The following is a 144,179-nucleotide window of genomic DNA, read 5'->3' on the forward strand; positions in this document are numbered from 1 at the left end:
AACCAAGACCGGGACAGAGGAAGGATGAGATCAGCTTTTACAAATGGCCGCTGGTGCTGTGAAATATTTAAAGGCCTGGAACGCGTCTCATATGTCAGAAAAAAGAAATCCTCGAGCGCCAAAAGGTGACCCGGGGAAAACAAACAAGGGCACCTTAAGCTCTGGTCGTAAAATAAGCTTCTTCTTCCATCATGTTATCTCCTCAAGGTTAACAAGAGTTAAAGCGAGGATAACGATATGTGAGAGCAGGGAACAACAACAAGAGAACAACAAAACCAAAAGTTGACATGGAGAGATTCAGCAGAGTACTGGGGGGGAATGCACGGTAGTCAGCCGAATTTTAACTGCCTGCTGAGGAAATGTAAAAGATTTTATTGGTGTTTAAAAGAAGATAGGGTGAATGAGGGCCTATTGTAAGCAGCTCTGCACAGGAGCGGGGGTGGGGGTTTTGCCGGGGTTTGGAGGATTGTGCAGGGCTCAAGAAGCTTTGAAACACAGGGGTTCAGGATCAGCCTCCTCAGCTGTAAAAAAACATGAAGGCCAAAGCTGTTTTATTCCACCGTAAAAAAGGGCCTCCTGCCGCACGGCGCTGTTTACACAAACGCCTTTTATGTAAAGTCACCAAACTAGAAGTGATGGTATTAAGAATGTACAAAAAATTATATTGTTTCCCACTTCAAAGCGGAGGGAAAATCTGCCCCGAGGACTTTAATTGCATTGTCTTAAATGTAAGCTCTGAGGGAGTATAACCGTTTGTGCGTATGAGTTATGAGCTGGCTTTTGTTTATGAGTGTGCCAGTTAAAAAGAAAACAAAGCGGTTTAAGTTTGGGAATGCAAAGAAAATTGTGTTAGTCATGCAACAACTGAAAGTCTTTTCTAAAGTGACAGCATGGTGACCTGCTGACCTCTCTCAGAAACGCCATGCCATGTTGTAACAATGTCGATTGTAACGGCTTAAACTTTTGTTTATAAAAACCGACCAAACGATAAATTACCACGCCAGTAATGTAGAGCTAACAGATTTAGAAACCTTATAATATCCCATAAGCAAAGTTTCTCTGCAAATGTGGCAACTTTTAATCAAATTTCCAGGGGAAAAAAAGCAATTCAGTCATTAGGTTAACAGTTCTTGAACTTGAACTAACAGAGAGATCTTCATATAATTCAGTTTGAGGATTCCTGTCCCTTCTATTAGATGGATGTTAATGACTTTTATGATCCCGCAGTCTTTTATCTCGCACCAACATCAGGTCAAAACCTGTCAAACATTAAATTTATCCACCACTTTGGTTGATGACCAAATACCAGAAAAACTAGCGACATTCACACCAATTGTGGTTGGACTAAGTGCTAATTAGCAAGTGTTAGCATGCTCCCAGTAGCATTGCAAGCTAACAGAGCCACTAGTTGGGCTTTCCCATATTCAGTATTACAGGACATACCCACATCAGGTTGTGTCTATGTCTTGAGGCTTGTGTGTGTTTGAGTGGGTGAAGGTGGTCGTTGTTAAAAGACTTAAATTTGGGATCGGTCAGGTATCCATCCCGCTTTGGAAATGGTCCATTGCGGGTGCGGCTTGGTTCAGCTTGTCACGATTAAACTGATAATGGAAATTAACATGCCGTGGTTTTTGATTCACGACCAGTACTGCCAATGGGAGAGTCCCTGAACATGGCTGTTGTTTCCGTGTTTACCAGATAAATTCACTGTGGCATGCATTAACTCAATCGGGTTTCAGACAAGGAATGTGAGGGCAGCCTGTTTTCTGCCGTGTCAGGATCACTGAAGGAATGTGTCTGGATTCTTTATTGTTATTTCTGGGGAACACGTATCACTCTGTTCCTGGGAAAACAGTGATTTTGTCACAATAAACTTGCTTGATTTAAACACAGAACTGCAGATAATGGTAGTCGCGTGGTTGAGACGCAGTGGCATTACAGAAAAACATCCGGGCTGCTTCACACACCTGGAGAAACGCTTCCCTAAAGCCTGCATGTTCGGTTAAGTCACTTGTTGAGCTGCCTGTATTTTCCTACTCTAGTATTTTGTCATCCTTGCATAAAAAGAAATTGGAGAAATCAGCTGAAGGTTAAAAAGTTGATCCAGACACACAAGCACACACCTGCTAAACATCTTGTGTTCCCACAGATATTCTTTCCTGGGAAAAGGGTGTAGATGTGGAGAGAATTCCTCAGATCGTGATTCCTAGTATTACACCCTATTAAACTCTTAGCCTCTCCAATGTGATATGATAAAGAAAGGGGAAAAAATGACATAATCTGTTGGCTTTTAACAAAAATATGTTCTGTGCTGAATTACTGCTGTGCTCTGATGGAAGTACCTCCAGGTGTGAAAGTCAGTACAAAGGCCCAAATTCAGGGAGGAGGATAATAATAAAGTGATAATCTGCCCAGGTGGAAAAAATAGTTGGATACCGAGCTACTGGAGGAAAAAAGAACAATCTCAAGTGATGTCTGATGTTTTCGTAGACAGAGCCATGGACATAAAACCGATCATGGAGACTGAATCCTCACAGCTCACGTTCCTTTTTATATCCCATATCACAGCTTTGAGTAAACGCAGAATGTGAATGTTTAACTGGTATGGAGTTTTCCTCGTGCAGCATATTACGTGTTATTTGATCACGAGTGCTGCGATGGCATGCGATGGGAAAGTAATGCAACAGCGGACCGAAGTTTTGATGCCTAAGGCGCTGCTATTTCAGTCGTCTTGGGTCGGGCAGTATGTACACAACACATGCACCAAAATACCTTGTGCATAGGAAAATGTTATCTCCCGGTGTTGCTAGGTGGAAGTGTGTTTTATTTGGAAGTGTGCTTGCCTGTAGTCAAGCAGCAGCATTTACTGTTTTGGAATATTCCCCCAAGCAGAATGTGCGGAGCCTCAGGCCTGACTTCCCTCCTTTTTCATCATGTGACTAAATAAGATCCCAGCTCTGTGTTTTGGTGTCCTCGCTCATTTATTTTTTTATTTTTTTTCCTCTCAAACTGTACATTTGTCTGTTTACTCCCAGAACGCTCAAAGCAAAGAAACACTTCCAGATAGAGCTGTATGGGCGTAACCAGAACTCAGGGGATAGCTGACGTGTGTGAACACGTCCTGTCAGAGAACAGAGAGATCCCAGGTGATGTCCTCGTGGACAAACACATGACTCACTCAAGTCCATGTGATATATGACCATGTGACAACGCAAACATAATAATTAAAACAGTCAGTAAATAATTCACTTTATCTGTTCAAATGTTTGTGTTCTTAGAGATTTAGAGCTCTGCTTCTTTATTCATAGGACAACCGTGATGTTTAGAGTCATGGTTGATCCGATGTGGTCAGATGACGTTGACAGCGTGATGTTATTCAGGTCAGAGGCAGTCCAGGTGTTTTCTTTATGGCTCGGAGGAGGGTGGCCTCATCGCAGGTGCAGTTCAGATGGGCTGAATCGGCACCATGATGTCACTCTGCAGGGCTTTTCCATCTGAATTAGCTCTGACATCAGGAGGAGATCCAAGAGGAGAACGAGTGACTGTAGCTGAAACCAGCTGCAAAGTTACTCACAGAGTCCAAATTGCAATAAAAGATGTGTTTGAGGTAATGATCACTGACACTGTGTTTCAATATGTTGTAATGTCACTGCGGTTTGTGACTGATGTAACATGGTGGTGATTCAGCTTGTTCTCAGTTCGTAAAAGCTGGTTGGTTTATTGCTCAGAGAAAATATAAAATGTCTTTTGGATGAAAATCTTCTCTGGCTCAGAGAAAGAGATGATTTCTGTCAGCAGATGGCAATGACTTGAAACAAAACAAGAGCATTTTAGTTTGTAACATGAAAACTTTGTCAACAGAATGTGAAGAAACCACAGTGTTGACATCATGTCAAAAGACGTGTCGCTTCATATTAGTCGCCACTAACATGACAGGAAACATCTCCAGGTGTCTTTGGTGTGACAGGTACTCCAGCTGTCTGTTAAGTAGCGGCGGCTACAGTGATGAGATCATACTGTTGCCTTATGACATCACTGAGGGGACACGCTGCCTTAAACTTGTAAACAATGATGTCATCGTCCATCACGATGGTTCACCGTACACATCATTGTATGCCAGTTGGACCAACATCACCCGACCCCTACTAGCCAGCTAGCTCTGGCCCAGGCTGTCTCATAAGAGATGTATGCTAGTAGTGCATTTGTTAATTAGTCTAATATATAAACTACAGTATCCCTCTGCAGAGTGCATACCTCCACCAAGCCCCGTCATCTAAACCCAATCCATTATTATCAACATCAAGATCCATCCATTATTCCCAGAGAAATTAATGGAAATGTCCAACAACACCCAAGAATATTTCAAATGATGTATTCCCTATTCTGCAACAAATATGCCAGTTTTTCTTTTCATATATTATTGAGCAATAATATCTATTATTTTTAAGTGAAGCAAATGCAGTTTATATTACATTTTTTTCAAATTCATGATAGTTTTCTTTTATTTCTCTAACTATACTACTGCTATTGCTGTTTTTAATTCTGATCCTTGTTTTTTTCTTTTGATTTATCAAGACTAGAAATAAATATATCAATTTGTTGCCAACATGTAGGGCCCATAGTCTTAAATTCATCCATGGTGAATCATTCTCTGCTGTATTGATGAGCTCCTTCTCCCCCAGACTGTTGAACTCTTCCTGGGTTTCCTCCCCAACGTGCTCCTCATTAATCCCCAGGAGGAAAAATCCAACCAGATTCCAGTTAGTGCACCCACATGTCTGCAAACAATTAAGCAATCAAAATGAACCATTCCTGGAGGAAGCCAGCCTATTATTCTGAATTACAGTGTGAGAGATTGTGTTTCCTTGTCTTGTTTCATTGAGAGCTGAATGCTCAGTAGGACCCGTGTCCCATGTGTCCCTGATCAACACGCCTCTCTTGGTTAATCAAGCTCACAGTCTACTTTGACCCGTTCTTCCTTCTTTAATAGCGAACATTCATCTGGTCATTTGCCAACGATCCAAATGAACCCACTGTGTAATCCAAAATGTGGTAGACCAGGAGATTACAGAAATAATATTTAGAGGGGTTTTTTTTTTTCATCCTGTGTTAAGCTGCAAAGTCTTTTGAAATCTAAATTGTTAAATCATTTACGGTTCTGATTAAATTCCTTGCTGGGAAAGGATTTCTTTTCTTTTCTTTTTTTAATTTTATTTCTTGCGGCATATGACCAGGAGATGTGTAGTTTACCGGAAAGCAGCAGGATATCCCAACAGCATCAGGAAGGACATCCGTGAAACTAATCAACCCAAAACCGCAGAGCCCCTTAAGTGGCCGGATTCACATATCCTTACGCATGGGATCACCCCAGCCAGATCCTGTATCTAATAGGAGCAAAGTCCACTAATCGGGCTTTAAGTCATCTTTATTGACCATGAATTAATTCCAAAGACCCCCCACATATAACTTGACCGAGATGGACATTTAATGGCTTAATGATGGAACAATTAATCTGTCTAAGAGCTTTCTTTCTCCAGTTCTGAATGTAATCCACATTGGACCACAGATTTTTTTTTTGAATTTCTGTATTTTTAGCATTGATATTATTCAAGGGGATGGCAATGACGGTCTGACGGTGGTGGTCGGTCCTGCAGATCTTCTTTATCTTGCAGCTTTATGTTTATTTAGGTTCAGTTTTCAATTTTGTGTTGTTACAATGTCATGCTAATGTTCTGGTTACAGAAATGGGCAAAAAACTTCCTGGCTAGGACAAGATTTAAAATACCTGGTTTTGTCGCTACAAACATACCTGGAAAATGTCTTGACTTCTTAAAACATCCAGTGGTTTCATGTTTTACAAATGTTGTCACTGGCTTTTCTTGTAGTTCTAATGGAATATCTCATCATGTACACGATTCATTGGTGCCACATTTTGTAGATGTGTTCATCTCTCCATTGATGAATCCTTATGAATCTTGATCCTCTGACTTTTCCTTTAGTGCCACTGTGAAGCTGAAAGAGTCTGAGTGAAATATCGCAACAGGGATTGGATGGATTGGGATGAAATCTGGTAAAAACATTTGGGTTGCCTCTCAGGACTTAACATTTAATGACAAAACTTACGATGTTAGCTTGAAGCATTAGACTCTTGTTTTGGCATCTTTTATTTGTGCAAATGCAGCTGAAAATCATGGAAAAGCTCCGATTTGCACATGTCATAGGCACCCCATCAACATTTCTACAATGTTTATCATATCATGTTCATTAAATATACATGTACCTCCATGTCAGTGAGCTGGTGGTGGCCAGAGGTCACTGTTCGAGATGGAGTTTTACATTTGAAAGCAGAAAATCACTGGATATTTTTAACGTTTTGTAGATGTATTAATTAAGGTTGATGTTTCACAAAGACCAGATATATCCTTTCCTTACCCTAACCAACTGTTTTTTTGTTCTTCAGCATAACCAGAACATACATTTACAAGTTTCAGAATATGAAGTAAACATTTCTCCTGGCAGTTGAGCTGGATGTCTGATATTTAGAGCGGCTTCTTTTGCAGTTATTTTGATTGCGTTATCATGACATGCGTTGCAACATAAAGAAAAGTTTCCACATATCCGTGCTTTGCAGAAGCAATGCATTGCCAGTGTTTGTTCTGCTGATTGGGTTGGCAGATGTTAGAGGAATAAATTCCGTTCACCATGACAGGCCAGAGTAGAAAAGGCAACAAGACGGACACGTGGTGCTCTCTGATAATATCTCTGATATCTGGAGGTAACACAATGGGTGTTTTTATTCCCTCTAACATGTTAATGCACTGTGTCAACAACGATGCCACAATCTGTTCCTCAAAATAGACATTTCCTGGAATCAATTCACTCAGTACCTCAGATTGGGAATTGGAGTGATGGGAGGGAGGGGGATGCCAGAGAGGGGGGGAGGCAGGATCAGAGCCGGATTAGAGGGAAGCTGTAATTTACTGACTGGGAGCTGGGAAAGAGCTTCCCATCATCGCCAGCTCTTTCTCAGGTCAGTGCCCTCAGGCTATGGAAACACGGTACTCTTCTTATTTTTCGTCTTATTTTCAATTCGAAGAAACTGTGTACTTAGCAGTTTATATATGGTGCTTTGGCGGCATGTATCGGATTTATAACTCAACATCTGTCCTAGGATATTAAAGGAGCTGTTGCGTCCGTGTGCGGATGATGTACACCTCACCTGACTGCACAAAGTCTGGCTGCTTTTGTTGGGAAAACCTGCCTCATTAGAAATGCAGTATTCTCAGAAGGCTTAGATTAGGGTTTTGTAAAATCTGAATTCCGTGCCAAGCAGTTTTTCCGCAAATACCTTTAATGGTTTGTTTTGGCATTTGTGCTTTAGATACCAGCTGAACTGATGTTTAGACAGTCACAGGGAAGTCATTTGACTCTGGTCTGCGCGTTTAAGCAGATTAGAATTTCATTTCAAACTTGTAGCAGCCATCGTGCCTATTTGTGGCTGCGGCGAGTATATTCCTCTCACTGTTCTTGACGCAGATGCAAGCAGCTGTGCATCCCCCCCTCCACCTCCACCACCACTACCACCACCACCACCACCAGCGATACAGTGAAAGCACCTGGCAGCTTAAAGCTCTGTTGTACAATCCTGATAAACAAACAAGTAAGCAAAAGGGGGCAAATCGGTGTTAAGCCCAGTAAAGACGGCTGCTGTTAGAATAACCCCTGGCGGCTAGAGAACCAAAGAGCGCTCTTATTTCCTGACTCCCTCTTTCTCTGCCCAACACAAGGGTCAGAGTCTGGGCTTACCCAAGTCCACCCTGCATGGTGTCGGGGTTCATGTGGAGAGCCACCCAGGTCCTACAGCCCTTAATGTTGCTGTTCTAACTGTGCCAGGAATGTGGGAGGAAGGACATGCCACCTCAAATATATGTGGATATTTGCAGTGAAAAAGTGAGTGGGTCTTTCCTTTTCTGTTCATTGTTGAACCCTCATACCTGACTCCGCTGGGTTACGAATGAGCTGTGGAGATTAGGGAGAAAAGACTCAATAGTGCAGCATCTTTGTTCAGTTGTTCAGTCTATTTTGCCCTGTTCCTCTTTTGAAATCTTTTTTTTTATTCCTAAGGTCTGCCCCCTCCTCGCAGAGAAATCCACAGGGGTTTTGACCATCCCACCTGCAGAGAGAATAATATCCTAAATCCATATTAGTGCTCTTTCCCAAAAGCTTTGGTCAACAGATGGTTTACCCAAATCCCCTGGACCTCCCATCTAACCCACCCCCCTGCCCCATTTGACTCTGAGCTTGGACATGTGTTGGCAGGGTCCTGTTATACCAAAAAAGGAGATTCCATGATTCCCTCCCAAATGTTTTTTTTTTTTTTATCTGTGTATTTAAGTGCAAAGCCTCAGGACAGGACCAGTTCTGAAAAGGATCTGGGTCCTGGAATACTGGATTTGACCCGCTCCTTGCAATATACTCTTGCATCACATATATTTAATCACACCAATAATCAAGCTTTGTGACCCAAAGTCAAGGGACTATGATTGAAGCTAACAGCATAAAAAATAGGCCTTTTCATCAGCTGTGTTGCTCAATCTGAATTTTCTGCAATCAACATGTTTTGATTCACACTTCACTGGTGATTTTTCTCAGCTGGCTATGAGATAAGCAGCAAGGATTGCTGTGCCAGAACCAATTAGGGCTGACCCGGCGCTGTTCAGGAAGTGTCCCTGCTGCTGGCTTTTGCAGTGTTCGGTCATTAAGCCCCAACAGGAGTGGCTGGTTAATTGTAATCCTTGGGCGCTGGAACAACAGCCACACTGTGGTGAACCCAGTTGAGCACCCCCCTCAGAAAACAAGTTAGTTCAAGCTGCTTGTCATGTGTCGAGTGGCTTTGCCGCTCACTTGTTGTCCCGGGAAACAGCAGCGACCAATCAGTGCTAATCAGGAGTCATTTCAGCATCTGATAGCACTTATCTTAAATCCTAGAGAAACTGAGAAATTTGTAAATATCAGCATAAATATTTGAGGTTTTTTGGTCCGTACCAGTTGGATAAGGTGTTACATTTTATGCCTTCTATGGGTTAATTCTGTAAAAAATGGTGGACAGTTCCACCGTGATGTCACACATAGGCCTAAGAGCCAGTGTGAATCACAGTGGGTGGATAACCCCGCCTAACTCTAGCTAACCCTAAAATGGGCAGAGCGGTGGATCGTGGGCGGAGCTGAATCAACCCCATGACTTCCTCAAGGCAGATTTTGCTTTGACTTATTTGGGCAAGGTTTATTCGTCCCAGTCACAATACCGTGCTCCACATTAGCTGTAAGCTAGCGAGCAACAGCATCTTTGCTGATTCTGGATCTCTGTTATCCTCCAGTGTCTTTTCTTTTCCCATCTTATCTCTGTACATGTCTGTACGTGTATGTTTCCCTCCACTCAGCAATTTAGATAAGAGAGAATTAGCGTCACCTCACATTACAATTGATTTAAAGCACCTCTATGCTGCGTTGCTTGAAACAGGTTGAGAGACGAGAGCAAAGTTCACAAAACAAACTGCTGTGCCTTTCCTCAACGCTGGGTGTTTATTCCTCCGGAGGCTTCAGGCTCTGCCAACACCGTCTCTATCAGCTGTCTGCCGGTTCACACTAACAGGGTTGCTTGTCGATCCAATGCAAAGTCTGTGTGTGCAATTTACTGAAGAAAAAAAAAAAAAAAGGATCCATTAAATATGTCCAAGAACATGACGTGCTTATTTCTCTCAGCTCATGTATATCGTACAACTCCCTTCCATGTGCTGCCTACAGTATAAAAGCCAGCAGAGTATTTTTTGTTAAAACTTGCCTCAGGAATGTTGTCTTGTTTTGCAGTCTTGGTCCCATTCTGTGGGGTCCTATTTGTGCGTTCCAGGGAGGAATGCCAGGAATGACAGCATTGCAACACAGACATATCACTTGGGACATGCCAGGCAATAAATGAGAGACTGATTGATGCACCAAAGTCAATATTAAAGAGTGTTGATGGCATTTTATTCTGTTTCTGACCCTGGTTCCTGATTTTCATGCTGACAAAATCACTACAGATTACATTATTAAAAAGATATTTGTCATATTAAACGCTGGAGCTGGCTTTGTTTGCTGTTTTCAGTCTTTTATTATTATATTTATATTGTCCCCAGGAGCTTTTGGATTGTGTAAGTGAATGCATGGTGTTTGTATACTTATTGTACTGTCCATAGTATTATATTACACTGTCAGTGTGCTTTAGACCACAGATCTATGTGCACAGAGCTAGCATGCACAATGCACGAGTACTGTACATTACGGAGCATGTGAACCTGATCTGTTTGATCTCTGACAGGAGATGTTAACACAGCATGGGAGTGTGACACTCCTACTGTACCCGTCAGCGTGGAGTGTCACCTCTCCGTGGCCTGTGTGTCCAAAGCTAGCACGCGATCCTGTGTCAGCCGCTGTCAAAATGCTGCAGGTGCTTTCTGCACCAGCTTTCCCACACTGAAGGGCACTGGAGGGCATGGACACCTTAGCTGCCTATTCAGCCAACACACTGCACAGGGCGGGCAAGCAGGGCCGGGCCCCTCCCCTCTCAATAGCACAGGGCCGCTCCTCTCCCCGTAGCCCAACAATGGGCACTGCTATCACTGCTTGGCTACACAAACCAGGGCGGGGACCCGCCAAGTGCTCATAAAAGACCCTGTCACTTTGACACTGGCAATCAGAGAGCTTGCCTTTATGAAAACCATAGAGAGAAAAATGGGGCTTTCTCTCAATCTCTTCCTCTTCCCTCCTTCCTTTCCGATTCCGAATTCCTCCCTGGCCTTTTTTTTCTCGAGGCTCACCTGTGCCTGATGTGACATGTTGACGGTCGTGTCAGATGGTTGGCTGTCAGGTGATGCATGATGACGAAGAGTACGTCGTTAGACAGGCTTCTTCGAAATCTTTCTCTTTTGATACGTTTCAGGATAGTGTTGTTTTGCGGATACAAATTTAGCAAATGCTTCTAAAAAGATGGATCATGACGGTGATGTGACACTTGGCATCGGCAACCCCAATGCTTCCTGGTCACACACTACTCTTTGTTGATGAACACAGACGTAACCGGTGTGTGAAGACGATGAATGGATGCAGCAAGGTTGCCAGCGAAAAAAAAAAAAAATGAGGTTGAGTAATGTGAACTTTGACATGTTTGACAAAGTGGTTGTCATCATAAATTTTTACAGAGTCGTAAAATTCTGTCTCATAGAAAACAACAGACTGATGGATCTCTTACTCAAACTGGACGTCCTGGATCATTTTTCAAGTCTCATCCAAATGCAGGACCGAAACTTTCGGTCTGAATGTGTGTTTTTTCTGTCACGTCTGCCATAAAAAAGTGGATTTTGGGTCTAAACTAAACGGAGCACAGTGTTGTGACAAGAGAAACACTGAAATGTAAAGTTTTAGCTGATCTCTAGTTGTGCAGAGACGTAATTTCCCAACATGTGTTCTGGTGATTGGGTGTTTTGATTGAGTGAATCAATCAGAACACTATTTTGTAAGAGGTTCGGACACGCGTGTGCTTGCGTGTGCATGACTGAAAGAGCCATTATTGTTCTTTTAACTCTGACACGCATATAAATAAAGAGCAGATGAAAGTATGTCAGGTATTGTATATTAGTTCTGTGCAGTACAAAAGCAGGATAGTTGTATTATCCTCAAGCCTTTGTTACTTACAAAGTACTGCTTGTATAGTATCATGTGCATCTACCTTGGATTAGCTTTTCAATGTTTGACTTGTCGAATTTTACCATAAAACGGATTTTCCTCGACAAATATTTAGTCGCTGCCGGTGCCAGGCGGGCACACAATGTGGTCATTCTCTCTCGTACTCTTAATTTTTCTTGGCTGGTGATGACAAAACGTGATTCTGTCCTCGCCTCTCTCCCAAAAGCCATTAGGAATTCATTAATACACAGATTAATATCTGTAATGTGGTTTGTTCCATTGTGAACCTGTGAGGAATGTGGCACTGGAAACTTTAGCATGCTTATTTCCACTGTTGCAATAAAACCACGCAGACCAGAGTCCATAAAATCCTTAATTTACCTCGCTCTCAAATTGCCACTCGCTCGCATCACCAACTACTGTAAGGCACACCAAAAAACAAACAAGCACTCGTGCCTGTTTTAGGATCACTTAACATATCCAGTGAGAGATTTACGAGGACAAGAGTCAAAGCTCCACTCTTCTCTCTGGAAAAAGCCTGCAGTTTAAGTGCAGTCTCAGTATCTGTTCATTATTTCATTGTGCGCTCTTGTCGCCATGTCTCATGTAAAACTCGAGGGAGGCCGTAAAGCAGCTTCTAAAACAGCAGCTCACTGTACACGTTTAGCACTTTTGTCATTTTCATGAGGGGAAAATGTTTTTTTGCAACCGCTCCTGAAACTCCCATGAATGCCTTGTATGTTGTCGACGTCTCGTGTGGCACCGCCGTAAAAGTTACAAGAGTTTTTCGGTCCCTGATTGCTCGTTTCATACAAACGTTTATTCATTTTGATTCCCTGACAAGCGTCTGAAGGGACATTCTAGCTTCATGATGCTGCTGATCTACCGTCATGAACTACAATAAGCTGTCTGTCACACTGAGGTCCTGTTCACAGCACGTTACAGTGCTCATTTTTAAACATATTAATCTTAGATCCAGGCGGCTGCAGCCAGACTGACTCATACTGAGCCAGACTGGACGTACATTGTGTCACTCAAGGTCAAATTAGTCACTATCAATATATCTGCTTGTGCTGAATACAGCGTAGAATTACAAACTCATGGCGTTAATGCACCACAAGAATCACACATTGAAAACCTCTCTTTAGGGAAGGATAAACATCATGACGGTTGGATTCAGGACGGCTTGTTCAGCACGGATTGAAAGGCCACGCTGCGGCCTGACTTCAGCATCAATCATTTGTCAAATGCTGAATTATGAGCTGCGTTTACACTTAACTGACAAGGACCTCGAGCAGGCCTGTGATTTATGACTACTGCCTGTCTGGAGCAAAGGTGGAAGCAGGATGACATTTCTGTAGAGCCACGAATGAGGGAATGATGGATATCCGAGGAATTCCGTCCACATTGGACGAATGTTCACCTCGTTGTTTACCTTGGATGGCGTGCCTACACAGGAGGCATCTCAGCCATGTTCTGCAGCCGTCTGTCACACACTCATCTCAGAGAAAAGGATTCTCCTCTAGGTTTTCTCCACACTTGTGCAACCTGAAGTCTATGTGTCGGTTTTATTCTGTTCTTATGCAAATCTTCAGTGATTATGTTTTGGGCGGCCGCCATTTAACGCTGTGCCTGAAACCAATTCCTTGTAAATGCAAACAGAACAATGAAGCATTTTTCTCAGAAAGTAACCAGATATATCTCTACATCTCAACATTATTGCAGTTGAGAGAAACCTCTGTGATTTCCAGGTTTTGATAAAGATTTGAATGAGTAATTGGATTCTGTCACCATCTGTCACGGCCTGACTCCAACCACTCAGATCAATGAACCAAACTTATGCCGGTGTGTTTTGTTTTGATTGCATACAGTGCATTTTAGTTAGCAGAATGAAAAAAAACAAAAAAAAACAGCGATCAGGTTAGTAATTGTAGAGACTCAAAGGCAGATGCCAGAATAATTAGTCTTAATGCGTCTTAAATGAGGTGATGTCATGAAGTCATGGTTTTTGTTCTCCCGTGTTTATGTGAAAACTGTGTCTCACTAAGTTGCTTCATGTCCTCTGTCAGTCATGGATCATAGCACAATGGCAATCTGAACCATCTAAGATGCAATTACAAACTAATTACAGATTACCCCCTCCCTGCCTTCTCCTCCTCCCAGCCCTCCTTACCTTTCCATAATCCCCTCTCAATCCTCCCCTACAGCTACAGTAACTCCTCCAATTATGTGCTCCCGCTCATGTCAACTGAAGCCTGTTTTTATTTTCTGTTCTGAGACGCACGATGTCATACACTTTAAGTCTGACAGACGAGTGTGTGACGTTGACAGGAGGGCTACGTTTTGTGGTGCTGGGGATTTTGCGTTGTGTGCACGTGTTGATGGAGATAATGTGTTCGCCTAGTCGAGCATGAGGCCGAACAAAAGACTGTTTACTCTGGGTAAATTATTGAGCATGTGCAAATGGTATCCGGGCCTCATAAGATCATTGAAGACACTTCAGCATCAGAGGCAAACAGCAGGATGTGTTGAGCGTATAGTTTTATATCTGGGTGGTGGAAGGTGGTGCAGGTAGTTATAGAGCAGATGAGTTTGAAATGAGAATAAACGCTGTGCTGATCAAACAAATGACTTTAAAAAAATGTCCATTTGTGCCGGGATGTAGCAGTAAAGAGGGACCAGATTTCACTAAACCACAGACATTTACATTTTTCTCCAAAATTGCAACAGAACAGCTGAAAAAAAAGAAAAAAAAAAGAAAGGAAACCGTCGGTGATCCACAGCGCAGCGTTGTGTGTTTACATGACGACGTGTTCTGTTCTGTAGACGACCGTGACAGAATGTATACAGTGAGCAGCCTCTCGGCATCTGGATGTTTTGACTGCATACCGTGTTGTATCCTCATGTTGTATATTATCTGCTTCGCATTCTGGCTGCAGCTACCCTCATGTACATGTGCATTCACAGCACCATGAGGGATACAAGCTCGCATTTTTCATTAGCTTTATTCTGCTTTTTTATCTGTCGTGTGTGTTATCTGTCGCGTGTCTGGGGATTAGCGACTGAGAGATGGTATTTTACATCATTGTACAGGGATTAGAGGTGGACATGGTTGTATTTTTACATACTTCTGAGGGTTTGCTATGAACAGAGGCTCTGTATGAAGGTGACAGGAGAGCAAATATGCTCTCTGCATGTGGAGGGGGAGGATATGTTCCACCAACCATCTGTTGATTGCATTTCACTTCATCCGCTGTGCATTGAACACATATATGAAAATCTCCTCGATAACTGACGGCAATGTTCTTCTCGTTTGACTTCCTGCTGATGGACGAGCCAATCAGTCAACCACTTATCAGAAACAAACAAAGGACCCGGGACTCGTATCACACAGGACTGTGGTTGCAGCAGCTCACTTTGATGGTCATCGTACCGTGTACATTTTCTTATCTGCGGTAGTGCGAGTCCCTTCTGTTTTCATTCTTTTAAGGATCACTGACATTGTTAAGAGTAATCTGTAACACCATATACTTTGAAACCATAATATTTTTCTGACAAGGTTATCTCAATGTGAAAATCTCATTCTGTTGTTGCCTGGTTTGAGACCTGAGCCTCGCTAACACGTGGACACAGAAAGTACAAGTTGAAATTCTATTTCTTGCTATGAAATATAAGTTTGACATGATTTTATAGTGATTCGCAGTTGACATCAGTTCTGCTGCTTCTCTTAAAGGAAAGATTACCCATGAATATCTTTGCTCTGACCATGAAATGTTAATGTGAAGTATTAATAGTAGCTGTTTCCTACTGGCTTCCATGCGACAAGGCCGGACTCTGCATTTGAGCATTTTTAAGTGTGGAACCACCTGATGTTTTTAAGGAGACCTCAGGACCATTTCCAGTCAGTCTTGTGTGCAAAAAAAAAACCCCAAAACATTTTATTTTTGCTGAGAAGTGTCCAGCAGAGTTCGTGGTGACCAAAAGAGGTATTTCAAGGCAAATTGTGATATTTTGTGCTTTTTGTGCCGTGAAGGTGATTCTCTAATGGTCAATACATGGAAGTGGCTTTAAAGATTCATTAAATCCAAGAAACAAACATGCGTTGCTCTCATGTGCAGATGCATTCTGCTGCTCTGCAGATTTGAACCGGTGACCTCTGACCCTGCAGTTGGCTGCAGTTGCCCTCAAATCATGTGTCTGCACGTCATGGCTCCGTCCTGCTGTCCGAAGTCTGTCCCAGCTGATGGTCCTCAACGTAATGATAACAACCAACATCGGGCCGGATTCCATCCCTGTTGCTGGAGTTAGGCTCAAAGATCTGTGGCTGGACGACAAAATGCGGATGGGGGAGGATGTGGTGAGCTGTGATTTGCACTGTTGACCTGGGTAACCCCGGTGACCCCTAGGCCCATGTCCCCTTAATAAGTGTTGCCCTCCCCAGTGGTAACAGAATGGTCAAACATTATGTCAAGGGTAATTAAGGTCCAAATGCTCCTGACCCTGATATAATCCCCTTTGAAAGGATCTCCAACTGTTTGCTGTGATTAACAAGGACTGCTTCGCTGGGAGGATCTGCCGCTGGTGAGAAGGCTTTATTGGGCCCTTTTTTTTATCACCACATAAAGTGGCCTCCGAGCGCTTCAGAAGATGTCCACAGGTCCCAGAGACAACAAGTCGGTGCTTTGAGCTGTCATTGAACATTACCGACCAAATGGCCGGCTAGTTACAGACTTCGGAAGCTATAAAGGATTCCCTCAGGTCTGAGCACTCTTTAAAAAAAAAAGAAAAAAAAAAGCCTGTAAGGAACCTACAGAGAATACACGCCTCTCCAGTGCAGAGGGTGTTTTTCCACTGGTGTTCTTGCATTCTTGAAAACTGCTGTGGGCCAGTTTGCTCAGATCGTTGCAGGAAGTACAGCCTTGGGAACTAGTTTCTGGCTGAGTGGCTGTGACATTTAAAGGTCCAGTTTGTAAGAGCGTCGATGTTTGAGTCTCAGTCCCAACTTGTTAAACGTAAGTGCGTCTTTGGGATTGCACCATCCCAAAGCGTCAGAGTTCCCTTTTAAAGGTTTGTATAAATAACATCTTATAAAATCATTTTGTGGCTTCTTAAGATTTGGATCACACCAGATGAGCCATTTTAGCGTCTTTTAATTTCATTTTCTTTATGTTTTGAAAAAAGTCCCCAGCCGCTTGGGTTGTTTGTGAGAATGCTGCAGCACATGTTTTGTTGTGAAGCTCAAGAAATGTTTTGTGGGCTACAAAACTTTCCATCAGCAAAGTTTTTTCTTCAAGTTTGTAAAATATTTTCTGATTTTTTTTCAAATATCACGTCGTCGTATCTGAAAGTGGCGTAAAGCAGTCAAAGAACAATCAAAAGTAAATAACTTCACGGACCAATTGGAACTCCTGTTGTATCGTGCAGGCAGCAGTGCGACTCTAACATCAGGCTTCAACCACAATAGTCCTGCTGTGTTTCCGATGCCGCACGCAATACCCCTCTTCCCTGACAAACACACCCCGCACCCCACCTTGCATACAAATATTGACCACACGCACACAACACACCACACCGGAGTCCGAAATGACAGACTGTCCTTGCCATGTCCACTAACGGTCACTTTAATGCGCTGGAGGTCACAGGATTAGTCTCGGGGGTCATCTTCACAGGGCCGGAGTTTTTAATATGAATCCTACAAAGAGGTCAGTGTCCGAGGGCGGGAGAGGTTGCTGGATGATGAGACTCCCCCACACATGCACACAGAGGCCTCAGTATGTCCCCTCTCCGCCCCTTTCCCCACAACCATACCCTAACTCTCCACCCGTTCCCTCCCACCTTCTTGTAACAACCCTCCCCACAACCACCACCACCTCCTCACCCGCTCCACCCGCCTCTCCATGAGGACAGCAGCACCCCATCCATCCTTTATCTCTGGGGGCAGCGCAAGTCATGCAGAACTCACGAGAGGAACATGCTGAGTGTGAGCTCATCGGATTAGGCTTCGAGATAGGGGCAGGGCGCCTCTGAAAGAGTCAGTGTGGCTTCCTCTGCCTCATGTGTCTTTACTTCACGGCCAACATTTGCACAGGCAGAGCCGGAAGATAAATAAGCTCAAATCCAGGCAGAGGACACACCGCGTAATGACAGTTGAAGCCATTTAAAGGTTGTGGGGGTGTATTTCTTCAACAGTTCACACCTGGCTGCTATTTTGCGTAACAGAAAAAAACTGAACTGAACTCTTCACCCTGCCCTGAACTATGATAATGTGAACTCTTCAGAACGGTGAGAAGCATCAACGGTAAACAAATCTGCGCCCATATCAAAGCGACCTCTCAGTCGGCACAAACAACAAAGGCGTTGTGGGGGAATATTCCATCGCAGTGCTAATTTGTGGTGATGTGCTCAAATTGGGCTGTGTGAAGATGAAATATCAAAAGCTTAATAAAGCGAGATAAAATGAGCCACGGGTGAGTGTGGGTGCAGATATGGTACAGATCACAGATCAAAGATGACTCTCGGTGTTGAATTATCCCTCCTTGAGTTACATCAGATCTGGAGATGCTCACCGGGCTTTGTTAGATGCCCAAATGCCTGAACAATTTGACTCTGTTACAGCTTTGACGGGAGCAGTGTTCTGTGATGAATGGGGTGAGGCACAACCTTTTGAAGTAATAAAACAAAGAAAAGTAGGCCGATGCGTGGCCGTGTGCCAAAGTTTTAGCAGGGGGCAGAGGAGGGGGGGAAAGGAAAGCACATGATCGCTAACGGGTGATGGCTTTGATCATGCTCCCAAACAAACGGCCAGATAAAAAGGGTAATCAACACCTCTGGCCACAAGTCCAAATTTGCTCCTGCCAGTGTCTATAAATTACCCACCATTAAAGAACATTTGGCATACATTTGCCATTGTTACACCACTCAGGACCCAGGCAGTGACACGTGAAGGGCGTAGCCTACGTTAGGAGTTTTTAGCTACGCAGGCAGGCAGGAACAGCACAACAGGACGGAGAGCAGCTTCCAGCTTGTCGAGTTTGTAGCTGGAAGCTTGTTGGGATCAGTGGGTGCCAAAGAGTGAGCAAGACGATGACCATGGCTGAATAGTGTGGGGGGCTTAGACCTTGGTCTCTGAGTCGTGACCTTTGTTCTCTGTGGTTTATGTGTCCCTGTGGACAGTCTCCCAGGCACCGTCGCTCCTGCCAAATGAGGGAATCCCTCAAGCTGAATGTCCGCTCTGGATCTCTCACCACTGCTTTTCTTTTGCTCAGTGTTTACAGCAGAGAAAATATCCCACTGTGCTTATGACAGTACTGACAGATGAGCATTTTTGCACGTAGAGAGTGTTGAGTGATTTCAAACTTCTGGCAAAAAAGCACTGAATTTCTGTCTGTGTCTGACCAGCGATCTAGCTTTAGCACCAAAAGTATTTGGTATGATATATATGTGAGGATGCAAATACTGATGTAGTGCTGTCAAAAAAAGAAAGTATTTTTTCTTGTGTTGCAGTACAAAGAAGGTACTCATGCAGAATTATCACTTAACACTGCCAGGAAGGCAATCAAGTCGGGGTTGCTGAGGAAAAGTTAGCAGCTGTAAATGCCGAAGAATTTTTTTTTTGGGCCAATTTTGTATGTTTCAGATGACAGAGGACAATTTTTAACATCCCATATTTCATAAGGGATGCACTGATTGTGAAATTCTAGGCTGATCCAGATGTTAATAAATAATTAAAACAAAACGTTATTTTGTTGTTCATTTTGTTTTAGTTATTTATTGCCCTGTTTGTGCCAAGAAAACCAACTAAACCACAATTAAAGAAAACAATCAATCAACAGAAATCAATGACAGAACCTCCACAGGACTAATTTGTAAGAAAGCTGATTTTTGAGTCTCACTTTGGGATAGTCGACCCGACCTACAATCCCAAAACATCTGTATTTGTCTAAATCAACTTTCTTACAGAGTAGACCTTTAATTTTGACATGAAAAACAACCATTTTGTTTCTTTAAAAGCTGCTGTACAACTAACTGCTTAATGATAAGAATCTCTCAGCACTTCTTTAGCCTTACAAACTGACAGCAGGGATGTCACGAGCCAGTAGCTTGTTCATTTCCAGCATAAAATAAAACATCGGCCACTGCCTCTGGTGAATGCCATCGTATTTGTTGAGTTCAGTTGCGGTCAACAAGGAAAATATCAGCAGGTTCTGACATTCAGCTGATGTATCATGCATCCAAAATAGTTACAGCAACTTCCCTGGACACAGTGTGAAAAGTGCAAGACCTAGAGAGAGACATGGTGGAGTTCCTAATCTTCATAAAAATGGAGGCCAATTATAAAACAGCCTTTCACTAAAATCCTTCAGACTTTGGAGAATCCCCTGCAGTCTCACAGCTGGGTCTAAATCATGAAAAAGAACCAAACCACATGATTACATCTTAATGAAATATAGCGTAATAATGACCCATGCATGATTACTGCACAGCAGCAGGATTAACGATAGTGTTACCTTATGCTGACTGTAGACCTTCCCTTTGCTAATTGGCTACTGTATGTGTGTGGCTGGACTGAACTCGTCTCTCTTGAACTTAGCACTCTGTTGGAGGGAGAAAGTTCAGAATGATTACCACATGGAAAACCTAATTGCAGGATTTCAATTAAATAAAGATGGCGTATAACTGACTAAATGGTCCCCAATTATAACAGATGTGATGTAAGCGATAATAAAACTCCTGTGGATTTCCATTTTTGTAAATGTGAACACAATTTTTTTTATATTTTGTACTGTATATTTATGTATTTTCTCTGTGTTTGTGGGCAAATTTATTATTTTTTTTGTTTGGATGGGAACTATATATGGAAATTAAAAAGACCAAATGAAAATCCACGGACTGCCCCCCGAGGCTCTCATGCTGTGTTGTAACTCTGAACAGACGACTGCGCCGTACGATTGCACCTGATTAAAGGAGATCTAAAAGAAGCTTAAAAAGGAAGTTGTGTTCTTTACATGGTAGAGAAACCTTCTGCCTTCTTCTGCAGGGGCATAAACCACAGACACATTGCAATGAAAAATAATAATTGACTAAAAGGCTACACATTTATACATGAATAGATGAATGACAAACAGCCCACAATACAGTTCTTTATAAACATATATACATCAGCACATTTGTAACCAGGAAATAATTCTGTAGAGACTCCACCACAAGACAGGTCTCTGTGAAGATGAGGTGGAGACAGGTCTCTGTGAAGATGAGGTGGAGACAGGTCTCTGTAAAGATGAGATGGAGACAGGTCTCTGTGAAGATGTGGTGGAGACAGGTCTCTGTGGAGATGTGGTGGAGACAGGTCTCTGTGAAGATGTGGTGGAGACAGGTCTCTGTGAAGATGTGGTGGAGACAGGTCTCTGTGGAGATGTGGTGGAGACAGGTCTCTGTAAAGACGAGGTGGAGACAGGTCTCTGTAAAGACGAGGTGGAGACAGGTCTCTGTAGAGATGAGATGGAGACAGGTCTCTGTGAAGATGAGATGGAGACAGGTCTCTGTGAAGATGAGATGGAGACAGGTCTCTGTGAAGATGAGGTGGAGACAGGTCTCTGTAAAGACGAGGTGGAGACAGGTCCCTGTAGAGATGAGATGGAGAGCCAGAAGTGGTATTAAATCCAAGCTGGTTTAACATGAGTCCTATCTGAGCTCTCTTCCTCGGCTGGTCAGGTTTGATTCACGAAAGATGTGGTGGGCAAAATATTTAGTTTCACAGTCGGTGATATTTATGCCGACTTCTATAAATTGTAAATCAATTGTGATATGCACCTAGAGCATTGTAAAAAAATCCTTAAAAAAACAGGGAAAACTCTTGGTGCTTACTGTGTGCAGAGGTGCGTGCAGAGGTTTTACAGCATACTGTCAAACCTCTGCAGGATTATTATTACTATTTTATCATGAGAAATATCTCTGAGAAGGAAAGAAAATACTGCAGAAACACCTTTGAAGCTACTCTGCTGTACTCAGATGCATGTGTGAGCATGCCCCCATTTTAATGTGTTTCAGTTCAGCACAGAACAGTAGATTACAGTGCTTCCCATGTCATAACCTTTGCAGATGTTGAGCAGAGCTGTGTGTGAATGTGTGCGTGAGCAGTTGAGTTTAAGGTTATGGGCTGAGAATGGTGAATGGGTGACAAACAGGAAACAGCCATCGAACTGTTAATCCAGAACCGGTTTAACACTGAACGCTGCAGAGTGAGGAAACATTCCTGTCATGCAAACTTCTAATGATGCTCACAGAACAGTGCAGTCACATTAAATGAAAGATATTTATGGATGTTTACAGACAACACATGAGCCCCACCACAGGCCATAATTGTGTTCAGGAATGTGACACACTTTAATGTCGCTGGCATTACAGAGTCCTGTCTTGTTTGATCCTAAGTGGACTGTAAAGATGTTTAATTGTAAGCTGAAGGAGAAGAATAGTCGGCTTTGTCTCGATGCCAGTTTCGCCCTGTTTTGTCATGAAGCAAACAGAATTGAATGGAATTCTGTTTGGGATAAACTCATGATTTTTACAGTAAACACTTTGAAAAATGATACTGCAGATGATCCATCGGTGATTTCCTGTCTTTCTCCTCTGTAGCATTTAGAAAATAGAGTCCATTGTTCCAACACATCATATAATATCCACTGCCAGCTCCGGGTATCGTCTGTTAAAGCTTGGCATGTCTCATGGGCTTTGAGTGACACACACGTTATTGTTTTTCTGTTGCAACATTACTATGAACAAGCTCATCTGTGACAAACAATGTTTATAGTTTACAGGAGGGGAACAAAAAAAAAATCCCACTCTCTCATCATCAGAAGAGAAAGAAACATGTTGCTGGAGCGTGTTCCAGTTGATTTATCTGTTTAAATCACAGCCCCTAATGTTTGGGTTGGAGATTGTAATTTCTTAATGGCTGTTTACATAGCTTCAGGGCTGGCACACAGACAGTGAGAACAAGCCGAGAACACCTCACGCACTGTTCTTTAACTGGATGGAGCTGTGTACACACTCATCTATACGTTCAACAGTTTAAGTATTTTAAGTGTTTGTGCCGATTCTGTAAATTACTGAAATTGTTGATTTTGCGTATCGGACATCTGTGGACAAAGCGCCTCGTTTGCTTGTGGGATTTTCCTTCTGTTGCACACAGTGTCACAGTCATTCTCATGTTACACATGGAGATAAATGTCCTGTGAAACTGACTTTGCTAAAACACATGAAATTACTGGACAGAAAAAAGAAATATGTGCTAGTCCCAGGACAGATCTTTTACCGTGACACCATCCCACACAGAGACCGGCTGCTCTCTCGGCATTCACATTCTAGTGCAAGAGAGAGATTAGGATAAAAGCGCAACACACCACAGATTTAACTGCTGTTGACTGTTGGATGAATTAGGCCTTGACCTGAGCACTCAGGTGTTGATGTGCCTCCCCAATCGCCAGAATACATGTGAGCTAAATACGCTTTTGCAGAGCCAGAGATAAGTTCAAACTGAATGTTTCTTTAAGTTGCAACTTGCAAGTTTGGTCACCACGATTGCAGACGGGAATAATCCGACTTCCTGTGAAAAATAGCCTTAAAAACAGTTGGAAATTCCCCAGCGGTGTGTGACACCCTGATGGTATCCCTTTTCCAGCTAACAGGGAACATTTCATTAATCATTGTTTGGCCAAAAGCCAAAATTTAAAAAAGCCTTTTGCAGATCAATTATTTAAAAAGAAGATAGTTTGCTCTTACTTTCTGATGAATGTTGACCAGAAACAGTTCAGAAACAAGATGTCATACTGAAGAATCATTTCCAGTATCCGTGTCATGTGGGTTTTCGGCCCGGCCCCTTCAGGAGACTAGTGACGATCCAGAGTCTTTTAACTCCAGCGGGAGAAGCGAAGGTGAGCACAGATTATGACTGATTCTTTCATCGCACGCAACAGTTTTGTGGAAACACAAAATACACACACATTGACACAAACCTGTTGTCAGCTTTAGTGTTGTTTTTCAGTAGCGAGCATGTTGTTGCTTTGTCAAAATGCTGACTGGGAGCCCGTCAGATTTTTAAAATTGTTGTTTTCACTTTCACAGATCTTAATCTGAGCGTCACACAAGAGATGAAAATATCATCAGTCAGTTTTATGCTCTTGTCAGTCATGAACTGAGACTTAAAAGCTGTAAAAAAAAAAAAAAAAAAGAAGAAAATCCAGAGATGACACATGTAAATTCTGTGCAGGTGATATTGGAAAATAGACTTTATATTAAAAATAAACATGAGCAAAAAAATAAAATATGTTTTGTATCTTGTCATCTGGAGTCATGATCGGTTTAGGAGTGGCTAAAATCAGACATGCTATCATCTTTTAATGACGGTGTGGTTAATGAGAAGCTGCTCTCAGGCCGTTGCTAGACAAGCCCGTGATGACAGACGCTGCCTCGCGCTGGGCACAACCTCAAATTAAAGCTAATCCCTAAATGTTATTTCTCGAGATTACCCTTTCATGGAGCCGGGCCCTGCAGTCCTCGTGCTGCATCATCCCACACGAAATGAATAAACAATCTGTTCTTTTTTATGTCGGTTTATCTCCGCTGGCTGTTTACTTTAGGTCGAGCAGGTCGCTCACAATGGTTGTTCTGTGTGACATAATCAAGACAGCTGCACTTGGAGAAAGAGATGATTGCGTCTCATGTTTCACTCTTGGTGAAACAGTCGTGGATCAAAAAACACGAGCTGACTTCCAAGATGTCATCAGCAGGACTGGAAGAGTGACTCAACATTTCAACATCAACATGACCAACGTTTGACGCGAGGAAATGGTTTATTTCGTTGTTTTGGATTACCTAATGGCTGTTGTCTTTGATTTTGGTCCAATTTAATTTAATATTTGTTAATTCAGGGTTTGAATCCTTCATGGTGTATTATGTGGAATTATCCCAGGAAGTCAGGAAACAATCAGTCATCAGTTGTGTCTGAAGGAAACCGCAGAAACACACATGCATGCACATCACTGAATCGTGTCGTAATCCCATTTTTCAGGCACTCTTTGATTAATCATGTTATGCCCCTAATTTATTATTTATTTGCCTTCTAAACAATGACATCAGACGGCGATGGGGTTTGTCAGCTTGTCCGCTGTGACAGCTCAGACAACAATGGTCTGGTTCTGATGAACTGAATCAGTATGATGCTCTCTTGAGTTATGAATTTGTGAGTCCTTTGCTTGTACTGTGTGTATTTTGTTATTGCGTTCACACATAAATTGTCACGCTGATACTAAAACATCCTGAAACTTTTTAACGCCTCACAATCTCAAGTGGAACATATTTGAACTTCTGGTCAGTGTTTTACTGCTGGTGCTGTTGCTGCTGCTGCTTGTGAGCGCAATAAAGTGAATCAACAAAAGAAAAAATAAATACTTGTATGAAAAATAAAATGCATCGCTGCATTGAAGAGTGACATTTACAGTAAACGTGAGAGTTGAGTGATAAGATATACTCTTACGGCAGCCGGTCTGACCTTTCTCACAGTGTGCAGTTGACGCCTCGTAACTCACCGTGTCGTTGTATCATAGCATGACACAGTTTATCACTTATGCCACCACTTCTGACCTCCCACTGGGACCCGCCGTGGACACAGTGTGTCTCAGGTTTATTCATAGTCCCCTCAGGAGGCATCACATAAATGCAGCCTCCCCTCCCTTCGCCCCGCTCCAGCTCTGGTGCAGGTGTGCGACCACATCTCAGGCTGCACGTCATTCCTTCGCGCTTCCTCATCAGATCCCCGTGGAACAGATTTGTAACTGTCCATTACTCAGCGAGACCGCAGGGTCCCGCCTGCTGATCCCTGTAACGCCTTTACCGGCCGCTGCCCACCGTCGGGCTGCAGACGCCTCGGTGTGCTGCTCGGAGGGGACAGCTGTCACAACATTCATCAACTGCTCAGGGAAATGTCATTCCACCCTCCCATGCTGATTTGATTTCAGCCATATATTAGCATGAAGGTGGATGATTTACTGCTGTCAGTGGGATGCTGTGAGCAACACGTGAGCCGGTTGCCTGTACAGATGTGTGCCGTTAAAAAGAAAATCCCACCGTGCATGTCTTAAGATTTAAAGAGACAAATCCTGACACGTTGTTCTACTCTCTGTTACTATGATGCTGTATTTATTCCGCCAGTTCATAAATGCTACATTTGTTTTTCTAACAAACCAGTGGTGTCTTTTCTGGGAAAGAATCATTGCCACATATGCCCAGATATACATTTTTTCTGAGTTGAGTTCACTCTGATCATTCAAGGGAAAATGACAACGCCTGAACCGGTAGAAACACTGACAGTATTTCTGCTTTCCTGAAACTTCTGGCTGATGCAATACTTATTCCTGTCCTCTCTAGCAAAAGCAGAAGTAACATGACGTTACAGCGGCTTTTATATAGACCACAGTTCAAAAACTTGTGAGTGTGACGTAGGCGCTAATGTGCAGGGAGACAGTTTTGTCTTCTTAGTTGCTAGCTAGCCAACGGTGATCCAACAGTCATGAATCCGTGAGGTTTTAATGAAGATAGATGTTGATGGTCCGTAAATATCTTCCAACCACAAACTGCTGGTTTTTAAAGATATATTATGTAACATTTCTGCATTAAAGTGTCTCAAAATAGCTGGGCACAAACATATTTTATTGGGTTGTGTATTTACACTATCTCAAATGTTTAAGATGTTTTAAACCTGGAGAAATCTACAAGTTTACCGAAGGTATCGGCACATGTTTGCCAGGAGAGACTCAGCGAGAGAGGAAGGAAGTCAGCGTGCATGATGAAAAAACGTTCCCGTGAAAGTTTCGACACGAGCCACATCAGATATTTGTGTGTTTGTACCACAATGTCGTGTTTTCTGTTTCTCAACATGTGAAAACCGAAGACGTGACACATCCAGCAGCTTTGCAGCTGTTCGAAGGCGCCTTTGATTGAGCCAGGTTGAGCAACAAAATGTACTTTAAAGGCCCGAACATGAGACGAACCCTGATTCCAAGACTGTCCCTTTTTCCAACACTTCTATTTAGAGAATGACTTTGCACAAACTGTCTGGAAATTCCCTCTGAGATACAAAAACTCCAGGAATTCGATATCGCCGAGGAATTTGCTCTCAAAACACAAAATGCTTCAATTAAAGCAGAACGCAAATTCCACATTTATGCAGTTTGCCCACTTGTGCTCTCAAGCACAGTAAATATTCCTCATCCTGTTTATCAGACACGTACTCACACCCTCCCGTCAAACTCTTAGAAGTGGCCAGAATGACTTTCACTTGGGCTGTTAGCATTTTTCAGACCGTCTATTTGTGCTCGTCCAGACATTTAGTGACACTCGAGATTCTTGGTCTGCAGTGGAAACATTAAGAGACTCTTCTGAGCCACGAAAAACTCCTGTGGTTAAACCGAGATAACTAGCTCCACAGGACAATCATCTTAAAGCTATGAATCACTGATGCAGTACTTTCTTTCTTTCTTTCTTTCTTAATACTCTTAGTTACACTGGACAGTTTTAGGACATTGCTAAGTCAAGAGAGGAATAAAAGAGTCCAAACGCTTCCAAAATATCTCCTGATGGATTCACAGCCTCAAACAGCCATCTTGGTACGCTGAACCTCAGGCAGCCGTTCCTCGTGAAACACTCAAATATCACTTAACAGCCCTCACATGCCATTCATGTGCACACAGAACTAACAGCCATCGATTAGTGGATTCAGGTGCACTAATTCAAGCGTAGAACAATGTGGGTACTTGAGGAATAATAGCCGCTGATCTTCAAAGTAGCTCGACAGTTTGATTCCTCAGTCTGTACTTTGGCTGTGTCACAACACAGGGAGGCGTTCGGGGGGCAAAGTGAAGACTCCCAGCTGGATCTGACGACCCGGAGAATCAACACAAAACCTGTAAGAAGGGGATGAAAGAGAGGTCTAATCCCTTCCATTGAATGTTCGCTGGCAACACATACGAGGGTCTAAAGTGTGTGTTAGATGTGGGTAATGAGGGTAGGTTATTATTTTGCCCCCGACCGGGTTAGTTCTTCATACGCAAACATTGTTCATACACTTCTGAGCTCTCCGCTTGGATCAGAACAGCAACCGACTGAGGGGATACGGGTGGGAACGACTTTTGTAGCTCAGAGGACGAGTGTAAGAGGGAGACATTCATCTAAATTGATTGGAAAATGTCTAGATGGCAAAAAGAATTCAGCACATTTTGTCGCACAATTTTTAAAGGTGCTCAGTTTGACCTACAGAAGCAAACAAGACCGGCAGCGAGAAGACTGAATATTTCTGTAAACTTGCTATTATTCTTAATGAATGTTATCGGGTCAGATTCAGACTGAGTCACAAAAGTGAAACTACTCTGTTCTGGTAAACACAAAGCGTCGTCATATTCACAAATAGATACACGACCTCACCGACATGCATCCTGTAAACAGCTTTGTTTAAAAAAATGAAAGATAGCAGTAAAAATATGTTGTGTCTTTCTTTTTACTCGCTTTCAAAACAAATGCACCGGCGAGATTTTGTACAACTCGAGGTGGTTGAGCTTGAACTCCTTTCATCCACAGGAGGCACCAGAAACCATCAATGAAAACATCTCATAGCAGCTTTAAATATCATTTATGATTATAAGAAATATTATTGATAAGTAGCTGCTGTCTCAAACTTCAGATGGCATACAGTCCTGGACAGATTATGAGACAGTGAGCCCTTAGACAAAGACATAAAAATACATTGTGGCAGCAGTGTTTCTCTCAGTCATGCTGTTTTTTATACATTTTTATTTTGGATTTGCTTCCATGGCTTGTCAGCCAATGTTGTTTTATGCATATGAGGCTGAACAAAGCTAAGTTACAGATGTGTGGTGCAGAGACGAGGGTGCTTTTAAACCTGGAACAGGGATGGATGTTATGGTAACAGGACATAGTTTCCTCTGCAGAGATTCAACGGTGGGAAACAGCAGTGGCTACAGTGATGAGCTGATGCACACCTGATGCACATTTCAGGGTCAACTCTTCTATGAACAGTAGTTCCAGTAATGCAGCTTTTTATTTACCACAACAATACCCGTCATCTGCTCGTCATCTCTGTCTTTTGACCACAACTTCCCGTCCACATCACATCCTCTCCTCTAATGCAACGTCCATGGGCACGCTGGTTGAGTTTGATTCCGAAAACCGTTCACGGAATTTGAAAGATGTCGTCTCTGAGTGCATTTTGAATAAAAGCAAAGAAAAGTGCTCCACAGTTTAGTCCACAATGATTCCCGTGGTGTGAGGAGTTTTGAAAAAGTGATCTTGCATTTGTATAAAACTGTAGCAAGGACATAAGTCTTTGCAGAAATTGTTGAGCTCAATGTTTCGTCTTAAAGTCACTTCCTCTCCCTCCTTTTCTCACAGTCCAACTTCCTTCAATGTTGCCAGCCGTCCTCTCTTTGCGTGCATGATTCCATATGTCTTGTCAAATCTGTCAACATAGATTTCAACGGATATAAAGAGAGGAAATAAAGTGCGTCTAATTCGGTCCTCAGCTCGGCAGATCTCTTTCTCACACCTCTCATCTAAATATTAGTGGTATTGTTGGTGTAGCGTGTCACAGTCGGCTGCTCATCCGCTCGTTTCCGGCTCATGAAAACGCTCTGATGTTTTCTTTCTTTTTTTTTTTTTTGAAGCGATCTCAGCCAGACAGCGGTCATGCCTTTCATTTGAAGGCAGGGAATCCTCTGCAAACACGATGCTGAGCGCTCCTGCTTGATTGATGACTTGCTCTTATTGATACAATCTCTCACATGTGGTTTGGCCATTGTAGCACATGTGGTTACCCAATAAAGAACAGATCTAGCTTGGATGCGAAAGAGGACATGCAGATTACAGGCTTTGGTTCCTGTTCTAATTCAACTCACTACATTGTCATTGGCTGGCAAACGGACTGCAGCGCATGTTATATTTTCAACCTGTCATTATTGTACCTCAGAGGTTTTTAAATAGTTTTTTCCGTCATGCTTCGTGTTCCCAATAGCAGGAGCTAAGTGTCTTTTCTCATGAAATACAGCAAGTGAACACAAGCAGCCAGGAAGTTTCACTTCTTCCTTCTTATTCCTAATGGTGATGATAAAACCAAGTGAATAGACTTTATTTACTGCAGACATTTTGCCAGGTCATAGGAGGAAAAGCACAGGTGTATTTGATGATAGCTGCTTTCCACTTAAAGAAACAATTCAGCTAAATATAAAATGTATTCACTCATTCTTTCCTCACTCCCATGACGATGGAAACTCTGGGGAAGTTTAGTAGTCCACACAAACATTTCTGGAGATTATCAGTTGCAAATCTTAAAACATTAGTTTCATTAGTTAATCATTTTATTTTGGATTACTACTAGAATACATTTACACTCTTTCACACTCAAAAAAACACACAATTGTTCTCCCCCTTCTGTCTGAAACGCTCTGTTTTAGTTCCTGTCTCTTTAAAGCCGCCCTGTCCCGAAAACTATGATTGGTTAGCTCACACACGCCTGAGCTAGCAAAGCTACCAACAACAGAGCAGCTGTGCTACATCGGTTATTACGTGCAGAACTAGCTGCTAGGCGTACCTTACACAAATGTGTCATGTGGTGATGTAGCGTGATGTCACAAGGGCGGGACTTCTGACGAGGCGTTTTAGGGGCAGTGTTTTCTGTGGGAGAGAGGAGCTTCTGTTGGTGGAGACTTTGGCCTTTTTTACTTTAAAGATCTTCAACATGCACATTATGTCTCTTTTAGAGTCTCAGTTCAAGTGTTGCTCTATCTTACAAGCTAAAATATAGCAACACATTTCTCTAGCTGTGGCAGGAACAAAAGTGATGACATACCATCAATCCTGGAGGATGATTCAAACAGTTGCAGGGCAGGGTGGGAAATCCAGCATACTTGTGTGGGATCAGTCCTAGTGACCTAGTTTTTGGGGAATCCAATTTTTCCACTTGATTTTGGAGGTGCTGTATTGACACCGCTGCTGCTTGTCTGAAGGCAGTTCATTTGAAGGGCCCGGCCAAATAAAAGTCCTCCACACATGACTGTCTCCATTATGATGAAACAATTACCTGCTAGGTTTTCAGCTCAAGGTGGGAGCAGCGTGGTTCATTGACTTATTGTGCCGACGCAGACCAGGCCTCAGCTTTGATCCTGTTTATCACCTCCTTATGTGACTCAGGTCTGTGTCGAGGAAGGCTTTGAATGCTCGCTTTCTTATTTCTGCTTCACTTTTTAGTCGTATTTAATTATGTTTGGGTGGATCGTTATTTTGCCCTACCCAAACCAGTTGGTAGAGCGGGACATAAATCTGAGTCAATGCAGACGCTGTAAGTTGGTCTTATGAGACGTTCACATATTTATTTCTTTGCACCTTAGTAACTGAGAGACAGCAGTGACTCATCCACATTTGTCACCATGTCATGGCTAATACAAAGGGTGATTGACAAGTTCATAGCCTGAGGTAGGAGGAGATTAGTTTTACGGCTCCATCCGTTGTAGTTCAATTCTATGAGAGTGATTCCGCAGGAAGTTTGAAGTTAACAACTTTTGTGGCATTTGTGTTTGGGTTAGTTGAAAATTAAAAGTCACCACAGTGTTGATGGACTCCATTCAGGAAATCGGATATGAACTCGTCCAATATCCGTCCTATTCACCCGATGAGACGCCGACAGGACGACTACCTTCTTCCGACGCTTTCCGGAGATGCAAGACGCCGAACCTCTACAAAGAATGATCTGCACGCTCCTCGTAAATGAAGGAAGGAAACGCGTTTTTCTGTTTTTTTACCCCGACCTCATATTCTTAACACTTACACTTGCAAACCCCTCATTTGCTCAGTTGTCTTCGCAACCCGAGGGAAGTCAGTGAGTACAATACCAGACTCATTTGAAGTACTCAAAATCAAAGATCTGGCCAACAGTGCAGAGACAGTTTCGATTCAATAAATGTTCCAGAATAAACTTGGCAGTGACGGTGATGGCACAAGACCGCTGTAAAGAGGGAAAATTGATTATATTGGTTGGCAGTCCACAGTCCACATGTTGAAATGTCCTTGAGTGAGACACTAAACCCAAAATCCTCCTCACGAGAGGCTACCTGGAAAGTTCTTTGTCCACTAAGGTCCACAAGAGCTATACACAGCAAGGTCCCGTCCACTTATCACAAACTCAAGATTCAAGTTTCGCTGAATTAAATAAAGACAGTTGATTGCCTGCAACTTTCATAACAACCGATATCCCCGCTGGCAAGTCGTAATAATAACTATGAACGTCAGAGGTAGCCGCCAATCAGACACGTAAATAAGAGTCGTGATGATCTTTCAAAGCCGACTTTTATGTTGGTTTTGCTGGTGAGAATGGGCTAAATGTCTAGCGAGCTATCTTACAGAGAAAAGTACCAAGAGGCACTGAACTATAGTCAGTCACCAAGAAGAAAAATGGGAAACTAGTAATAAAATGAAAATATAGCTCATCGGCTCCATCCCTATTTAATCATCCACCATTTAAAATATTTATTGAAGTAGGGATAAAGAGTTTTTGTGTGCTTGAAATCTTAGTCAGGAATCGTCTGTCTGCTGATGAGGAATGAGGGGAAAGTGTCTGAATCCACATGGACTCATGGACTCGTGACTCAGTCTGCTGCTGCTTTGGTCCATTCCTGACTCATCATTGAGACTGGCTCTCTATTGTAAATAATTTGTAATACTTGTCTGGACGATTGATGATTTAAACGTCCTCAGCCCCACTTAATAGGCCGAAGCACTTAAGAGAGTTTTTTAGGCTTGAAGGTAAAAAGGTTGGTGAATATTTTCCAAATGATAAAACGTTGATCGGTTCAGTCGCCAGGATGAAGTGTGAGGAGTTTCTGCAAACCACTGATATGTCCAAGTGTGCTCACGTCACACACAAACACGCAGTGTAACGACATTTGTACAAAATTTATCATATCACGGTCACAGTTTTCTACCTGACTTTCACATCTGGAGTTGAATTTCCAGCCATGTTTGTTGCAACAAAAAACGGATAACACAAAAGGAATCTGCAGCTGTGTTTGTGGTGAAGCATGTGTTTTTAATGAGACCTCGAGTCTCCAGGTGTGTGTGTAGTGACCAAAACAGGTACTTTAAGCCAAACTGTGACGTTTTCTAACGTGTGGGCACGCTCAGAAAATGGTTTTAACAGATATTAATCAAAGGTAATTTTGATAATTAAGAAAGCCAAGCAGCAACAACTTTTGATGCTTTGACTTTGAGGGTTGCTTTTGTGTTTCCAGCATTGTCTTATTAATTTATTGCTGAAGCTTTAAATTCCTGATTGATTTATTGATGATTAAAAGTGGGCCGACATGTCAACAACATGATTTTCTTGATAGCAAGCATGATAATTAATTTCCTGTGAAAAGTGGGAACGCCCTCCGTTTGCACGGAGGTGAGTACGTTGTCATATCTGTTGCTTTTTTTGGTGAACTATGTCTTGATCATCTGCCAAACAGTCCGGTTGCGAGCCAGGTGCCGGCTTCTTGTGGTTGTCAAGGACAATGACGGGCAGCAACCACGTCAGCTGTGTGAATGTGTGTGTATGTGCACGTATGCGTGTGTTTAAACCTGATGCATTACTGACAGGAGCGGGTCCTGGTGCAGCAGCGAGCCATTGTTTTCCTTGGCAGAGATTAGCGGCCCCCAGGGGCCCGTGCCACAAAGAGAGCTCTGTTACCCACTAGAGTGCTTTATTGTGCCCCAAATTACCCCCGTGGAGAGGGGAAAAAACAGCATGGCAAATATCGAGCATGCATAATGTCAATGAGCAAAATGACAGCTGCTCAGTGCTGCAGCCTTCACAGTCGCTGCTCGTCCTCTCGTGGCGATGGTGTTAAAACGATCCCAAGTTGTGCACTGAAACTAATAAAACTTGTAAACGTTGCTCAGATGTCTTCCGAGTTTTATTTTCTTAAAGATCTTTATCATGCTTGTGAAACATATGTGACATTTATGCCTTGTTTCCGCTTTGATTCTTGTGTTCAGGGGCCCCTCATTTTTTTTTTCTATCACATAAAACTAAAGAAACCACACTGTTTTGTGTGGCTTTACTCCCTCTCTAAAAGCTTGTTCTTTTTCATCTGAAACATGGGTACAACTTTACATCCCCAAATTCCTTTAAGACGGCTCAAACCTCTCGAAAAGACGAATGGGGTCACGTCTACAAAGAGCAATAATCTTCTTTTCTCCGCGGTCTACAAACAGGCCTGTCAATTGGCTTCATTGTCAACATCCTAGGGGACTGGTATTTAAAAGTGTCAAGATCAAAAGGCTTGACTGACAAAAGCACGCTTTTTATTATTGCAGTGGCAACCCATAAGCTTTTAATGTTGGAAATTACAGTCATTAAGTACAAGCTGTACAAGCCTTGGATCTCCACGGAGCCTTTGAGGAGTTAACCACAAATCAAAAAAACAAGCCCATAGCTGAGATAAAGAGGGTTGTATGTAAATATGAGCCCTTTGTACTGGTGAGCAGTGCAAAGAGGCTGTCTGTGGTGTCTCTTATCGTCCCGAGCAGCATGGGATTGATGAAATTTAAAGAGATGGTTTCTTTGGGTTAGAGTGAGGAGAAAAATGAGGACAGAAAGAGGGAAAAAAAAACAGATATTGAAGCAGGCGGGAGGGAGATAAAGAGAGTTGCAGTGGGAGAATCAGAAGTAATAGGATCAAACATGCAAACGCTTGATAGTAACTGTTTGGAACAACAACTTAGTGTCTTCTGTATTGCACCATCAAGTGTAAAAATAAACAGTTTTGAGTCTTTACACATGGAGGTCTGCAGCCAAGTCAAGGACACAAATACAACATGCAACTTCTCACAAAGTGCTTTCTTCCCCGTCACTCATCTTAATGGCTTTTTCTTTCAAAGACTCGTTCTGGTATTGGGCGTATTTTTCAAGCTGAAGTTATGGCTGACCTATTGTTTGCTCAGGGAACTCTTGTTTTTTACTTCACTTTGTAGTGGTTTACCCATTCTGTGAGTTTCATCCACTGAACCAGCTGTCCTTTCCTCAGCGCTGCAGATTTTCTTCTGCACTTCTTCCGTCTGAGCTTCCTGCAGTCTCACTCTTTCCGATACTCTCTCTTATCCACCGCGCCTGAGTTAAGGGGTCACTTTACTGCATATTCTTGTGATAGCTTTTTTTACTGGTTATTAAAAATCTCTTTAAAGGGTACCTGTCTGCTGCTCAAACATTTTCTTCAGGATAACTAGAATTACACAGATATTCTGTCAGTGTTAAAGTGTTTTTTAGGTCAACTGGATTCTCTCTTTTTTGCTCGTTTTTGGTCTCCACCAACTCCAGAAAAAAGGAGTTAGCTTTTGGCCTTGAAATAATTTTTGTTGTCAGCTAGCTTATAGTTCTGTGTGCTGTACCTATCTGATGTTTCTGCTGTGCTTATTTTACGTAGCCTGTTGCCGGGACCAAATCTACACCAAATCTACCAGACAGGAACATCTCACCCAGAAGTTATTCCAAACAAACACTGTGATTGAAATGGTTGTTAATTATCTGTGATTTTTGGGTCTGGCAGCAGTCAATGGGACAGAAGTTGCAGCTTTCACCGAGGACATGGATTGTTGGTTACACAGAGGGAGAAAGACAGAGCTAGCTTGCAGTGCAGTGTTGGTAGTTGCCCTTTGAGTGGCCGCTGCGGTGAAAGGCTGGTGGGCCGGGGTGACTCGGCCCTCTCCTTATTGTTCCCAGAGCTTGGTATTCCTCTCATAGCATGCCCCGGGCTCTAGAGGATATGCTTTTAAAGATCTCAGGCCCTCCTAATGGCCCCACTCACCTCCCCAACTCGCACGTTTTAACAAACACACCCCTTGAACTTCCATTTTCAAAATGGAAGGTGGGTTCATTCACGGGGGGAAAAAAATGCAGCGACAAAAATAACAAAAGTCCTCCTCCAAGATTATTTGTTTATGTGTTTTACTCACACCCCCACCTCCACCTTCTCCATATATCCCTCTCCTCACGGCTCTCTTTCATCCTTCCTCTCTCAGGCCTCTCTCCCTCTGTCTCTCCGTCTTTTTTGCTGAGTGTCCCGCTCAGCTGGCCAGCACCTTTTCACTCTTTGCCTGGGGAATTGTCCCCTGCATGTCAAGTGTAGCCATTAGAAGGAAGGGTTTGGATGAGAGGTGCTTTTCACGTCCCCGTCCCCCTCACCTTTGAATGGAGACAATAGAGCTGTTCTTTATGTCCAGATGACCACACACAAATACAACACACACACACACACACACACACACACACACACACACACACACACACACTGCCAGGAAACTTTCTAGTATCCTGCAGCAGTGAGGGCCCGTACGCTAAACTCACATTTTGAGGAACGGGGGTATTACATAACAAAGCTGTCCTATGACTGCGTTAACCACTGATGTGGTCAAGACAATGTTACTCGAGTGCAATTTCCTAAAAAGGTCTTCAACACAGTCTGAAACGAGGAGAGATGTGTCCAGGTCAAAAATAAACTAAATCAGAAGGGGTGCCATCTATGGACACTCACATGAAAAGTTGTTATACAGAAGTCTGTGAAGTCGCCCTTAGAAACAGTTCAGAAAAGGGCAGGAACTTTCAAAAGATGCTTTGCAAGACAAACCACTCCGAGCAACAACAGGAGAGCAGTGCCACCAGCGGAGCCGCTCGGTGAATCAAACTCCTCATTACAGAAAAGCCTTCAGCGCCAATCTTTACCCTTCTTCCAGGGAAATATACTCTCCAGTTCTGCTTTAACTGATGGTGTCACATCTATGCAACGTCTTCAGGATTCGCCTAGTGTCCCTCTGAAACGAACAGTTGCTTGTCTGGCTGGTCGTCACATCCAAACCAAGCTTGTAGCTGCCAGTAGCTCCTCATGAGGGGCTGATTGGTACGAACCACCGTGATTCAGTCACAAGTTCATAGCTCGAAGCCCGGCAGCATGCGTCTATTCGATCACATGATTGAAGACTTCTGTGTTTTGGAAGCAGAAGTGGTGTGACATTGCTCGGGTGAGACAGAAAAAAGAGGCTGCGGTCCATTCTCCCATCAGTACTCGACTTGGGTTGTTTTAACAATGATTTCATCCTACCGGAGTAGTTCTTCTCTTAATCATGACCAGGAAGGTTGGTCCAACCTGGTCTTCTTTTAAAACCCAACCCACAATCTCCAACCTGGGAATAAGACTCATCAGTCTATCTTTTTCAGAATTGCCTTCCCTACCTTTAAACCAATATTACTAAACCTGAAAGCTGCACCACTCTTATTATTTGTGGCTCTGTTTTGGTCTGAACCATCTCCAGCTCCCAGCTTGTAACTAACTTTGTTTTTGTCAGCATCGTAGTGGTACAGTTGTTTATCAGACCTTTTCTGAAACTGTTGAGGATGGATTTAGCAAACTATAAGACCAAAACAATGAGCTAAAAGATGCAACGATGTGTTATAAAGTGGAGACCTTGGGCGTATTTCTCTCTCAGTACATTTCTAAAGAATGAGCAAACAACCCCTCCGACAGTCACTTCTAATGATCCTGAACAAATTACTGCTTCTACTGGATTATGTCCTGTTATTAGGAGTCTATTGTAAGCAGGTTTTTTTTCATGTATTTAAAAGAAAAAAAAGTTCCGTGTCGGAAATTCAACTGTTTATTCTCTTCGTGGCCTGAGGGCTCGAGTCTTAACACAACACATTCCGGTCGACTGACTTCCGCTGGCACTTCTTCTAATGAGACCGGCCGCGCCAAAGATTACAAGAGACACCTTTAATTATTTTTCGCTTCGTCTGTGGCAGCCAGTCTCTCTCGGGCCACGTGGCTTCTGGATTTGTCTGTCTGAGCTTCACACTGCCGGAGATTCACACTTTGAACTTCTGGTCTTTCTCAGCTCCAAAAGTCCCAAAAAGTTCCAGTTAAAAGACGATTAGTGCCGCTGAAAGTGATAAGTGATAAGTTAGCTTGATGGATCACAGTTCAACGGTTGATTTGTTGTGTTCAGGGACTGCAAACCCTGTCGCCAGAAAAACTGTTGGCAACGTACGCATCCACTAATAACGAATATGTTGAATATTTATATTTTATATGTGCAAACGTATTAACTTTAACTCATTATGTAGAAACTACCCCTCCAAAAGTACCCCAATACTCACTTTACACAACAGACATCATCCAAAAGAACTTGAGACAAATTGCCATGAAATCCTTCTGTTAATGTTATAAATGGTGTAGTTGTTTTGTTTTTTTAGGCATTATAGTCGAACAGTATATCACAGCCAGTGTGACATGGAAACAGGATCTTGGCCCAGACATCATGCTTGGCAATCTTAAGACCCGAAACTATGAGGAAGCTTCTCGCCAGGAGATGTAAAGCACACTCTCTTTACGGACACAATGCAAACTTGGCATTCACCGCATTCTCCACCAGCTCCTTTAAAGCTCACGGGTGTCAGGACACGTTACTCTCCGCAAACTTTTTACAAGATGTGGCAGCGTGCTTTTCTGCAGAGAAGACCTTGACAACCTTATCTAAAAGGTCCCTTAAGTGCCTGGCTTTGGGGAGAGTGACTTACAAGAATTTTAAAAAACACACATTAAAACAAGCTCGAGGCGAATCACAGAATGGAAAGGGGTCATTGTAAGTCGCACGACGGCACTCCCATTCCCACCACCACGGGTTCGTATAAGCCCCTTACTGATAATGCACCATACAGTCTGGCCCCCATTGCCTCCTTGAGTGACAAAGTCAATCATACCAGCGGATTAGCAGGCTGCACAGGCTCTCTCCACCTCTAAATGGCAGAGGTTGTCTGTAATGTGCCCATAATGGACGTGCCGCAACATGTAGCAGCTAGTTCCAGCGCTCCGCCACCCTCCACCCTCTCCGTCCCTTTCATGCCTCCTACCATCCCTCCCCTCCATCCGTTCTTTACCTCGTTGCTACATCTGCGTTGAGCGGCGTGAATCAGGTGGGAGGCCCATCCACCTCCCCCCTGCAGCAGCAAGAATGTCGAGATAATCTTCAGGTGGCTGGTACACACACCGGCTTATTCCCACTTCTGATTGCTGACCTCTCCGGCTGAGACACTAAAAGGCTAAGAAAACACAACTCCCCCAGGAAACAATGTCACCCCACTGGGAGGACACAACAAGCCCCGCTGCTTACTTGCATTCCATCTGCATAAACACAGAACTGAGGCTTTATCCAGTAAAACCCTGCCCCTTGTTTTTGGAGTCAGCGCTGGATTGAGCGGTCCTCTGAGCTAAAGCTGACAGGAGCACGGGACAGGCCTATAATTATTCCTGTTAAATGGAACACCACCTGTGAATCGAACGCATACTGTATCATTAGGTGCCATGTGTGAAGACAGATGCTGAGAGTGTGAAGGGCTAGATTTCTTCATCATGGCTCACTTTTGCTTTCATGTCACATCACTGCTTTTTGTCCTTTCAGTTGAGCTGTCCACGAGGTGTTACGTGTCACCCGTGTTTTTAAGTTTCCTCTGAAAGGAATCCATTAGGAGTGGAATCGCTAGACTGCAACTGAGGTCTGACAACATTTAATCTAAAGGTACAAGATTGAATTGATATTCTTGCCGGGTTTGGCTCCTTGCACTCAAGGGTTGAGTTAGCAAGTGGGGCCATTTAACTTAGCAGATTGGCTAACAGAGCTAACAAGCTAATGTAGCAGCTACTTGTAGGGTTACTTCAGCAACAAAGCTGTCCTTCAGCACACTCCATAAATCACCTCAGTAGCTGCTGTAACTGGCCTCCATCTTTTTTTCGGAGGCTATGCGTGGTGGAGGAAAAGCAGCAAGTGTTTTTTCGAATAGTAATCTGTGAGATCCACTCGTCAGAAACACTACGCAAGACCGACGTCACAGAAAGTGCAGGATGACATCTTCTTTATTGTTTTCCAGTCAATTTAAACTTCAAAATAGTATTTAAAATACCTGCAAAATGAATGTTTTGGGCTTTATACTGCCGTTTACAGGAGATAGTGATAATGCGATAAAAACAGATTTTGACTTCATGGGAACTTTGAACAGGTGTTGATTAACACCAATGATACCAACTGGTTACAGAGACTGCACTAACTAAAATGGTTGGGTTTGGTGTCCACTTACATTTAACAGTTTGCTGAGTGTACTGTGTGAATGAGAAGTTGTCCGATGCTGCTCTTAATAACAACAACATGAGTCTGATTTGATCTAAAAACTTCCTTCATGTTTTGTGCCGCAGGTTAAAGCATTCGAACAAGCACCCAGCTGACTCTAATCCTGGTCCCCCAGACGAGGACCGGTCCCTCTGACCTCGGTGTGCTCATCGATTCATCACGATGCATCTGTAAGGTGAGGGTGGTCTGAGCGGCCAAATTTTCCACCACTCACGGAAAATTACATCAGTGTGTTGTTATGGTGGGTGAAATCATAACATAACAGTCACTGCAATGAACGTCCATCACCGGTGCGATTGAGCCACAGCTGTCTGGCTTAAGAACCTCCGACTGATGATAAATAAGGCATACCTGCGTCTTGTGTCAGGCGTGTGTCAGTCCTGCGTGTGCTGCGTAGTCTAACCTTATAAGGGCAGCTTCCCTCGAGGCCTCGATTCAGCCGACCTCCTGCGCGTATGAGTTATGAAATGACTGTCTGCAAGTTGTCAGCGTGGCTTTAATTGTTAAAAACCCCTCCCTTCCCCTGCTGCTTACTTTATGCTCAAGCAAGTAAGTAAGTAAGTAGTTTCCACACTGCAACCTCATCCGCTCTGTGTGCGTGGGTATGTGTGTGTGTGTGTCTGTAGCCAGACTAATGTCTGGGGCCTTGCCTCAGCAGCTGCTGAGGTGGCGCACCTGTACACTGACTTACTCATTCACACACACAAGGACTGTACACATACAGTACATACACACAGTCTAGATTGTCTGGCCTTGGGATTACAACTGGCTGTCTTCCTCTAATCATCTGAGTCATGTGGAGTGTTTGAGATGGTCATGATAATCCAAATAATTAAATCATTTTTACGTTTCCAGACAACCTGAAGTTTACTTTCAGTCTGCATTATTAATCTTGCGCGTCACTTGTGAAATAACACTGACAAATTCAATGAAAGGCCTCAAATCTACAATCTACACTGAAAAGACTGGCTTCAGCTTCGTTAAAATCACAGTTAAAACAACTTTGACAGGAATATGTTCACGTGTCATGTTGTTTTTATGATCAGCAGACACCCAAGAAGACTTCCCTCATACCTGGTGTGACATGGATAACTCGCAGCTCGAATGACGTGAGACTTCACTGGAACTTGTCTCATTATTTCTGAGATGGATGACTTAGAACCTGTCTTGGGTAACTTGTAATTAATTTCATAATTGTGTTGATTTTGGACTTCCCCTCAAAGGGAAATTCTGGGGTGTTAAAACATGCGCTCTATGTTTACATGTTTTAGTTTCTAAATGATTCATAATTACCAAAAGTTTTGGAACTGGTCCAGCAGCAAGCCGTGACACAATGAGAGGTAACGGAGCTAATGAGCTAAATTTCAAGACCAAAGCAAGATTCACTCAAAGTATATTTTGAAACAGAGAAGCCCATTTGTGGGAGCAGATCTTCTGTTTCTGGTGAGTCGATCGTCTGTTACCATGGCGTTAGCTGATGTCAATAAAAATCAGCGCTTCAACTCGTCGCTCACACGGATCACTAGCTCTTCTGCTTAGAAAGAAACGCTGTAAGCACCAAAACAATTGAAACAGAGCCCCGCTGGTCATACGGGAGAACGATAGACACGCAAAATGTGATGCTCATGTGTCGAGTGGATCGCCATAGTAACACACACGAAGGCGATTCATTCAAATACGTGGGTGGACGCGATGCTGAGACTTACAGGAAACCCTCGGTAGCATGACAGCACGTTCCAGACAGGTCCACTCTGTGATTTGCAAAGGAGAGGGTGTTAACTTACTGCCGCTGCTTAATATGTTGATGATACCCCTTGTGTGGATTTTCTGTTAAATCCCCGTGGCTTTACTACCGCTTGGTTAGACTTAAACACAACCCTTCCCTGTTATTGCAAGGGATTCTCAATAAAGCCAACCCCAGTCAGAGCTACAGTTACCACTGATCCCGCTGGTGTTGGGAAAGCATGCAAAGCATCTGGGTCTGTCCCGGCGAGAGCCCTATTACTCATGGTCAATAATCCTGCTGGTCCTATAAGGAACATTCGGATGAACAACACCCAAAAAAAAAAACAGAGGGGAAGGGACAGGAGAGGACACGGGAGGACGTAAAGGGCGAGATGTGGATAGGTGAGGCCAGAGAGGGTGAAAAGGTGAGGGGGGGGGGAAAGAGAGGGGATGAAAGACAGGAAAAAAAAGAAGAAGAAAGGAAATGAGTCGAGCTCTGATAAGATGGAGTACTTGGACTTCTGTGTGTTTTGACTCTGAGATTTCTGAGTCAACACTCAAGGGGAAAGTTTACTTTGTGATGACCAAATCATGACGAGGTGAGGACGAGATATGTGTTGTTAAACTGAAAGATCGGACACAGGCGTGAAGCGTTAGCCAAAAGCAACAGCAGCAGCCTTTTCCCTCACACACACAACGAAACAAAAAAAACACTGCTTGTCTTAACCTTCGGTCCCAGTCTTATATAAGGTCTCTCAGATAAGGACCAAATGAGCATATTCTTATTAAAATAGACTGTTGACTGTGTACATGTGATCCACTTTACCCCCCTGTGCCACCTGACTCTAGAGGCCCAATCTAATCAGGTCACTGCAGCCAGCCCGCTGCTCCAGGACCAGGCCACTCCATCCTTACCTCAGCTGATATGCATGTGGTCAAGAAGGAAGTGGCTCAGATAACTGAGGCGTTTCTCAGTCAGACAGGCATGAAGTAAGGCATCAGGAATCTCTCACAGGGCATTACCTCACTGTGCAGGGCTATGAGCTGCGGTGATCGCTGAGGGGAAAAAAAAATAAAGACTTAAAAAACACACCCCGGAGGTGGTACCTATTTTAGGCACCCTGCCCTGATTCATTATGATCGTCTGCAGTGGTGGGAGAAAACACTGTGACTCATAATTTCACATTATGAGCTTGGCTAGGTTCGCATGTAATTAAAGTCCATGCCTGCTCTTGTTCCGAGCATAGAGCGTGTCAATTTGTTAAGTGTTTTAACACTTACGAGCTGAAATAAATAACAGATTTGTTTGGGGAGTGAAGTGCAGAAAGCAGAAAACCAGGCCCAGTTCTCCTAGTTTTTGGGTCCTTGTCTCATCTTGTTACATCCTTAAAGGCAATAAGCTTTTTCTTCTTGAACAGTAACCTGTGCTGCTTCCTGGCACGGTCACAAGGAATGTTCAGAATGCACCTGAAAAAAAGTCAACAATAAAAGTATTTAGGAGACATTAAATTGCACACAATGACCGCCTGGCACAACAGACGCCTTTGTTGTGTGTACTCTCAGCTCACCGCAGAGGTACAGCACAGGCAGCGATCCTATTCCAGCGCCGTAATCTGAGATAAGAAAAAAAAAAAAGAAGAAGAAGTGTAGGGGAAAAGAGTTTAGAGGGTGGGTAACTTCAGATGGTATCTCATCTTCTGCATCATCTGAGCCCTCAGAGACAATCAAAGACTGTGTGTGGCACACTCACTCACAGTGATCCTGAGCCAAGGCGCCGCAAAATTAATTTTGATCTAGGCGATATCCACAAGCCTGAGCCATGTGTGCACGCCCAGAGAGGACCTCACAGCCCGAACCATCATACGTATCTTCGCCTCTGATGATCTTGACTCTATGTACTAGACAGCAATCGCTCGCAAAGAGCAGCTAAATCTACAGGAATGTCAGTATACCAGCCACCCACTCTAATGCGCTACGCCTGCCGAGCTATGTGAACCCGTCCCATCTGATAGCGAGCTCAAAGTTTCTCTCTCGCTGCTCATCACCTAGAGATACGAGGGATTTGTTGTTTTGGTTTTTGTTTCTTCCTCACCTCTCGGTTTTATCTCCCCTGGCAGCTGGCGCCAGGCATGTGTTTGGAAGAGTGGAGCATTGTTTTGCTTCGCGCTGTCAGAGAGCCTGTTTAAGCCCCAAGTGTATCAGATTTACGTATAAAGGTGGTGGATACGCACATAAACATGCAAATTAAAATAGACTTGCATGTTTGTGAGAACTCTGGAAGGCTCGCTTTAATAATCTTTAGACGTATCTTGTATCCAACTATTGCAATTAACCCCAATTCAAAAAGAAAACATTACACATTGTGCTCTTTGCACAATATCAGGCCATTGTTTGGGCCCAGACCAACACATCGTCATCTCTACACGACTCAGTGGGTTGCCTGTGAATCCCAAAACAACTTACATCACCTTTATGAAAAACAACATGTCCGTTACAGCGATTAAAGTCCTGTGCTTGACTTCATCGCCTCCTTTGCTGCTGTAATAATCATGACAGCCACTGGAGGTCTCTGCCTAACAGCAACTGTGGCGGTAGACTGTATTCGTCTTCAAAAATGGAAAACTTTTACATTTGACATCATATGATTGTGTTTGTTACATAAAGATTCCTCTTCTTAAAATCGAGGATTAGTCTGATTCAACTAGCTCTTGTTTTTTTGGTCGTTGGAATCGTAGATACGACAGCGACAGGTTGTCTTTTGCTATTTCTTTTCTCGTCCACTGAAACCTGAACGGCCGATCGGAGGAATTTCTCACATTATGGCTCTGCTGCCAATTCTGCATGTTAAATCATCCGAAAAACTGAAGAAGAGGACCGACTGGTGCCAACTGGGCCGGGACAGACGGCAAAAACTAGTTGTCATAGATGCTCAACAATGGCAAGACATTAGCCAACAGCTGACAGTCGACAGAAGATTTAAGAAAAAGAGAAAACATTTAAATTTACTGGCATAAAAAACAAATACAGAAAACACAGTTTCTGTATTGTGGCTGTGTTCTCATCTTTTGTAAAGTTTCTATATTTACAGACTTTTATCTCAAAATTACAACTTCATTTTCAAATACACCTTGATGTTTCTCAAATATGACCTCATTCTTTACATCTCATATATTAACACTAATAACGTAGAACATACTGGGATCACCTCCCCCGGCTGAGGCCACACACACACTGTGTGTACATATCTTTATATCTGCTGGCTGGACACGAGTAAGACTCACAAACACTCATGCATCGCCAGATTAAAACACAAGAGCATCAGTTGTTCTTCTATTATTGAAACATCTGTCAACAGCTCCTTTGTTGTATTTATTCCAGACCAAAAGGACTTTCCCATGAGGTCATACAAAGACACGCACAGTCTCTCACACAGCAGGGGATGTTAGCGCCCTGACAACATGGCAGTTTCTGCAACCACAAACCTCTGACGCTAACAAGGTGGAGTTCATCAGACACGACCCAGAGAGAGAGAGAGTGAAACAAAGAAAAAGTGAAGTTCAGGCCAGCGCGGGGACACTTCTGCAACACCAACCGCTGCAGTTTGCCTCCATCGTGTTTTCATTCACAATAAAACAATCATCCTCACATCATCAGCGTGTCTGAATTTTCTCCTTTATAGTGGTTTGATCACCACATCCCACCACTCTCACCACCAAACATCTTAACAGCTCCCATTCTTCTTCTTCTTCTTCTTCTTCTTCTTCTTCTTCTTCTTCTTCTTCTGATATGCAGCCGCTCTGAACAAAGCGTCTTCTCTTCTTTTGATGCTGCAGTTTTTCTGAGTCTTCTTCACTTTGACTCAGGCCACCACCACCACCACCCCCTCCTCCTCCCTGCCCTCCTCCTCCCTGCATATTTTGGTGTTGTGTTTTTGGTATGCTCATGAAAAGGCCCGCAAAAGACGGGACAATAGGGCACCTGCCAGAATAATGAGCCCTCAGAGAGAAATGCAGCTGGGGCCGAGAGTCATACAGGAACGCCGATGATGGCCCCGCTTTAAAGTGGTCAGAGATGATCCTCAGCCACACCTTATATCCCCCTGGCTGGAATTTCCCCTCTGACACACACACACACACACACACACACACACACACACAAAGCAGTCATGCTCTCAAACAAGCACACACACAAGGTGCACACACTCGTCCTGCACAAGGAAACTTTTATTTTTTACTTTTTCTTTGAGTCATGTTTGTCACAATGAAGCATTATTGTGTGTCTTTCCTTCGGAGTGTGTGAGTCGGTTCATTCAGACACGCCACCACCACCACCACCATCATCATCATCACCGCCAGCCGACTATCAGTTGGCCGACTATCGCGTCCGCTACGTCACTTGAATGCGGACAGAAACTATGCTCCTCCTGGGGGAACAAAAGCCAGACTGTTTACACACTGCTTCCACATTTAACTCCTAAGAGCACACTGGACATTAGTCACCAGGATTCCTTTCCCTTTTTAAGGTTGTAAAAAAAAATTCCCCCATCAATTCGAAATACCAGCAGTGAGCTAAATTTAGCTGGTCAACAGGTCCGGGGGGACAAAAAACAACAGCAAGATGTCCAAAGGCATGAATAATGAGGAGTGGAGGGAGGAGGGAGGGAGCTGATTATAGAGCCACATGTTGTGTTCACACCGAACATGTTGGAGCAGTTTCCGAAACAAAGCATTGTTGAATCTTTTTTTTTTTTTTTTTCTTCTTTTGCTTCTATAAAAATTCTTTCAGCAAACATCCAGAATACACATTTACGTGTTTATTTATATTCACATTTCTGTTCCGCAGATGTGTTCGGATCTGTTGCACAGATCTTTGCAAGAGCGTGCCGGCGTTCCGGAAGCGAGCGACAGAGAGACCGCAGGATGGATCGCGATGAGTCGATGTATTTATACGTGATTTCACGTGTGCCAGGGGTTAATAATGACGATATAAAACCAGCTGTCTGTTCACTGATGGTCTCGTTCGCAGTTACAGGTCGTTTATAATCATCAGAGGAATCAGAGACTGTCACAAACACTTAAAAGTTCCTTGTAGTTACTTTAATAGATAATACCCAGTTTACATATTTACATAGTTTTTGATCAACTGGGGAAGTTTTATACTAATATCTGTTAGTTGAAACAGTTACCTGACTCACCTGTAGCTTACCTTAATAATCAGTTAAGTCTTTTACCGAGTAAAGACACCAAACATTCTCTGGTTCCACCACAGTTTATATGGTGACCTAATGATTAATCAGTTAAGTGTTTCCAGTGTTCAGTTCAAAGTTCAGTGCATTTACTGAAGTACTTGAATTGGTTTAATTTAATTGAGGTTCTTGAATATTTCCATTTTATTCTACTTTACATTTCGACTTGACTGCATTTATCTGACAGCTGTAGCTTCTAGTTTGTTTTCAGACTATAGTTTGGTTTAAAGAAATGTATTTTGAGCTGATAAATGTTGTTGGGCTGTCAGCCTTCACTTCCTCACACGAGCACAGTGAACGTGAGGTTTACAGGAGGCTGAAGGTGTCAATTTTTCTTCTGCCATCAAATTCTGCAACTAACATTTACTTAATAATGATACGTTAAAGAAATAAAACTTGACTACTGCCTGTTTGAAATGGTCTTCAGCTTGTTGATCCACTGAGTCTGTGTGACTTTCTGTACAAACCCTGATTTAAACCAAACGTTTATATTCTGTGTTTGGAGAAAACGAGCCCACACTGACGGTGAACTTGCACCCCTGACTCTCCAACCATGGCACCACCTTCACTGCCTCCTTCCATTCCCAGGATCACATTGCTCCACTCACTGACTGGAGGCGAGTGGAGACGATCCCTCGTCAGACAAACACAAACGAGCGCTTTGTGGCCCCTGAGTGTGCCTTCAGTACTCCGGGAGTCAGTAGGTCAGGACGGTGGAAGGTGGGGTGAGGAGGTGAGAAGGTTTTAGGGGCTGACGGGGAGACGTAGTTTGGAGGGGAAGCGGGTGGAGGCGGGGGAGGCTGCGTTTGGCGACAAGGCTTCAGTTGTTTCGCCAAAATGGGCAGAAACAACCCTGACATTATGACATTGTGAGCTCACAAAAATACACTCACACACTGCACATTGTGGCACGTTGACCCCGTCACCTCCTCCGCTGCGACGTTCAGGGGAGAGAAAATAGAATTACTGATCTGGTAACGACATACAGAGGCAGTGTTAGCGCTGTTTTCTTAATGGTGGTCGTTTGTGAAAAACCAAAAGTCAGTCAGAGCTGGTGTCAGTCATCTCGTCTGGTTCAATAAAACACGTTCACATGAATATGAATGTCTCAGGAAACCGATTACATAAGTTATTATATTCTACACTGTAAAATAATGTGTCACATCTGTAATTTTACAGATTTTCCATTTTTTTAGTACATGAAAAAATCAATAAAATTACAAAAAAACATTAAGATTCTGTAACTGAATAAAGATTTATAAACATTTTCCACCTTTTTTTATTGAAAATGTTACATTCAAGTTTATTTTCAAAATCATAAATCTTTCAGTGTGACATCATTTTATCACCAAGAAGACTCTTCTGCAATGTGAAGCCTGATTATTTGTATTTTGATGGCGTTCGACTGCATTTTAAGGTAATTTGATTGTTTTATATGCGTTAATATCCATAATTAAACTTTAAATTAAAGATCTGATCTTAGATCCAGCCTGTTTTTGCTCTGTGCTGCATTAACAGGATTTAACATCAACTTCTTACGCAGATGAACCCGGATTGATTGGTGATTGGTTTGTCCATGTTGACTCTGACTGTGTGGAAGGAAAAAGACAAACGCCATCCAATGTGGAGTGGATTCAGCTGTGTAATGGATTTTACTGTCAACTGAACATCAACACCTTGACATTACAAAGTAAAGTGATGCTTCTCCTAGTTGCATCTCAGGTTCACTAATGTTTGCGAAATGCTTCCTAACTAGCTGGCTAACGGCTAGCTAACGTTGCATCGAGCGGTTTGCGTTGTCCTCATTTCTGTGGTGACGTTAGAAAGACTTGGGCGCATTTTTAAGCTGAGATGAATTATAGTTAGTGGGAACAGATCAAGGCTTCTCTGGTTTCATTGACACTGGAGTGACTTTGCCTCAATTCTCAACATTTTGCAGCGTTGATGTCGGATTTTTCAAGCTATATTAGACCCTCGTCTAATGAATACTGCAGCACCTGGCTGAACAGAACCAACATCACACCGTCATGTTTCTGATTGTCCGTCATGGCAGCAGTATCTAAGACACTTTGGATCGGTCAATTACGCAAAAAAAATTCATTTTATTACAGGAATTTACCATGATTTTTATAGCAGTTATAAATAGTTTGTTATTTTAGTTAATACGTGTGTTTTTTTCTCTTCTTGTTGTCGTTTTACGACAGAATGGCACATTTATTTTTGAAAAATAGTAGAAAAGGAGGGAAAATATGCAGCGATACCGAATGCAGCCATTAAGAATGATAGGATTAATGAAGTTTTTTGCTCATTAGTGCTCACAAATATGCTTTCAAGTTGCAAAGCCCTTTTCACTCCAGTAATCCGCCTGTGAGAGAGAGCTCGCAGGGACCACAGTCCACGTTGCTCCAAAGGTCAAAATGTCACTTCGGGTTGTAGGGAGAAGTAAACAGGGGTGGAATAAGCCTCCTGTCTTAGGGGGCCCCACCATAAATCCTTAAAATAAGAGTGCCTCTACACGGTCTCTAGAAGCTGAAACAAAGGGTCAAGCTTTAATCGCCGGTAATAGAAATCCTGTTGAGTTAGCTCAGTGAACTTAGGAAGGGTTACGGTGGGGTGGCGTGAAAAAAATCTTTGACGGCGTCAGATGCTCGAAAGAAAATGAAATCTTCTTGAATTCCTCTGGTGAGAGACAGATGAGTGATCAAGAAAAATAATCATCAACATGTGTGTTGCTTCTCTCGGAGCCACAGGGCTGAACACGAGGTGAAGCGGAGGAATGCCTGGCCTCAGGTGATGAATAGTCATAAATTCATTAGTGAACGTGTACCAGGCTGATTTGGAAGAATGAACGCTATTGCGGCGATAAACCAGTTGACCCCTTCAACTTGGCAGCTGTCATGACCTCAACCTGTGGCAGTATTAGATGAGGGAGGGCAGAGGGACAATATTTGTTTAAGCTGATAACCAGGGGCCGTAAAGCTTGTGTGTGTGTGCATACATATTCGTGTTTAGTGTTTATAGTGCATATGTGTGGGAAAGAGGACAAGTGAGGGAGCATGATCGTGTATACAAGCCTGCACATGAGCATGCACAGACACGGATTTTATTGATACAAACAGTGCAAACACACACTCTTGTGATGTGATCCTGCATGAGCGAGTGTGTGGCCCCCGAGTGCGTCCATGACCAGCAGCGCTCCTAATGGCCTGCAGCTCTCGCTCGGCGTCATTAACATTCCAGCTGTGGAGATTTTGGCATGCGTTGGGAAGCATGACAAGACAGCTACACATCTCCCTCTCTGCTCCCAGCACAGCCTGTCATTTGTCAGAGGCTCACATCCAAACCTCGGCTGGCCTCAGATCATTTCTGACAGATCGTTTATCTTCTCGTCTGCCTGCCTGTCACTCACACGCACAGTCACCGTGATTTGTTTTCTGTTTTTCTTAGAAAGACGCTGCCGCGCCGTCGTCGCTGCCGCCGCTGCTCCTCCTGACTCATCCATCCAGCTACAGGTAAAGAGTTATTTACCCTGATCCCTCCCTAACGTGCTATTTGCCCCACAGGCAAACAAATCTCATTGCGCTCCTTGGCAGATCCTAATAGATACATTTAGAGCAATTATCCAGCAGATATTTTACAGGGACACGTTACGTGTTTTGATGGAGCCTCGCAGAAACATTACATGAAATCTAGCCGTTGGTGGGTGTTGGCACAGGCCAGACATTCAGTCGGGCAAGCCTTGTGCTGTTGCACAAAGTGTTGACACACTGACATTATGGCAACTGTAAACCTACCTTGAGAAACAGAAACACTGAGAGACGTGTTGCGGGGGAGACTGCTCGGGCGTAACAGACTGCACGGCTGCAAGTTTCTTAACGCTCAAATAAAGACACCAACGCACACAAATCTACATGCACATGCAGACGATTTAACGAGAGAAGCAGTTACACGAAGGTCTTTATGTTGGCAGCATTAATCACAGTTGTGAGGCTGTTAATCATAGTTGTAATTACTGTTCTACAGCTCCAGCACACGAGAGACACTCTCGGAGAGGGAGCGATGTTTTATGTTTCAACCAGAGCGGACAAAGACCGAAGTCTGCGTGTGTTCCTCTCGCAGCTATTTCAGCCCCACCTTTTAGTTTCTAACGAAGTGCCCAAAGCACCTTCCGTACCTGGCAGCAGTCCCGATTTTGGCGGGAGTCTTTTCGTCTTTAACCCTTACTATCGTCTCCGTGCTCCCAGGTTAATTTATCACTATTGATCTAAAATCACACGGTTGTGTTTAAGTTTCTGTGTGGGATGTGTATCCTGGAAGCTGGCAACCCAACGCCGACTCAGAGGCGGGTATGACACGCATAAACAACCCCACCTGATGTGCGTCTCGCCTCATCGTTTTCCTCGAAAAATGGATGAAACCACTGCAGAGGAGAAGAAATACACAGTAGACTTTAGTCCTGTATTATTTTAGAGGTCCACCTGGCAGTGATGATCAAAATCCTTGAGTTGGATTTGTGATGTTGACTTCTGACCACCTTTTCATATGTTGTTCATTTTATTTTATTGTAAACTATGAATTTAAGACCAGTTAAATGTAATTTTACTTTCACATCCTTGTATTTACCCTAGAAGTATGTGCTGTAGCTTATATGGAGGTGTTGAGCGTTGGTCATTTTTCCGATACCCCAGAAAAAAAGAAAAAAAAACCTTGGCAGGTTTGATCCAAAAACACACGCAGGAAAGAAATGTAAAGTTACAAAATATTTAAGAAAACATTTTATTTTACATAAACTGTACAGATGACATTTATTTGACTAAATGATTCTTAGACAGGAACTAAAAATAACTTTCTTATTAAATAGAAAACTGAAACAAAAATAGAATTAAAAGATGAAAAAAATGAAGTGTTGCTTATTGTACAAAACAGAGAATGAAAATAGAGCTAAGAAATGAAATCATATATCGTACCCTGATACAGTGGTAGGCCTATTGCAAATGATCAAAAACAGTATTGTACACAGTAACTCAATGGCCTTGCCATCTTCGTACAATAGCTAAAAATCTTGGCCTCTTTGGTTCCATTAATTAGGTAAAATACATTTGAAACAAAATTCAATTTACTTCTATAAAAATAACTTTTCAATGGCAGTTTTTTTGTCTCACTAATCCCGCAACTTTTCAGTGCAAACGTCACAACAATCATTCGCTTTGGAAAGGAGGCGAAAGATTACATTTCAAGTATTGATAAAGAGTCGAGGAGCGAAGAGAGAAAAGAAGGAGAGAGAGCAAAGATGGAAAGAGAATTCAGTCTAATAGAGCATGTTGAGTATGGGTATAGGTTACTATACATTGCATAGCTCATGTGGCACTTATTTAGCGATAGGACAGGACACTCAGTACCCCTTGGAAGGCATTTCTTTATACAAGTGCTATTCAGGGTGTGCATTTCAGTCTCTGCAAGTGCTGCACTGCACTGTGGCGACCCACTGGGCCAAAACTAGAGTCTCCACGTCCGCAGGCCCACTTCTACTGGACCTTAGGGGGGCAAGAGGAAGCAGTTCTCTCTCTGTCGCTCCCAGTGCACAAGTGAAGTGCACTTATGAGATCAATCTTCACCTGGTTGTCATGGTAGCGGGGCCTGCAGCACTCTTAGGCAGGAAGTAGAGGTTGAGGCCCGTAGTCAACAGCGAGAATGACAGCGGCAGCAGCAGCAGCTCTGCGGACGACTTTCTTTTGCCTTTCTGCGGAGGGTATAATCCTGCAAGGCATTAAGCGCTGCCGGTCTAATTCCACCAGAGAGGACAGTCAGACTGTGTCTGTCGGCATAGTAGGGAAGTGCTGGTGTTCTGAATTGTATAAGCTGATGAATTGTCAGTGCTTTATAAAAACAAAAGTCTGTCATGTGCTTAAAGTACTTAAGAGGGTCGGAGGAGCGGGGTCGGGAGCGTCGGGGTGAAGCCGATAATGTCATCAGCTGATCCTGTCACTTTCCTTAAGCGCTTGTTATCTTCATTCAAGAGGAGATGATGAGCCATTATTTTTTGACTAGAAATGGCAAACTAGAGCAAAGTATCATTTGGTGATAATCATTCCCTTCTCGTCCCATCGCTGTCGCCGAACGGACAAAACTCGGGCAGCAAGCATGTCACTCTGATAAATACACACACTCGCACGCACACGTGCAGTCGCACGCGCGCACACACGGACACAACACTGACACGTCGCTAGGTTGTACCAGTGTGCACGCTGCTCGCACATACAGTAGGTATAGATATATTGTATATGTGTACCGTACAATAACGTCCTGTTTGTACAAAAGGCCTTTCTGACTGTTCCAAGTTCAAAGGTCATGTCGGGCCGGTGTGGGACTCAAGCGCAGCCACACTCCTCCACGATCATGTTGGGCACGTCCCTCTTTACGATGTTGTATTCATCGTCAAAGTAGAGCATGGACATAGTACTGAGCTTGGTGGGGATGCAGCAGGAGTTGACGGAGCCAGGGCTCATCCCTCTCATGCGGTACTGGTTAACTACTGCAGTGTGGAAGGACGAAGCTGAGCCCGGCACACCTGCCATGTAGGCCGGGCAGCTGCCCTCACAGTAGTTGCCGTAATAACCAGCTGGTGCAATGATCCAGTCGTTCCAGCCAATAAGGCGGAAGTCTATGTAAAACTGCTGCCGGCAGCAAAGGCCCCCGCTGGTGCCGTCACACTCCAGCCCCCGCTTGCGAATGCGGTGCTTCCCGTCCACCTGCCTCGCACGGACCACCAGGAAGGGCCGGTGGGACGGATCGCCCGGGTCCACCAGCACTGGAGCCACGCCGGCTGTCTCACAGCCGTCGCAGTGGACCTCCAGGTCCTGCCGCCGACTGCCTTTCCCGAACACAGCCCGCACCGCCTCCGAGAGGGGGAAGGTATGCCAGCCGCTGCGTTTCAGATCCACGCGCTTCTCCACCAACGCCCAGCGGCCGGTTCCCCCTCCACCGCCGCCTCCCGGGCCTCCCTCTGCACTGCTGGTAGTCCCAACCTCCTGGTAGTGGATCTTGACGGTCACCTTTCTCCGGATGCCTTTCTCAGGACCGGCTGGCAGCACACGGAAGTAGAGCCACAGGTTGGCCTGGGAGACGTACAGGTTCTGGTTGCCCTCGTTGGAGACGAGGAAGAAGAGGCCAGTCTTGGAGGACGTGTGGTCATCTGTTGGGGACAGAAAAAACAGGGACAGGGTTAACTCTCAGTTTAACATTCATACGTCATTAAAGACTGAATTTAAATGCAGAAAAACATGGCAGCACGTGTCAATCAGGGAATCTTAGGAGAACAGGCAGCAACATGTGAACTGGTCAGTGAAATAGTGTCAGTTGTATCCTGGTTGAATGAATATTGATTTTTTTGGTCCACCACAGCTAATGACTGTTTCCCTTCTTCACTCACATAAACACACACAACATGTGCCCACACAGAAAGCAGAAAGCCTCCCAAAAAGGCCACAGCTCTGTCTTTTGAGGGCCTTGTTTTCTCTGTTCGCCCTCAATCACTGTGTCAGGTGACCTCTGTGGCAGCTCCTGATAGGCCAGCTGTGACGAGCCAGTTCTGGGATCAGGCCCAGTTGGCCTCAGGTCCAGCTTTGTAAGTGACAGGGCCAAGAAGAGAGAGAGGGCGAGGGAGCGACAGGGAAGAGGAAGACCGAGGGAAGGAGGAAGGACGCAAGTGGAAAAGGTGGGAGGCTGGCGGACAACGCCAAGGCTCCCGGGGGGTTCATTGAGTTCGCTGTTAGCGCCCCCCTGAACCCCCAACCCCACCCTACCCCACCCCTTCCCCCCTCCCTCCAGTGTGAGCACCCTGAGAGTGACAGCACAAAGCCCCCTGTGAGGCACTGGGAGACAGCCGCGCTGCAGCCCCGCATTGAAACGCGTGGCTTTCCAGCAAACAGCATGATGAGGCAAAAATAAAAGCCATTTACATGACACTGGCCACTTTCTACAGCAGCACAATGAAGAGATCCCGGGAGTCTTAAGGTGGCGATGGGCTCTCCCTGGCACTATTTTTTTTTCCAAGCCTAATGATGTCTTCCAAATTACCCCGAGGTAACTTGAAAGGTTTCTATTTCAGGAGATTTGGTACAATGTGCTCAAGCAGAGCAGCGCCTTTGAAAGCGGCTAAATTACTTTGTTTGCCGACTGATTAGTGTGTGTCAGTGTCAATAGGTGGCCACCAAAGACGGGCCCCCTCTTCAAGGCGCCTCACGCCTCTTCCTCCTGTAAAGCACAGCTTTACATTCACACAGAAACCTGTTCAGACCAGCTCTCCACTCTGTAGCATGTCAGCTGGGAGCTCAAGCACTTCACACACACACATTTGCATCCATCCATGCACAAAATCACACACCCTCATACACGTACACACCCAACCCCACGGTGAGCAATACATTAACCATCAGCCGTCTAAATACCAAAGCCTGTGGGTAACGTATCAAGTGCAGCCTGAGTACAGATTGAAATGCATCTGAAGTGAACGACATAAAGGAATCAGCTGAACTGCAGCTCTCGCCTGCTCTGACTGCCGTGAAGGCCCCTCGGGGCTACAAGTAACTACCCTCACCTCATTCAGCGCTCTGCGCTCTTACGTGCCTCGACAGCTCCGAGCCGAGAAAAGAAAACCGGGGGATCGCGCAGCAGCGAGCGAGCAGTGACGGAGTGATAAACAGACAGGCAGGGAGCGAAGCCTCAAACTCAAACTGATCCTGAATCAAACTGCTCAGCTGATGTTTGTTCAGCGTGATGGATTCACATTCAGGACGGGATAAATCAAGTGCAGTCCAACTTTTCAGGGGCACAGCTGGAGGACACAACTGATACCTGAAGACAGTTTTGGCATTTTATCGACGTCTCAGTGAAACCCCCTTGCTCAACATCTGTAGCTTCTCCTAACATTTTGTTTCATTCCTTTAATTAATTGATGAATCTTTTGGTCTGGTCAATCATGAAGTGGTGAAAAGATGCCAATTAAAATGTCCAAAAGGCCCAAATGTCCAGTCAGAAGTGTGATTTTCTTCTTGTTCCTGCGGCTGAATGTTTTGAGCTTCACTGTGTAAGATGATCAGTGTGCAGAATTTGACACTAGAAAGCTGTTTTACTCTACACCAAGTGGATGTTTTCCTCTGAGCTCCCCAAAAATCTGATTTAGAGGCGGAACTATGAGCATGATTAGTGACATCACAAATAGTTTGGAAGCCAATCCTGGTCTGATATTCAGCGTACACAGGTGTGATGTGAAAACTCGAAGGTGTGTAGCATAAAGGATTGTCTTTATTGCTAGAAAAATAACAGAATTCATCAATTACTGATAGAATTATTTGATTGTGTTAAACAGGAGTTCAAGAATTCAGCTCTGATCTTTAGGCACAACGACTACATGAAGTCTGTATTTTTCCAGATAGCAAACCAAACTAACTCATGCTGCATGATTCTCATCAGGAGACAGTCGGCCAGCTGTCGTGGAATTGTGTTTGTACAACTCTCTACTTTTTCTTGTTCATGTTTGCCTGAAGGTTTGATCTGAAAAAGCTTCAGAAAGTGGCCTGAATTTGAGCATCTGCAATTCTATGACATCCGGCAATCTGGAGACGATGATGAGGATCAAGCGATGCGGTCGACGGCTCCGGACCGGCTGCTCAACAGACCTCGAGCTGACTGTTCTGTCAAAGTTTATTCTGAATGATTAAATAAAAGCACAGCAGTTTGCCCAGCGGCTGCATGAGGTGCTCACTGAGCAGGAGTCTCCCTCAGCATCCCCTCTGCACAACGTGTTCTTCACGCTGTACGCCCGTTTTGATCATTAGTATGTGGAGCGTATACCAACATGCCACATGACCGATTTCCACTCAGCTCCCTCTGAGCAACAAATTGTTCTTTTCATCCAGCGTTAGAAACAATGTGGAGCTGGCCCCGACACGCCTCGCCTGACCCCACGGTTTTGGAAAAGTTGCGAGTGAGTATCAGCAGGCAGGACACCTGGGTGGGCTTGTGTGGATAAAGAGCTACTTCAGCGTGTCCCCACCTGCGCCACCAAGTCAGGGAAGAGGGCCGAGGAGGCAGGCAGGCAGCTCCAGAGCTCATTACTCAAAGCTGCTGTCGACAAGACCACACGCCGTGGAAGGACAAGGGCGCGGCACGGAGCGCTCGCCGCTCTGACATGAGCAGAGGCGTGCGTGCGTGGATACAGCACTCCAGGAATTCCTCACAGGGAGGATGGAGACGTCGGGCTGAGGAGTTAAAGCTCCTGCAGCACCGGCTCTGTCGTTTTAAAGCTTCACCACAGAGGCATTTTTAATAATGTTGCATAAATGATTTAAAGGATCACAGAGCTATACAGAGGCGGCCAGGCCCACTGAGGACTGAAACACACACTTGTGGGTGAATGTGGAAAATGTCTGGATCAGGTCCAGGATGACCATGACTGACAGCTCCTCATGAAAGAGTCGTATCCTGAAGTGAACCTGCCAACCTGATCCTCTGGAGGAACCGGGCCGGAGTTAATGACCTCCCATAATGAAGTCTTAATTCCGTGTCTTGGACCACTCGCCGCGAGTTCACTGGGTCCGAACGGCTAGAGCGAGCAATCAAGAAGCGCCGATCTAAACTTCTCCGTCGACCCCTCTCTCTTTCGCCCTCCCTCCCTCTCTGCTTGTGTTCCCCGCTCCGCTCCCGTGGATACGGGACACCGAATCCCTCAGCGAGGACCCGCGGGACCATGTCAGGGGAGAAGGGAGATTGGCATCGTCTCCCTCACCTGCCCGGGGCCGCTTGGCAGACCTCTTACCTCTGCGCTACCGCAACCGGAGATAAGAAGCCGGCTCGCTGGCTGACAAGCACACAGTTAACCCTGTGCTGAGGGGGAGGCGAGCTGACCTCACCGCTCCTCACATAAACACCTATCCACATCCATTTACTGGCTCGCTGTTGGCTAAACATATGCCAACCTCACCCCCCCAACCCGCCCTGTCCTAAACTGTGACAACAACGATTCAGGCTCCCTCATGCTTGGGGGACAAGCTCCCCTGGCTTCAGAGCTTTCTGGAGACCTTGCCTCTGAGCCATGCCCCGGCTGGCAGCATCCGATCTGGGGGGCGTGAGCCAGCTGGCCAGGAGGCAGACGGGGTCTAGGGAGCAGGGACCCAAGCCAGCTCCATGGTACAATGCCACACAAAGGCTCAAAGGTGTGAGGAAGAATAGAAGTAGGAAAAAAAAACAGAAGTAGAAGAAGAAGAAGAAGAAGAAGAAGAAGAAGAAGCAAAGGAGCCCAGCGAACCTTTGGAACGACAAAAACATTCTTTACAACACTGCAATATGGGCACACACACACACACACACACACACACAATATCACCCCCCCTCCTCCACCATCACCAACACCACACACCCCCCCTCCACCTACACTCCCCCCCCCCTCCACCCTCCACCCCAACACAACCCTGCACCAACTCAAATGTCTCATGCATTATTCTGATTTCTTTTGTTTTCTTTGCCCTTTTTTTTTCCTGCCTAACGTTGACATGTCGGGTTCAGCAGGAACACATAGTGCTCTTATAATAATTGCCTGGCTTTTGTTCCCTTGTCATGAGGCTGCTCAGATCATTCCCATTGGAAGGCGGGACCTCGCAGCCCATTCAGGCTAATTGTACCGGCAGGGCCAATGGGAAAATGTGTGTGTGTGTGTGTGTGTGTTTGTGTGTGTGTGTTTTGGACGTCCTATATTTGGTGTCTTTAATTATATGTTTTATTTTCTCTTAAACTAACAGTTTGTGTCAAAGACGCCGTTCTCACCATGCTAACTGACAATTATTGGATTCTGTCAAGCGCAGATGATTTTAGGTGTGTGTGTGTGTGTGAGTGTGTTTGTGGAGGGAAGGGGGTGTGTGTTTGAGTGTGTGTGTGTGTGTGTGTGTGTGTGTGTGTGTGTGTGTGAGAGAGAGAGAGAGAGAGAGAGAGAGGAAAGGGTGTTCTCTTTGGACTTGTGAGAATTAGTTAGATACACATTGTTAGAGGAAGGGATAAATGGCCAATTGAGGGACTTTGTCCGTATTTAAAAGAGGGCTTTATGCATTGGAGTATTGAGTGTGAGCTCAGCTTTAGTGATGAAATTGGATTCAGAGGTTCTTTTGATCCCCTAGACAACACATGAGGGTAATTTAAGGACTCTGTCTTTAGTTTCATTTCTTTTTAATTGGGCTAAAACAGGAGGATTTAACAGCGTGGCTGCACACAGGAGCTGTGATGTAATCAGATGAAAATGATGACTGACTTTTTTTTTTTTTTTTAAATCTTTTAAAAACGAGAGTCTGTCTCATCTCTGTCTGACGTGATGAAGCTTCACAGAATGAAATTTCATCCATGACTGAGGCAGATTTTAACTCGCTAAGTCACCTGCTTCCCCCTCAGGTGCCTGTTACATCAAGTCAAAAGGTGAATGGGTTCAACCAGAGGTCGATATGATGTGATGAATTATTGATTATTACCTGATTCGGCGAAGCTGATAATCTCAGAGGTCTCCGCTTGGACCTCGTTGTTGTACGCAGCCTGTCCGTCAAAGCTGGGGATCTCCACCCGGCCGTCCTCTCGCACTTTCCCGGCGTGCAGCCTCCTGAGCGCCGTCACCATCGCCGCCTTGGGGATGGGATGCGTGATGTTGGGTCTGTCTCTCATCTGCAGCCGGTTCAGTATGTGTCTCTTCACCGCCTCCAAGAAGTCTATGTTCACCCGCTCCGCCTGGTCCGGCGCTCTGAGGCCGCAGGACGCGCACGACTCCTGGGGCGAGCTCTGCGTGTCCGTCCCGGCCACCGAGCTGCAGCGCACGGAGAGGACGCACGCAACTAAGCAGGACAAAGCCAGACTGTATAAGCTCATGTTTTCTATCAGATTACAGTCCAAACGCTAGGGGGGAAAAAGAGACGAGTGAATGTTTAAAACACACACACAGTGAAGTTAAAGCTAATTTTAATTTTTGACAGAGATTCCGGGAGAACATCCACTTTGTTGCTCCAGCAGCGAGACGCCTCAAGACATCCAGAGAAGCCAAAGAAATCTTTGTATTCCCAATCACACAAGAGGCTCTTTAACTCCAGTCATTATGCATTCAGCTTGTTTATCCAGCAAAGCACCAAAATAAAAAAGTTCATCTCTTGTGATTGCGAGGCGCACTCGGGAGTTGTGATTGCTGCTGTCACAGCACGCTGACTGCGGACGCGTAACAAATCTACCAAAACAAAACGCCGAGAAGTCTAAAGCAGAGAATAAGAAGCCCTCCGGTGTCCAGACGCGCTCCCTCCGCTCTCTCCCATTCAAACAGCACGCACAGAAACTCCTCTCCTCCAGCTGCAGCCCCGCACAGAATAAACAACTCTCGGCGAGTCCCGCGTCTTTTTTTTTTTTTTTCTTCTCCTTCTTGTTGTTGCGTGTATGCGCCTTGGGTACCGTGTCCGGTGCGCGCGGCTGTTGGATGGGCCAGCTCCGTGCGTCCTCGCAAAGATGCTGCACACTGAGACCCTGTTCCTCCCTTTGCAATCACGACAACAGGGGCTCCGCACACCCAAAGTTTTTATACAGGAGTGGAAACCACGTGGGGATTTCCACCAACTGGACGCAAGATTAAGATTATTAGTCTACTACGTCTCCGCAGACACGACTCCTCTGATGGAACAAGGTTTTGTTATGGTAACACAAACACGTCGGTGGAGGAGAGGTTGCGTAATTATTATTATTATTATTATTATTATTTTTTATTTTTTTGTCGTACCCAAAAAAGGCTGATAGGGTGAAACACACTTTGATCATCAGACTTTTAAGAGCTCAGGTTGAGTTTGAACGCTGGGAGCCCACAGAGGATTCAGACTGATCAGATTCTTTATACTCATATCCTGAAAACAAACTTATATTTACATTTAAAAAAAAAACAAAAAACCTGACTTAGATAAAAAATTAAACCCCCCACAGGATCCGTTCAGTCTCTTTGAATCAGTCACACATCCAGCTTATAATAACTTAAAGAAATATACAAACAAAAGTCTTGAAATCAAAAGTATGAAAACAATAAAAAGTCAAGCAAATGTTAAAACAAATGTGGGAGAAGAAATAAATAAAAGTGGGAAACTGAGTCAAGTGAGTTCATGGAAGGTTGTAATGCTGATTAACGAACACACAGCGCCATCTAGCGACACACAGCCGCCAATACACACTGCAGCTGTGTGGACAGAAAGAAAGAAAGAAAGAAAGAAAGAAAGAAAGAAAGAAAGAAAGAAAGAGACGATTATCAAACATATTATAAAACATTCTACAGCTGCAGCAGATGATTAGAAACCTGGATAAGAACGCACATTTTAAGTAAAATGTTTAACACGCTTATATTTTGTGTTTTAATTGGATATATTTGAAAAACAAGTATCTGTTTTCTGTTCCTGTCAGAAACTCTCCGAGGTATTTGTGTCCACTAAGACGTTTTTAATTGGTTAAAGTCTCAACTGTGATGAATCGAATCATTTAGATTCCGACTGAACGTCAGCTCAGCTCTGGCTGTCAGATATACAGCTGCAACAGTGAACCAAGTAGTTATCAACACTTAAATTAACCGGCAAGTATTTTAATAATCACTGAATCGGTGTGAGTAATTTTTTAGGGGAAAAACACACTAAAACGTTCTGACGTACGAGTAAAAGTACTTGTAGTTTTCAGAGCAGGTGTGTGTGAGCGTGGCAGCAGTAATGTAGGTAAACAGGCCGAGTGAAGTGATGGATTAGAGAGGAGAGGCGGCTGCGTCACAGCTGATTAGTTTACTTTCCTAGCAGAGATCCTAAAGTTTCCAAAGATCCCAAATATTTCTGTCTACCTGTGAGGGAAACATACAGAAGTTTTTTGTTTGTTTGTTTTTGTTTGTTTTTTTTCCTGGTGATCTGTTTTCTAAGTCTAATCTAAATTGTTTTGCTCTTGTGTTTATGACCTGAGAATTCTACAGGAAGAGTGAAAAAAAGAGGTTTTTGGTTTTTCATCTATGAAACCAAGTGAAAAAAAAAATCTTTTTACAGATCTTTAAAAAAAAGTAATTTTTTCCCCCCCAAAATGTTTCGACTTTTTCTGAAAAAGTTGTTGATTTTTCCAGAAACACAATGACAACTTTACAGAAATGTTTTCATTTAATAATCAATCAACCATTAAATCACATTCATATGATATCTTGTACTAATTACTAACACTGAAAAAAATTCACATTTCAGAAACTTTTTTTCTTCAAAAAATGCTGTCGGCTCATTCCAAAAAGTTGTCTTTTTTTTTGTTACGAAAGAATGTTTTTGACTTTTTTCCGAAAAAAGTGGTTGACTTTTTCCAGAAACATAATGAGAATATTACAGAAATGTTTTCTTTTAATCATCAATCAACCATTAAATCACATTCATTTTATTTCTGCAGCAACTGATGAAAATGAATACAGTAAATTTGATAACGTTTATTGACATTTTCAGAAAGAAAGTTGCCAATTTTTTTCAGAAACACAATGAAAATGTTAGTCTTGATACATGAAAAAATGTTTTCACTTGGCTCGATACATGAAAAAAAAAAGTTTCTAGCAGGTCTCGATATTTTTTTTTCTCCCTAGGATGGGTAAAAAAATACATTATTTAAAAAAAAAAGTGAAATTATTTTTTCTTCAAGAGAAAATTATGTATTTTATGTGCATATCCAAGAGAAAACAAAGGTTTATCGAAAGAAAAAAAAATTCTAAATCATTTTCTTGTTCTTTATTTAAACTGAGTAAAAAATACTAATTTTCAAGTGAAACAACTTTTTCAAATATTCTTTTTCAAAAGATCTTTTCATAATATTTTTTGTGATAATTTTTCAAAAAATATATATAAAAAATAAAAAGTGAAAAAAAAAATGTTGTGGGGGGGAATGAATAAATAAATGCATGTAAAAAACATTTAAAACATTTTTCCTCAAGGGTTAAGTGTGTAAGTTAATCATCTCAGTGTTGTAGTAAATTAAAGTAGGTGTGGTAACATGTGGGGCAGAAATATTTCAGACTTTCAGCACAAATTCAGACCAAAGTGTCCGGCAGTAACAGAATCCAGGATGTTGTGAAGGAGCAGGTTCAGTTGTAGATGTCAAAACATTTTCTGAACATTTATTTCTGCAAAAATCAAATGTGTAATAAATCATTTTACATCATAAGAACTACCAACAAAAAAAAAAAAACAGTAATACAAAAATATTTTAGATTATTTTCTTTACAAAACGTCAGTAAACTCTTCAAACATACATTTAACAAAGATGAAGTGATAATGTAACACTGTTGTTGGTAACGTCTGTTGTTCCGGGCTGTTAGGAGTCAGTCAGAGTCATCTGCCACATGGAGATCGGGCTGAGTCCGGTGCAAGGTCTTCCCCCCAGCACCAGCAGCAGATCGGGTAGATGCTGGGCCATATTTCCATCCTCCTCGTCCAGCAGGTCCTCATCTGTGCACTTACTCCTGAAAGCCTTGTTCTCAAAGGTCAAACAGTTTCCGATCTGCAGCGAGTCTTTTTCCAGCAGCCCCTCTTTGCTGTTGACCAGTTCTGAGGACTGTGTGAGTGTTTTGCTGCCGTAGCATCGGTCCGGGCTGAAAGTCTCCAGCTCTATAGCTCCCTCAGATCCCAGAAAACTGAGCGGGGCAGGGAAGCACTTGTTCTTGAAAGGCCTTACTCTCCCATCCAGCAGCCTGGGTTGGAGTCCTGAGCTGGAATAGGGGCTGCTGCTGTTGGACTTGTAGCTGGGGCCCAGCCCGGTGCAGCAGTGGTGGATCTTGTCGGGGGCGTTGGAGCCTGGGAGTGTAGCTACCTGCGCCCAGGTCTGAGTGCTGAAGTTGTACCTCCACAGGCAGCTCTTGGGAGAGTTCTGGCTCTCACCTCCCCCAAACAGAAGCATGCTGTCCTTGTAGACCGCCGCCGAGTGGCCCATCAGTCTGGAGGGACCGGACCTGGGGAACGCAACCATGGGTGGTGTTAGCAGGAAGGAACAGTCAGAACAATCTCTACTGAATGTGCTGGCCTTTGTCTTTTCATGTATGTAATCTCCAGCTGTGACGGAGAAGGAGTGGAAATCCTCACGATACTGAACACACACAACAAATCCGACAGCTGTGGAGAACTGAAAAATAACTCTGGATAGTTGATGTTGCTGCTTGTTCAGATGCAAAGTTCTGTGTGTCCTGTCCTGTTACAGTAACCAGGTCATCAACTGACCGCTACACAGGAGGGTCAAAAGGTCGGCGAGTTTAATACTTTTAGTTTAGAAATGATAGTAATCGTTCTGAGTAAACTGAGTAAAAAAACATTTTTTCAGAAACTCTTTTGTGTAAAGAACTGACCCTGAAACAGAAATATTTTTTTCAAGTGGGGGGGGAATAAATGTATGTAAAAACCAGTGAAATTAAGAGAGAAAAAAAAAAAATAATAAAAAAAAACATTTGTGTGAATTTTCAGTGAGAAAGGGAACTTATGTTTAGGGGTTACTGTTACAGGTTAGGGTTGTGGAACCAACTGAAAAAATATTTTAATCTCATTCTCTAAATAATTTTTGTGATACTCATGGTGACTACAAGAGGCTGTAATGCACCACTACCACAAGGACTAAGAGTATTCATGTTGTCTTCCAGGTGAGTTTTAATTTCTCGTTTACACTAAACACAAGATGCATCTAGATGCACCTGTGGTCAGCGTCACGGTGGAATATTGTGTATAATCAGTACAGAAAATGAGTTAGTGGTACCCATCAGCTTCTTGTGGTCAAAATGAGTATAAATTAAAAAAAATAAAAAATGTAATGTTTATGCCTCCCGAACAATGTTTTCACTTAGTTTCACACATGGAAAAAACTGTTCTCTCTGGCACATGAAAAAAACCCAGTGTCTTTTGAAAAACATGTTAATGTTTAAATATATTTTCCACACGCAGAGCAAAAAACGTTTAAGTTCAGACTCAGAAAATGGATGACCAGAAGAAAAGTCCTTCCCTGTCCCTCAGGGCGACTTTATGAAGCAGAACTATTTGACAAAGAGCCCAGAATTAGCGCTGTCACACACGATGAGTTCAGAGAGTCTGAAAAATGCAAACTGTCAGAAGACATCTCTTTAACGTTGACAGGAGAGTGTGTACCTGTGGCTGAGCTCACACTCGGCTGAGTTACAACCTGCCTGATCGTTGAAATGATAACGGTTTTTGTTGTTGAATTGTGGTTTGGCACCGACACAGTGTCACGGTTACAGAATTTAATATCATCCATTACTCTACTGCAATCTTGATAAGAATGTTATCTAGGCAACCAAGAAAGTACCACTTGTTTACAATTATTGATGACGTTATTTTTGCTTTACTTTCTACTGCACTGTGATAGTTATTGGCTGTACAGCCTGACAGCCTCGTCATGTCACCCTGATAGCACAGCACAGCCATCTGTAAACTGATCCCTCACCGTTCAGCAGGTGTTGAGAGCTTCAGTATTCATATCATTCCAACAGGATCAAGTTCCTTTTCCACCAGTTAAATGTGGACACGGCCCAATGAAGTCCTTTGATAAACTGCCTGTCAAGTTTGTTGGCGTGGGCTGATGACTCTGACCTGGATGCAACTTACATTTACTGCAGGGCTGCGCTATATCGTTCATGATAATACCAGTGGAAATGATGTTTCTCTGAGATTTGATGCTGACAAGCATGCTGCACGCTCATTACTACGTTTAGCTCTTGACCCAAGCTTACACCTGAAAGGGAAACTGACAGGTGACATCTGTACTCACTTGTTTTTGAGGGAAGTCCACATGTGGCTGGTGGAATTCCACTTCCAGAAGTCCCTCTGCTCCCTCAAGCCTTTCAAGCCCCCGAACAGATACATGCAGCTCTGGAAGGCCACGGCTGAGTGACTGTGTCTGGGGCCGGGGCCTGATGAGCCCTGCTGAGAACCATACAGCAGGGACCAAGCCATGGTATCTGTCACGCATAAACACACATATATGTACATATATACATATGTTTATGAAGCTAGAGAGGTGGCAGGGTCCGCCACATATAAACAAAAAAAAAAACAGTATAAACTTTGTTTAGGGATAACAAAAAAAATAATGATAATGAAAAATAAATGTTCTGCCCACTTAATGGATAAATGGCAGATAATGAATAATACAATAGATACTAAGAAGAATATACACGGTGCATCCTTGTTACATCACTTCGTGGTAATAAGAGCAACTCAAACTCACCAAAATCCAAACTCCAAAAGTCCTGCGAGGATCCTTTCATGTCCACGAAACCTCCGTACAGCAGCATGGCCGAGCCAACCACCACAGCACTGTGTCCTTTTCTGTTGGTCGGCGTTTGGGTCTGCACACAGACAGACACACAAGCATGAACACACAAACCCAAGGACTCTGTTATCACAAGTGACCTACAAACTATCCTCAGTTTTGTTTTTTGTATTCTATTCAGTGTTTTAATGTTGCTTTTTTGTCTTGTTTAGGTGCCAACAGGTCTTCAGATCAGATGTCTGCCATGATCTGGACACAAGTGATGTTTGTGATATTTCTAAGTCGATCATTTAAATGTATTTGTCATAACACTGTATAATAATGTATCAATAAAATGACTTGTCTTGGGTTTTGTTCAGCACTCTAACATCTTTCTTCCTGAAGGCCTTGTTGTTGCCACTGCTGACGCTAACAAAGCAGTTGTTCTGCTACAGACTGAAGCTGGAATGTAAAACAGGGTCACTTCCAGAAAAGACTGCCTGTATCTGATGGCAATCTTGTTGTTTTCAGTCACCAGCTAACTTCAGTACAGCACACTAATGTGTTGTTAATTCTCCTCATCACACTCCCAAAACATGTAATCATTGACATGGTAATGTTGTGTATGATCAGTTTAAAACAGGTTCTAATCCTCGATGACTGTTCTCACGAAGAATGCAGAGAAAGAAACTTGGCACCAGGTTTCATGTCATCTGTTACTACTTCGGATCTTTGCCATATGAATGGAGCTCTGTACCTGAGGGGAGCTCGTCTTTCCCTGGCAGTGCACCCACCGCTGCTTTGCTGAAACACACAACAAAGGGAAATGAAAATAAAGCAGAGCCCAGAGATCAATCATACATTATTGATGATCAGTTATTGTCACAGCTGATGGTGATGTATTGACAGGTCACTTCGAATGTATCAACTTTGGTCAACCTTACCTAAAAAATGGATGAATAGTTTGCATAAATTTGATTTAAAAAGTTGAGAGGGCCATAAAATAGTCAGGAAACAATAGTTACACATCGTGTCACCACAGATTCCATGTATGAGCATTTCATGTTCTGAAGTATGTGCAGATTTTGAATAATTTTCTCACAAATTACGATATATTTTGGCTCTTAGAGTCAATGTTCTACACCAAAGTTCAACAATAGCTATAATATTGTCCTATAAAAGCTGAACTGGACATTCAAAAACTACTTATGGTTGATTAAAATGCCAACATCAACCAACATCACGTACAAGACAGCAGAGCTGAAATAAAACTTCAAAGCCTCTACCTTTGCCAAGGTGATCAATGTCCAAATCAGTATCTTTAACACATCATTAGTGATAGCATATCAATAGAGTGCTACCATACACCACAACTGGAAGGGAAGGCAGCAGATATTGCCAAAGTTGCAATAAAAATCCTTATTTTATGATTTATATCTGAGACATAAAGCATGCCTATCTTCCAAGTTACACCACTGAAAAGGTCTCCAGTCACAGGATTCAGGATTTCACTTAATGGAGACGAAAAGTGATGATCAACTACGTTCCGCAAGAGAGCATTTCTGCTCCATGTGAACAAATGCTATCCTGTCACTGGAGCTTTGAAGTCCCAAAATGGTGTTCAAGACAGCCCTTTTAAAAACGGAGCAGGTGAATGAGGAACAATTAAAGCTGTGTTGAACCAGGCGGAGTGACAGGAACCAACAAGTTGTGGTATTTGCAGTGCAGGAAGTATGTCCTGTTAGTGTGTCTCCAGGACATTTTGCAAAGTAGGATGCCTCAAAAACTCTTTGATTTGTATTTGTCAGCATAAATTAATCATTTTAATCTTGCTTTTTGTCAAATAGTTGACATTAACATATAATTTGGGACTCAGGTTTCACACACAGCTGACCTACAGGGGCTGAATATTTTCACAGGGGCTCGGAGGCGTGGGACCTGAATCGACATGCAACAACAGGTTTCGTCTGTCAAGCCTGAGCATTTGCAGAGAAAATCCCAACACTGGCTGCCAGTAATGCAGTAGGTGTACCGTGCAGTGAAACTCACCGATGTCAAACACCCAGAGGGGACATCTCAACTTTGTGTACGCAGAATCTAGCATGCCTCCGAACACGTACAGGAAGCCCTGAAAAAGGTCGAATCTGGTGAACGTATCGAACGTACTGACACACAAAGCAGCGGAGTACAAGCTGAGAGATCCGAGCAACATATGATTGTGAGTTTGTACCTGATGGGCCACCATAGAATGTTCCTCGAGTTCATCTGGTGCAGCCTCACCGGTGCAGTTTAACTCCGTCCACTCGTCACACACTATAGTAGCACACAGAATTAAATGATTGGTTGGATGCGACATGCTCCTCTTCTTTCTTTTCTTTTCTCTTCTTTTCTTGCTTTAAGAACATCATTTTATAGAGAGGCAGTTCTCTATACATGTCATGCATCATTTAAATCCTACTAGTCTCAATACTACAATAAATTGAGCAGCGGTTGTGTCTCTGGCTCTTACCCACGCTGTACCTCCAGAAGTCCCCCAGACAGCCGTTGTCTCTTCCTCCCAGGATGTAGACATTTCCGTCGTAGCTGCAGCAGGCGTGCTTGTAGCGGTCACATGGCGACTGGCTGCTCTGAGGGAGCTGAGTCCACAGGCAGGGACTCTGACTCATAGCTGGCATCGTCCACTCTCACTGGACCATTTCCTAGAAGACGCAAAATCAGAGTATTTAGAAAAGTTACTGAATATTTTTCAGTGCGGAATGTTTCCAAAGCACTTTCTGGCATATCAAAATGCAAAAACAACTTAATTGCTTATAAATGACTGTATTTTTACTTTGATTATGCAGAGGTGTGAGTCTTGTGTGAGAAACACACAGGAAGTGAAAACCAGAGAAGTGCTTGATTTTGATGTTCCCTCCATTAGAGCAGTTTTCTGTCAGTTCAGTTCAGCTCATATGCTCTTTTCAAATCACACATACAGTTTATCTTTATAACACCCGCGTGAATTTATAACATCAAGCTTTCCATGTGTTCCTGGATAAGTTTGGTGCTGCTTCAGTATGCAGTGTGCAGTGTGTCTGTGTGTGTGATATCTCTGTCTATTTAGACACAACTCACAAACATGTGGAACAAGTGCATCATTTGAACAACACAGTCACAGACAGCAGTCATGCCATGTCTAATATGGGGCAGACTTTGTTTTTTTCTCACGTTGGGGAAATTGAGAATAACATCCTGTGGCTGTGGCTGAGATGCATCATGTAAACCACCAGACAACTACAAGGGGAAAACCTGCTTCAGCACATCATAAACTACAATCATGCTGAGATAATGACAGTCAGGTGCTCTGTGACATTATGGCTCTGACGACTGAAAGAGAGCGCTTCTGTTTAATGATCCGTTATCTTTCCACATGTGACGATACCTGATATCTGCTGTATCTCCAGCTGCTGGAGCCTTCAATGACGAGACTGGCCTGTGTGTGTTGTGTAGTTGTTATGGTTGTGAAGTGCTGGTCTCCTTTGGGTGTTCTGCCGAGACTGTGACTCACAGAGCACCTGACTGCGGCTGTTGGCTCGGTTGTCAGGAGGGAAATACACCGCCATAAAAAGAGTGTGAAGCATCTCTCCGGGGAGAAACGCTCTCTAGTCACCAAATGTTCTCATACAGGAGGAAACCCATCAAGCTATGAGATCATTACTATAAGATTATTAATATCTGAGTTTGCATTTGATCAATTTGGTTGAAAAATATAATTTTACAACACTTTCAGTGATGCAGTCACTTAGATAAACGCTGAGACTAATTTTGATTCTGTGGATTTTCTGGATGCAACACCAGTGAAATTTACATTTTCTATTTGATTCTCTAACTATAAACCTGTAGTTTGACATAATTAAGAGAAAAAACAAAATACATTGGGTTTTGATTTTATTAAGACTTAAAGAGCTACAGTAAATCTACTTCCTGGGAAAATATTAAAATTCAAAGCCTCAATCAAACAAAACCACTGATTTCCTTTCCAATCTGACACCAAAGTAAAACCCAGGCTGGTGTTGCAGATAACAATATGATACCAATACTTTGTACAAAAGCTTAAAAAAAGGCATTATGTACTTTTCGGAATGAGAGATTCTGGATGTTTGAACATCAACACAGCACAAAATCTAAACAGACATGAACGACTTTCCCACGGTCAGTGACGGTGATAAAACTCTCTCTCTGTTTCTAGATTACATCTTTCCTCTCCTCTTCTTCAGACCACAGAGGTTTAATCTCATTATTCTGCACTGGGATTAAATTTTACATGCTTGACAAGGTTTGTGGTGTCGAACTTCTGACTTTTGAAAAAGCTCCATCATGACTGTGGTCAGCTATCATCAGTGTCAGCACTCTTTCAGCGGCACCTCGAGCATTTACAGAGCTGAAGTTTGTGTTTGACTGTGACAGACAGACGGAGAAGTCGTAACTATTGATCTCATAGTATTTAGACGAGATCCTGGTGATACTGTGGTCACTTCTACCAGGGCTTAGATATCAATCTGTTAATATGAGAATCCATCCTGGAACAGAAATACTTGGGATCGGAAAAAAATGTCCATATTGATCAGGACATCATCACTGTGGATGTAAGAGTCCGACCGACAGATCGATCGTGTCCGTGTCTGGTATCGCAAAATGTTTTTTTTGTAGAGAAAAAATATTCTTGGGGTGATTTTGAATTGCTGAATCTCTAGTAAATGTTATTGTTTCAAGGCACATATGTTGTTTTAAACTGTAAAATATTCATGAATGGATGCATATTTTTGTGACTCAAGTGTTCGATCTACAGCTGAGGGATCAATGCAAACACGCATGTACAAAATATCGACTGATTTATCAATATCAGTAATATAATAACGGTATCAGCATTGGCCTGAAGAATCCAGTACCAGTTACTTTCTGTCAATTGACTTACTGATTAATGAAATAATAGCCGCAGCTCTAAAATGCTCACCTATCCACCTCTAACTAAACCACATAGATGAATTACTATCTCTCTGTGCTGTAGCTTTTTAAGAAGCCACAAATGAATCGTGACAGTGGAAATATTCATTGAGAAAGCTGATGACTCACTCCAACAATCTTTTACAATATTCATGAGGAAACTGAGGGCGGGTTTACAGTCTCTTACTGTTACAAAGAGGTAATTTTCCAGTAGGAACACTGAGCTTTTCCACAGCGACACACTGACGATACCCTCACTCTTGACCTTGCCTACGTGGTGGCTTCTTTACCACGTCTTATCAAGGTGTCACATGAGCAAACAGCTCGGAGGTCGTGACATTGTAGTGACACACCTCGCTCGCCCTTGTCCAAACACCTCATTGTTACCTGTATAAAGAGCTGTCACGGTCTGTTTGTTATGTGAGATAAAAGAAAAATGTAACACTTCATTCATAGGAAAGTGACTGAGCGATGCCATCAGTTCAGATCATTTTGGCGAGATAAGTACAGATTAAATCAACACTTGAATGTCAACAAATACATTGAGCTCAGTTGTGGAGGAGGAACTATCATTAAAGTAGTGTATTAATTCATTGATGTATGTCTTATCAGTCTAATCAACAAATGAGTAAAATACATAAGGTAAACATCAACCAACACTGATAAAAAAGTTAGCTGAATAACTTAATGACTTGGAGGACAGTTTGCATTATACTGTAAGTCATTTCTATCAGCTTTGCTCCTCTAAATGAGGTGGACAAAGGGTCAACAGCAACAGTTGAACCAAGTCAATGATAATGTATGTCTATTCTTCACATATCAGACCACATAAACATCGATACTGACATATCTGTGGCAGGTCAATATTTACCAATAGTGTCAGCCACCTGCTCTATCGGACCAGATCCAATTCACGTGGATATCAGAGCTTCTTAGATTACAGTTTGGGGTTGTCAATGTTATGAAATGTTCACAGTACAGTAAGTAAATCATCACAGAACATCCCATTTTCACAGTATATGGACGTGCACAATTTCATTATTATTATTATTATTATTATTATTGGTATTATCAGTTAAAATGCCTCATGAGTTTTTTTTATCAATTGAACACACTGACAAGAAACTTGATATATAACACGAGCATCACGGTGGAATTCTGAACTGTATGCAAGCAAATGAACATGTGTCATACAACAACATTATTTTATATATAAGTCCATGTTGTCTTCTGTGATATTTCGCTGTAGATCGAATATATTTTGGTTTAATTCATCGGTGGTACTCACTGAAACTTGTCTTGCTTCATGGAGCTCCTGTGGTGAAATCCTCACAGAATTGGTTGTCTCCACACGTATTCGTGCTTTTGTTCGGTGCTGGCGAAGTCTCTGCCTGTTTGTGAACTGCTGTGAATCAATAAAGGTTTTTAAATGTCAGTGATTGCAACATAATGTGTCATCATCTTGATCTGAGGTGGTTCTGATGAGTCATGTAAAAACTTATGTTGCAGCAACAACTGAATTTGGATGCAAATTCAAGTTAATCTCAGTTTCCCACACCAGCAGGCAGTAGTGTGGAGAAGTACAGCTCAGACACAACACGGCACACAAACAGGATCCTCTGTTTTTAATTCGCTCTGTATTCTGTGACAATACTTGAAAGTTTTGATTAATAAAATATCAAATATCATAAGTTTTTTCACGTCTGCTGTGATAAAATCTCAATTTCCTGTCAGACACTTTACATCTGAGCTTCTTTTCAACACATGCTGACACACCCATTAACAACACACTGTCATCATTTGAAGTCAGAACCAGTGATTAGCCCAAAAATACACACTTTGTTGGACCAAGTCCCACTAGCTTAACTGCTACTAGCTTAAAACTTTAAAAACGTTACATGCAAATATTCCCTTCCGATTCCCTTGGAGACTTTCTCCTCCTCCATGAGAACTAACTAATAACTCCCCTTTAATATAAGTGATTAGATTAATTACTCTGGCTCATTTATAAGCGTCATTATTGAGTGGAAACATCTGTTCGAGGCGTTAAAACGTAACTAAAGCTAACATTCGTTAACATTAGCTGCTGCTAACGTCAACAGCTCGTGAGCGGCATGACAACCGCTTCAGGAGGAATGCGACCCGTTAATTTGAGGGGTCCAGTTTCCAGGCAGCATCAGCCGAGTACACTGAGCTGTTTACTTGTGCAAATGGAGTAACTAACATTGTTTGACTAAGTTATTACTGTATAATGATAATAATAATAACAGTCTGATACATTAAAGCGTCAACAGATTCGACGAGGCTAAATAATAACGGTAAAGCTTGAAGAAGCAGAAGAGGAGGAAATGAGAACTTTTTTTGGAGCTTCTTTTTCGCCGACTGCAGCGTTACTTGGTTCGTTATCGTACGTAAATGAATAAAAGACAGCTCGCGTTACAGAGTGAAAGTGTCTGTGTACGGAGAAACAGTGTGACAGGTTGTTTATGTGTGAATAATGTCGCTGTAACGTTAAGAACGATCAGTTACTTACGACGCGGCTCCTCTCCGTCCGACTGTTGTCTCTCTGTAGACCAGCCGTGCTGCGTTCAGGGTCTCTGCGTAAACTGCGGCTCCGACGTTTGAAAGTGGTGAAGACAGACCGTGGTGCATGGTTGGACGTAATATTGCGTAAGTGGAAATTTAGAGCAGTATAATGACATTTTCATTGCAGATATGATTGCACCATAAAACGGACTCTACGCGGAGTTTTACTATTAAAAACACAATAAGTTAATAACAGACTGATCAGGCATTTTAGAAGTGGAAGCTGGTTTGACCGCAGTCACAAAATGCAACTGATGCAGCAGCATTATTATGAATATTGATGAAAGAATTTAAGCAGTGATTGTAGCTAACAAAGTCATTAAAATGGTTAAAAGTAAATTAAATGTACAAATTAGATATATTTTTAGTTTAACTTGATGTATTTGGTGACATGCTACATGTCTGCTAACCTATTAGCCATAACTTGTTTTAAAGGCTTAGCTTCAGGTTTCAGAGCTCATGACTGTGAAACTCTGCAGCTTTGAGCGTTTGTGGTTTTAAATTAAGATCCCATGAAAGTTGATCTTTGAGCCTCATTAACAACTCAAGGCTGGATCGTCACTTGGGTTGGGAATGATGCTTAAACATACATTTTTCAAATTGGACCTTTAAGTTATTTAAATGCATAAAATAATTGGATAGCTAATTTGTGTGCACAGGTTATATACAGCTTGATGTATATTGGGCACCTTTTTTTTTTTTTTTTTTTACAAATGTGCTGATTACCCTGTTAATGTGCTGAACATTTGCTAACACACCAGCCATAACTTGTTTGAAGACTGTGACACTAGATACCTTTGAGCTTATGTGGTTAAAATGCCAGTGCCCATATATACATATATTTACTGGAACATTACCAACCAATCTATATTACTGTCGACATCTCACAGGTAGTTGGTGTTTCCTCTGTTGTTTCCAAAGCTGCTTAAATGAAATGAAGATGAATACCTTGTACTTAGGCTGATGTGTCACTCACCTGGAATGTGACAGCTCAACTAATAATATAACAGTATTAATATTAAAGACACAGTAGGCTACCCCAGACTTGTTACTACCTGAGCCCACAAAGATTTTGTTTTGTAATTCACGTTTGAGCCTGTTAGCTACACATGGCTGTACAAATGTTAGCAGAAAAATAACAATGACATATGTAATGTTACTGAACGTCTTTATAGTTTCCTTTTAGACATTTTTTTTAGTTTGGGAATTCTCCAAAAGAAACCTTTACAGGGGGAAATTAATTTGTTATAGCCTGGTCGTTTCAGCACATCATCAACTAGATATGTTTGTTAGATAGGTTTGTTAAATAATCGTATTAAAGGCCCTGAACATTAAAAAAACCAAAAAAAAAAAGGTGTTTTCTATTCTGGCTGATTGGTGTGAAGGTGATGAAGGTGTGTGGAGCAATGCTGGAATTACCGTGGCCCTGAAGTGCAAATCACAACAGTAAACAACACATCCAAAAAAAACAAAAAACACAACAGCAAATCAGATTTGATGTTGTGGTTAGTAATTTGTTGTTGTGTTGTCTGTTTTGTTGTTGTGATTTGCACTTCAGGGCCACCGTACAGAATAACATGCAGTCACCAAACTTAACAAAGAATGATAAAATGTCAACTTGTGAACTTCTAAAAGACTAAGAGGAGGAGTCAGAGAGAAAGTATGAGAATTCCCACTACATCCAACAGTAAGTGAAGGCAGCTCCAGTGCACTGATGAAGGAGGGGCGAGCGGGTCGAGCTCACTCTCAAGTTCTGGATGTCTTCGGCTGGACACTTCAGTTATGTCATCGACAGCTGGACAAGTTTATCATCACATGACAGCACTTAGATTTTATGTAGGTTTGTGCTTTTGCTGTCACAGTTTGGACTTTGTACAACTGTAAGAATTAAATGTTGATTATTTTACGATGGGAAGGTTTCTGACCTTGAGCTGGGCTTACGTGTTCTGTGCATGTTAATGTTTTATTGCATTACTATAGGAGATGAACTTCTACATGTGCTTGTTTCTTTCATGAAGGGCACAGAGGTCGATTAAACACATAAAAAAGGCATAACGTACAAATATTAATATGTTTATTGAGGTGAATACTAGTACTCATATCAAAAAAATGAATTATTACAACTAAATAGTCACAAATGTTCAGAGAAAAATACATTATTACAGAAGGCACCATTGTCAAACAGTAGTGAAGAGGACAGCGCAGAGGTTTTGTAAAATATTTTGTTCTTCACATCCAGGAAAATTGAGCTTTCAACAGACGGAGCAGATTAACAGATTATCAGCTGTTCTAAAACCTGCTTGAATTCTGCGTTCAACAACACATACTAATAAATTAAACTTGCAGTAGTCAACTTTTATATGCTCTAAGTTATGATTTTGGATTCTTGCACAGTGTTATGGCTGCAGGGAAATGATACCTTCTCTGTATACGTCTTGTTTTCCTGACATTTGGCCTGCGACCAGGCCGGATATTTCCTGAAAGGCAAACTGAAGAACAAAGGAATCATGGCTGCCACTGCACCACTAAAACAATAAGTTTCATTGTTTTCCCCGGTCACTATCCCCAGGTAATGGCGGAACAACTGGAATGACTGCGCTGCAAAAGGAGGAGGCAAAGAAGGTGAAGATGTCCCTAATACGCGTTTCCTCCTACCACCACGACGTGAAACCAGCATTCATTCTACGAGTTCAGTGTGCAACAGAACTTGCCCACTTATTAATAAAACCAGGTGTTTGACTCTTTTTGATAGCACTGAGCGCAGGCTGTCAGGATTTTTAGTTGTTTTTTTTTTATCGCTGGACAGTAGCCATGTTGCTATTGTTGTCTCTGCGATATTGTAAAACCGCTCAGACACATGAAAAGCCGTCTGTCTCAGCTTTAAAGTTGGAATATGTATCATAAATATACTGTAATCATGCTATACCAGCTTCTGCAGCTCGATAGATATGACAAAATGTAGCTTATGAAATATTACAAACTGGAAAAAAAAGGAGCATTTAATGACTCTGAAAATGTGATAAGCTCTATTCTTTAAAAACAACTCCTACATCTTTTCATCCACTAACATAAATGAGGTATAGAAGAACTGAAAGAGGAGAACACACAACAGAAGTCGTGCCAAAGCTGGTGTGTACAACAGATTTCATCTGCTACATCAGAAAAGAGACCGAGGATACAAAATACATAACCTATTAGTTTCTCACATCAGTGTGAGTCTGTCAGGATCGACAGCAGGCTGTCAGATGTGCACACATAATTCTCCTCATGTGACGCAGCTCGGCGTCCTCTCAGATAAATTATAAACATCTGCAGTTGTATTCAGTTTTTTTGCACCATTCAGTGCGTGTTAACAAAAATGTGTGCGGACCAGTTTAATCCACATAAATAGCTGAAAAAAATTCACTTTGAATTGTGTAGACATGTTAAGTGGAAATGCGTTGATCAGGGAACACAACAGTAAAGTTGTTTTAAATAATTATATGAATAAATTAAGGAAAGGAAGGCCTAATGTTAAACTACTGAGACAAAACAATTCAACATAACAGAATTCAGTGTCTTGAGTCACCGCACCCCCACAGCTGATGTTCATTTCTGGCCGTACTAGAGGAGACGGCCTGCAGAGTGCAGTGTGTGTTCACAGTTGAGTCAGGCCCTCGTGTTCGTACTGATAGTCCAGAGTCTGTGATTTGCAGGTGTGTGATCTCACAGCTGGGTGTTCTTGCTCATGTCCTTATCCTTCTCTTCACTGTTGCCATGCTCGTCACACTCGAAGGCGTTGTTCTCCACAGCACGGTCCTTCTTCTCACCGCCGCCGACTTCAGCCTCACTGTCTTCTTCAGGTGAACCGCAGCGCAGATGCTTTTTATATACCTGGTAGCCTGTCGAGGAAAAAAACAAACAAACCACGGTTTCAGAAACTCAGATCAGTCATCTCGTCATTTATATTTTAAAACAGCCTTGAAATTGACCAGGATTCAGTGAATAAGCCTTTCCTCCAGACACTTTCTGTCATTTAATGGTCAACTTCTTCTTGTTCTGCCACTTAATTATTCTTGTTTGGGGAAACAGGAAGCTGTAAAAACTTTAAGGGATGATAAGACGATGACTGAAGGGAGCTGTCTACACAGAAGAAAGGCTTTACTGCCACCAACTCATTGTTCCTATATCAAGATCAAGCCTTGTTTGATTGCGTAAATGTGACAAAAAATGAGGTGCGGTCAAATGACGCCGCTTTTATGCTCTACTTTGCAGTTGTTTGTCATTTTTGAATTTAACAAAAAAGATCTTAACTTCCCTTGCAGGAGTGCAGTTTCCATCTGTGGTCTTTTTGATATTTAGATATTAGATAGCTGCATCGGCAGAGCAGCAAGCATGAGCTAGAAGCTAGCATGGAGGCTAACACTAGCATTGTGTTTCATATAAATTATACAGCTCCTTATCAGATCCTTTATTGTCTTTAAATCTGATTATTATCCTTGAACTCTATGCAGACAAGCAGCCGCTCTCCTCCACTACTCGTATCATTTATACAACGAATCAGATATGAACAGGAAGCAGGTCAAAAATCAGGTACACACTTCTCTTACAGTATTACCTGACCATAAAACTCTCCACTGCAACCTTTAAAGAGACTTTTACTGTGTATGAAGAGGTGAGACAGCTTCAGCCACATGTTCACCTGATAACAAGCCACCGTCTATGCTACTAACCCATGAAAACTGAACAAAACTTTTCCCATTTGCCAAAAATTGCCTGCCTGCGATACTCACTTCCCACAAATATGACTGCCACCACCAGCTGGAAGATGCTGTAGATGAGAGGGAACGCGAACATGATCTCCAGCTCGGCGGGGCTGAAGGACAGCTGGACGATGGTGCTGCACAGCTGGGAGTTCTGGAAACCCGTCTCCAAGGCGATGGTTCGACATCTGAACAAAGCAGGGGATGATAAACAGAGTAATTATGTGGTTTTTTTTTTAGTGATGTGTTTGTTGATGCAGTAGCAGCCGACTCGCCAGGATGAATGTTGAATGTTTCTGCATTTGCCTGTGTCACAAAATGCGTCTTTCAACTTTCATATGTACACGAGGAGAAGGCTGCCATGACAGTGACCCCACAGTTGTGGGGGTAAAAACTGGTATTTCAAGCTAAATGATCATGATCATTTCCAAATCTTAACTAAGTGCTTTTTGTCTGTTATTGCAACATAAAAAAGTTGCAGCGTAAAGTGATGTTTCAACATATCAGTGGTTTTGCAGAAACACAATGCCAACGTTTACTATGGTGATCGGGTTGCAGGAGTGGTTAATGATTCATAAACGCATTAAACAATAAAATAAAAAAGCAAGGAAACAGGATTTTTATAACAGGATTTTTACACGCACACATAATGACAATGCTGCCAGCCTACCTGTACCAGGGTTGACCTGCAATGCGAGCCAGGACGAAGCCCAGGCCGAAACCAATGAAGGGGTAGATGGTTCCGATAATCCAAAGGGAGGGAGCGATGGTCCAGGAGGACTGGTAGAGAACTCCACCGACCACGGCTATGATGACAATGAGAGCGAAGCCTGCAATGGACCCGATCTGTGCAGAGCAGACGCAAAAAAGAGTCACAACATTTAAATATCACAACAAATCCCAGAAATGATCTCGAACGTCAGCACAGAAGCAGAAAGTTTCAGTGTTTTCCTACCCTGAGAATCTTCTTTGCAAAGTGGGGCCACCTCTTTTTAACATAAATCCCCAGAGCGATCGGGACAAGAAGGGACACGAGGGTGATACCTGAGGAAACACAGATTTCATATCAGAGCAGCTGGATTGTGATGAACATGCTGAATACTGTTTAAACATCTATTCATATAAAATACTGTTTAAGCCTCAGAAGCCTCAGAAAGTAAACATGTCTGCTGTACGGACCAGTAATCAACTGTTTTTCTGCTCACCAATGCTGTCGTATGGGATCTGGATGCTGCCGCTGGAGGTCCAGATGGAGGTGTAAATGAGCAGGCAGAGAGGCATCATCCCCAAGGCCATGATCGACGAACAGGCCGTCATACTGATACTGAGGACGAGGTGAATACAGATAAGAAATGTCAAACACATTATAAATGAATAACATGTGTTTCATGACATTCTGTCAAGAAGCACATGTTCCAAAAATAGGGAGGTGGCTGGAGAAATTTAAGAAATCTTTTGGTCCAAATATGACCTCATACTTTTACACTTTAACACACAAAACACAAAAAGGGGCTTATGAGGGTCCTGAGAATGATTCCTCACAGAGTCCCTACTTGTACTACAGGACAGCCTCATTAGAAACTCACACGGGAACAAACATTTAGGTTATAAATCGGGTTATTTATCGAAAAATTCCCCACCTGAGTTGCCAACAGGGGGTTCATTTAGTGTTGTTCTGTCTCAAACACATGTTGAGCGTAAACACAGACACATTTACTGTTTTCAAATTATCAAACGGTAACTTTTTGTAATCCTTTTTATCAGAGACAACTCATAGAAACATGGTTATAAAATGAGTAACTGTGTTGTGCTCAAAGTCTTCCTTTAAACTGAGAGCAACGATCCGTCTCTCCTGTCAGTCAACACATCAGGTGGATTTGTTTTTTTTTAAATAGCTGGGCAGCTTTCAGGCATCTAACAACACAGTTAACCAGCTGGTTCCTCACCTCAGGTCCATGTCTCCATCCAGCCAGTAGCAGATGATGTTGGAGCCGGTGCCTCCAGGACAGCAGCCCATAATGACGATCACGATAGCCTGCACAGGCAGCACGTTGAAGGCCAGCGACAAGGCGAAGGCTGTGAAAGGCATGATGCCGAACTGGCAGAGGAAGCCGATGAAGATGCCCCACGGTCTCTTGATGTGGCCCCACAGCTTCGTGGCCTCCACAGTGCAACCCATGGAGAACATGATCATAGCAAGCATGATGGTGAGCACCGTGCTCAGCACCAGGCCCAGGACTGCGTTGAAGTCACTTGGAGGAACCAAGCAGCCTTCAAGGTCGGCGCCTGAGCAGATTGTGGCCAGAGCGTCGCAGCCCTCAGGCACCGCATGTGTCGCCATTGTGGTTAATATAAAAGGGAGAAGAAGAGGATAATCAGCGAAGAGTGGAGGAGAGCTTCCTCAGAGTTCACAAGATTCCTCAGCACGACTCCAGCTTCTCCCTCTCCGATATCCAAGAGGATGATGGTGACAGTGAGAGGAGGCGTCCGGCTCACTGCTCTTTATGCCCACGCTGCCACAGCCACATAAACACTGGGAGGAAAAAAAAAAAAAATCAAAAATTAACCAATACCTGTTGTGTTTTATGGGGTCAGTGTTCAGAAGCACATGCATATAAAAGGAATCATTCTCAAATGTGCAGTGTGATTGGACCACAGCTCCAACTTTTATTGCTCTTTGGTGTGTAAAAACTTTATTGGACAGCGACGCTATGCAGCATCATCAGCCCTTTAATGCCAGTAAGGAAGGAAGATGCTTTGGACACACCCTGTGTGCCAAGGTTCTCTGCACAGTGCCAATAAAAATCACCCACCGTGACATTCTTCTGTCTGTTTGGTGTAATCAAATCACACAGTGGATTACTAAATAAAAGAAACATTCTGAAACATTTGCAGTCAGGCTTTTAGAAACCTATCAATAATGATAAGGTACCCGAGGCAGTGAAGGAGAGGACGGTCAATCAGGAAACAGCTGTAAATATGCAACAACTGTCTGAGTGAGAAGATGCCGACTGAGTTACAGGGTTAAATGGCTGAAATGAAAAACCTGTTGCTCAGGTGATTCCCTGCTCAAACTTTGTTTTAAATCTTTTCTTTTTAATCTACAGTTCCAAGTTGCTGAAATTGATTCAGCGTTTTTTTTGTAAAATCTGTAAACCCCTTGTAAATTATATCCATCGTAATTCGATGTTATAAAGTGATAATAATAAAATAACAAAAGGTCCGAGTGGGAAGGAACCATTTTTTTATAGGCAATTTGGGTCAACCTGCCTCCTGCTCGAGCCAAGCGTGATAAAATGTCTTTCTTCAGTTCTTCAGTTACATAAAATGTTCAGAAGTCGACGCTCATTGTTTGGGGCTTTGATGAACTACTTTTGTGTCACCTTGCACAAACACAAACCCTTCTGTTTCTCTTAAACCTTTCTTTCTATCTTGCAGGGTCCTGCTGAAGAGTTGTGTTAGTCAGGATGATCGGGGAAATCCTTAACTCTAAAGTTAAAGGACAACCAGTCAGCACCATAAAGAAATGTGTCATATATGAAACACTGCAAGCTGCTCACTATTAAATGATGTATGAACAATGAGGAGCACTAGCAAGATTTCCACCTTTCAGTCACATTTCGTGGACACGTTTGGAAACATATGCAATAAAATGTAGCAGGTACAATAAAAGCGACTGTGTCATCTGTGCATTTTTCATGCAGTCCAACAGTGAACGTGGCAATATACACAACCTTTGCAACACATAAAATTGTTCAATCTTTGCCAGATAAGTTTGGTTCAGTGAGGACATTTAAACTCAGACTTTGTCGTTCTGTTAAAGTCGACTGAAACGTGTGTGACAGCCGAGCGAAGCGGCTGCCAAACACGAGACCACCGCTGGAGACGTCGTTTCAACATCTGCACGCGCGAAACTGCTTTTACCAGCTGTGTTTGTGGCAACAAGCTGAGTGTTTTTGACGATGTGTAGCCAACAAAAGATCTTTTCTGAAACCTAACCTCATATTATTTTTGGTGCCAAAACATATTCAAACCATAAGCACAGATATAATAACATAACATAAAAAACAAAACAAATGTAAAGTTGCAACAAGAATTGTATAAACTCAACATATTAGTGGTTTGCAGGAAGCCAAACTTTCATTAGACTAACACTGGAACTGATGTCCAGTAACTGCAAAGTTTTAATATTTTTGGTATCACTTTTTTTTGTCTGTAATGATTTAAATTCACAGTATATGAGCACAACAGGCGACCTGTGCTCCACTTTTTTTCTTTTTTTCCAAGCCAGGCTGAGCAGATAATCATGACACTGCTACTTCTGTTCAGTTATGTAAGGAATTGTTTAGGATTTGAGATTATAAGTTGTGGATGAAAGACGAGACAGTTTGCTGACACTGTAAAATAACTCGGCTTCTGCAGAGTCGTTTGCTCCACCAACCACATCGTGACCAGAGACAAAAGTCAAAATAGATTATTTATCTGCAAGAGCGAGTTTAGAACGGGCAAAATATAAAGTAATCAAGGGCGCATGTTGAACTTTTTTGGCTTCATGCACCACTGAGCAGCTTTCACAGGAATGAACGAGGCCTCACACGTATTTAGTTTTCATTATACGTCCACGACTGTTAATATTCCGATTAGTGACCTGAGACATGACATTGCAGACATTTTGTCTGATCTCCACAAACAGATATTTGCAAATGTGTGCAGATTTATTTAAATAAGACTGATTAAAAGTCATCTCACGGCAGTTGATCGGTTCCAAGAATTCATTTCGACCTCTGTTGCTCGAAGCAAAGCCGTTCGAAACCAGAACGCTTTCTAACGTTGCTTAAAGACATCTGTCTGTAGCCATTACACAGAGTTTTAGATTTGTGACAACTAGAAATTCCTCTAAAAGAGTCTGCTTCAAGGTTTGTGTCCGATATGTTTTGTTTTTTGCATGACAACACAAGACAAGATGAACTCGTTAAAATGTTTATTGGGCCATATTGTAGTTGTGATGTCACAAAATAATCTTTGTACGCACACGTGTAAAAAAAAAAAAAAAAAAGTGGGATTTCAGGTGAGCAACTGTAAAAACAGTTGAAGGTCAGATGTACAAGTCAAGTCACAGTGAGCTTGTTTGTGAGTGAGTTGCCTTCAGTGTTGGTTGTTATAAAGAGAGAGTTAGAGAACTGGGACACTAGTTACTGCTGCAAGTCAAGTAATCTGTTATTTATTTCAGTTTCTCTTAAAAATAATCTGACACTGGAAAGAATTGCTGTCTTGTCCTCGTCTTCTGTCTCAAATATTTCATCATATTTGTGCTTTTATAGTTTCTATAAAAGCGTTCATAGTTTACAGGTTCATTAGTTGCACTTTTAATGCCCAGTTGACTGTCAGACTGTCAGCAGAGTTACCGACTGTGGGCCGTACTGAAGGCTACAAAATGACGGTAGAGTCCATAGATTCAAATGTTCATGTACGCTGTGACGAACACATGCAACGAGTCACAAAGAGGTTTTTTCTCTCGTAACGTCCCAAGTTCCTTTTAAATGGCAGCAATCTTGTGATGTAATAAATGACAAAACCAAACTGTGACCCTGGAAACAAGATCTGAAGGACTTTCCTAAAGATCTGATATTCCGCCTGACAAATATCCAACATTTTAAGATTCCACCAATTTTCACGGGTGTTCATGACCTTCAAGAGCTCCAAACTCCTGTTTGCATTTCATAAACTGTTAATGTGTACGCAGAGAATCATCCTTTCTGTATGTGTAAGTGAGGGCAGGTGGAACACTTATGGTAGCTCTTCAGAGAGTCTTATCGGTCTTTATCTCTCCCATCAGCTTTTATCTCTCCCTCTCCATCTAACATGTCCTTCATTCAGGCAGCAGTAAATGTTAAGTATCGCTCTGCGCTCTACGTGTGAATGAGTGTGTGACGGCTTGTGTCAAGTCACGGCTATTATCTCAGTTTGATCTGAGAGATAACAATCTAATCTGATATGTCCGTGTTGTATTTCACCACAACGCGGACTTGTTTTTGCTCCGGTGTAAAATGGGGAAACGGAGATAAGAAAAGTTTTGAGAAGCTCTCCGACTGGCTGAACGGAGGAGCGAGAGGGACAAATCAAAGAGGATGCGATGACCTTGACCCCCTGGCAACTCGATTCTATAAAAAAAATGTTTACGACTGCACGTCTGCTGATGTGCTTTGCATCTTTAACCTCCCACCCTTATCGTTCTCTGCAGACTTTATGTTTCCCATCAACTACATTCAGTGAGTCTTGGGTTATCTATTGTTACAACTCTGCTGACAAGCTTTCTGCTGAATATACACCCGCTGCTCACCAGAACTCTGTGAACATGTCTGCTTGTCTGAGATTTTACATTTTACGTTTTTTGACGCTATTGCACAAGTAAAACTGTCCTGTGCTGAATGTCATTTGTCCTCGTCTACCTCACACCTAGTGAATATTTTGGTGAGTCACAGTAAAAGGGCACAAACACGTGCAGAATAATTAATGTAAAGTTCTGGATAAAAGTTTAGAAAATAACAAAGAGAGAGTTCTCGACAGAATTAACAGGCACATTTACAATACATACAAAACATAATAATTGTGTAATTATTATAGGGTTGCAACTTATGACTATTACATTGATTAATCATCAAAAGCTGTGTCGACGAAATATAATAAAGCAGTGGAAAATGCATATTATAATTTCCCACTGCAGAGGGAGATGCATCAGCTTTCTGCTCTATTATCATGTTTGACAAACAAAAATATATAAATACTAAATAAATAAATAAATGCACTTTTTCAGATCGGGGTTTTACCACATTTGAAGTGTCTTTATAGTTTTAACATATGACATAAATACAGACACAACCAGCTGAAGCAAACGCATCATTTAATGTGTGCATATGTTTCTAAGTGACTTGTGGTAACTACCTCAGAGAAGACAGGCCACTTGAACTACATTTTTAAATCACACCACCATATTTGCATTTGTCTTCCTCTGATTCTAAACATCGGCATTTTAAGTTATCTCTGTATTCTAGTAATAACCTAAAGCAACGTTTATCTTGATGCATAAAGCTTTTACTGAGGAATTGTTTGGAATCATTTCAACAATAAATCCCAGGAAGTGAAAAAAAACGAGACGGTATTTTGTAATTAAATTGAGATCGTTGAACAACAATTCACGTCATGTATTTACTGTTTCTTGTCCTGATCCCAAACTGTGATTAGGTCTGAATCTGTGGCGTGCTCCTTTAGTCTGCAGCTGTATTAGCTTGTTCTGGGTATTCATGGTTTACTGTCACTGTTCTCCACAACACCGTCCCTCTCTTCAGCCTGGTCAGGGCCGATAGTCTCCAGCGACAGAAACTCTCGATCTGCCTCACATGAACTACGACCACATTACTTTTTATATGCCTGGTTGGCTGCAGAGTGGAAAGCACAAAGTCAGAAACACTGAAGCTTCATCTCAACTTCTAAACCTCTGAAAGAAAGGTTTGCATTGAACAAGCATTTCCTGTCATCTAGGACTTGGCCACTTTTTAGGATCGGGTGAATGTTAGCTGACGATATGAAAAAGATTAGTTTTATCCTTCAATACTGCATTGGAAAAATGTAAACATGAAGAAGATATAATATTGTTATTATCTATTGTCAGGAAAACAAAACAAACTTTCTGAAATGTATCAGGCAATATTTAAAGAAAAGTATCTCTTTAATTTACAAGAAACAGATCCTGACATCAGCATATTTCATGATCTTTGTGTGAGTTCATTGTTGGGATCACATCAGATAAAAGATGACAATTTACACATGCAGCAGACACGGAGCAGCATTTATTCACCAACACCTGAGAAAGATTTCTGGTTCTTTAGCTGCTAAACGCTCATCATGGTCATTAGCTTTAGTTCTTGCTCTACTTCGTATGAAACAAACAGTGAAGTCTTGAACAGTTGAACCAAAACAATTCGCTGAAAGACACTAAAACGCTCCTCAGAGCTCTGAAGTAAAGAAGGAGTTCTGTAACTCTTCATCTGAATGATATCCACTGTTTCTAACGTATACGTAGCGTTTAACATGGTGATAACTTACTCAACACTACAATGAGTTGTGCGCATTGTTTCTACACTCCGGTTTATAGGATTATAATAAACTTTTGTACTGTAAGTAAGTGATTATACAACATAATAAAACAATAAGAGTGAAAGCCATCAAGATAGAGCATGGCATGAAACTGAGGTAGGTTTCCAAGGTAACAGCACAATGTGCGAAGAACACGTTGGTGCTCTGCACGACATTAAAGTTGTGCATCATAAAAATAACAACGTACCGGTGTTGTGAGTTCGTTCGGTGCAGGCGATCACGCCGCCACGGGACGGAGGACAGAATGTGTTCACGGTGCTGTCGAGGAGTTTCAGTGTGAAAGTGGATCAGATGACGTGAGACTCCAGTCACACATTTACTCTCTTCTGTCACGCAATATGAAAATACAATATGGTGTGTGTGTGTGTGTGTGTGTGTGAGGTTAACAAGTCACTTGTATGGATTAAACAAAAAGAGCAACTGAGATTTGTCTCATGTGTTTAGTTCTCTCAAAAACACCACAAAAGAAGAAGAGCTCGGAAAATGAGCTTTTGGTACATAAACAACACAAATGTGAGATCATTTCACACACACACACACACACAAATCTCATTGTAGGTGCACAATTAAAGTTGAAGATTGTGTAAATAGATAAATGATTTGCCTCTTCAACATCTAAGAACCTCGACATTACTCATACTCAGTCGATGATTATACAGCAAATATTTCAATCATTTCCACGTTCCCAACAAGCTAAATTATGATATCAAAGTGTGCTTCCATCTAAACTTGATTCAGTTAATGTGGTTGGACAGTTGGACAGGACAATCAGTTACCCAGCAATCTTTAATCAGTCATCTAACAAATACATCAGTGACCCTTGAAAGCATCCAGTAGTGCCGAGCAGCTCACGAAGCAAAAAGTCAGAATATTTAACTCAGAAAACAACAAAATTAAACTGAATTTAGTTTCCAAACTATGCAACAGCTTTTGAACATAACAAATACTTTAGTACTGCCATCTTCTCTGTCCACTTAGTTTTTTACTTGAGCTGTGTAGTTCTGTTTTAAAATTGAGTGATACAATCCCTTTCTCTTGCTGCACATACCTTCGGACCTTGATCGGGGACGACAGCCACATCTCAGCATTTTCAAGCGGGTGCTCTTCCTTCCTCAGCGTTTCCTCAACTGATGCTGTAAAGATGTGCTGTCCTGCCTGCATGCTGGACGGAGTCATGTAATGTGTAACTATAATACAAAAAGGAGCACCAGCCGAACCAACGACGAAGTTTTAAATAACCATTTATTAAAAAATAAAAGCCTCTGAAACCTTTTTCTGTAGACCTAACGTGGATATATCGTACGTCGAGGTTAAATAGTCACAATTCGTCTCAGTTAGTTAGTGCGAAGTGTCCTTTAAACTGATGCTCCCCGTCACGTGGGTGATGAAGCATCTCAGGAGGTAGATTCCCCAGAAGTGGAGCGAGCTGTTGCAAAGGAGAAAGAAGAAGAGAAACATGTTGGAAGCTAGAAAGGTGGCAGGGTCCGCCACATGTAAACAGAGTAAAACAGTATGAACTGTGTCGTCCTATAAGGTCAGTTTGATTATTTCGCCTCACCTGACCAGGAACGGCTGAGGGAAGCAGCTCGTCGTCTCCGTTTTAACCAAATCATGAAGTTTCATCAAGTTCGTCAGCAGAGCTCCGTGTCCACATTTGTCGATCTTTGTCACCACCAGCTGCACAACGATATGTTTAACACATCCAACTTTATGTACAGTTCAACAGTACAATCATTATAATTAATGTTACATAAGAATATTTGTCACACTCATCATCAAATGTTTGCTAAAATGAATAAAAGCTCCAACGATGAATTGCTGAGTTGCCAACTACTAAATGAATCGGCAGACATCGATTAATCTGTTTGTGTAATCTTTGAAATATAAAAAGGTCTAAATTCTCTGATGTCAGCTTGTTAAATGTGAATATTTTCTGGTTTCTTTCCTCCTCTGTGACAAAAACTTGAAAATATTTGGGTTGTGGACAAAACAAGACATTTGAGGACATCGTCTCGGGCTCTGATTGACATTTGTCACCATTTTTTGACAGATATAGATCGATTAATTGAGAATATAATCAACAGATTCATTGATAATGAAAGAGAAATAGTTAGCTGCAGCCCTAAAATGAATTAATTTATAATAGATGTATCCCTCAGTTCAATCCTGTCATTCACAGCAGTAACTACATTAGCACAGCCGACTCTCATCCTCCACGACAGCCAGACAACAACCTTTTTAAAGTCTGTTTCATGTTTCAAACTGACTCTTTCATCTCATGGCTTCTTTGCCTTTCAGCACCGAGGGTTCATCTTTGTTAAAAGCTGTACTGTCACCGCCTTAATAATGATCAAAGTGTTTAATAACCTGAGCGCATGAATAATTGACTGCGGAGTGGGTACAGAGTGGGGGTGCTTCATTATAATGTCTCGGCGGTGGCGTTTCAGAGGGGACAGCAGTTTTTAAATAGCTGAGTGAGAGCGTTCAGCATTAATTCAGTGTGGACATAATGAGGAGGATTTGGAAGAAGAATGAGGAAAATGTGAGAAGGAGGGGTGAGAGCTGGTTAACGTTAAAGCTTACTTCCTCCACGCTGAGTTCCCAGCATGCACAGTGCTCACTCTCTGTTCCTCAAGCAGAGATTCACCTCAGGTGAACTGCTTATTGCAAGTTTCTGCAGGCTTGTACAAGTCAAATTTCAGACTTATTATGACCATTTTGAATAAAATTTAAGACCTACACAACGTACGAAAAAGTAAGGAAAATATGCAGTCCCAGTATTACTTTCAAAAATAACCATTTCACAGAGCGACTGCAACAGTGAAGAATGGAGTGTGTGTGTGTGTGTGTGTGTTTTTCAGGGTTATTATAGTTTTTAAATTTTTATTAGTTTTTATCTTAATTTAGTTTTTCGGTTTGTTTTTTTTATTTTATTTCAGTTTTAATTAGTTTAACACATGATTAAGTAGCTTTAGTTTAGTTTTTATCTGGGAGTTTAATTTAATCTATTTAACTATAATAACCCTGGTGTGTGTGTGTCCAAGTTTAGGGTCCTTTTGCAGAGCGTACACTGCACCTCCGATTCATTATTAAGTGCAGCTTTTAACCAACTAAATTCTGTTCGTTCAAGCCAACACACTACATTGAAACTTTCCCACAGTTGTAGCAGATTTCACTGTCGAAGTCTTTCTGGAACTGGTGAAGTGTACGGCGATAAATTACAACCGCGCTGTTGGCAAAATACCACTTACGTTCCTGATCCTTCAGACAGAAGAACACACGGAGCTGACTGTGAATCTCACCAACACATTTCCCCAAAACAAAAACAAAAACAAAAAAGGCTTCGACGGAGGAGATAAATGAACATAACTAAATGTAATTTAAGACCTATATGCAAAATATGGATGTATTTAAGATTTTTAAGACCCAGCAGAAACCCTGTTACTGGCCAAATATCTCTCACACTAGATATTTGCTGCTGTTTCAACTTCTGAGGTTCTGAGTTAATAAGCCACCACAGCAGACGTCTGTTTCACACTTTCACACTCAGTTAATCTGTTTATTTTTTCTTCTCTCGTTCAAATGTTGAAAAATGCCTGATAATCAAAGTAGCTGCTGATTCATTCTCTGTTGACTGATTAATTGTTAACTCGAAACCTCATTTGGAGACATGAGACAAGTTACTGGTTAGTGGTCAGTTAACCAGACAACTTTCTGCTGTCTGACTTTATAATCATGACTATAGTTTATTGTTTTTTCTTTAGGTTTCTCCATTCATTTTGCTTTCAAGCTGAAAACTAACTATATAGGGAAGATGTTACTATTTATGAAGAGAGTGTGTGTGTGTGTGTGTGTGTGTGTGTGTGTGTGTGTGTGTGTCCTACCACATACGGACATCTCGTCTCCTCACACATCTCCAGGGCGATCAGGTCGGCCTTCTGAAGACCAACACTGCCGTCGACCAGCAGGAACGTCCTCACCAGACTGCAAGATTACAACAAAAATAAGTGCAGGAGAGTTAAACAGTGACCAGAGTTACAGCCTCCCTCTCGGTTCCTCTCGGGTAAAACAGCATTTGTTTTGTTTTCCCTTGAGGCTCTTAAAGTTTTTTGTTCTTCACAGCCAAAGCAGTAAAACACAAATAAATGACTGACAGCGCAGTGACTACACGGCACCACCTTGTGGATGAAGCTCAATCCACAGGTAGGACAATCCAGACGGACACTGTAGTCTACGCCACTGACCTCATCTTCTATCTGTATCCTGATTACAGCGCTGTGAGCGATTCTTTCACGGTTGCAGCACAAACAAAAAGCATAAAGTACATTTGCATCTACAAAATATTCTCCAAACAGAGCGACTGTTTATTCTGCCTGAGGTGAAATGAAACGTGTTCTGTCTGAAAGGCTTTAGGTTATGTTCCTATCAGCGCAGCCGGCCTGAAATAAAATATATATTCATGGTTTTATTTTCCTTTCATGACAAATTAACCAAAATGTAAAGATTTAGTTGGCCCAGTGGTTTGTCTTCGTGTCTTAAGGATTCATATCTGACCTGAGAACAGTGTTTCCACTTAGAGGTTTGATAACTGATGATGTGTAATTCTTCATCTTTAGCTATGTAAACAATTAAATCCAACTACAGTCGACAAAGTGTTGACCAGTTGATTTATCATTGAAAGTTCATTCAGAGTGAATTACAAATATTATTATACCACAGGCAGAAAGTCATTTATGTATCTCTATGAATCTAACAAATAGTTTTTGGCATCGTGAATGAATTTCCCCTCCCAGAGGATCATGACCATGAGGGGAGTTCTGTCGTAGCTTTCAAGAAAAATCTCTTTCCGACCTCAGCAGCGTTGCACAAGTCTGATTCACTTTATGTCTTTTTCCTACGCAGCAGATGGTTAATGAGAGTTTTACTTCGGCCCTCCAGACATCCATCATATGTGTATGAGGGCAATATATTCTCCCTGTATGTGCCGAGACTATGTGACTCTGCACAAGGGCACAGCAGCTAAAGCTGGCTGAAGTAAATGTCTCACTTTTTCCTTGAGTAGAGGTACGGCTCCACCATGTCCACAAAGTCACTAGGTGCTCTGTGTCCATACCCAGGCATGTCAACGATGGTGAAAGCTTTGCCCACTTTGAAGAAGTTCATCTTCTTTGTGTGACCCTGAGAGAGAAACACAAAGACAGACAGACACACAAACTCTCATGAGGTGTAAAGAAAGACAATGAGCTCGATCTGAATAAGAAATATCACATTCTTATAGTTTTTTTTTAACCAGACATGCTAATCTCATACACACAGACTAACCTACTCAACCTAAAATCAGAATATTGCAATGGTATAATTATATTCTTTTGTATGAATAGTGTCTTCTTTGTAAGCATTACTTTAGAAACAGTCACAAGAGTATTTCACAACTCTGCAAAAAAGAATGTTTTGACTGTAAAAACAAATAAAACTTGGGTAATGGTTAAATGGGCATCAACAGGAACAACAATATGATTTAATCTTGACTCTAAACCCAAAGTCGACTTGTACGATCCTTCGATGAGACATTTTTTTTACAATGTCTTCATAGTAAGATGAGTCACAGAAGAACTCTGTCTGTATAACATAGTAATTAATTGGCAAAGGACTTTTTTAGGACTTGATGCTCAGGACCCCTTTCGGTCTTTACTCATGTACCTCTCTTATTATCGCTCCTTACAAAGCTAAAAATGCAGAATTACACAGAATTACAAATCATCAGTTATACCAAACCACTCTGTGAAAACACTGAACCCAGAACAGGTACTGAGGTTCAGTACTGAGCTCACCCCACGTGAATAAAACAGGTTGAACTTTAAAATCAAACTCTATTTGATATGACTTTATGAAAACTAAACATGCTACACCTTGAAACTGAATGTATGTTAAGAACACCTACAGGAGTTTTGGAGACTCTGACTTCGACCTCAGGAGTCAGAGAGAACAGACCTTTGATGAGAGACGACTTGCCCACGTTGCTTCTTCCGATAAAACACACCTGAGAAAACACAAAAGTTATACTATTATGATTTACTCTGTCAAGGAATATTTTCCTTGGAAAGCTCTTTTCAAGGTTTCCCTGAGTGACCGCTTTAGCCCACACACCTGCTCTGACTGTCACGGCCTGCTCTGATTGGCTGCTACCATTTTGCTGCTGCAGTGCCAACGACCGCCAAGTCCCACAGGACACGACTCGGGCTCATCCATCTCTCCGACACAAGACAGATGGGTGGAGGCCGACGCTGCCAGTAAGCTACGAATACATCATCGTCTGACAGAGTGCTAGCTAACTCGGCATGCCAAAGAGACCCCATTGTCCAATCAACACAATGTCCCATTCTGACCCCTCCGGTGAGCACTACTGTCCATAAAGGTTATAAATCTGCTCATTTATTATCAGCTGTCAACTGGTGCTTAATTATGTATGAGCCTAAAAAGACATTAGGCTACATTTTTCATTTATGGTGTCCATGTTTGGGTCGAGGACGGGCAATGTGAACAACTTCATGTTCAACATCCTCACTTACTTAAACAGACACCTTGTCTGTCTTTGACAGTTTTGACAGTCGAATCCGAGCCAAACAAATCTTTATAGGTGAGTCTGTCCATGGAAAGAGGCAAGCAAGGGTCTGTGAAGTCATTCTGTAATGTGAGCAGGTTGAAGGCATCAGGCTGCGGCCCTCCTCATGAGGTCTTAAAGAATAAACTGTATTTTTATTTGTTTTGGTCGGTTCAATCTAACTGAAGTTTAGCAGTGTGAAAACTTTGAAGACCTGCTGAAAAAACTCTCCAATCATACCTTTTATATAAGCAGAGATTATAAAATTCATTTGCTTCACATTTTGATTTGCAAGAATAAATCTGATGGAAACTGTAGACATTTTTTAGTAAACTGTATCAGAGGAATGAGAACATTTACAAATGCAACAGATTTCAAAACACTTACTGAGGTTTCTGTGTTGACAACCGTGCCAGCACATCATACTGATGTCAGTGTTCAGTGTACAAATACATGAGGGGATTTTAAGAGGTGACACAATCCTCAGATCGTTGGTTTACAAATGAATTAAGTTAAATTTGGCCAAAGGCAGATTATAGAAATCTTATCTGAGGTTCACATTACAACAGGACTTTTAGCTGGCAGCTCTCTCGACAGCTTTTCAGGGGTTTTTTGGTGTTTTAAAATACAGATTTCTCATTAGGACTGTCCTGAATACCATCAGCATGCAGGTCATTATTGTGGTCATTGTCTTCTCATACTTTGCTGTATTCAATGTCTAATGAGAATCAACAGATGTTTAAATTATTTGATGTGAGGCTGACATTGGGGAGCAGGTGCTGTTAGTATTCTGAGAAAATGCTTTGTAACATGTCACTTTATAATGACTTTTTTTCAGAAGAACACAGATACTGCACACTGACCTCTGGCTGCGTCAGTGCAGGCACGTGGTCCAGCCTCTCTGCAGAGGTGTAGTAATCAATCTTATGAGACGGTGAGGAGCAGAACAGCTTTTCTGCTCTAATCATGTCCTCCAAACTGGGATGGAAGTGCTGGAACGGCGTCCGGTCTATAGACCTGAAAAACACATTCAAACACATGTCAGAGAGAACAAAAACATGTGCCCCACAGAGTCTCGTACAATACAAAAGGTGTAGAAACAAACCTGTCCAGGTACGCCTCCAGCTCTTTAAAGGGGTAAAGTAAGCTTTTGACTTTCTTTGGCGAAAGTGCTGTGGCTTTCTGCAGCGAAGCAAGTTTATGGACTCTCTGACGGGACACAGAGCAAAGCTGAGTCCTGGGCAGAAGCCACAGACTCCGCCGGAGGAAAAACATCTTCCCAGGCCGATCTCAGACCTTCCTGCAGCTGACAGAAGGACAGAATGTGAGTCAGAACAAGTGCAAATTCTTCATCTTTAATTTAGACAGGTGATCTGCAGGGTTGAATGAACCCTGGGAGGATTTAAGCCTGACGTGACTTCATGACTATGCTGATAAGAAGGAAAAGAAAACGAGAGGAGCTAACGTTGACTTGTGTTTTTAAACAACAGCACACTGACTTATATATCACACTTATCAAACAATAACAATGCCTTTCCAAAACTTGGTTAAAGATGTCTGTTAGACCCGATGTTAGTTTCAGCGTGAGGGTCAAGTGGGACAGGTAACGCTAGCAAGCTAGCAAAACATTAGCACAACATGGACGATACATTTGAATTTATCGACACAAATGTACAACCGGGTTAATTTAACGACTTACCTGATTGTCAGTATGTTCACTGCTCAAAAATGGATTAATACCGCATGGTTTGGCCTAAATTCGGCGATATATACTGCTATCATGCCTTCTTTCTCTGCAAGTTGCCATTTTCCTCCATGTTGTGTTCAGCGCTCAAAAGCGTCCGGCTGAAACAACTCCAATTTGCTAAGGGTTCCATTTCGAATAGTTACTTGATTCTTAAGTTACTGTAAGTATCCGGATACTTATTTCACTTATTTCATTTAATAAACTTGCAGAATAAAACAACGTTTTAATACCACGTGTAAATCTGGATTTATAAAATACTTTTAAACCTTATAATTCACATTTTATCTTAATAAATGTAATGTAATAAATTAATCTGTTGATATGACCGCTCTCTCACAACTACTACTGCTAATACTACTACTACTACTACTAATAATAATAATATGTGTTGTGTTTTATAATGTATATTTAAAACAACTATATACTATAAACAACTATATTATATAAAAAAAAAAGACTTTCACTTCCTCCTTTTTCTTCTTGGGGATATTAATGTACCTACTTCTAGTGGTAAGTCAGTTGTACACTAGTTGGTTTGTACACTAATTTGAGCTAATAATGGTGTTACAGATTCAAAGAATTTAACACTCACAAATTTAAGACAGACACAAAGCAATACTGAGGGAAAGCAATGCACTCTCTGTATGTCTGCCCCTACAACCCAGTTTTAACTTTATTTATTTTCGTTTATTCGTTTATTTTGGTAAATGTGGAACAGCTCAAGCTATAGGACACAAATCATTATTTAACTATTGTGTCACACTTGCTACATCTTGTTCCTCTGAAGACATGTCATATGATAAAAGTGTGAGACCTTCAGACTCAAGTGGCAGACAATGAAATGAGACTCTGAAGAGGCTAAAACAAGAATGCTGTGCTCACAGCTCTATCCCCGTGCTATTCTAATATTACATACTTCATCGGCTCCTAATTAATGAGCGTGACTCCTCTTTTAGCTTCAGCTACATTCTTCACGGTGATGCATGGCTGCTGAAACATACAGAAACATTCTTGTGTTCCTGCTCTTGGATGAAAAACGTCTCCCATCCGCAGGGAAAGGTACAGTTCTGGCTGTCACATACATCCTCCATCACCCCCTTGTTGGGGATTATTGAGGATTATAATACCGACGTTTACGTTGAGCACGCCAGAGAAACGTCTTCATAAATTTGGCAATAGGAGGTGGCTGTGATAGGAGCGACTCCAGGCTTCTCTCCCACTCTGCATTCTTTTACACTGAGACTCCCCCAGTAGGAAATGGAGTTTCATCAATAGCTGTGTTCAAGTGGTGCTCAGGTTTCACAGGTTCGTGCACACAAAGTGGTTAGTCTTCCTGTGAGTCTGTGAGTGTACTCCACATTCCTCCGCACGGGGAGAAGAAATCAGTTGTCATATTTATCCGGCTTTGATTAATAGCCTCGAAAGCCTTTTTTAATTTGAAATGTAGAATATTCGGTGCACTTCAGGGATCTCACTTCAGAATAAATCACTGTTATCCACTCACGACTCTCTCACAGTGTTTTCCCTCCACGTGGTGGCAGTGCAGGCTGCAGAAAGCGTCGCTCTGCACTCAGGCTGACATGTTACATATCTGCCGTCACCACCTTGTGCCAGTCCTCCCTCTGCTCCATCTGGCTTTTACGACCTGATGTGATTCATAGTATGTTCGCAGAGCAAATTAATTCACACGCGTCCAATTACATTCCTCGTATTCTGCCTGTGCTTTGGTCTCTTATTCTCACGTGCCATGTGTTAATGCCAGTGCCTTTTTCATTCAACACCTGTTTAAGGAATATAGATTAAATAAGCAGCAAGTTCCGTGTTAAAATAGAAAATTGAAATATGAGATTGATACATCCTCTTCTCCGTCTCTCGTGTTCCTTTATTGTTTGTGTGTCTTGTGCACCGTTAAATGAGCGTTATGCTGGTGTTCGCCAGTTAATTGAATATCTTCGACTGAAATATGACAGAAAGGAAAAGTGGTTCGTTCTCCTTGGATTACTTAGCAAATTAAAGGCTGGTAGCTGCATTATTACCCAGGGAGATGAGACCAGAGGGAATCACGACCACGGACAGCTGATGGGGTGCTTAATAGGTGGACGTTTTTAGCTGTCAGCCATTTATATGGCTTTTAGCACAATGGAACGCTTTAAACCTCGAAAACCACGCTTCACCGGTGGGGAATTTAAGAGGCACTTGTGTGAGAAACAAGACAGTGAGGGATATATAGCAGCAGAGGGGATAGATAAATGATGGAGGGAGCAAAGAGGAGGGGATAAGTGGGATATACAGGGGTGGGGAAAGGAGGGGAGGACGGCCACGGGTGCTCCCATGACTCCCATCACCTCATCCTTCACTGTGAGCCAGAGGATCAAATGCCAGACCAATCAATCGTCCACCAAGCAGACAGGCACAGCGCGGGCCATGATGGCATTTACCTCCCCAGGGTGCATATCAATAAAATAAAATAAAAAAAAAGATATCAAACAAAATTGATCGTCCCCAAACAACCAGCCCACCCCGACCATCAGGCCAGCCTCTCACGTCATCATCACCATCATCATTCGTTCTTTGGCTCTTTATTCGCTCTTCTGTCTCGCTACAATCCTCTTTGCCTCTCTGCCAGCCACAATTCTTTTATTGCTCTTGATTGATGCCCAGCAGACAATGTTCTCAGCAGCCACTTAAAGACCTTGTTGTCTCTTTCGGACAATGACGAGCCAGAAAAGAGTCCAGCTGCAACGCTGTCCACGCAGCCACCCACAAACACCTACGCATGCACATTGACGATGCTTTAATCTGACACTGAATTATCACAGAGGTTGACCTACCCGACCTTTTCAGACCCATTAAACCATTCATTTGCATGTTAACCACCGAGGCTTTCCCCGGCCGCCCCCCCGCTCTCCTCCAATACCTCCCACTGCGATGTGACAGGGGCACAATGGGACGTGCGCCGCCAGAATACCAAAGCCCCTCTTGTTCCTCGCTTTTGTTTGTCCAGGAGGATGGAGTGCAGAGGAGTTTATCAAGGCAAGAGGTCAAACCATCAATACGCCTCATACAAACACACACGGCTGTCACATGCACTCGCCTGAAGGGCAAAAAGACAACTGGAGACAACGAGAGATTAACACGGGCTGTATTTGTTCTGTCTGCCCATCTGGTGCGGGCTGAAAGCTGGCGGGCCTAACACCTGTGGCAAACAGCCTATATCTATCTACCAGCGCTCGGTGTATGGAGGAGTGAAGCTCTGACTCTGGAAGCAAATGCTGTGTCACTCAGTTATAGCCTAGCTTGCACCCTCCAGCATTTTCAGTCTCATTACTCTATCTGTCTCAGTTAAAGCTGGGGTTGGTAAGACTCGAGAAACAAAGTAAGAGCAAGTTCAATTTTGAAAGTATCCAACAGAAAACTCCTCACCCCGTCCCTCTGGACCTGCTTCCAGAGCCTGGCAGCCCTGCAGCTCTCATGGGCCAGCTGGGAGATGTGTTAGAAGCTAATTTACTGTGTAGCACAAGCTCTTTTAGCTTTTATCATCTCATAAATACATGAATAAACAACTTTGGTAAATGCAACAATCATGTAAACACAAGCAAAACATCTTTCATGTACATTTCTCAGTTTGAAAAGGCTGCACTGTATGACAGTTACTCCTTACTGCTGTGAGTGTGTGCTTTGTGCTAACGTTAGCAGCTAAAGGACTGGCTTGTTGCTGCGGCTCTGTTCTTTGACCCGGGCGGTGTTTGTTTTGTGGTAACGTTAGCTGTTGAAGCAGTTTGTTTTGCTGGGCTTAGGAGCTGTGTGCTTTGTGCTAATGTTAGCCACCGAAGGAGGCTGCCACTGTGACTCTGTTCTATGGCTCAGGGGCTGTGTGCTTTGTGCTAATGTTAGCCACTGAAGGAGGCTGCCACTGTGACTCTGTCCTATGGCTCAGGGGCTGTGTGCTTTGTGCTAACGTTAGCCACCGAAGGAGGCTGCCACTGTGACTCTGTCCTATGGCTCAGGGGCTGTGTGCTTTGTGCTACTTGGTTGGTGCCTGTCAGTCGGTCACTTCTGCTGCTGCTCACTTGTTCTTTGGCTCAGGGTTTGTATTCTTTGTTCTTAGCTTGGTCGCGTACGGAATATGTTGTAGCTGCAGCTACTCTTTCTTTGCACTCAGGGGTTGTGTGCTTTGTGCTAATGTTTGTCACTGAAGGAGACTGTTTCTGCCACCTTGGCTCTATATAATGGCTCAAAGACAAGGTGCTTCATGCTACCAAGTTAACCAGCCCTGCAGGCTCAGTGGCTGTGTACTGTGAGCACAGAACAAATATTATTATAATGAATTTAAACAACTAACATGGCTATTGTTGGTGCTGCTGTCAAGCTAACACAGCATTAGGAACATTTTGCTACACTTTCTCTGCCATTCTTGTTTCACTAGCTTGGAAATAGCTTTAGCAATACGTCTGTATACTTGTGGAAGACTCCAATCATGCACAATGAGCGCTGTGCAGGCAGGCCGGTATAAATTTACCCAGACAGCCTGTCCAATCTTCATATGGGCTGAATGAGACGATGAGATGGGGTTTATTGGGGATTAGGTCCTGGATTTTTTAATCTTTTGTTTGCCTGAGCATTCGATTGAGTGATTTCTGTCAGGATGTTAAGAGATTTTCCACAAATATAACAAAAAAAGCTTCTGGAATAACTTGCCCACCCTCATGTCAAGTAGATGGAACAATCAGAGGAGCAGATTCCCTCGTGGCTCTTGTGGAAATAGAAAAAAAAAGTCCTCGTTCCACATGAGGTGATTCATCTGGCTATAACATTCACATCAATAATCTTCACACTCCTCACTAAACATGAGCTAAAACTGAAAAACCGGGATCAGTTAGCTCCTCTGACCCAGCAACATTTAATAAAAACTAAATTAAAGCATAAATCACGAGTTTTTGTGATACGAGCTGCACAATGTTTCTATTTGAGATCAAGCCACGGGCTGTGTCTCTCCTTGTTCGTCCGTGTCTCCCTCTAAGCATCTCCCATGAATACAGCATAAATATTTTGGCAGGTGGTGTTTGGAGGATATTAGAGCACAAGCACTGAGCGCTCAGGGATATCGATTTTGCTTTAGGAGCCAAGATCCGTGGCTCTCCTGGCATCGATACGTCGAGAAGGTTGAATGAGGAGGAATGACCTTGAGTGAGGAAGTGATCTTGACGAATAGAGCCCCAGGAAGTAGATGCAGGGAAACAAAACACCGAAGAAGTCAGCGTGCAGAGACTGTGGGGTGACACCGTGAGGTCTTCAGAAAGATAATAAAGGCGAAGATCAAGATTTCGGAGTATTTGATGTTTAAAGCGTCTCTTTTTCTTCTGATTGCTATTGATTTAGAAGCAGAATCCACTCAGAGAAGACATCCAACTATTTGTTCAGGCTGCAATCAAAATACTGGAAATGTTAATGTGCATCTGTGCAGGGGAAGGAAAAATGGGCCTCCTTATATTTTAACAGGTTACAGCTGTTAAGTATTAAAAAACATTGTATGTATGAGTATAAAAGAAACAGCCACACGAACATCTCCTAATGTAGGTTAGCGCACAATCTCTCCTGGAAGATATTCACTGCATGGTGATATCTGTTGTGTTGTCTGACACAGATGTTTAAACATGGCTTACTTTCTCACCTGAAGCAGGTGTGAATGTTGGATTGTCTGACTCGGAAGTTATAACACTTTATGGACACAACCCCAAAATTTCAGTGTTGGTGTTTGAAGGTCTGATAAGCAGTATGACGGAGTACACTGGCATTTCAAGCTTCACATAAGCTATGGCTGAACTTTGGAATTCTAAAAAAGGATGGTGTGTTTATTCTATTCACAATTGTATTCAAATAAATCACTTTACCACTGAGGTTTCGCAGTGCACAAAATATTTCTGGAGCTTTACAGCAAAACAGAGTCACGGCATTCTCCTAAACACCTGAACTAGCTGAAGACTTGTCAGAAAAACAACCAGAACAAGAGCTAGAATGGCTCCATGCAGCTCGTCCAACATAATGCAAGTGTCTGGAAGCTCCACGGTCCTAAATTGAGTCGAAAAGAGTTATTCAAACCCTCGACACGCGGTTAAGGTTGTGCACAGACTTGATCACTAACATTTTAAGCAGATACAGCAAAGATTTCATCCAAACAAACGGTGCAAATAACATCTTTTCAAATAACTCTTGGAGACTTGGGTTACACCAGATGAACCGTATGGAGCCGCTATTTATATTTTTCATGGTTGTTAAACACTTCTGTAAAGAAATAAAAATAAATCACAACCAAACTTTTAGGAGAATGCTGTGCCCTGTTTTGTTTTCAGCCTCTGGAAATGTTTGGCTGACTTCCTATATGCATGTTGGTGAGCAGATAATAAAGTGAATTTTTCATTTTTGGGTGAAGCTTTATCCTCCGAGGGTGAGACAGTTTCACAGGAGCAGAACTTATGAAACTTGTCTTGAATAATTGCTGTCTTACAGCTGACCACATGTTTTGATTCCTGGGGCGTTTTAACTAATCTGCTTATTTCAGAGAGTGTGTTGATGCTGCAGTCTGTCACAGGTCAAGGGGAAACGTAGTCTGATTTTACATGCTCCAACAACAAACAACACTTGAAACAACAAGTGCAAACTTGACCTTTCTCTTCCTGAGTCGTAGGCATAATGCATATGAGACCAATTAAAAACCACGGGGACGCCGCTCTCTCAGAACAAACACTGCAGTAAAGTAAAACACATGCTGTGGAATATGGCGCTGCCTCCGAGCACGCCTGAATCTTCGAAACCTTGGGCTTGTTTATTCATCTGATGCGTTCATCCATGTGGAAATGAGGTGTGAAAGCGCGGCGGCACTCCTACAGGCCAACCCCTCGGCTGGTTATCAGCGCGGTGCTGCATGGTGCAACTCAGTGAGGTAACCTCTCAGGTCACATTTCAGGATTTAGACCGCTCCCAACCTCAACAGGACCATTACCCCTGCCAGCACCTCACTTGCTCTGCTCTCTATCGCTTTTCTTTGCCTGTCACACACACACGCACACACACACACACACACACACACACACACACACACACACACACACACACACACACACACACACACACACACTCACAATCCTCCACCCGCCTCTTTGTGTCTCCGTCTTCCTGTCTTTCATTCCACAGAGATGATTTATTTTGTTTCTCCCCTCTCCTCCTCCAGTCCTCAGCCGCCCTCGGGGTCAGAGCCGAGCTCCATCACTCTGTCTGGATTCTTAATCCCCACACTGGAGACGCCCGTGCCAATACAGGAGAATAACAGATTAAAAAACACAGCCCAAGCCCCGAGTATCTCCCCTCTCTCTCCCCCTGCCTCCCCCCCCTCCCATCCTCACAACAGATAAGTGGAAAAATAAACTTGGGGAGGCTAAGCCGGAGTTGAGAGGCGAGTCATCGAACCAGGGATGACGGAGAAGCTCCCAGCACGGTGGTTAATGAAGGTGATGCAGCAAAGCAAGGCCCTCTGCGGAGGCTCTCTGAGTTATAACGCCAGAGCCTTGGGAGGTGACACGACTGCGGGCGGGAAGGTTTCCACTTGGCTGCAATTGTCTAAGGAAGATACATGGTTGACCCCAAACGAAAATATAAGTAGCAGAACATAAAAAATAATGAAACCTGAGGCTCCATTTTCACATAACCAAAAATAATGGCTCTCTCACCTATAGGAGGTCACCGTCAGCGTTGGCTCCGGAGTGAATGGATGGAGGATGAAGCACTATTGTTAATGGAGACGGAAAATCTAAGGGATCTTATTAAAGAGAATCTAAAAATAAGAACAGAGACGGGGGGGAAAAAAAAAAGAAAACCTGGCAAAACGGCAAGAAAATGTGTTGACTCTGGAGGTCAGATTCACACAGACCGAACAGAACTGAACAGCGTGCCTGACCACTGATCCGAGACCGGTTCTGCAATGAACCCACGCTGGTATTTGCATGACTTCACAACCCCGACCAGTGACCTTAAACCAGAGACTTTGACAAAGCGGTCGCAGTCCTTTCATTCTGATAGGAGGTGCCTGTCCTTGTTGTGTGAGAGATGGGCATGGAGGGAGGGCGGAGGAGGAGGAGGAGGAGGAGGAGGAGGCGGAGGAGGAGGAGGTGTGGGGCTGCTACAAGAGAGATAATGGCTGTGTCAGTTTCACACTGCTCTCCTCATAAAAGCTGAGCCAGGAGGAAGCTGAGAGGGAAGCAAGTGCATGTGTGGACACGTGCACGCGTGTCAGTCCAGGCAAGACTGAGGTCCGGCTCGATCCGTCGCCAACGCTCACGTGTACTGACCTTGAAACTCTGACCCTTTGTTTTCTGACACAAAGGAGTCACTGTGATTGTAATGCCTGAAGAAGAACTTACATTATCATTATCAGCAAGGTGTGGACAAAAAAAAAACTCTGCTGAGAGGAAACATTTACAGCAATCGGTCGTTAATCCATGAAGATTTAAGTTTGTGACTTTTTATCGAGTGATTACTGCCAACACTCTGATTATCAGCAGTTATTATGATCAGCAACACAGGTGTCACACATAATAACTTCCCCAATCCACTCCTCCCCAGGAAACTCCTGCTGAGCTGCACAGTCCCAGAAGTGTTTTTCCATATTCTGTTTCACCATTGTTACCCATGAGCCACTGTTGCTATGGAGAGGAAGACAGTCAGACGTTTTAAATTCAGAGTTTTACATTCCGACGAGTTTCAAAAGTTTTGTAATCAGTTCCCTTGTAATGTCTCCCTCTAAGGGCACAGGCTTTTTTTTTTTTTTTTTAATTAAAGAACCAGATATTTTCTAAAGGTTTTGTCCATCTTTTGCTCTGATGATTCAACCGTGAAAACCTTGTTCTGATCCAAGCCGTAGAAGCATCCCAAAACGGACTCACGGAAAAATGAATTGTAATAAGGACATCGCTCCGCTCACTTTTTCAATATAAGTAAGGACATTGTCAGTAAATATATCATATTGTTACCTCCTCATGTTGGGCAAGAAGGTAGTTTCTTTAGTTTTATCCTTGTGTTATCACCTTTCTGTAGGTGAGCTATTTTGCCATCCGGTGGCTGTGTATTGGGTCACCCAGTTTTTTTATAGCAGGTAATTCATAGGACAAGTCATTAGTCTGGGTTTTAATGGAAAGTTTAGAGTCCCAGATGACTTACCCAGCCTCAGGGGCAAACCAAAGCATGTCTCTGAGATTTTACAATTTAAAAAAATGGGTAAAAATGTCACCATGGTTCAGATGGAAAAAGGAAAAAAAGAAAACAGAAGAAAGTTTTCTGTGTCTGTGTGTGCTCGGGCTTACAGACTCATTGTTCACTCCTCCACACCTCTGTGACTCTTTAAGAGGACAGTAGGGTGTGAGGACGGGTGAGGAGGGGTGTGGTGTCCTCCAAATCCTTCATCATCCTTCCTCCTCCTCCCTCCGGACCTAAAGAAAGTCCCAGGGCCCTGACGGCGGGACACCCCTCTCCCATGGCTTCACTGCGGCTGGTGTACACGCTGTTGTCTCATTGTGACTCGCTGGACTCTGACAGCACAGCCTGCACTCACAATGTGTTTATTGGACACGGCTGCATGTGGCACTTCAACCCCCCTCCGAGTCCCCCCGGGCCCCTGAGCACCACCGTCTGGGAGATGGGGGCCCCGGCTGGACGATGAGGTCATCTTTACAGGGACGATGAGTAGGCAGAGTGGCGGTACGAAGGGAAGGGAAGCGGGGGGGAGGATGAAGGCCAAACCAAGCGACTAAAAGACATTGTCTGTTTGGACACTGATTAAAAAGGAGAAGGAGAGTCTATTGTCAGGAGCAAAGAGGATTAGGATGAGAGGTGTGTGAACAGACGGAGAGGTGAGGGAAGGTAAAGACAGAACGGGAGTAAAGCCTCATTCAGCTTCCAGGAGGAGGTGAAGTTAAATATTTACCCTCCTCCATCCATTAGCTAAATTCATCCTTCCAGATGGCATTTGCCCCGCCGACGGATTACAGAGCACGATTCTGTAATAGACATTAATATTCCATAATGAAAATGATGCGGTCACTACATTAAATCACTCAGACGAAGGCAGACGAGCCAAGAAACCTGTGTTTTTACCTGAACAGCTCAAAATGAAGTGCATGAACCAGAACAGAACCAGTGTGTTTACCTCCTGGATGAGGCTAAACTAAACCAGCGGATACACTGTTGGCCTGTTTGTGACGACGCTGGAGGAAAAGTCAAGGAATCACCAGTTTATTACAGTCCATCCTGCAGCGAGCCGTGAATGTCTGCAGCTAATTTCACGGAACCAGATTCAACAGTTATGAAGATTTTTCACTCTGAATTTAAAAAGCAGCTTGTTCCAGATGCAGGCTGCTGTTGAAGAGTCGCAAAATGAACATCCTCTGTCGTTCAGAAACACATTTCCTTGACCTCGGTGGAAGACAGCGTCGCTTTAAATGCTGGTGCAAGAAGCTGTGACATGGCATCATCTCCTTTCCTTTCACAGAGAGAGGACGGTCCGGTGCACCCGCTGCTGAAGGAGATCAGAAAAGAAGCTTTGAAGCACCTTTCCTTAGTCAGTTAGGAACCCTGCTACGCAAAAATAGTCAAAGGAATCCCCAAAGTCTTCAGGGGTTTTTATTTGTCTTGGAAACATGGTCCATCAAATAGACCCCAGCACTGCCATCCGTCTAGACACACAAAAGAAGAAGAGGAGGAAGAAGAAATGTAAGATGGGAAAGAAAAAACAGGACAGAAGGTTGGTTCATATCGAGGTTATAACCTCACACAGCCACACGACAAACAACCCGTGGAGAGACAACCTCTCACCCTGAAGTCTCCTCTTGTATCCACATGTGTGATTGTGTGTGCCACTCTCCTCTGAGCCTGGAATTTGCCTCCTGCGAGTCTTTTCTCTCCCTCGAACGACAACACGCTGCCCACTGTCTTGTTAAGAGCGGTGATTGATTGAGCGGGTCTGGCAGTCCTGAGCTGTTCCCCCCCCTCCGCTCGGTTCATTTGTTATACATTTATAGTTCATAATCCATCTGCTCTCACCTCTCCACATTCCGTGTCATTTTTCATCCTCCTTTTTGTATCGGGGGGGTCATTTTTCTATACGGCGGTGATCGATTGTTTAGTGTCTGCTGTCTATAATTGGCCCAGATAGTGGGAAGACTCACATGTGTTTATCATTAGAGCCCAAAGCGTGCGAGGAGATCTCTTCATCATCACTCACAATGGACGTCTAAACTTCAGTTAATGGGCTGAATTGATTCATTAAGCCATCTCTGAACCTGTTTGAAGATACAGGGATGCTTCATAATTACACTTCTCGTTAAGAATTTCACATGACGGCAAATAAGGTCCGTTAAGGAAAGTTTGGGGTGTTGTTTTTGATGCTACAGTGCCGTTTATCCTTCACCTGAGAGGCCAGCAGGTGGCAGTAGAGGACCATGCATGAGCGAGCGGCGGCTGAGTCATTCAGAGTTTACCATCTGTTGCTCTGCAAGAGTTCCCAGGAGATGCCAGACACAGGGAGGTAGACCTAATGCTTGTTGCTGTGGCTCATCCCACTTTTATTATTATTATTATTATTTTTTTCTCTATTTCTCTCTGCTCTGTTTTTCCTGGTCACTTTTTTAAATGACGGTATGAATTGCAGAGCCCCGAGGCAGGGCTGAGGTTCACGCGCCTTCCCAACCATCCGGGTCGAGAGAAGGAGTGGAATAAAATAAAAAACCCACTCGAAAAAAGCCCTTCATCATGCATAATTGATTTTAATGATAGCTTAGCATTATTTTGAAATGAAAAACCCAAATCAACAGCTCACGAGCTGCAATCAAGCTAATGCGAAACCAGCCCGCCTGCCAGCGACTTGTTTTTTTAGGCAGCTGCTTCGGAGAGAGAGAAGAGCAGCTTCGCACCTGAAAAAGGGAGAAGACGTTTTGAATAACAGAGTTATTCCACGAGCTCACAGAAGCAGAAGCTACAGGATGAGGTTAAACAACACTCTTCATGTATTTCAGATACAGCGCCCACGAGGATTTTCTGAACTCAATTTGTGGTTGCCTGCCAAAAACAGTTGTAAAGATCTGGGATTAATGTTGACCCATTTCCTGAGGAGGGATTTTTCAGATTTGTCAGGAGAGCTGCTTCACCTATGCTTAACCCGTGAGTGATAGAAACCCGAGTGAAAGGTACTGGTTTGGAAAGAGAACGAATTACCGTCAAATCAAATAACTCTTAGACTTCCCGTTCTGCCCTGAATGTAGCAGGAAACTCACAGCCTCATTTTTGTTAAAGGAGAACGAGTCAACGAAGCTTCGGCCAACTTAGGTTTGTTTATTTTATATTTTTATTGAGGACATTTTTTTTTTGAGCTCACTATTATTTTTCAATAAAGGCAGAAAATGTTTACAGGTTTATAGGAACAATCTGCCTTAAAAGGAAAGTTTTCAGTCATTATCTGCTCACCCTCACGCTGATGGAAAAGTAGATCACAAAACATTTCTGGAGCTTCACAGTAAAACAGAGTCGCAGCGTTCTCATAAACAGCTGAAGTAGCTGGAGACTTGATTTAAAAACATAAAATGTCTCCATACAGCTTGTCTGCAGCTTATTAAGGTGAAATCTTCGCTGTGGCTGCTGAGCTAAAATCATTAGAACAAGCTCGATTGTGAGTCACGAGTTTGATTAACATTTTTTCACATCAGTCTGAAGACTTGATTTCGCTAGACGTGCTGTACAGAGATTTCTTTCAGTTTTTCACTTATTTCTTTCAGTTATTATTTTCAATGTTTTAAATCAACTTAAGCTCCAGAAATTCTTTTTTGGACTACGAAACTTATAGCAGATAGTAAAGAAGGAAACAGTTTCATTTTTTGGGTGAATTGTTCCTTTAAATTCCAACTTTGGAAATCACTTCTGTGCTTCTACAGATCACACACACTGAAAAAAAAAGAAAAGGACTCCAGGCTTTGTTGACTATAGATATCAGAGTTGGATCAAGACAAGGCCAAAATAAATCGCTCTCCCGAACATAATTATAGTCCTGAACGTTCTGCATGTCACGTCACATGTCTGCTGCAGAGTAATTTATATATACAGGCAGCCTCTCTGGCTAATCCGAGGGCTACAGTGGAGAGTATTACGAGCAGATGATCAGACAAAGGTGCTCCAAAAATAACAGTGTAATAGTGAGAGCTCTTTTCAGTGTCAGGCAAGAACCCGTCCTCAACCCCCTCAGTGGGTGTTGTAATCTGTATGGCTGACTGACCTCTATATGTGTGTGTGAGAGAGTGTGTGAGAGAGGCAGAGGATCCTCAGACAGAGTGAGGGAGTTGTATAATGAGAACGAAGGAGCTGCTGGGAAAGGTATGATTTCTCTCGCCGTGCTACTGAGTGCACACTCTGGTGCTGCTGAGGCCCCCGGCAGCTCACTCCCCCTCTTTGTCCTCATCGCTCCAGAGGACAGCGGTGCTCCGGGAGGCGCTGAGGATCCTTTTGGCCGTGTACACGGCCAGCCATGTTGGAATAAATCTGTCCTGTAGCTATAAGCATTATCTCCTGAGCCCTGGGCTGGCGTCAAGAGCTACAGCTAAGGCGATGACGATGCCATGCAGGCAGGAGAGGAGTAACTGAGCGGTGGAGGAAAGGGTGGAAGAACGGAGGGGTAAACTGATGGAGGACTGACTTTAAGTACAGGATTAGTTTGACATTTTGTTGCTTATTAATCCACCAGGAGCTTTAAGTTTTGAGTTTGTTTGTTTGTCAGCAAAATGACAAAGGCTGTTACATTTTGGAGGAACACAAATTATTTTTCACCTCCTTCACTTCAAGACAGGGCACGTCCTGACATTTTCAAATCCTGCAGACGGTAAAGTCAATTGCAGAAATACGATGACTCCACGTCCTGATCCACATTCACAGGTGCTGGACCAGTCATCCTCTGGAGCAGCTGTCACAAGTATTTTCTCAAACTTCAGAAAGCAGTAGCTATGGAGCACATTTAATGGTTTTCATTAGTACATAACAAATGCTCAGATGAGATGGTTGCAGGACTTTCCCAGCAGCTTCAGAGTCAAAGTGTTGCTAACATGCTAAAGTAAACTGGTGAACATGCGTGCCGATCATCGGCATGTTAGCATCGTCTTCCTGCTAGCATGCTAAGCTAAGCTATGAACATTTTGTGATTCCAGCTTCTGACTTAACTTACACACACGTGATGGATATCAGTCTTTTCATCCCGACTGTAGAAAAGGAAATTATCCTTTCAAACAGAGAAATCAAAGAAAATACTGGTGGTGATGAGCTGGTAGGTGTCCATGTTTATATGTTAGGATTATTCTGTTGTGACTCAATCAACTGTATATAAACGGCTCAGTCTTCTCGACTAGTGTGAGCAAATAAAAACCTCGAGTATCTGTTGAAGGCCGACGTCCTGCGTCACATATGAATGGCCTTCTGAACATCTTCTGCCTCGCTGTAAATGACTTTGACCCCTTCCAGTCTCGTCTGGCGTATCTGGACACTTCAGATATTCTATAACCGCTGCTCTTTACTGGTGTTTACGGGTTACCGTGGCAACAGTGATCCTGCTTCATGCTACGTTGTGCCAGTTGTTCTCGTCGTGCCTTTCAGCAGCCGGCGGAGAACATGCCCCCCGGCTTCGCTCTCAGGGTGGAAAGAGCGTCACATTCTCGACCACTGACGGCGTCCTGACGGAGCGCGGATCGGCATCTCTGCCTCTGCTGTGGATGAGAGAAGCCTTCGCTCTCTGATTTGAACAATAAAAGCTGTAATTTACTGTCGATGCTATAAAAAAAAAAAAACCTGCTTTTAATGAAACGCCAGTGTGTCAGCTGTCTGTATGACAAGTAAATATGCAGTACATATTTTCTTCTGTCAGTGACAATCAAAAGTGCTGTAAGAAAAACTTGGCACAACAAATCTCTGGCTGTTTGTCCTTGATTGACTGATTGATTGATCGGTGTAACGCCGCTCTTCAAATATTGATTTCAAGTGATGCTGAAAGTTGAGCTGAGATTAAAATCGTTCTCACGTTCATGTTGTTCGTGCAGACCATCTAACCGTGATACTGTTGTCGACAGTAACGTGTATCTCTGAGGCTACGTTCACACATCTGTTTCTCAAATCAGAACTGATTTTGGGGTTGCCATGGAGGCGACGTATGCGTGAGTAACTCCACACGCTGGTGACGCAGCTTCCCAACACGAGGGCGCGATCAATCACCTCGCTCTCCAAACAATCAGTCTGTCAGGTTCGACGAGCGGACACTTTCTTTCAGCGCGACCACTGTGACTTCTCACCGCTCTGCTCCATACAGATGTCATCACAAGATTTATTATCTATTTAGTTTATTTATATTTGTTAATTCATCTTTTCATATATTGTAACATAAATAAATGCATTTATTGTCATATAATATATGTTATATTATAATATGTTATATTAAAACATCTTTTTTTAAGGCAATATTAGGTAGAAATTGGCATTTTGTGTGATTTAACTGTCGTGAATACAAATTTTAGATCTGAAACAATTTGTCAGACGTGATGTTAACTGCCAACAACAGCGCTGTGTTGGAAATCAAAGTCTTGAAACAGACATCATTTTAAAACTGTTTTTTTTAAGGTGAAAAAAGTGACATAATGATGCTTTAATGAACTGAGTACAGTTTTTTGCAAATGTACAGTACATCTCAGTGTGACTGTTGATGGTTGATGTCCAACAGCGCTGGAATATGTTGCTAACATGTTAAATCATAAGTGTTGAAGAACAACAGCAGACATCGTGACGTAAACTCCTCGCTGGGCACAAACAGTTTTGAATCGTCAGCGCCTCGGGCAGAGTGGGCAGAAACATCGCCAAGCTAAAGCCGGCCGTGATGTTCTTTGTTCATACAGACCTCAGTTATGGGATTAAAATGGATTTTCCTTCTAGCTTTGTCGAACAGAAAAAGTGCTGCTTTCTGTGGCGCTGTCACTGCTCTGTGGCAGACGGAGTCCAGGCGCACCCATCAAAGCTAGTTTATTTGCTCAGCGCTCGTGAATAGACCAGTTTCATCTTCACCCACGACAGGGTGTTATTCCCTGTGTTATTTCATTACGCCACATTTTTGCCCTCTTAGTAATACTTAATCGGTTTAGCAGATTGACACGCCGGGGAGCCAAAAAAAAAAAAAAGTGCAAAGAGGGAAAAAAAAAGACAGATGGAGAGGAAGCCAGAGGTGGAAGAGGGAGAAACTGACAGAGACAGATGTGCAGAGAGAGAAAGAGAGAAGCCGGAGTCGGAGAAATGAGAGAGCGACCGGTTAAATGAAAGGGACCGAGCGGCGGTCCACTCCAGCTCTGCGGTTGCGGGTGTCTGTCCAGGCTTAGCAGCCCGCGGATGAGAATGGGCCACAGTCGCTGAGATGTGCTGCTAGCTTTGGCCGGCTCCCTCGGCCTCTTCTGGCTCCGTGCTGAACTTCTCCTCTATAAAAGGAGAGTGCTGGCGAACGTCAGCGAGGCCACACTCCTTATAGCCCAGAACAACCCCTGGCTCCTGGGACTGCTTACTCATCCCCATTTGGCACTCGTGCATCTTGTGAAAAAAAAAAAAGAGCCTCCAAACCCCCTCCATCTCTCACAATCCCAACGAGCGCCGGTGGAAAAAGCGACAGCCACAACACTTTCTCATGGTTAAAAGTCTCCACTTAAAGACATTGAACTTGTCTCCAAATCTGTGTCATGTTTTTTTTTCTTTTTCCTCCTCAATTCATCGTCTTGAGGAGCAGCCTGAGGGCGATTATGACATTAGTGTGGAAATGGTAATCATGAATAAGAACATTAATTAAGAGAGATGTTTTTTTTTTTCCACCAACATGTAAAAACATACAGTTCAGACTCATGATGCAGGAGGGGGTTAGAAGTCGCCACTTTCATGTCTGGAGGTGGAGGATGGTGGAGGAGTTGCAGCAAGAGAGAACCACCGCCAAGCCACCGACCACAGTTCAAGTTACAACATTTATACATGTGAAACTACTGAATATTTTTAACGTGGGACCACGGCATTTCAACATTTTTTTAGCCTGACACCGCTGGACGATTTCCAGCCGTGGTTGTGCTGACGAAGCTGGCTGACTTGAACAAGACCTCGGGACAAGTCGAGCCGTGCTGTTAGTGACCAGCCAGCCACTTTAATCCAGAACGTGATGTTTTTCTAACCCCAACAAGTCGGTTTTGAGACTGTAAGCACCGCGCTGTCCCATCATCAAGCTGAAAACTGAACCTAAAGAGATGTAAAGTTGCAACTTAAAGAAATGTAAAGTTACAACCTATCTGTGGCCTGTTCTCACACCTCCTCTGGACTGAATACCACACGCACATCTGGTTTGAGGAGGTTTTTCTGTGGGTCGGCTTCGAATCAGGTCCAAAACTTTCCTCAGCTCTCACTTCAGTCACTTTATAAAGATTGAAACTCTCCTGGAAAATCCCTGAAATCCTGTTTGCTCAGTGAAATAATGCTTTTTTATTTTAGCTCATGACATTACAGAGCACGTGTTATTAAAGCAACCACATCATCGAAGCTAATTTACATCTAATAAACCCAGATCTCCCTACCCGCCCTCGCTCACCAGCTCCAGACTGTCTTGGGTGAATTACCTTTAGTCAGAGGGAGGGGCCAGCTTCCCTGTAAGACAATGAACACTGGCGGTCAATAAACAGGAGGGCGTGGACACACAGAGCGCCACAAAGCCGCCGGTTCCGTGGTGGCCATGTGTGACACCATGTGAACAAGAATCAAAATCCCTTCTGTCATTCATCAGGCCCTCAGCGGTCGGCCGTTGTCATGACTCCTCCGCCACCAACAGTAGGACTTCCTCTTTTGTTCGTCACGACTTCCATCCCACTGCGGTCCAAACCTTTATGACATGCTGTGATTTGTCATTAGTCATTCAGTTAAAAAAAAAAAAAAAAAAAAGCCCTCAGAGTTTATTCTCCAAAGAAGGAGCACAAACAACAGGCCTGTCTTTGTTCTTTAATTCATGCAGATTGTAACGTCTTCATCGCAGGTAAAAAAAAAAGAAAAGCCGCTCGCAGCCGATGACGTCGGGTGAATAGGAAGTCGTTTACGCAGCAATTCTGGAACTTTATGCCACAGCTCAAGGCTTTGCTGACTCCCTGTCGGCTAAATGTTAGCCATCGTGCTGTGAGGCACAGCCACTCATGAGTGAATGACAGCTTCTTGACAGCTTCATTAAGACCACAGATGGCGGGGGAAGTGGAGAGAAGCTAGAACAAATGTAACGCTTGCGAAATGTGAGGGAGGCCGCGGGACCTTTTCACAGCTTGTGCGGCTGGCCCGCGTCCAAGCAGCCTGTCTGGGCAGCCCGGCCCCTCTATCTGAAATCTGGCTTGGGCTGAGATCACGGAGCCCCTGCAGGTGAGATCCGATGTCACGTTGGTAACTGCTCTGCTGTTGGTGGGTGAGGTCCAACTGCTCCGTCCTGCAGACGATGGAGGACGTGTGATGACTTACACCGAGTTGAATCCCGTCCACCCTCCGCAGTAAAACAATCAGTCTGGAACTCGCTGTAGGACTTTATTTTGACAAATTAATGGGAACATGAATCTGACCGCAAGTCTTCGTCGAGCTTACACGCTCCGTCTGTTGTTCTCATGACATATGCTTTCAAAGGAGCCGTTCTGTCAGTCAGTCGTTAAGTATTGATTCCCACGTTAGTCAAAGCTTCATTGATGCTTTCATGAAAACTAACCTCAGAAAAAGAAACCCAATCGATAAATATAGAACAGACTGAGGTCACCGTGGGAACGTACAGGGCCGAGTGGTTATTTGGCAACAACACGACTTATGTTGGATGAATTGTTGGGGAAGTCCAGTTGACACTGCATACATATTTATTAGCTGTAAAATGACGTCTGTGTTAAATTCAGTGATTTATGAGGGAGTGCTGCGAGCCAGCTGACATTAGCATGAGTGACAGAAACTGCTCTTCTAAAAAAAAAAAAACCCTGAAAAAAAGCACATGACCTCTGGGGATTTGTTTGGATGTCTTATTTTCTGTCTCGCCAAAAACAATGAACGCAAACCATAAGGACATTTCTGACTGCTGGCTAACTGACCAGTCCCCAAGCGTCTGTAACCGAACACGGCAGGACTGTCAATCTTCAAGTTTCTCCACACGCTGAAGCAGAGTACACAGTCTGCAGTGGTGACTCTTCTTGTGTAAAGTGTTCGGAGGCTCCGTCGTGTTAGCGCCTTTCCAAAACCAAAAATAACAGAGCAAAAGTGAAAGAGATTTGTTTGTGCAAGAGACATTTGCACATTATTAGCTGATTATCTTTCATTCAGATGACCAAGAAGATGTTTCCAGTTGTATCATTAAATCTCTATCCTCAAAAACATTCCTCATGTGTAAATAAGACTGAAAGTGTACAGCCATGCTAGTGGTGCTAAATGCTAACATCAGCAGGCTAACATGCTCAAAATGACAACATGAACATGTTGAGGTTTAGAAGTTACAGCGTCCGCCATGTCTACCAGGTTAGCATGCTAAACACACAGCAGATGGAAGTGTGCTCAGAACCACAATGATCACACTTCATCCTGAGGAGAAAATAAATTACTGTAATGAATTTAAAGATAATCCGTCCTCTGTGGACTCTAAATGTACGATATTTCACGTGGGTCCCCGGATTTATAGTAAACATCTGGCACGAAAAAAAACCCGCTTCAGTTCAGTTCAGTATCTTCTTCTTTTTCTCATAACACTGCTGCAGCTGACTGGATCTCGTCTGGAGCACACAAACACAATACTGCTGCTTTATTTCCATGTCTTATAAATCTGTGGTTCGTGGGTCCTTGATCGGGATCCTGGGGGCCGCAGTAAAAAGGGAAATGATTTGTTTACAGTATGATTCTATCCTTGTCCTTATCTGTCCTTTCTGCAATAACACATCTAAAAGCAATATCTTTATCAGACAGGGGACCCTGGGAAGAGAATCTTATCAAACAGGGGTCCAATTTGTGTCCGTTTAGGAGTCCCTGACATGATTATGTTTGAGAACTCTTGTTTTAAATGGATTTTCAGCTTGCAGGGATGCTTACCTGGGCTCTGTTAGCTTTCGCCTCAGTCCCTCTGCATCATTCAGAGCTCACATGAGCGTATTATTGTCATACAAGTCAGCTAGAAACTTTAACTTCACAAGCTGTTTGAAGACTTAATGACTGTTTTTAGAGTTAGTTAGCTTTCTTTCCACAGTTGATTCAAATCTCCCAGCAGCCGTCATTTCAGCCAATATGATTTTCGTCCAGCTACAGATGAGAAGCCTGCTTTTGTCTTGTTCTGTGTGAAGTAAAGGATCATTGCCTCAAAAAATTATCACACTTTCTGAGGTGCCGTCATTAGCTCTATGTCTGCTTACTGGACAGCACAGCTCAGCGGACTCGGCATCAATTACAATCAGAGACGAGTCAATTTATAATGTTGGAAAAGACCTGAAAAAGAGTGGGAGAGACAGAGAAAAAGGAAAAATATGCATCTGCCTGCCCTGTACTGTGAACCGAACGAAGACACTGAGCCAAACAGAGACAGGAAGTCAGACGAAATGACTTTTGGTGCGCTCAAAAAAATCCTGAAGTCAATAATCTGGAAACCACCGAGCAGCAGAAGAGTTAATGTGATCATTCGATAGTTCAGACGTCACACATGTACACTTTTGCCAGGGAACGGCTAACGCCTGTAGAGAAAAATGTGCATCATTAGCCTTTTCAGACACATACGGGCACCTTCACACACACACACACACACACACACACACACTACCACGAACACACACACACCGGAGACCCAGGAGAGTCGGGTTATCAAAATAGAACTGGATGAATACACTCATGTCGTGAAGCTGTCAAACTAAGAGGAAAGTCTCAGGGGGGGTCAGAGGATAGAGTTGCCATAGGATCTGTGTCTAGACTCTCTGCTTCCACCTACGCAGCATATGGTGCAGCCTGATAACCGAGGGGCCGGAGCGAAACAAGACCGGTGCATGTTAACGAGGGAGAATGACCAGATATGCTAATGAACGTGCCCAGCTGCTGCTGCAGCAGGTGAAGCGGAGGGCTGCAGAAAAAGGTGGGCGGATGCTATCAACAAGTTTTCTAAATCCTTAATGCTGGAGGGCGAGCAAGGTTATTCTGAGGTAGACTCTTTACAGTCATCAATTCACGTATAAACCGGTCGCTGCGCTCTTATTTCAATCACTCTGTTTCATGGCCGTGTTTCCTGGTCAATATTTTCGGCCCATACGTGTGGCGGTGCCAGGGAACTGCGGTGAGCCTGGTATGGGCCGGAGCCAAAGGCTTGTCCACTGAGTGTCTCATAAAAGGCAAACCACACTGAGTCTTACAGCCGGACCGGCCTCGAATCGACACTCGGCCCGGACCATTAGCGGTTAAAATGGGCCGTGGCTTACAAATCCAACTGCTGTATGCTCTCCATTATGTTTTATATCTGTTCCCACATTACATCGGTGGAAAGAGTGAAGTAAAAACGGCCTGAAAGCAGAACAAAAAAACTCCCAAGGCGGAACTAAAACACGTTTTCCTCAATTTCCGTGTGTTTCCACTCAATTTCAATTCTGACTCTCATTTTTCAGGACATTTTAATTTGTACCTGCAAAGGCTGATTAGTTTCTGAATTTCTTTTTTTCTTTAAGCCTATGCAACTCGGCCAGCAAATGACATTAAAGTTAGCATATGATGCCAATGTTCATGTTCATACTTTTTATACGACTACAAGAAAATGTTCACACGCTGCAGCACCTTTATTCACCCTCTGTCTGAATGTGTAATGCCTGTTTCTTTAACTACCAGCATGAAACTCTTTACTAGCAGCATTTCTTTGCTCTCCTCTCTGACACCCAATTAACACATTAACCTTCAGAAGCAAATCAACTTTGAAGCTGTTGTGCTCAACAAAAGGCAAACACGTCCTGTTGTATTAACATTTTAATCAAAACTAACATTTTATGCCCCCAATGTTTCCCCCTGATATCGAGCATGGTATTCAAATTCGATAATTTGCAAAGTGTTGAATCAGAGTTAGGAGTTACAGTATCATGACATCACTCCTCTGTGCAGCTGGAACCAACATCGCTGACTTTACAGGACATTTCCTCAGCATGATGCTCTGAACATACAATATGTGCATTCCTTTTTCTAATGAAAGCCTCCGAACACAAAAAAACACGAGACCTTTCACTTGTAACAGATGTTGAATTTCAACCATGTCTATAACGCTCAGCACACCGTGACTTTCTGTGCATTACAGAAATCTGCTGCACACACAGAAACGTGAAGCATTCTGGACGTCCTTGTGCATTTCCTGATGCATTTCCTCATTTCACAGTCGACCCACCACGCCGTCCTTCGCACATGCACGGACACAGACTATCATCCACCCTCCTCTTCCTCCTCCTCCTCTTCCTCCTCCTCCCTACCTGCAGGACCTGAGCTCATTGTTTTTGCCCTGCTGATTAACCTCTCCACGCCCCAAGGAATGTCTCACATTGGGTTCTGGATGAATACGGGCTGTGCCGGCACCAAAACATGCCCAGCTTTTTCTAATGAGTTCCAGCCGCTCAGGGCTCTGGGCGAGTTAGCCCCGCTGTGATTGGCACCTGCTTAGGAGGACGGTGTGGCTGTGAAATGGGATGAAAGCAGAGTTTAGCTGAGTCCGTCCTCACAGCGATCAATAATGAGACAGCGAGGTCTTATTTGACTGACTGAGATTACGAAAAAGTATGATGTTAAAAATGCTTCATTATTTCAAGCTGCTTGACGTACTGACGCCAGGAAATTATATTTGTGGAGACAGTTTGCTGCAACTAGAGAATAGAGCAGAATTATGTATCAGAAAAACTTAAATTATTTCAAATAAGTCACGTCTGTGCTGTAAGATTTAAGTAACACAAGCTTTATGATGTGAGCTGAATTCAGTGGGCTACTGTATCCATAGAGACTTTTTTCTGTGCTCTGACCTGTATAATTTTATCCGACAGGTAAAGTGCATTGCTGATATTTCACTAGATTTTTTTTTTTTTTTTTTTAAGCAGAGACGAGAGCAGAGAATAGAAAACTGAGGTTAAATGACACAAAGGGTGAATAATCAAGGATCAACAAAACAGATGTGACCAAGAAGGGGTCAAATATTATGAGAAATATGAAAAACAGGTCTGTAAAAACATCAAATACATGCATGAAGCAAAGTAAGAGGGAGGAAATTCAACCATCCAGAGCACGATGATGGATACTGGCAGTGTTTTTCAGTAATAAACCTCGGAGCGTGGCGGTGAACAGACACTGAAGAGCCCCGATATTGAGAGAGGGAAGCTTTTGAATGCCAACTCCATTATCATAAAGCAATAAAAAAATGTTTGTCTTTGCTTCGAAAGAAAAACAAGACTCCTTTCTTTGATAAAAGAAAAGCCTTAACTTCAGTTCTCCCGTCAGCTGTATAATTAAAGGAGAGACAAAGAGGCAGTTATTGATTACAAAGTCTAGATAGAAGTCTAGCCCTGAAGACACATCGGCTTTTTAAACAAGGTAAAGAAGTTTTTATGACCTTCGTTGGCCGACATGTGAGATATTCCTAATTCCTGAGGACGATACTTTACAGGTTTTCTTTGCTATCACTGACTGTGTTACATCTGGACGTCAGCACTGTCGTAGGGTTTGTTTCATGGGCTCAAACGGTCAAATACAAACACCAACGTAAACTTTAAAAATAGCTGAACTGCGCCTGGCGTTCCTCTATTTTCCACTGTCACTCTGAGCACGTCAGCACACTTGCAGCCACTCAACATTTGTTTCATTCCAGACATTCATGAGCTTGTGAGTCACAAAATCAGTGAGTCATAACATGAAATAAACTAATGCTAGTTAGCACATTGTAACTATATTTTTTATTCGTCTCCTTCATTTGCTTTTTTCTTTGGTCTTTATAGAAGCTATAAAGTATTAGAGGTTGGGGGACAGTGGCAGTCGATCCACTCCATCATGAAGTCATGATGATGTGTTGGATCTGCAGGTCTTTTAGCCCGAGATGGCATTTTTATCCAACAGTGACGCCACAAAGATAAGTTCTGCTAATTTGATGACGAACCCCGCTCCATTTTGTTTCCAACAAGACGAGCCTCCCACTGGGTTATTGAAACGTGAAGCAGCAGCAGCAGGAAATGTTCTGTTTCCATTAGTAATACATCTTCACAAAAGAAGTGCTGATGTCTGACGGCGCGAGCGAGAATGTGGGAGTGAAACTAAACTCCAAAATTCAGTTAGAAGCTGCAAGAGCAGCCGGGCACAGTGAGACTTTAGAGAAAAGAGCTTTTATGCGAGTTGCCAACGCAGGAACACTTGCTGAGCCAGTCAGTTTAGCGCTAAATGTAGCTTGGGTTTGGCATCCGTTGAAATGCACTGGGTTTACACAGTCGTGAGGTCACAGTGGAAATACATGCAGCATGGTGTGGTGTAAGCGGGCTGTACCGCACCCATGGAACAAGCACAAAGGGTCCATATATATTAATGTAAATATGGATAACTTATGCGCACAGTAGAAGCCTAATTATCACCATTAAATCCTTTTGTGGATGGTTTGACCCATCATGTAACTTTCTCCTGTATAGTTGAAGTAATAACAGTCACATGGTATCATTTCCCCTACGATGTTACACTGGATGATGTTGGCTACGCTCCCTCACAGTCAATCCTAACTTTGACAATGTATTACAGCAGAGACCTTTGAAAACTCACACACACCTTTAAGTCAATAAATACAGCAGTGTGTGTGCTGGTGAGGCCTGGCTGCCTCTCTCTCTCTATCTAAGCCCTCTTCAGGCTGCGGTCAGGAGCCTGTTCTGGGGCAGGAAGGTGTAACAACAGCGTGTCTGCTTTGTTTTGGGAAATGAAGCACAGGATCACATCGATAGCCCCACGCTGCAGCTCACAGCCAGTCCCAGGCTCTCGGGTTAGACATGTCTGCTCGCTGCCTGGTCACCCTGACAGGACCTCCCCAGCAGGAGTGATGCTTCACATAATGGGAAATCAATTCTATTTTTGTTGCCTGGGTAGGTGGGCTTAAGGAATAATTACTCAGTCAAGGAGTGGGGAGACGGAGGGAGAGAGAAGGAGAGGAGGGGGGAGAGAGTGAGGCTGTCCCTACAGCTTATCCACTGTGGTCTTCCTGCTCCCGCACTGATGTGAAACCAATACCATTATCCAGTTAAATCCTCCGTGGACTGCTCCTGCTCTGTAAGAAAAACAGCAGTGTGAAGCTGCGCCATCGACGTGTGGAGCTCCTTAATGAGATTCCTCTGGGTGCATTCTCGAATTGCTGGGATTTCACGATTCTTTTAGCGCCGACTTCTTGCCGTCTGGCTAGCGGGTCTACGGGGAGGCAACAAATGATTACACACTTAAACACCCCGGTGCTCTTAACAGGACACTCCATTTGTATCAGTCAGCCCCCCAAAGCCCGACTGCCCAAACCTCACACATCCGCCTGAGGAGAGGCAGTAATAGGCAGCTATGAGCAGCATTACTCTTAACTGTTGATCAGATAGATAGATAGATAGAAAGGGTGATGTTAATTTGGGTCCCAGCTTTAGGGCATGGCTACTATGTGAATGACAAATTGCTAATCCAATCACAATAATCTCCACAGCTTCACCCTCTCATCCAAACATGGTCACCTCTGTGCCAAAAACAGCATGGCGACGACCGTGATGGCAGTCTTGAGGCTTCAGAATGGTAGTTTACATCCCAGTGGGTACTTACAATCCATAGGCTACTTTGGTACGTGCTAACTAGGCTAACAGGGCTAAATTACTTAACTGTATTTGCTTGAATAAAAGATGCTGCTTTTGTCTGCATGTAACATTTACAAAAGTGTTGGACTTGTTCTCTTTGCTCACTTTAAATCCAGATTGTGCTGCATTATGAGCGTTATGTTGCATCATGTTGCCGTGCTTCAGAGTTTCCTCGTGTTTGTTGTCTTCCAGAATATGGTTACATCCTGGCATTAACACAAGAGGACCGCTGTAAGTCTGTGTTTACTGTCAATCACATGTAAATTGAGTGTAAATGGTGAAATCAGTGTGAACAGCATGTTCAAACAGCTGCTGAACATTGGCAGGTAAGACACACAGAAGCAGACGGGCTGGTAACAGCGACACTGCGACAAACTGACATAGTTTAAAAAGGAAAGAAACAACATAATGTTTTCCAATTAATGCCGATTTTTTTAAGAAGGTGTGAATGATCAGGGAGGTTAAGTTTTGTAAGTTTCCTCTCACTCAACCAACAACTCAAAATTGTGTGAATTTTAAGGGGAGCCTGGGGATTTTTGTGTTGACTGGTTAAATAAAGAAATCTGTCGAAACCAGGAGCGACCTGCCGTCCGAGCGCTACTTATTTTTTCTTAGTTCAACAGGACGGGGTTTGTTTGTAGTCCTCTGATTGGTATAAAGATCTCCAGATGTGGCCTGGCCCATCTGATGGGTCCATCCCACTTCCAATCTATCTGTGTCCATTGCACCTTTTATTAATATACATTACTTATCCAGATTAGATATGCAAATACAGATTGCATGTTAATTCCAGGTGGAAAAGGAGTCAGGTAGATGGATGGATTACTTGTGACCCTGATAACCTCCGAGATCACCCAATCAACATCCTGCCACAAGCAAAAGCACAGTGTTGATTAACAGCTTTGAAATCCGACAGCCTGTTATCTCCCCCTTTTCTCAAACATACAGTTCAGACCCTGAATCAAACTCCTCCTTTTTCGTCCTCCCCCGGTTCTCCCGCTCCTCCTCCCCTTCCCTCACACTGCCTCCATCGCAGCAGGCTGTGCATCTTTTGTGAAATGTGTGAAAAACACAATGAGGGGTTTAAGACGACTGAACTTGGGGTTGAAATCTGGATGCATCTCTGCCCAACCCAATTAACACAGAGTCAATAGAGAGCAAATTAAAAAGGCCCCGGGTGGTGGACCTTGCCAGAAAATGCCAACGGAATCAAGACGGTCAAGGCCGGCACAAAGGCACGAACTCCCTGGTTCTGCACAATCCTCCTGAGCTCCCCTGATTAAAGCGAGGGGAGATTATTTAGGCCCTTTTCTTTCACCGTGAGGGTAAATGAGGGGAGAGGGTATCCTTTCAAACAGGGCAAAGGGCTGGGAAAAATGGCCGACTTTGGGAATGGGAACCATTGAGGCTGCTCACTGAGGTGTGAACGACCCTCCTCCCAAAGACAACATCCACAGTGGGAAAGAAAAAATCTAAATGAAAATGGAAAACAACTCGGGTTAAGACAAACATTGGGAAATACCAGCCTGTCCCGGAAAACTAGGGGCAGGACTTTATATATAACCAACTGTTTATAATGATTTCCATGAATGCCTTGGACTTTTCCACATGGACTGCAGTCAACGTTGTAACAATAATTACAAATATGTTTATGGTTTGGACTGGCCTATTTAAGCACCAGATGAGCGGGATTTCCTCCGTGGAATCATGCGAGGTACGTAACGTGGCTCCTAACATCACGTTGAAGTATTTAAAGGAGACTTTGTGTACCATTCCTGATTGAAAATGCGTGCGACACTGAATTGTCCTGATGTGGCTAATCCCGTCCATCTGTTCCCCCCCGTGTTCATTATACTAAGAATCATTTTCAAATACCATACGCATGATTCCTGAGCGTGCCAGGTCTCTGTTTAATGGATTCTTGACCTTTATTTCAAGAGTTATACAAGTGGGTTGCAGGTCTCAGTGGCTGCATGAATACCTCACCATCCTCCCATACTACCATCATAATTAGGTCCCTCCACTCGTCTAACCGACTACACTACGTGACTCCTGCTTGTCCAATTTAGTCACAGCATGTCAGACTGGAGGTTAGGAATCTCCAACCCCCTTCCATAGGACCTTTAGTAGATGATCCACCCTCATTTTAGCCAGAGAGCCCCATGGAGACACCTTTCACTGGGCAAAGCCCTCTCCTGGCAGGATGTGAAGCAGCGAGGGAGCTAAACTAATTACAGCTAGGCCCGTCTCCCTCTCTGTCTAAGCCAGGGGCTTACCCAGCACAATGGGGCCTTTAGCAGAGTGCCTATCCTCTTTTAGCTCCACGGTTTGGAAGCACTACGGCCTACAAAGGGACTTCCATTAGTGTAATTAGAGGCAAAATGAAGTGCAGTTTTGTTCTGTATCTGTAATAAGTTGTTTGGCATGTTTTTTTGTCTGTCGTTGGTGCGATCGAGGGACCTCCGGATTCTTTTAGCCTTTGTTGAGCACTTGGGTGATAATGAAACACACCCAAAGGCTGAGGAGCCATATCTGATGAGGACCTCTTTTGCTGTTTGTTTTCTCCCTTTGTGTTGATGCTAAAAGAAAAAAAAAAAAGTTAATCTTATTCCCATGGCAACCGGCCTCTGGGGTAATTTGTGAGGGAGGATTATATCTTGTCGTGTACCTTAACACCAGATTTTGTTCTAAAGTAAAGTGAAAATTTTGATTGTTTCATATGAAGGCTCTTATTACCGCTGTGAGATTAAGATGCAGGGCTGAGCTTCAATATAAATTTGTGTATATTACTGCTAGCATCTGAGCTAAATCCATTGACTTCAGTCCAAGACTTCAGTGGAATCACAATAGGTTTCCTATTTTGTGGCCGTGTCATTAAGACCCAGTTGTGTGCAATGTGAGTGAACATCAGCAACATAACCAGCTTGATTTCATTGTTTCCTTCCTGGCCATGTCATGAACCCGGCACGTGTATCTATTTCCAATCATGCCGTCTGCTTTAAAAGCTCGACATGAGCTAGTAACGGCTGATTCACTGAGGTGAAATGCAGCGTTGTCTATAAAAATGTCTCCTTTTACTACAAAAAAAAATTAAATAAGGTGTGAGCTGGCTGCAGGGAGATTGCCAGGAAGCTGAAAGTTACACCATCTCTTCTTGCTGTCGGTCATATCGTTCATCATTTCCATTATAGTTAATATAGAAATATCACAGTAAAAAACAAACATGGTGTAGGGAAGGCTGGTTCATAGAGGCAGAGGAGGTTCCTTTCTCCTTTTGAATTTTGAAGAAGGCTTGACTTGAATTTTGTTACAGGGAGTAATTTCTGAGCTTTTATTTAAATGAAACGGATCCCTGTGGGACCACAAGACAAATATCACAGTAGGGAAAAAGTGCTGCAGTTTTTTAAAGGTGCAATATGTATGAATTTTAGTTTTAAACATTACAAATTAAGATATACTGTTATTATCTACTGAAGTTAGCATGCCACCCAGCTAACACTGGCCCTTCCTGGTCCAAAGCTCTGGCGCTAGTGGTGTTAGCACCGTCGCTCCTTCGCTGAAGACTGACAGGAAATGTGGTGAGAAAAGGTGTGTGCTTTAAATGTTCCCAGCCAGAACTGAACCATGGACCATTTTGGTTCCGTGCTAAGCATCTTAAACCACAAAGGGTGCGGTTAACATAATGTTATTGTCATTAAATAACCTGCAGTAAATCTTGCAGTACAGTGCTGTGTGTTAGAAGCCTGTTTCAACCTTGAGTTGCTCTCTGAGAGCAGCTCATCTCCCCCCAGCGGACAGGCGCAGGTGCTCAAACCATTAGCCAAACTGGAGGCGTCCAACATCCTTGGGGAGGAGAACCAAGCGGCCTAAGTTATCCCGTCCCAGTAGACCCGACCTGGGCTGAGTGATGGTTTCCCCCGGTCCCCCTCAGATCGTCGACCTTGGCCTGGGAGAGGAGTGGATGGACGGCGGCCATGGTGTTGCTGCTGATAGCCTGCAGGTGTGAAAAGATGTCCTCCATGGAGGGACTCGGGGGTCTGTGGGGACGTTCCTTGTTTCTGGTATCGTGTTACTTTTGGGAGGCACTGCTGTCAAACATGTTGATGTTCAATCAAGACTGTGTGACCAGTTACTGCTAAACATTATCTAGACTGCAACGTTCCAGCTGTTTGAGTGTGTCTGAAAGAGAAGTAATTTAAAAAGACAGTATTACACATTACAAAAGCAACGTGGAGCACTCTCACCTGCATCATTAAAAATTGAGTTCCGGCAAGTGCGCCGCTCTCGGCTCCGGGGAACAGCTCGTCTGAGAGCTGTGTGTTTTGATGGTGGGTCCGCGGGGTAAAGAGGATGGAGTTTCTGTAGAACGGGTGAACCATGAATTATGGACTTTCTGGCTCTTGGATCGGGGGGGAAGACCCTGTGAAAACTTTGTTTATCTGAAATTGCAGCTGATGGTGCCTCACAGACTGTTCCAGGAGGTATGCAGCACAAAAAGAGTTATGCCCACTTAAACTGCACTGTGAAAGCCTTCTGAAAGAAAAAATGTCACTTGAAGTTTACTACTTAACATTTCAGCTGTATAAAATTTATTACAGAAGTGTATTAATTTAAAGCAGAGGCCTAGAGGGAACCAGTACCTTCAGGCAGAGGCCGTATTTCGAGTGTCTTCTTCATGTCTGTAAATAAACTTTATGAATCTATGGGGTGAAATGAAACTCGACACACACAAATGGACAATATATATGGCGCACCGGTGCCATCAACATATTTTCATTGTAATTCTGCATATGGTTTCGGAGTCGTTAGCATGGCAGTCCATTTTTGGGCCGTGACGCTGATGATGACAGCCCCCGTTGCCCCCTTCAGCTGTGCTGGGTCTCACACTAACCCTGTTGCCTTCAGGGTCCCCCGTCCATCTGCTAATGGGCCCTTCCACCCTCACGGTCAACCACCTGGATATCCGTCACCACCAGGGTCCGGGGCCTCTAAGATGTGCCACTGCTGAGTCTCCAAGAAATTCTGTTCCCAGAGGAGGGGGGGCCTGATTCAGACTTTGTCATCATCTCCTCACCCCGGTCTCATCTAGTTGTCTCACTCGTCACCTCAACTGAATTCTCACCGTAATGGCGATGTTGAGAGGAGGCTGCAGGCATCGACAACTGGGAACAGGACAGGTGACGGAGAACGTCTGGCACGCTGCGTGCTTTTACAAGGCTTGTATCAATGAAAGGCTGCAGTTAACAGGGATCGAGTGTGGAATGTGTGGCTACAAGAAGAGTGAGACCACCATGTGTCAGCACGCTGTGAACCTAAAGACCAAACTAGTTAGATATTCTGTGAGAAGGCGACTGAAAACAATGTGTGATCTCGGCAGGATCAGCTGCTCAGTGCAGAATTCTGATTTACCGTGAAAATATTCTCTCGGTTCTTGTTCTTTTTTTTCTTTTTAAATTAAATATTCACTTGTTAATAACCAGGAAATCTGTGTATTTTGTTCCAAATGAAACAGTTCGGATCAGCTTTATGACAGTTAAAGTTTCAGAAAGCATTAAAGAAAATCTATTCTGATCTAAAAGGTAATGTTAAAGGTTAACAAAAGTATAAAGCTCGGAGTATCTGATCTCTGTCCTTATGTGTTACATAAAGCATCTCACACACAAACACACACACTCTTACCTGACAGACTGTCAGTACAAACTTCCTGATGTTCAAGAGACATAAAGGAAGAAGTATAAGAAAAGTCTGAGATGTAAAGACATTTCAGTTATTGATGTGAGTTTGTGAGTGAAGAAAAAAAAAACATTTCTGCGTCAGACTGGAAGTTTCTGAGGATTCACACTGTGCTGCCACCTCTCTGTCTGAAGGTGTTTTGTAACTTTTTTTCCTGCTCCAGATAAAAAATGTTATAGTTGCATGATTAACAAACCTTTAATCAAAAAAGTTGTGAATATTTTAAAGAGAGCAATTTGTTTAAAATATTCAACAAATGAGCGTCTGAATTCTATGTTCGGTTTTGCAGAGATGTCTACTGAAGCTAGCATGCTAAGCAGCTAGCCTCAGCCTGTCCTGTCCAGTAATATCACTTCAAACTAGAAGAGCTGATACTCTGATAGCTCTGTAGTTTTAGCCTAGAGACATAAAAGTGCTGTGTTTGCTAATTAAAATAAAATAAAATAAAATAAATTAATAAACTGCCAAGAAACAAAATGTTTGTATCTCTATTTTTCTTAACAAACAGACAATTACAAAGGTAAACTATCTGAAAACTCACATCTTTTGAACTCGTCAGTTTTGGTTGGTCTTTCCACAATCCCCCTTATGTTTGGTGGAAATAAATCCTCAATTCTCAGAGCGATATCTGAACATTTTCAAGCCCTACGTCTGCCTGTCGTGTCTTCTCATCCCCAGTCTCAGTCCTGGTCAGATCTGCTGTAAATCACCTCTGTACTGTATCCCCCCGTCTGCAAACTGTCGTCTGTTGGGCTCAGAGGTCGTGTTCGCTGCATGTCTGGAGTCCAGCTGTGTTCACGAGGAAGCCGGGTGACTGAGCCCTGTTACCCTCCGTGACTCTCCGCGGTTGCAGTGCTGGCAGACTCCAGCCAGCTAAAAGGGCCACTTAGCTTCATGGCTTACAGAGAGCTAATTGCTAACGGTAGTTAGCATGGAACCTAGAGCCAACGAGCAGCTAGTCGAGTATAACGAGCAGCAGTGAGCACTTATTCTTATTAACATGATATGACTGCGGGGAGGGCTGACTAAATGTGATCTCAGTTGGAATTAACATGCAAACAAAGTAGAGAAACATGATTGCCTTCAGGCAGGACAGGTAGCTTATAGCCTACACGCCCCCATCACAGCCACAAATTCAACCCCACTTAGATAAATACACGATACGGAACGATAGGAAAGTGTAATTTACTGAGGGAGAAGATTGCAGCACCGCGGCGTGTGTTGATAATGTGCCCCAGTAAAACAACACAGGTTTATCTGGAAAATACTCTGCGATATCATCCCGCGGGCTTCCAGGTGCCTCGTCAAATTGTTGCTTCGGTTGTGGCCTACACTTTTTGTTAAAATCAGTTATTGGAATCTGTGCGGGCCCTCCAGGACATCAGCGGAAGATAAAATGTGAGGCTACATGTGAAAATAAAGTCAAAGTTCATCAAATATTCATTGTGACAGAAGATCTGACAGATAGAAAAAAAGAAAAGGAAATTAATGAGGGAAGTTGGAAATGGTTTGAAAGCCAAGTTACTATAATTGACGTCATGCCAAACGTGCCAAACCCATTATTTTTGCGAGGATAGTCACATTTCTCCCTGATACTGTGCCATTTGTAGGCCGGCTCTGGAGCGATGCTGCGCCCACTGCTACTCAAAGTGAGAAGTGAATAATGAAGTGGATTCGGTGGCTTTGAGGGCAGAGGCGAGGGGGAAGAATTAATGTCAGCGTCGAATTAATAGACAACTGTGCTCTTCCAACCTCAGTGTATGAGGATGAAGGTCCGCTAATTAAAAGCAAAACAAAGAAAAGATGATAAAAAAAAAAAACTGGTATTGAGGCTGTGTTCTTCAGATGAAAGACACTAATGCCGCTAGTTAAAAGAAAGGCAATTAGATGAGTGAAAAGCTGTTAAATTGAAACTGTTTTCCTTTTTTCTTCTTCTACCTTTATCACCTCTTCTTAAAGGAAAGTTTCATAACTCCCTCCTGTGCTTGTGAGGGTTACACAGGCTGTTCTATAATGGCCTTCGTTGCTCTAACAGCCGCTGTAATTGTCGCTCTGCCCAGGATTTGTGCTCCAGCAGCCTCTTGACTGACACCAGATTGCTACACATTGCTATGGAAACAGCACTGCACTCTCGTCCTCTGGTTTATTTACGGACAGGCGATCCTAAACACACCGCCGGCTGAATCCCCAACTTGCTCCACAGACAGCGGTTGACACCTGTTATTGGTAATCTATAGAAAACGGTCAAATACGTGCGTCGATCCGTAGCTCCGAGGGGAGCTGCGTGGCCTAAGTGCTGCAAAAGTTCCCTGCAAAGCTGCTGTCGATATTCTCATATTAAAAATGGATCAAATGACCACATGCATTATGAAAGATGTCGCTCAGACTGGCAATTATCTGTAACATTTGCAATAAAGAACACATCTGCAGTGCAGGACAGGAAGCGTACAACATGGTGGAACTGCTACGCTGCATTTAGCCCGTCACGTTACCCAGGTAGCTGCTGCTAACTATATGTTGTTCTTCCATCCATGACCCAAGCTACTGTTAGCCTGTTAGCTTAGTCAACTGTTAATGTTAACACTGCTAGCAAAAAGCTGTGGACCACTGGGAGAGAGAGAGGTGTGCAGGCACGGGGCTAACTGGTTAGCATGCTAACTTCAGCAGATATCTCAGAAAGTCTTTACAACATTATGTTTACTTCTTCATATTCTGGTGATTAAAGCTTTAAACTACAATTCTTACAAATATCACTGTTAACACATACAGTACGATGATACTATGACAGCATACTCTCAGTCCTTATGATTATGGAGGAGTGAGCAGGTGAGTGTAGACAGCTGTGGAGCAAAATATGTGAAGTACCTACTTGTTATCGATTACATATAGCAAGAGGGTGATATGATTACCGTATCAATAATTTGTCCCACCTCGATAGTGAATAGTGGACACACATTTGTCTCTACATTAATGCTAATGCCCTGTGTCTGTGTCTGCAAGTCAATAGTCAACTTTTTACTCAAACTAAAACCACGACCATATCAAATAATCAAGGTGATAATATCTCAGTATTTACAGCTTTGCAAGCAGCCGACAGGATGCCAAAACATCACTTACTGCAGTTTTGAAGTGAAAGAACTCTTTATTATTCAGCAATGTAGTAAAAAAAAAAAAAAAAAAAAAGTAAAAACAATATAAACATTGTCACTCGACAGATTTCTGCCTGCTGGATGGTCGGAACACTGCCCATTGTTTCTGACAGCCAATTATTCCAACATCTCAGTAGTCAGAGAAATGTCCCATTGGACCAAAAGCCCATTTGTTCGACAGCCTGTTGTTCAGGAAACACACTGTTCCTTAAAATCGTACCTTTCTCTTCATGGTGATGATAAACACAGTGACACAGCAGGTTCAGGTCTCAAAACCTTTGGTTTGCTTGAGGAGAAGATCATGTCTTTGGTTAAAAATAAGTACAATAATCATGTCAGGTGAGTACATGAATTGGTGATACCGGAGTGTGTAACTCTGGAACAACAGGTCTCGCCAGCAGTGGGTGTTTCATTTCGTCAGACAAATAGGCTTTTGGTCAAATGGGATATTTTTCAGACGTCTGGGGAACAATGGCACGGCACCGATGGATGGTAATGCTGTCTTAGCTCTGGAAGCCTTCCTTTTTTCATTGTTTAATAGCCATATACCATACTACAGTCAAAGGACAGACACCACCATCACATCTGACTTCACCCTCAGCACACTGCACTGCAGTGCAGCAACAGGACTGCTGCATTTTGAATAATGGACATGTTTCATTCTTTCAGCCTCCTCAGTGTTTCTCAGCAGGGCGCCTGGTTAAACAGCTGCAGGGCCAAAGTTATTAGCCAACTCCTGTTAATAAGCTGAGTACACAAAACTTCACTTTGTTCCTGAAGTTTTTTCAGATTTACAAACATACAAAAAAAAAACCCCTAAAAACTAATAATTCCTCTCTCAGTTCCTTTTCAGTAAGTTGTTGTCCGGTCAGTGACTCAAAGGGGAAAAACTATCTCAGCTCCTCCGTCTTTACAGATAATCAATGCTCATTAACCACAGTTCAAATTAAAGGGTGACTTCAGGTAATCATTAAAGTTAGATGTGTAGGTGGAGTGAGGACGTGTGTGTGTGTGTGTGTGTGTGTGTGTGTGGGGTGATGTTAGAATGGGTGGAAGGGTTTGACGTCCAAGTTCAAAGAGAATTTGTTTAACGGGGTAGTTTAATGCGAGATCCAAGCGGCGGAGGAGAGGATCAAAATATTCAGTGCAGCCGGCTCCTGGGATCAGCACTTCATCAGAAATACATGGTTACCCAGTAAATCCAGCCAAAAAACAGAGTGTCAGACTCTGGTGTTCTTCACTAATAAGTCTTAATATCCCGTCCGTGTGAACAAGCTGGACTGGGACAAACTCCTGCTGATGATGTGAAAATGTAAGAAATGAATAATTGAAATAAAAGCGAATGCAAGTTTAGATGTCTAAATGTGCAGAGTGAATACATCTAAAAAGTTTAGCTCAAAAAAAAAAAAAAAAAAAGTTTTGCGCTGAATATTTAATTGATGTTATTTAACAAAATTTGACAGTTCTCGTGGTCGGTCATCAAAAAGCCTCTCACGCTGTAACAAAAGTTCTGGTCTGGAGGATAATGACTGAGTGTCCTTGGAAGAAAAAAAGTCCAAAATTGCTTAAAATGAGCAGCGCTCAGTGTTCTCAGTGTGGAGAAAAAAAAAAAAAAAAAGACCCGGGAACATGTCTCCTGTATTTATAAATGAATTTCTTTGATGGAAAAGGACCCCTTAATTATTTTTTCTTATGTGTCCAATTTTTGCTCGATTAAGCATGATGAGAGTGTGATTTGGAGATGAGTAATGTAATTACTGATAAAACTAGTCAAGAAGTACAGGGCCCCCATGTCTAATTTAAAATGCCTCAGCTTTTCCTTTGAACTCGTGCAGAAGGACCTTCAGTAAATGAAACACATGCATTTCTCTCGCACTATTTAGGTGCGCACGGGCAGAAAATCCCTGTTTAGCTTTTTCTCTCCATTCTGTTACCTCTCAAGTCAGTGATTAGAATCTGGAATGTTCCAAATTTAATTAACTTACCGTTGTGCTTTTTTCTTCTCATGCTTCCCGGCAAGGATATTAAAAAATGACATTATTCTGAAGTACAAATGGATGCTGAGCATCACTGGAAATCAAGGCTAATAGGCTTTGACAATAATGAAATTTCTTTGCCTCAGATGAAGTAACTGGAGACTTTTTACTACCAGAGGTTGTGGAAACATTGAGAGACAGCTGTTCTCATGTCTGTTATTTGTCTTTTTATGGACTACTGTATTGTTAAATGTATAAAAAAAGTGATCCACACTTTGACACATTCTTCTGTTCTTCTAATGCAGGAAAGAGGCAATTTCTTCACTCTGATCTGAGGCAAGTAAAAATACAATAAACGTCTCATTTCCTTTACATGTATATCATCATGCCTCTGTGACCTCGGGGCAGGAACACGTGTTGAGACCTGCAGTTGTTGGATTCAACCTCGTTTGTGTGCTTTCGTTCCAAAACGCTGCCAAATGAAAACTTGTGAGTGAGATTTTCACACTTACAGTTTATTTGCTCTCATCAAAAATCAGTCGGTGAGTTTTATGATCTTTGGTTCTGTTTCTTTTCACACAGAGATAAATCCAAGTGAACCGATCGCTACATCGTCGCTACAAACCACATGAGAGCTTTCACCCTGCTAATTAGTCAAATGTGTCTGAGGCAGGAGCAAAATAAAACATAAGGGAAGAAGGTGCTGTGTGCAATTTAATAAGGAGCAATGGCATATTGGCTTTTTTCTCATAACCACGGTAATTATCTGGGAAACATACCAGGCAGAGATAAAAATGAACTCCAGAAACATCTTGAAAACATGAGACTGCTTCATACGACCGGAAACAGTTTGCATGTTTTACTGCATCCCAGAATGCAAAGCGTTGACATTCACATCGCACTACGGGAGCCCAAACTTGCAGAGGACACTTGGTAGTTTTGTTGGATTGAGGTCTGATTCCATCACAAACAAATCGCTTTGTTTGTTCGAACAAGACTACCTCCTCTCAACTGTCTCAGTGCTAAGGCAATCTTGATGATGATTTCACCAGATGTGAAAAAACGCTAAAAGTTCAGCTATTAGCAACGTCATAAGACACTTCTTAGTGTTATTGTATTATTGTGACCGGCAGAAAATGGAGGAAGTCAGGTGAAGTATTGTAAAGAGTGAGAAAGTCCACATGAGGAAGATGTCGGGGCTGACAGTTTAGTTAAACCCTGTAGAAAACCAAAAGTTAAATTGAAGTCATGTCATGTACAACTATTGCTAACATGAAGAAGTAAAGTGATAGGTGTACTGGACTTTTGTCATGCAGTACACTTGCTGTTTGATCAGGTTTAGGCACTTTGACTACTGTGTTAGTTTAAGGAAACATTGCGGTTTGGATTAAAATAACAAGGTTACCTGATGCTGGTACGCTGCAACGTACATGTTGTCTGGAACAGTTTTATTCATATGTAGTTTGGGGAATAACTGACAATCAACATGTGTCACGTCATTTTTACAAATCTTACAAGGTGTGCTGGATACTCATGCGAGTTGACTCTGTGACTGATTAAAAGCCTCATCAGTAAACTAGGATAGTTAATCTCCTGGTTAAGTAAAAACAGAGAAAACTATCAACAGTAACGTTAGTTTGTCAAGCAGAAACAGAACGTCAGCTATGGAGTTTAAGATCAGGCTGTGTTTGCTGGGTTCAAATGAAGTTGGACAGATACGTGTGTTTTTACTCAGTCCACCCTGCAGTGTAATCACGTACGACACCATAATGGCACTCCTAAAAGATTTAAAACAGCCGTCGCTCCACCAGGACGGACGAGGTGACTCTTGCTCGTAACGACTCAACTCGTCACCTTTCCGAGGAGTTCACAGGAGCTGAGAGAGCTGCCGAGGACGAGGTCGCTTCAGGTTCCTGCACTCGGGTCAGTGTCGTGCTGGCATTTTGTAAAGAAGCTGCAACTCAGCAAGAGTTCCTCCCTAACACAGCTGTTAATGGTGAAACTCCATAACATGTACACAATGCAGGACACACACACAGATACACATACAGAGACATAAATCATTGTGACTTCCTGTCTATGGACTGTGAAAAGACATGAGGACAGGGTCTTAAGACGGGGTCAAGGGGAGGAGAGGTTGGCAACAGGACACAGATGAGCCATGAGAGAGAGAGGAGGGAGAGAAAGATGGATGGGAGGTTGGATCGTGCCCGTTAATCACTCCAGGTCCACGATGCACGTGTGTGTTTGTGTGTCTTTGACTGTTTCCAGACAAAATATTAGATTTTTTTTGAAAATGTTTTTTTGCTTAAAGTCTGAGCAGAGGAGAGGGTGTAAAAAATCAACACGTTCTTTATCTGAATCTGCTTATTTTACAAATAAAACAACCCTCCTCAGAACAGTCCTCTCCTCCACCCTGAAGGCAGCGCATCGCACAAAATGAAGAGCAGACAACAAACTAGCAATCTACCAGTGTCAGATAAATATGTGTGTTTCATGCTTGGAGTGTTTTTTTTTTTCTCAGTTTTTTCAATGCAGGTATTCTCCATTGTGCCTTCATGTTCACAAAGTACCAGAACCGTCAACAGCACATCGTTTGTGCTCCTAAATCATCAGTTTCCAGGTTATTAGTGTGCACGGTGTTCAGACTGTGAGCAGTTCAACAAAAGATTGTTTGTTTTGCCTTCTTAGGTGTCTGGTGAAATTATTAAGAGCAAATACAAATGAGGCAAAAATAGGGAAAAAACTGGGAACCCAACCAAATCCAAAGTGTCCCACAAAGTGTGAAGTCTGTTAAGCTAAGACAAAGATATATAAGGTGGTTAATTAATAATACAACTTGTGATCTTGGGCTGGATTCATGTCTAAATTTTGATGGGCACAAACCAAAAAATCCTGTCTTTTCTCCCTTTATGCTGCACTCACAGCTAAACTATGGCAGTTGTCCAAAAAAAGCAGCGTCTCACCTGTTAACTACTTAGTTTAAGGCTACCTGTGATGGACGTGCAACACGGACATCTTTATTCCATTCAACAAACCCAGTGAATTAGTCTCGCACAGCTCTGGCATCAGCTCTGGTATCGGGGGATAGAAACACTCTGGCGTGTTTGTATTTCTTTGAACCGATCAGTCATCTTTGGCGGCGCAAAGCCGAGGATGCAGCGACGGTGCCAATGCAAAATAGTGTTGAGGAGAGATGCTTTGCACGTGGGTTGCATGTAAATGAATATTAAGGTAACATTCACATTAAGCTTGATAATAATCTGAGCAAAAACAGGAGAGGAGGAACTCTGTTAGCAGATCTGTCAGTTGATGAATATTTTATAATGATAACAAGTCATCGTACTGTGTCCCAGTTTACACTCGTTACTCTGCATCGACCACAAATCTTTGTTTTCTCCTCTTGTGCACTAAAACTAACCAACTTCTATTAACATTTTAACGCAGATGTAGTTTTCCCAGCTTCTTCTGCCCTGAGAAACTGAGATGATGAGATTCAAACGGACCCGGCGCGTGCAGAGGTGGTGGCTCAGTGTTGTGTTTGGTCTCCTTGTGAACTGGTGCGTGACTCCACCCGGACGATGTCGGCACGGAGCCACTGGAAGATAACTAGCTCCGTCGCACCCTCTCGCTGTCCCCCCAGCTACAGCTGCCAAGGCCCCTTTGATCCGGCGTCCCCGAGTCCCAGAGAGCGCAGCACCATGTGTGGGTGCGACCTGCCGGAGACCCCGTGCCTCTACCTGCACCTGTGGCCACCGGAGATTCCTCTGAGAGGCCATTACATGATCACAGCTGACAGAGCAGGACTCGGCTCTGCCTCTGGGGCTCAGGGCTTTTCATGATGTGAGGATGAGTGAGCTTTAAAGTTCAGAGTGGAAGCCAAAAGTCCTGCACGCCACGCCGTCAGTTTGGGCCCGATGTGGTATCTGCAGTGAGAGTTAACGCTGAGAGAAGACGAAGGCGCGGCGCTCATAGATCTCCATGGATGTATTATGTGCCGCAGCATCCTCTTTGGCTCTTTGCGTAGATATTAACTCAGCTGGTTGTTCATCCCTGTGAGCTGCTGTTAGAAAAACCCTTCATTTCCACTCCATGTGATGACGTTATGCCAACTGGTCTGGAACAAAATGCAAGTTTCTGAGAATATAACATGAGCTGAACTCATCTGTGACAGCCACACGTGCATATTCCAGTAAGTGCAGTGTGTCGATGTGATAGTTTTGGCTGCGTACGGATATTTTTCTTATTTTTCCGGTGCCCTTCAAATCAGCCGTAATGTACAAGATGTAATGTTGAGTTAACTCTTACCCGGAGTCACAGATTCCAAAATGAGTCTTTTCAGAACGCTCGTTTGCAATTTGAACGCTGATTTGCAATGATGCCTTCAATTTCCATAATGAGAGCCGGAGTTCCAGTCGCCGGCATGAAGGCCTTACAGTACACAGACTGTAAGAAAGCTGTCAGAGTGGATTCATTGTCTGCTTTATGGTGAATCACCATGGCCTGGAAATAATTCATCACAGCGGTGAAACAGCTGTGGAGGGAGAAGTCTGCTGTGGTTGTTATCCCTAAGTGCCTCTCTCCTTTTGTCTGCACGGCTCGGCTCTCTCCGGTTCACACGGACACCGCAGATAGAAGCCCGGACGTATAAAGGTCAACCTGCTCTCTTTAATTGTCGGGAGCCTGAATATGCTCGCTGCTGGTGTGGTGAGGGCCGCTTTCAGACGAGCAGCAGCAGCACAGTGAGAATGTTGGTAAAGCGGCATTTGGTGTTGCACGCGTACATATGCATGTGTCCTGCACTGTGTGTGTGTGTGTGTGTGGTGTTTGAGTGCATGTGGTTGTTAAGACTCTCCTCTGTGCGAGCCCTGAAGGTTGGCCCAGACTTCACTGTCATTTCTCATCCTAATGGTTCCTGCCACATCCTCCTGCCAACACGCTGCTGGAGAACAACCAAGAGCCAGGAGGAGAAAAGAAAACTCAACAGACGTTCAATCTGTCTCGTACTCTCTCTCAGAACAAAAGTCACTCCACGGTTTGGAGAAAGGAAACAATAAAACAACCGCTCGTTCCTCTTTTTATGTGCACATACTGATATGAGGTGGTAAATCAAAAGGCTTGTTACAGCCGCGATCCGGTCAGAAACATCAGCACAGATTCACCTTCATGATATATTTGTCAGTTCACTGACAACTGAGTCCTAATGCTTTCCCTATGAGTTGGTTTAATTACGTGTACTAGCTTGTTTTGTCCATTATTTAACTGTTTCTTATGTTAAAATGGATCAAATGATGCCTATAACCTAAAAGATGTTGCTGACAGTGACAAACCAGCATCTGCACGGAGCTTTATAACATCTCTCAGCCCATTGTTTCAGATTTATGACCCACAACTTTACTGATTTAGCTCACTCTCACTGCCCTAATCAACCAGCAGCAGGCAATTACTTCAGCAAAAAAAAAACTTTAATATACCAATAAACTGTACTCTGCCTGTCCAACATGTGGTGAAGATTGCACAGCCTGATATTTCCCCTCAGGAGTTGGTGGGCACCAAACCAAAATACCACTTTTGTCTACAGGACCTACCAGAATCAACAAAGAGATTAACGTCCCTCGTCCTTCAGGAGAGAGTGTGAGGAAATGTTTTCCACTAACACTAACTGAGTGGTTCTTGTTGCCTAAACCCAAGCAAACCGTGAGCACAGCGTGGGACAAGAGAGCAAAACTGAACCGAAACTAATTTAAAGTTGCATAAAGAAACGTTACTGTTGCCGAAAAAACACTTAGCTAATGTTTATTCTGGCAAAGTGGGTCTTACAGAGGCATTGGTATTAAATTGAGACCTTGTGGTATGTTTGATATTGGACTTAATTGTCAGTTAGACAGAAAAAAAACAAAACATTTCCACATGAATGCTAATATTCTCCCTGCATCAGATGCTTGCTATTAGTTTGGGTTTAGGGACTAAGACTACCTGGGTAGCGTCAGGTAAACATTGTGGCTTGGCTTAAAATAACCGCCGTTACAAACCTACAGAGTTAAAATAACTTGACTTGATGCAAACGACGGTCACCGGAGTGAAAGTCTTTTGCTTATTTGACCAAAACCGTCCGTCCGCGACCTGCAGCCTGAGTGGACTTGTTGCTCTTTATGCTGATTCACTCGACTCACTTCTTTGCTGCTGTAATAATTACAACGGCCACTAGAGGTCACTGTATGAGGAGGACAAACTGCTTTAAGACTATGTTCAGTTTCTACCAGTAGCCAAACTGTAGGGGTAATAAAGGAACACAAATGAAGTGATCTGCTCCTGCTAAAGGAAAGAAATCAAAACGGGACGTCACACGGTTTTAATAAAAATCTTGTCATAACTTTGAGACTTAGAGGAGTGAGATTTTCTTTATAAAAGTCACAGAGTCAGATTTTAAGTAAAACCTATGATTCATTTCCAAGTATAATAATGGAGGCACTGATCCAGAATGATCAACCTGATGCAACTCTTCCAATTATGACCGCATCCTCTCTCTCAGCCGCTCCGTCTGGTTCTCCGAGCAGATTAAATTAATGCAGTCGATCTGCAGCGTCCTCCTCGCTCGCGCTCGTGTTCGTGGCAGTTCTTGGATTCGGGGATGCACTTGGCAAATTTGGTGGCACCGACTGTCAGTGAGAGATAACTTCATTTCTGGAACTTTAAAGGATTTAATTAGCTGCAGTCATGTACTGTGACACAAACTGCTCGCTTCTTGGACTTAAAATCTTTTTCTTGTTAGTGGCGGCAGAGTGTGGGCACGATGAAGAGAAACGCTTCCTCAGCAGGTAGTGTGGGTCGCTTGTTGTTGCATCCATCTTTCTGTGGATGGACGGAGGGGAGCTTTCATTTGCTGCTGTTCGGGAGACTGTTTTGTGTTTTTGCTCTTAGGCGTTCATGCGTCACTTTCTGCCTGCAGAGAAAATCTGCCTTCAACGATGATTCCTGACTTTTGAAATTGCTTTTGGCAAAGACAATGAATCTGTGACATCTAAGTCAGGAATTATGAGATAGCCTTTTTCTGCTGCAGCACAAATTCATTATAGTTTTTCTTTAAGAATTTAAATCTTGCCTTGTGCTTTTTCAGCTCCTGCTATCATTTTTTTAGTTCCAAGGTGCCTCAGCTGAAGGCCTGAAATGTCAAATGCAAATGCAGCTGCAGAGCAGTTTGGACCCTTACTGCCTCCTCTGTTTTTTTATCCTTTTATTCAGTCAGTCAGTTGCTTTCAGTGGCCCCTCCAGAAACCCTGCACATCACCGCCTGTACCTGCTTCTCCCGGGGGGGACGCGACGCTCTGATGTCACTCACTTCTATCACCTTTGCTGGGCTCCATGTGTCAGCGCCACAATCTGCCTCTCAGAATCACCTGCGGCACAATGGCCGCATTGTGCGCTTCACAATAAGGTGTTTAAATTTTGAGTGGCTGCCGGAGAGTCTGCCAGCAGCCACACCGCCGAGGAAAAAGATCACATACAAAACATTTGAACTTCTCCAAGAGTGACTCATCATTCATATGAAAGCAAAGTACAATGATGAAAAAAATAAAAATACATTTGCTTTACAGCTTGATTAAATCTTCACAGCTTTTCTGTTCTTCAAATGATTCAATTATTTTGATTCATGAACTATAAACACTATATATTATGAGTGAGAAAGCATAGTGCAGTATAGATAATAATAAAACAAAATATATATATATATATATATATAGTGTTATATATTCGGGTCGTTTGAAGGTGAATTTTATGTACACTTTTAGTCAGTTATCCTGACGATCATCAACAAAGACAAAACGAACTCCAGAGACCCCATCAGCACCTCCAGCGTCTGTAAATGTGCAGCCTAACATCCGTTACATGAACATTTATCCCGTTGTATCATCCGTGTTTCCTAAATGTCAGCGATTAACGCAAATAAAAGCGGTCGGCTGTCAGCTAAGATGGATTTTGTTCAGCTGACAGTGTTTCTGTCGTTCAACAAATCGCTGTGAAAGTAAAGATCTCTCTCTCCGCTGCCATCATCATAGTTGTGATGTGGACAGGTATTAAAACAATATGTTTACAGTTATGTCTCTCAGTGTGGACGGACCTTCAGACTTCAGACTATCTGACAGAACACCTGCGGTCCAAAGTGCTCGCAGTGGGCTGGTACTCACCAGCAGCAGCAGCACTTCTACATTTCACTCTTCGGCGTACTGTGACTTATTTTTCCTGCACGCTGGCACTTATCACAAAATGGCGGTACTATTTTCTGCCCTCTCCATATCAGCTTCTGTGGGTGATTCATAATGGCCCTGAATAAACTGCATCACCAGGGGAGGCTTCGTGACGATTACCTTCCAGTTATTTAGCCTGCTGGCTTTTCTCTGTCGGGGCTTGAGGTGCTTTGTTCGTGATACACTTAAGTAAAGAGAAGAGACAGTATCCAGGGACAGACACGCGCCAACCAAGTCGGACCGGCCATCGGGAGCAGTCCCGGTGGGACGGTCGTTCTTGGCGCTGCTCGAGCGTCCTGCTTCTTCTGCAAGCCAATATGTGAATAAAGGGAGTACTGACTCTTATTGTCTCCCACTTTGAGCACAGAAGGGCAGTGAGTTTGAAAGATGAGGGCATTTAGGAGACAGGAGAGGTCTGATGAACACCGGCATGGTTCTGGAGTAACCTTTTCAACAAATCCCACAACTTTTTGGTAGAGAAATCAAGGAACAAATAAAGTTCAGTTTGGTTTTATGTTTTTCTCTCTTGCATACTTTCTTTCCAAGGCCAGGCTGCTATATATGTTTTTTGAGAGAACACGTGTGAGACATTTTCTGAAAAATAACTTGAAAAGTAATTTGCATCCAGAATTACGTATCTGAACTAATCCAAGTATACAGCACAATATGGACCAACAGCCTAAAGGACACATGCTCCATGTCTGTGTGTGTCTGACATGAAGTCAATGATCACGTGATCGTCTTTATGACATGAACGTATCTCTGATCGGCTGCTGGCCAGGATTCCGGCAGTTCATCCGCCTCTTGAAATATTGTTTCTCATTCTAACCAAAAGACCCAAACCGGTAGTGTCTTCCTATACTTTAAGAGCATGAATGCATCCTCCCTAATGCTCCATAAAAAGAGTCTGCAGCCGCTCATATAGGGTGTAACCTAATGATCAAGTTACTCATGATGCCCGCTGGCTCGGTAACGGTCTGGAACATTTTATTTCTCCACGTAAGTCACCCGGACGTGTGCTGTATATCAAATGTAAGCTTCGCGAATGAATAGCTACATCATGAATGTTATTCTTGTGCAGGAAAAAAAAAAAAAAGAGGAGATGATGCAAGAGAGGAGTAAAAACAGGCAGACTGTGTCTTTCTCGTCCTGAAAAATCTCTAAGATTTGACACGGACATCTGCAGTCTGCATTAATCATAAACCCTTAACATCCGTCTCCGAGCGCTCGCTTGGATCTGTGACAGCTTGAGTGTGTGTTTGCCTGTTTATACCCGTCAGCATATGCATGTACTGTCAGTGTGCATGTACAACGTGTGTGTGTGTGTGTGTGTGCTCGCCCAGGTGTGTGTGCCTGACAACTCCAAGTCGACGTTTTCCAGACAGACACATCTGTCGTCGCCCTCAGGAAGATGACATCGTCCTCTCACACAGACCGTCTACTCTCCTCTGATAGTTAATGCCTCATTGAAAGCCATTTGCTAGCCTGTTCCTTAATTGTGGCTAATAATCCAATCACACTCTTGGTATCAGTGTGCCAAGCACCATTAAGATAAAATGGGGACATCAAGGAAGGAAGCAAGGAAGGCAGACTAATGACATTCACCAGAAAGCGAGCGTCCGGTTCTACCTGCAGGTCCAGAGTCCACTTTTGAGTTGATATCATTGAGATTTAACGACTATCAAATAGACACTAACACTTATTACGGACATAAAGTGGACAACTTTCATTCTATCTCCTGAAAATAATTTTATTAGCTCTTATACATCACCCTGTTTCAGACAGCTGACACTCGGGATGTTCAGCTGAAGAGTCGCGTCGGTCTGAGACCACGAGGCAAAACACTGTTGTTTTAAATGGATTCATATTTCTTTCATTACAAACGATAACGTCATCGTAACAATTTGAGTGGCAGGTTGAATCTTAAAAAAAAGAAAAAAAAAAAGTCTAACAAGTTGCTCACAAGTAATCACAACACGCTTTGTGAAACACTGTCAAATCCAGTTGTTCTCACTGACAACGCGACAAATTCTGCAGCCTGGTCGGTCGCTGGGAGCTGTCTGTATCCTGTCACTTGTTGAAGCGCCCCTCTGGTGTATAAGTGTAAATAACAAGATAGTCAGGAGGTGGTCCAATGGGTCCGTCACAGGACTTTCACTGCAGAGACCAGGGTTTGCATCCCGTCCTGCGACCAGAAGTACTTTCTCCTTAATTCATGTAAAGTAGGTGAGTCCAAACGTAGGTTTTTTTGCCTAAACTTACCCAAACAGCGAGTTTTTGACGATGTTAATAACATTCAATAAGTCATAATATGTCTTACAGTGCAAACCAGTTGTCAGCAAGCTTTATTTTGAAATTCTAACTGGACATTGTATGCTAACTTAGGGGGTAGATAACAGCATCATGACATGCTGCACAATTTAACAAGTTTGGAAACAGAACATGTCGGGCTGGGTCAAACTTGTGGAGTCCACACCAGCTCGAGTGCATGCTGTCATTACACACCGCAAAACAAATGCATCTGCACCGGTGGTTTTGTGTATTTCACATGTGAACACAACACCTGCTGCAGCCTGCTGCTCGACATCTCTTTGAGTCATCTGAAGTCATCGTGCAGCTGCAGCAGCCGGTGCAGTAATCAGAAGAAGACGTAAAGAGAAAGGGTTTGGCCTCGGAGCGTTTGTTTTGGCTGCACTCGCTCAAACGGCGGGGCCGAACAAATATGAGGCCGTTACGAAGCTGCTTGGCACCTCAGTATTTTTCTTGCTCCTAATGATTTCAGTTGATATATGCATCCCTCGCTCCAAAGCAAACACAGCATTTTAATTAGCCTGGTGACGGCTGACCAGGTTGCTATAGAGAGGACTTTGATGCTCGCTTTATGAAACATGTTTGGCAACTGCGTCAAAGCTGGAGCTGTCTCCGACACCCCATAATGCATCTGACGACAGCAGGACAAATGTGGCGAGGAGATACTGAAGGCTTGTTCGCCACATTTACTTTTTAACATTTTCTGAGGCCCACTTAGGAAACTTGAACACCCTCCAGGTGAATTAGTATGGACGTGAAGCTTCGCACTAACAACAACTGTGGTCCAAATGTGGCCCAGCCCGAATACTAATCTGTCATCCACGGGTGAGGGCAACAGAATAATGGCGCTTTGGAAAGCAGCTCTGTTTGGATACATGTTTTTTTACTGTTTGGGAATCCAAGTCTTGCTGGGAGGAGAACATTTCTACTCTATGCTCGTCAGTCTGCGGTGTGGAGCTCAGCTCGCCTGAATTACTCATGAGGTGGACGAGCGAGGAGAAGGTGACCCATTTCACTGTTCCACTTCTGTGGCCTCCAGTCTCCTCTGAGTCAGACAAAGTCGCTACGATTCCACCGAGATTTGTTTTTATTCACATTTTCAATTAGTGCATAAAAGCAGGTGGATGGAAATGTTGGGTGGTGCTGAAGCATTAAGAAAGGAAGGCGCTCCGACTATAATTCATATTTTCTGTGAGAGTTTTCTTAGAGGAGAAACTGCAACACCTTTGCTCCAATGACTGAGAATAACAAATCAGTGTTGGATGAACTTGTGTCGGCAACTAGATGAAGCCAAGCGTAAAGAAATGATTAAAATTTAATTGAAAAGATGATGTCTCAGAATTTTAATTGCTCACACACAAAATATACATACACACATCCTGTATATGCACATAAGAAGGTAGTTTAGCTGTTGGTAGATTTAAAGTAAATATAAATAATATAAATTACTGCGTTTGAGTCAGTGAACTGGACATTTTGGACATTTTGGTAAATAAGAAAGAACTTTTTTACTAAGAGGCAGATGAGAAGATTGATTCAATGTTCATACATGTACCCTAGATTAATAAAAAGAATAGTATTATCGAATGATTATTATGATTTAGCTGGTAACTAATTAGCTTAGTTTTTAAAGACTAGAAATGGGTGTGAAAGTCAGCCATGAAAATATTACAGCACAAAAGACGGTTGTCTGTTTTGAAGTTACTGTAAAAACGCGAGAAAAGGGTCAAGTCTGAGTCCTTTAGCTGCTCATTGTGTGCGCTGGCTTTACAAA

The 144,179-nt window shown here is 43.0% G+C and overlaps 4 protein-coding genes and 2 long non-coding RNA genes across 11 annotated transcripts; 1 reads left to right on the top strand and 5 right to left on the bottom strand.

The window, feature by feature from the left end:
- Positions 1–39,258: 39,258 nt before the first annotated feature.
- LOC119025392 lies at positions 39,259–67,005 on the top strand. Its single transcript, XR_005076807.1, has 4 exons — positions 39,259–39,381; positions 40,053–40,162; positions 50,405–50,469; positions 66,490–67,005. It is a non-coding gene; the product is annotated as an uncharacterized LOC119025392 (long non-coding RNA).
- inhbb (inhibin subunit beta B) lies at positions 51,756–62,575 on the bottom strand. The gene is made up of 2 exons (XM_037108892.1): positions 59,470–62,575; positions 51,756–54,149 (listed from the first exon to the last, which is right to left on the bottom strand). Exons 1-2 carry the CDS (start codon positions 59,855–59,857, stop codon positions 53,326–53,328), a joined length of 1,212 nt encoding a protein of 403 aa, XP_036964787.1. The 5' UTR covers positions 59,858–62,575; the 3' UTR covers positions 51,756–53,325.
- Positions 62,725–73,904, bottom strand: si:dkey-3d4.3 (host cell factor 2). 5 transcript variants are annotated; one of them, XM_037108891.1, is made up of 9 exons: positions 73,773–73,904; positions 72,528–72,644; positions 68,766–68,955; positions 68,487–68,569; positions 68,306–68,384; positions 67,014–67,060; positions 66,233–66,353; positions 65,774–65,963; positions 62,725–63,956 (listed from the first exon to the last, which is right to left on the bottom strand). In XM_037108891.1, exons 3-9 carry the CDS (start codon positions 68,929–68,931, stop codon positions 63,323–63,325), a joined length of 1,320 nt encoding a protein of 439 aa, XP_036964786.1. In that variant the 5' UTR covers positions 68,932–68,955; positions 72,528–72,644; positions 73,773–73,904; the 3' UTR covers positions 62,725–63,322. The 5 variants fall into 5 exon arrangements, with proteins under 5 accessions (XP_036964786.1, XP_036964781.1, XP_036964782.1 ...); XM_037108886.1 differs by having other exon boundaries at positions 68,306–68,569; XM_037108887.1 differs by having other exon boundaries at positions 68,306–68,569; positions 72,528–72,641; positions 73,773–73,833.
- A 1,978-nt stretch (positions 73,905–75,882) lies between these two features.
- slc10a2 (solute carrier family 10 member 2) lies at positions 75,883–81,095 on the bottom strand. The gene is made up of 6 exons (XM_037108893.1): positions 80,514–81,095; positions 79,773–79,891; positions 79,523–79,611; positions 79,238–79,413; positions 78,598–78,755; positions 75,883–77,706 (listed from the first exon to the last, which is right to left on the bottom strand). The coding sequence occupies exons 1-6, from the start codon at positions 80,906–80,908 to the stop codon at positions 77,531–77,533; spliced, it is 1,113 nt and encodes a 370-aa protein (XP_036964788.1). The 5' UTR covers positions 80,909–81,095; the 3' UTR covers positions 75,883–77,530.
- Positions 81,096–87,945: 6,850 nt separating this feature from the next.
- Positions 87,946–95,180, bottom strand: gtpbp8 (GTP binding protein 8 (putative)). Its single transcript, XM_037108894.1, has 8 exons — positions 95,022–95,180; positions 94,428–94,628; positions 94,186–94,339; positions 92,663–92,761; positions 91,769–91,899; positions 90,606–90,705; positions 88,280–88,398; positions 87,946–88,147 (listed from the first exon to the last, which is right to left on the bottom strand). The coding sequence occupies exons 2-8, from the start codon at positions 94,595–94,597 to the stop codon at positions 88,060–88,062; spliced, it is 861 nt and encodes a 286-aa protein (XP_036964789.1). The 5' UTR covers positions 94,598–94,628; positions 95,022–95,180; the 3' UTR covers positions 87,946–88,059.
- An 11,900-nt stretch (positions 95,181–107,080) lies between these two features.
- On the bottom strand, positions 107,081–110,249 carry LOC119025943. 2 transcript variants are annotated; one of them, XR_005076971.1, is made up of 4 exons: positions 110,164–110,249; positions 109,516–109,852; positions 109,318–109,371; positions 107,081–109,097 (listed from the first exon to the last, which is right to left on the bottom strand). It is a non-coding gene; the product is annotated as an uncharacterized LOC119025943 (long non-coding RNA). The 2 variants fall into 2 exon arrangements; XR_005076970.1 differs by having other exon boundaries at positions 109,516–110,223.
- Positions 110,250–144,179: the final 33,930 nt, after the last annotated feature.

This window comes from Acanthopagrus latus, chromosome 9, assembly GCF_904848185.1.
Source record: "Acanthopagrus latus isolate v.2019 chromosome 9, fAcaLat1.1, whole genome shotgun sequence".
Lineage (NCBI taxonomy): Eukaryota > Metazoa > Chordata > Actinopteri > Spariformes > Sparidae > Acanthopagrus > Acanthopagrus latus.

What these genes read in the sequence shown, in the direction of transcription:
- slc10a2 (XM_037108893.1), bottom strand. Translation starts at nt 80,908, where the DNA reads ATGGCGACACATGCGGTGCCTGAGGGCTGCGACGCTCTGGCCACAATC. An exon ending in GATGGAGACATGGACCTGAG is followed by an intron (nt 79,892 to 80,513) that starts GTGAGGAACCAG and finishes CCTCGTCCTCAG; the next exon opens with TATCAGTATGACGGCCTGTT. An exon ending in TTGCAAAGAAGATTCTCAGG is followed by an intron (nt 79,414 to 79,522) that starts GTAGGAAAACAC and finishes TGCTCTGCACAG; the next exon opens with ATCGGGTCCATTGCAGGCTT.
- si:dkey-3d4.3 (XM_037108886.1), bottom strand. Translation starts at nt 68,931, where the DNA reads ATGCCAGCTATGAGTCAGAGTCCCTGCCTGTGGACTCAGCTCCCTCAG. An exon ending in CCTCTGGGTGTTTGACATCG is followed by an intron (nt 67,061 to 68,305) that starts GTGAGTTTCACT and finishes TGTGTGTTTCAG; the next exon opens with CAAAGCAGCGGTGGGTGCAC. An exon ending in GAAAGACGAGCTCCCCTCAG is followed by an intron (nt 66,354 to 67,013) that starts GTACAGAGCTCC and finishes GTCTGTGTGCAG; the next exon opens with ACCCAAACGCCGACCAACAG.
- gtpbp8 (XM_037108894.1), bottom strand. Translation starts at nt 94,597, where the DNA reads ATGTTTTTCCTCCGGCGGAGTCTGTGGCTTCTGCCCAGGACTCAGCTT. An exon ending in CTGGAGGCGTACCTGGACAG is followed by an intron (nt 94,340 to 94,427) that starts GTTTGTTTCTAC and finishes TGTGTTTTTCAG; the next exon opens with GTCTATAGACCGGACGCCGT. An exon ending in CCTCAGCCGTTCCTGGTCAG is followed by an intron (nt 88,148 to 88,279) that starts GTGAGGCGAAAT and finishes CCTTTGCAACAG; the next exon opens with CTCGCTCCACTTCTGGGGAA.
- inhbb (XM_037108892.1), bottom strand. Translation starts at nt 59,857, where the DNA reads ATGAGCTTATACAGTCTGGCTTTGTCCTGCTTAGTTGCGTGCGTCCTC. An exon ending in TATCAGCTTCGCCGAATCAG is followed by an intron (nt 54,150 to 59,469) that starts GTAATAATCAAT and finishes TGTCCCCAACAG; the next exon opens with ATGACCACACGTCCTCCAAG.